The following is a 143385-nucleotide window of genomic DNA, read 5'->3' as shown; positions in this document are numbered from 1 at the left end:
TGAGGCATTCCTTGGCTTCCTGTGTGTCGTTACCCGTTCGTTGTAGAATTTATTTACTTCCGAGCCGGTATTGTTGCTATCTTGGACGACTTTCATCTGTTGTATCATGCTTTCTGAAGCGCGACATATTTCGTCGGTCTTGGATAGTGTCAGCCATGTTTCCCTCAGCAACCTTTCGCGAACTTTGGCGTCTTTGATTCCAAAGATAAGGCGGTCGCGTAGTATTTCATCAGGAGTTATTGTGTCAAAATCGCATCCTTCTGCTAGTTTGCGTAACGCTGTCTTGTATTGGTCGTATGACTCTCCTGCTTCTTGTATTCTTGTATTAAAACGATAGCTTTCGAATGGTACATTCTTGCGTGGCTGACAGTACTCCCCAAACTTCCTCAGAACTCGTTCGATTTCAGTCTCTTCATCCTCATCCTCGTTTTCTGAATCACTGAATGTCGAGTAAACATCACGGGCTTCTTCTCCAATTACCGTGATCAGTGTTGCGACCTGAACGGCTTGAGGCTTCCCATTCAGCTCTGTTGCTACGGAATAGTTTTTCCAAGCTAATAAGAATTTCTTCCATTTCTCTGCGGCTTTAGCATCATGAATATCCAGCGGCGGTGGGGGCGGTAGTCTAAATCCTGAGGCCATTTCTGTCTTTGTTTCCTTTTTTTTTTCTTGTACTAACGTGGAGTCGACTCACCGGCTGCCACCATGTATAATGTATACAGTGTGTATACAGTAAATGCTTTATTACGAACTCTTACATACAGTTAAACACAAGATCACGAGACACTGATAAGCACGAGCGCTATATATATATCAAGTACGTGTTGCTCAACTGTGTAAACGTCATAGTCACACAACAACTTGTCACAGCATCGGAGTGCACTAATTACCCCGTGTTTCCTGCATTTTGCGGAAGTATGACCAGTAGTTGATGTTTCCTTTTTTTAGCTCCGACAAACAATGTGCAGGTTTTCAAAAGTCGAATCAGCAAAAATTAGTCATCCAAATTTGGCTCTCGCTTGCGATAATTATGGATTTGCATAACAAAGCAATCTTGTCGAACGCTGGCAAAGTCCATGAATATGCATATTTTTGCAAGTTGCAAACCATGTTTGGCTAGGAAGACTAATTTTGGATTAGCTCTATTTGACTTTTAAAAATGTCTTGGCGATTAAATGAGTTTCAAGGTGTCTACCGATATGGAGCTGCATATCCATTACAGAAACAAATACAGTGGTTTCGCGATAAACCTTGAGATCAATTTTTCCCTTTACAATTTATTTTCTTAGCACTTGTGTCGAACGAACAATTCACGATGAACTCTGAACTCACACACACTACTGCAACTCCTTATATAGTCTTTTACAATCTTTCTAGAATGTTCTAACATTACATCATAGAGTTTTCCAGAAATTACGATAAACAAGTCAAGCTTAATCTATAAATAGACATTTTATAATCCTAACTTACTAGAACTTTCTATAACAAGGACTAATCAAGAATGTCCTGGAAATCTAGAATATTCTATAAAACGTGCTTATAATCATTTCTTCTGTCCATACAGATTATAGTCACCTATATTAACCTTCAAAGTGTCACTGCTACAGCAAGGATTCGTTAGGTGAGCTACAATTGTGTAAGAAATACAGTAAACCTATTTGGTACAAAAGCTACGTTTATGCCACAAGTTCATGAAAATTCGCGACCGAAGGTCTTCCCCCGGTGGCTTGAAACATATATCGTTGTGAAGCCATTGTCGTAATGTATCCAAAAATGTACATAAGGGAAATGCAACAAATGGTTGTACACAATATTAACCTTTTGCCAGCGCAAGCTCCATCATTGTCAGCCATCCGGGGTCTACTCTACTAGTCAAATATAACCAGAAAAAAAATGCATCGAGGTTGAAAATGAACGGTTTTCGCCATACATACAACAGAGGCGCCAGGAGTTTATTCGCTGGAGTAGATCCTAGGGCATTGTATTTTTTCGACGAAACTGGATTTGCTTCTGATACTTACTTACGTGTATATGATCGCTGCGAGAGTGGTTACGCCCTGCCCTCCTACCAAGCTAAAAGTACAACAACCTATCATTCAGTCGTGCGGGTAATAGGCTTTAAAGAAGGAACTCTAACCGCTATACCTATAGAAGGCAACTACAACATAGTGCTTCTCAACGAAGTCATACAGAATCAGGTATTGCCGTTACTTATTGCTACTTATTGGCCGATAACGAAAGCATACTTAACGATGTGCAATTAGTCAATATCTTAGCAGTCAAAAACATCACGCTAGTTAAGTTACCTGCATCTGTTGTTGATTCATTTGTTCAAATTTCGCGGGTAGCAGTGAGGAAATATTACAAAAGGTCTTGGAAAATTGTAAGTTAACTAGGAAACAAAGCTGATCACGAAAATATATGCTAAAAGCGGACGGCAAAAGTGGCAATAAAGTATACAAAAAATTCAAAGGCATTTCTTGTCGTTGAGGTGTCCTGCGTCTATTGATTTTCGTCACTTGGGAAAAACAATTGGATAACAGCAAAAGCGGATCCAGCCAAAATTTTAGGGGGGGGGGCAATTCGAGTTTAGGGGGGGGGCTAATTGAGTTTCTTCCGTCAACACAACGGAAAACAATAAAAACTAGACCCTGTCAGCAGGGTATGCTGGGATACCTGGAAGGGTTGAGTGTAGGACCTGGTTTCAATATGCATTAAGTGTTTTATAGTTGGTTGAGTTTGCAAAAATACTGACAAGGTAATGATAAACCAGACCCTGGTTGGGACGGTTTAATAGTATCAGACTCTCTGAGAATCTAAAGGAGAAGAAAAAATAAGTTGCAAAATTTCGAACGACAGTGTTGAAAGCCGTTTAACCTGGTTTGAGGCAGAGCGTTTATGCCATACTCATCAAAGTCATGGAATAACTCAATCTGCAACTGCAAATCCAATTCCAGTCCAGATCTTGGCGAACGTAACTAGGTTGATGTGTGACCATGTTTCAAAAACATGTACATTCGAACGGCTTACTTTAAAATCAAAATGCTTCATTTAAAAAGTATATACAGGCTAATATTTGCTCAATACCTTTCTCATAATTGGTCTACATTTATAATTTGTCTATATTTTTCAACTGGACCCTGTTAGCGCAGTTTACTCATGCCCATGGGTTTTGTAGGTTTTGGTTGGAATGTAATTTGTGCGAGGTTTTGAAAATTTGTATAGGAACCAATGTGCCAATGCTGTTTGGTTAACAGTTCGGGAAAGATGTCTGGAATGCATTTAAAGATGGTGCTGTGAATATATTTTTTTTTTATTGAATAGGAATTGAAAAACAAGGTAAATTGTTATGATTTTCTGGCCTGCACATGATTGTAAGTTTTTTGAGACGTTTTTATCGTTATTTGTTTGGGTTTTTTTTGTAAATTTCTGTAGCATTGTGTATGTGACGGCACTATATTTCAAATGCCGCGACAGCGCGAGTTCGTTGAGTTAACGCAAAGGAATGAGAACGGAGAGTAACTTTACAAAACAATTTATTGAATCGCACGACTGAATAATTTTAACTAATACAACTTGAAATCGTAAATATCACACGCTAGGGAAATAAATATCACTAAGTAACTAATACCAATCACACATACTAAGCGATTAAATATAGGATATCACACTTCTAAATTAACTCACTATTTTGGTTACACTCCACACTCGGTAACAAGAGAAGAGGTGCACTCATACCTTATAAAGTTGTTGGAAGCGTACCAAGTTGTTGTAGCATTCGGGTTCCCGACTAACACACCAAACTAGCGTGGTAACTCTCCTTTTATAGTCCAAGGATCTTGAAGGACAGCTGCCAGTCTAGCTCAGTTTTATCTTAACAACCAGTATGTCGTGCACCCCCCTTACTTAGCCTAGTTGGTAACTATGCAGTGAGAAATCTTAGTTTTCTTACCACTTCGTAATGAAGCACATAAAAACGTACATACTCCTAAAAAGACTAACTCTTTGTTTACCATCTTATGAAAAGAAATCAAACTTTAACTCAATTTGGTACGGGAATAACTTAGTTAGAATTTCCGAAATGGTAAACAGAAAATATCGTAAACAAGTCATAACCTAAGCTAAAATATTAAAATGATATTTAAGGACAACCCAGATTTAAGCGTCTGTGGCAACCGCGTATCCAACAAAACTAACTAATTTCTAAAGAGATCGTAGGTTAATGAAGATTTAGCGCTAATGAGCACATGGCTAAACAATACGCGAACTAACCCGAATATTCCCGTGAGATCGTTATAATCGGAACCGATTTGTTAGCGCATTGTTTCAGCCATGCACAATCTATTGCTGCGGATTAACTCGTTATTCTTTGTAGTAAGAAAAGACTTCCTAAAGTTACTATAACTTTTATCCTGCTATTATGACCAACTGGGCTTGAATTTGACTTATTGACTAAATTGAATTAAATATTGAACGGTTGAGCTAATCATTAACTCGGCTAAAATTCTCTGTCGTCACATACCCCTCTCCTTACATTAACATTTCTCCTGAAATGTGTTGAAAGAATTAACCAATATTGAGGAGGTTAAATAGAAAGGTAACGACAAAACGTGAAAACATGGCCACACTATAGCAAATGAAACGTTGAGTAAATACGATTGTTTTGAAATTGGATTAAATATGCGAACACACTGAAATCTGCAGACGGAGCTGCTAACCCGTGGCAGCTATTGTGTAAAACGTGTACACTACTGTACAACATTACCATTAAGTTTAACTAAGAGTTCAGTTCAATTGTACCATTGTCAGGGTCTTCATGATCTGTTAATTGTAAGAGGTGGTTACAGCCTGTACAGCGTGGATCTTCCGTAGTAACTTGTTCCTTGTGGCGGAGGTGTATTTCTTCCGGCTTGCGAATGCGGTGACTGTGATATAAGTGTCGTCCCGAAACGAAGATAAGGCAAGGTAGCAGAAGGTTTAAAACACCAAGCGAAAATGCAATGTACGTCAGGATATCGTTAACGGGAACGGTGTCGTAGCCAGGTTCTTTCATGCACAGAGTTCCTTTACACGTTTCCAAAGCCCATGCTTTACATGCTGTCAGGGATTTCTTGTACATTCGTGGGCATCGCATATATGAACTAAAGCCAGTTGCATAATGGTAGTATCTTCGTAGATAGGAATCGCATTCCACAAGGTTGGTCAGGAAGCGTGACCAGGCGACGAGTGATTCGCTGCACAGAGTGGACAGATGCTAGTATTTGGTCAAGAAATGGTTTCGCCTATCCGGAACATGTATTATTGATGACTGGAGCAGGGCGGCAGCGCCTGGTAGGGAATTTTGTTACGATATTTATCAGCTTCGTTTCCTTGAAAAACACCAAAGTACGTGGATTCGTTGTCGGCATCATGGATTGAGGGTAGTAGGTCACCTTTCTTCCAATTGCCTCAAAGCCATGAGAGTGCGGGTCTTGGGCGGTATTCTTTGGGAAAGTGCTGCTTTGCTCAGTCAACCTTGCCAATCGTACTGTTTCTTTTGCAAAGTCAATTTGGGCTTCGTGTTCCTTTAAGAAATCTCGGCCAAGTACAACATTGTAGTGTAAGTCCTTGATAATGTGGGCTTGTAACTCGTAGCTTTGCCCTCCGATTCCTACTTCAACGGTAATCTGTCCAAGTATCTTGAGTGGTTGACCGTTCACGGACTGGACTTGTACATTGTGAATTTGGTTTAGTTCGCTGCTTCGGAGAAGCGGTATTTCTTCGAACAGTTTTTCACTAACTGCCGATATGGCGGCACCAGAGTCTATCAATATCCTTACTTTGGTATCTGCTATTTCCCCATAAACTGTGGATTCTCCGTCTGTCGGCATCTCGTTGGCCGTAACTGATACCTGGTAGTAATTGTCCCTTGTTTCTTTGGCTATTCTGTTGTTAATTTCCGCGGTCTCGTAGTTGCTGCTTGCTGCCAGACTTGCCATGTCTTTTCCTGTACTGGTATTCTCGGATTCTTGTGGCGCCACTTTTAACATCTTATTTCCTTTAATTTCATCATCGTTAATTTCGTCAGTTGCATCGTTATCAATACTAATTGTCAGTTCGTCTCTTTTCGAACTTTCTGGTACTACACCTTCCTCGTGGTTGTAGTTCTGTCTTGGACAGCGCTTTTGAAGCTCAGCCTTGGGCTCATTGGTCAGGACCTCCACTGTTTCAGGTTCCTGTTGATTAACGACGTCTTTATCTTTGGTATTCTTAGTCTTCTCGTATTCTGCAACTGGTTCCATATTAATTTGTTCGGCACTTCCTTTGCCGTGGTCTGCAACTTCTTGATTTACGTTTGTCTCTTCAATTTTCCTTGTAAATTCATGTCTTTCTGTCTCTTGCGTAACTTCTTGATTAAAACTTGATTGTTGTACAGGAAACGATCTGGCGAGTTCTCTGCCGGAATAGTTTCCGATTGGCCGGTCGGAAACGGTTCCGCGTTCAGCAACAGGTTGTTCGTTCGCACGATGAGTCTTCATTTGGCAGGGACTTTGAGGTTGTTTATCTGTCTCGGCTCCATGGTTCTGTTTCTTACCACTTGGTTGACTTGGATGAACGGTCGCGTGTAGGTAGGCTTGATTGTCTGTTTCTTGATAATCATTCTGGTGGCTGGTGGTTAATATCGTCCCAATCATTCCTTTATTGGGCATTTTTCTGCCTTCCTTCCTTGTTTGGCTACTTTTTCCGGGGACTATTGGGCTTTCATGCTGCAGGTTAATTGGTGTTGTACTTTTTCGTGCGTATTGTTCCGTGCTTCTTGTGGGCTGGTTACACGGTCCATTAATTTGTGTACTCCTTCGTGCATAATAATTAGTGTTACTTGTGGGGTTATACGGTTCGTTAAACTTCTTTGACGTGGGTATATACGGTGCATTTGTATTTCAAATGGCTTGAAGGTGTTGTTATTTACATTTCCTCGGGCTCCTATCCTTTGGCTAACACGAACTCCTCGAATAGAAGCCCTGTTTAGTTTGACGGCGGGCGCTGGTAATTTTGGTGTGGGTCGGACATGGCTTCTATCGGTCTTGGTGGGAAGGCTTGGCTTTGTTGCTGGTATCTCGACTGCCTTGAATACTCTTGGAGATCAGGACAGCTTCGTCTGTAGTGTCCAACCCGTCTACAATGGTAGCAAATAACATCCCCTTCCGTGGTCCGTTGACCTCTACCTCCACGTTGGTTATAACCATGGTTACTTCGCTGTCCCCCCGTGTCGTACTGATGATTAGGCGGCATTCTGCTTGGTTGGTTCCTTCCCTGTGGTATCGCTGCCAAGGTCGGTTGGTTCAATTTAGTCGAGAGCGTCTTTATGGCATTAGCCATGGCAGCCATCTGTCGTGGCAGGTCGTCATTTTCGCTTCTCTGTTGTGGCTTTCCCAGGTACCGCAGTTCTTCCTTCAAGTCGTTCAGTTGAGCCTGCAGTACTTGGATTTCTGCTGATGACTGGACAGCAACTCCGCAGACTGGTTTCGGTTGGAGGAAACTTGCCTTGATAGTGGCGAGTTCCACTGCGTCTTTGTATGTAGTGGGTCGGGCCATAACTACGTGTTCTTGTAGTTGGGGCAGTAGGCCTTGAACAAACTTGTGGATCTTGTCGTGTTCGGACAGACCAAGACTGCGTGCACGCCGAGAGATATCCTGGGCATAGTCATTCACTGATTCCTCGGGCCTTTGCTTTCTATTATTCAACTCTTGGCGGCGTAGGTATGTCTGCCCATCGTAGTGAGCTTTCAGTCCGTCGATCAGCTGGGCATAGTTGGCCTTCACGTCAGCTGGGAGCGAAGAATACCATTCCCTGGCATGGCCAGCCAGGTAAAAGCCGATGATATGGCTTCTCTGGTCAGCAGGCCATTTTCGTAGTCCAGCCATGCTTTCGAACTGTACGATAAAATCTCTGACATCCTCGTCTGGATGGCCCGTGAAGGTTCGGAGCTGTGGTAGACCATTCAGGGATTTGTCCTGCTGCTGTTGTTGCTGCATGTCGGCCAAAGACTGGGCAATTTGGGCGGCTAGCTCGGGGACCATCCCTGGCTCTTGGGCTCCGGCTTCTTCCATGTTAACTTGGTTCACTTGGTCTGGCGGTGCTTCAACCTGTTCCGTTTGATAACTGTCTTCTGGCGGATTCTCGTGTTCTGGTGGGTGACTGTCTTCTGGTGGATTCTCGTGTTCTGGTGGGTGACTGTCTTCTGGTGGATTCTCGTGTTCTGGTGGTAGGCTTTTACTAGTTTCTGTTCCTTTTCTGTTAGTGGGTTTCTGTTTGGCCTTCGGCTGGTCCGCGGACTTTATGGTTTTCGCTTTACTCCGGGACCTCAAGTTCAATGTAAGGCTGCAGGTCCCGTCGCAGTACTGCTGCTGGTCCTTGGAATTCTCGTTCTTAGAAGTCGTTTCAGTGACCTTACTCATTCAATTTTCACAAAATATACACTACCTAGTTGGGTCCCCAGCAATACTTCTAGATTATTGTAGCTTCTAGCGTTGTCATACAATAACTTGCCGAACAAAACCAATTAACCCGTGATATGGAATAAATTTTGTTAAAATGGTTGGTTGTAATGGTACTTTGTTTGTTGCCGTACAACACAAATAAAAGAGCAAGACCCACTAGAAATTACACCGTTTCCCTAGATTATCAGTCGAGACCCAACTGTTAATAACACAATACTACTTAAACGATAGCACTCAAAGTCTCTCGAAAAAAAAAAATTTGTAACGATCCGTGCTTTCATTACGCATAACCGAATTACCAGGACAAGTAAAACGCAACAAATACATTTAGAGAGGAAATGACTAATACTCTCCCCTCGCGAAATTTAAAACTAAAAACTCATTTCCTCACACGGGGCACCAATTTGTGACGGCACTATATTTCAAATGCCGCGACAGCGCGAGTTCGTTGAGTTAACGCAAAGGAATGAGAACGGAGAGTAACTTTACAAAACAATTTATTGAATTGCACGACTGAATAATTTTAACTAATACAACTTGAAATCGTAAATATCACACGCTAGGGAAATAAATATCACTAAGTAACCAATACCAATCACACATACTAAGCGATTAAATATAGGATATCACACTTCTAAATTAACTCACTATTTTGGTTACACTCCACACTCGGTAACAAGAGAAGAGGTGCACTCATACCTTATAAAGTTGTTGGAAGCGTACCAAGTTGTTGTAGCATTCGGGTTCCCGACTAACACACCAAACTAGCGTGGTAACTCTCCTTTTATAGTCCAAGGATCTTGAAGGACAGCTGCCAGTCTAGCTCAGTTTTATCTTAACAACCAGTATGTCGTGCACCCCCCTTACTTAGCCTAGTTGGTAACTATGCAGTGAGAAATCTTAGTTTTCTTACCACTTCGTAATGAAGCACATAAAAACGTACATACTCCTAAAAAGACTAACTCTTTGTTTACCATCTTATGAAAAGAAATCAAACTTTAACTCAATTTGGTACGGGAATAACTTAGTTAGAATTTCCGAAATGGTAAACAGAAAATATCGTAAACAAGTCATAACCTAAGCTAAAATATTAAAATGATATTTAAGGACAACCCAGATTTAAGCGTCTGTGGCAACCGCGTATCCAACAAAACTAACTAATTTCTAAAGAGATCGTAGGTTAATGAAGATTTAGCGCTAATGAGCGCATGGCTAAACAATACGCGAACTAACCCGAATATTCCCGTGAGATCGTTATAATCGGAACCGATTTGTTAGCGCATTGTTTCAGCCATGCACAATCTATTGCTGCGGATTAACTCGTTATTCTTTGTAGTAAGAAAAGACTTCCTAAAGTTACTATAACTTTTATCCTGCTATTATGACCAACTGGGCTTGAATTTGACTTATTGACTAAATTGAATTAAATATTGAACGGTTGAGCTAATCATTAACTCGGCTAAAATTCTCTGTCGTCACATGTATTTCTAAAAAGTTGTAATTAGAAATGTTGAGAAAATTAAACATAAAATTCAAGACGAAACCATTTCTAGAAAGATGAAGTGTGATGACATTTTTGACCTTTGAATGCTGTTGTAATTGACATTGGTGCATGTTTTACTTGCAGTGGGGTGTTACAGCAGAACTGCATTCCTCTTAATCAAACGATATAAATGATTATTTTTTTGTTTGTTTGTTACTGAAGCTCATGTTTGTTGTGTAGTATAACAAAGTGCAATATATACCACAATGGAAGAAATGGTACTTGTTTAATACTGGAATCTGTTGCATTTACATTAGCTTGTAAACTTTTAACAAGAAAAGAAACGTGAATATACAACAAAATGTAAACTGCATTGACACTTGTTCTTTGGTATTGTTTAAGAAGATAATAAACGTGCTTGAAACGAATGTTTCTTGAGAAAATGCTACAAAGCAGACTACAACTGTTAGGTTGCTTGATTGTATGGTGTTGAGAAATAGTTGTCATTGAAAATGATCTTATGTATTGTGTATGACAATTTTTACTGGATGATAAACCAATTATAATGGTTTTATTTAGCAAGCTTCAAACTTCGTTTAAAGTGTGGTTGAGAGTTGCAGCTATTTTAGCGTGTAGCATTTTGGATTAGCTTTGAAGTAAGCTGTCTACAGTGTCTTCCTGGTTACAAAACTAAACACAAAACTAGGAACGAAAAAAAAAATAACTCAACAAAATATATAGTATATAGTATAGCAGTTTTTAGTATAAAATGTTTCTGAGCTAGTCATCCTATTTGTTTTCTTACTAATAACTCAACAAAACATATAGTATATACCTTATAACTGTTGTTAGTGTAAAATGTTTCTGAGCTAGTCATCCTATTTGTTTTCTTACTAATAACTCAACAAAACATATAGTATATACCTTATAACTGTTGTTAGTGTAAAATGTTTCTGAGCTAGTCATCCTTTTTGGTTTCTGTGATTTGATAGGATACTGTGTCTTGGTTTATATGAGGCAATCTCGTACCCAGAGCCCTTATTTCTTACTGCGCATGCTCGACGAAATAATTGGGCTCTGGAAAACTCCTATATTTCCTGTGCTGTGATTGGTTCTCGCGAACAAAGGAAGATACCGGAAGTAAAAATTACAGTACTAGGGAAAATAAACAAGATGGCGTCTCGAATTAAGTACACCAAATAAGCCTGTAGGGCCGGATTTTTCAAAGTTTTGCCGGTTTTGTAATGGAAATTGTATTGATGTCCATCCAATAGATTATTTTCGGAGTTAATTTAACTGAAAACCATCTTCAAAACCTAATTTTCCAAGGGCAAATTCACATGCTCGTTGAACATCGTCCGCCATTTTGAATTTACCTAGTCTGTCATAATGCGCATGTGCGAGAAACCCAGAATCTGGGTCTTCCGGTTTGGAGTTTTTCAGAGCCCAATTATTTCGTCGAGCATGCGCAGTAAGAAATAAGGGCTCTGGGTACGAGATTGTATATGTGGTTGCATCATTTCCTGATCATGATTTGTTGCTTTGCATCAGGTGGCATTAAGTTTGAAAGTTGCTGATCATCAGCCTCTAATATCTCAGCGTGCTCTATAATCCTTTTATGAACATCAATTCTCATGGTGAAATTTAACTTTAGCACGTTCATGATGTCTTTTGTAGATGGTTGGGTTGTCTTTGGCTCCATCCATTTGCAGATGTTCGGTTGGTCTCCGGTGTAATAGCCACAGCTGACCTCACGATCGACATAGAATGGAATTCAATTCAATTCCTGATAAATAGTAATGATATAACATTTGTATAGCGCAGATTAGCGTTTTTTTATTATGTAATATCCTCTATATATTATTAATAGATTGCATTTGGTCAAACTGTTTAAGTTGACGTTCAAAGCAAATGTTTTTAATGTTTTAAAAATCCCATATTCATCAAAGTTAAATTGCAATTGAATAAATATTTTGACCTACACATAATGAATAAAACTAATTGTAACAATATAGATATTTCCTTAATAAAAAAAATTTACAAACATAAAATATATATTTCATAATATAATAATATATATCTATATAATAATTTCAACATTTTAATTAAATATTGTAAATTTATTAAATTTAAATTTTATATACACAGCATACTATAATAACATTGGACCCAGGGCCCGGTTGTTAAAGTCCCAATCATAGGATTACTTCTATTAAATCATCAGAGTTAACCCTGAATCAGCACTAATCAGGCTTTTAACAACGGGGCCCAGATGATAACTGGGGAGTTGCAACGATTTGGTGAAAAACCCAAATGTTTCTCGCCTGGCCTCAATTCATACACCAATAATTCGGCTACTGACACCACTTAATAAGGTAAATACTCCACACTTGATAATGCATAATAATCAATTATAACCACAACCCTAGCTTATTGGCTGAATATCTCTCTCTAAATAACTTTCAAGTTCTTGTCCATTTGGATGACCTGTTAAAATTGTAGCTACATTGCTTGCAGTGAGCCGGTCATCCTCTTCCAGAAAAGTTGACATGTAATCTTCTTTGGTAATACTGTATTTGGCAAGCTTTGCCTGGAGATTATCATCAGGCAAGTGCTTGTAGAAAATCTTCAATTTGTTTATCACCTTATGTATCCCCAAACCCTCAGCTTCTAACTGTTGCTTGGGGACGACAACAGGATGAGAAACGTATGGACACACGCCTGGCTGTAGTGTATGGCCCTTTCATCATGATTACCTGTCTTGTGACTTCTTCTGTCTCAATTCCGACTTTAACACTAGTACTCTTGGAAGGGTTAGGATTAAGCTCGCAGGCCTGTGGTTAATAAAAACAAATATAATGAAAACTAACAGCATGAATATGAACTGCAAGTGCAGTATGTGAGATAATATTGTAGGCATAAATATGTCCTTCCTTTTAATCTATTATGCAATTTGTTTTTTTATATATTGTAATTTTAAGAGCCATTCCCTTTTCAGTGATAACAGGCAAGTGGCACAAGATTAGTGAAGTTGATTGGTGTAGAAATGTTGGCAGTTGACAAGGCTCACAATCCAACACATTTTCTCTCTCATACGAATTATAATTATATATTAATAATTCAGGATAATTTGTAATCTTGAGTGAGTTCCCCACCCCCTTTCCAGAAATAGTTGCTAGCATGCTTTTAAATAGGGCTGTAAGAAAATCAAAATAAGCAAACAGACAAAAAAGGCTGAAAAGTCCATCTGTTTTCAATCAAAATAATTTAATTTTAATAGGCCAATTTTTGCTTTATGCAGACATAAGAGTTGCCAATACTGACATAAAAAAAAGAACTTTCAAGTTTCAACTTTCAAGTTTGTCACTGCAAAGTAAGAAAGTGGCGCCTTTCATGTCTCGAAGAATCTTCAACATTTCACAGGGCTAGCACCGTATTGTGTATCAGGAAAGATAACCAAAGTAGTAAATATTCAAGAAAAACGTTTTATCAGTGAGGAATTGCAGTATTTTCAAAAGCGATGAATAAAAAGCTATTTTGCACAAGGCGGCTGGATGTGTGAAACGTTGTTGGACAATCTACGAGCCAAGACACAAGTGTGGCGAGAGTATATTTTCATCATAATAGCTATATTCATGAACAACATCATATGCAAGGTTGAATCGATCTGTATTGGTTTGCTGTTTTTCCATGACTTGCTTTAGGTGACATATTGTATCGTTTCTTTCTCTTTGGTGTCTTCTTTCCACCGAAGGACTTTGAAGCCAGTTCCCAGTTTAGACTGCATTCGAATGCAAGAAGAACGGGAAATGCTGAGACCCAGAGAACACCTCTCCAAAGCAAGTGCTTTCAGACCACCATGTAATAACAACAATCCATTTCTGTAGTGACTGCATTGATAACACATTGAGAAGTGATATTATCCCAATTATTAAATCGTGCTGCATGGGCAGTTGAGGAATAAGCAATTCATTTTCGGCATACTGATAAAGAATTCTGATAAAAAAAAAAAAAACGATTGCTGTAGAAATTACATTTATGAATTCTGGAAATGGAAGGTAGTCCATGTTGAAGGTCACTGAACACTACCTTCATATTGTTGCGTGTGACATATTTCGTTGTGATTGTGATTGTATGTCCTTAATAACCAATCAGAAAATCAAAAAATACATGCTTTCTTCTCTTGTGATTTTTTTTTTTGTCTTCTATGACAAGCAGAAATAATTAAACAGTGTATGATTTTACACATCTAGCAAATGGAATGTGAAAGTTATCAATACTGCCAACTGGACTTGCTAAATTCACGTGCTCTAATTTAGTATAAATAATTTCACAATTCGTATTTTGTATCGTTGATTCAACTCTTGGACTCATGGACTCAACTCAGCAAAGCAATCTGGAAGGTAGGTTTTATGGGAGAAAAAATGGGCGTACTGGTGACCTTTTTTCACAACAGAAACTAATACTAGGAACACTACTAGAGCTCGAAAGGATGCAATTGGAGAAGATGAACTGTATCTATGTAGAAAAGCTGTGGAAAAACATGGTAATAATTGGAAAGAGATACTGAATTTCATGTACCGAAATGGGCAATTTCTTCCGCCAGCTGTATTCTCTAAATATAAAGCAGGGATAGAAGATGAGAAGAAAACGAAGCCAATTCGTAGTCGTATTGCTAACCTCGGCAGAAGAGTAAAGTTTTTTGCATGAAATAATAAATGTATAGGAAATAGTACGAAGGGCATGATAATCGACAATATTTCTTACCACTGGCAACCCAGTAATAAAGATTTGTTTTCCATAGGAAATCTCCAGAAGTTGTCACTAGAGAGACAACTAATATATATGCGACATCAGATTGCAGTCCTGAGGAGATGGCAGTTCAAATGCAACATGCAAAGAACCAAGAAGCGGCTGATCCTTTAGTGGACAGTTTTGATGGCATGTCTGACATGTCTAGCGACAGTGATAATGCACAGCCCACCAATGAGGATACCAATGAGGGTCATGAGGTGTGTATATTATCAGACTGGCTTAGGTTTCTGTGTAAAGAGCATTTAAATATGCCGCTTTTGTTGTGTTATTAGGAACCAAAGAAGCAATCCCAACCCGCTCTAACAAAACCAAAACCATCAAAGAAGAGGTAATCTTTGTCCTAAACATTTACATAAGTCACCTTATTTTTACTGGGAAATAACTGTCACATGTTGTCATGTTTTGCTGTGAATCAGTGATGCACTGATCCGTATGTCTGGTTTTGGATAAAAGCTTCTAGTTCGAGTTGCATGTAAATCATGATTATCTAAGATAATATACCCTGCTCAAGACATATCACCTCCAGCGCCATCTCCCCGTATAGTATAGTACGCATATGTGTTTTATTTAAGCTAAATGTTGCTCTTATCTTGCTTTTGCCGGCTTTTAATATTTATTCAGGAAGTCGGGAAAAAAGACAAAACTAGATCAGCTTATGGAACAGGCAACAAAGATGATGGACGAAGCAGGGAAAGCGTCGAGGACACACAGAAAATACCTAAAGAATATGGCTGCTGACAAAGGTTTTGACATCAGTAGTGACAGTGGCTAGTGTAACACTGAAACACTATTTATCTTGATACCAGTTTCTATTTGTTCATTGCATTTAATTGAATTTAATTAATTATCCGTATTGAAATATACTAATTAGATATTGAAATAAAAATTGCCAAGAAAAACTGCTTATTTCATTATTCAGTAGTGGACTCGATAATTTTCATGCAAATTACCCTATCAAGCAAATATTCATAGAAAACAAAGCATTTAGCACATCTATTTACTACCAAATAATTTTTACGGGCTTTAGTGATGCAAGCACTGTATGATTAAACGTTTGAGTTCGTTGAACTAACATAAGTTACAAGCTTTAAAGGCAGGGATTGATGTGAATTTAATTTCACATATTTCCTCACCTTAACTTTAGTTCTTGTAGGTGAAAAATTCATCTGGGCTTTCATGCTTTCGTCTTTATTCAAAGTACGTTCGTTTGGCTCCTCCTCTTCATGAATGATTTGCTCGAAGTTAATAGACTTTCTTGCACGGGAACGCGGCTGTGTGGGAATATCTTCTCCATTAAATGTCTCCATTTACTTTAGCACGCTTCACCAATGGAGAAATTCCACTGGGAGATCCTGCCACAATTCTTTTTGCTGATCTATCAGGAGACGTAGCAATCTGATGGTTTTCGTATTTTGTTTCGTATTTTGTCAAAGTGTTTAAAGTATACAGACAACGGACAGCCTGCCTTGCACAAGACATACAAGACAAATCAGAAACATTGTCTTGTATTAGTAATATATTCCCTACTGAAGACATTATCACGTCGCAGTATGATTAAGTTATGGGGCGAGATCCGCTCCTTGTCCACGACAATACGAGACGGTATATAGCCAAACTCCAGTCGTAATAGTGCATAATAACTAATCCAATAGTAATATGCCAACCTTTATTGTTACCATCCTCAACCCCATATGCCCAATACTCAAAAACCCACATCCAATACTCAAAACCCACATCCAATACTCAAAACCCACATCCAATACTCAAAACCCACATCCAATACTCAAAACCCACATCCAATACTCAAAACCCACATCCAATACTCAAAAACCCACATCCAATACTCAAAAAACCTACATCCAATGCTCAAAACCCACATCCAATACTCAAAAACCCACATCCAATACTCAAAACGTAAAGCATAATACCGGCTAATAATTCGACTATCCACTACTCAAATATCCTGTATAATCGGTGTGAAATCGGCGCTGGGACGTGTGACCAAAGGAATAAAGCCCAACGAAGAGGTGGGACCCTCCAAATCCATTACACGGTAAATGAAAACCTAGGAGACCCCAGGCAGGGACCCACCCCTTTGTTGACTCAGGCTCAGAACTTAGTCCAGAATTGAGGCATTGAGCAGACCCCCCTAAGTCAACGAAGAAAGTGGAAGGGAACCGCGAACAAATAACCAAAAGGGGCGCGAAAACACGTGGAAGTATTGGCGGTCCCAGAGTACAACATCTGAAAAGTCCTCATGAACTTCTTAATCCCCTAGTCACGACAATTCCCTCGTGGTTTACACAGTTTTGGAATGAAATGTTTACAAAAACGCATCAACTCATGGCCGGTAAATTAAATGCTCTGGGATGGACTCCAGAATTCAAGCCCATTTGAACCCGAAAATTCTGTATTTCGAGTATGAATATCGAAGTCTTGCTGAGTTCCTTAAGCTCCAGGCACACAAATATTCCCAAGTTTTCTCGCAAGCTAGCCGAGTTCCTTGAACTCCAGGCCTACACAAATATTCTCAACTTTTCTCGTGAGCTAGCCGAGTTCCCTCGTGAACTCCAGGCCTACACAAACATTCTTAAGTCTTTTGAGCTTGTTCGAGCTGGACGAGTTCCCTGGACTCCAAACCCACACAAATATAGATTCTCGAGTCTTCTCGTGCATGAGCTAGCCGAGTTCCCTAGCTCTCCGAGCCCTTTAACTTACTACAGTACAACACAAGTATTGGAAACAAAACACTCTGCTCGTGGCTCTCCAGGCAGCATTGGCTCTCCAGGCCAACCTAACTCAAATTATTACGCGACATACTCGCGGCTCTCTAGGCCGTTAGCTCTACTCATATTAGCTCCCAAGGCCAATCTAACCCAAATTATTACGCAACATACTCGTGGCTCTCCAGGCCGCTAGCCCTACTCATATTGGATCCCCAGGCCAATCTAATTCAAATTATTACGCCTTCTCTTCTCCCTCTCCCCCCTCACCGAGAGCCTTGTTCACAGGCTATCATTCATTCGAAGAACGCCATTTTTGTTCTGTGGCTTTCCGCAAAATATCGACCAATCAGCATGAACCTTCTCGTTTTTAGTAGGCTCATGCTGATTGGTCAATTTTGAGAATGGGATGTTCGGCTCAAGTAAGCAGACCATTGTAGGGAGGGAAACGTTTCGTGACGACCCTAAGAAGGGCTGCGAAGGAGGCTAGTGATCACGCAGAGCGGCCTTAAATTTCATATTATCCTCTATATTAACAATAACTCCTGGAAGTATATATTCCATTGATTGATCGCCCAAGGAAAGAAACTATTTGCATGCTGATTACAGTTTGAATGTTGTCGTAAAAAGGTCATAGAGTTACCTTCCTTTGAGATGCGAGGTAGAGGAGTAAGATACATGTCTCTCTCGATATCAATAGTCCGATACACTTATTTCAATAAAGTTAGTCACCAAAATACTAGAAAGCTGAGATCACTGAGCATCATGGGAAACTTCATATCAAAAAAGCATGTACTGTACATACAAAGCTTTTTTAATACAAACTGCAGCTCAATGATGCTCAGAAGAGGTGAGACTGTAACCGGTAAAAAATTCGCAAGTCCATTAACAGTTATCGAGCGGTTGAACGTGTAAAATGAATCTACCCATAATCCTTGTCGGCCTCAGCTTTATAGTTTTTCAGGCGACTAACTTTATTGAAATAAGTGTATACAATCCGATCAAACATAGCCAATCGAGAGAGTACTCTTGTACCTTCAAGGGATGGCCACTCCAATTTATTAAGCATATCAGTTACTACCCCTGGTTCCCTAGAATAATTAATAAGGCACAATCCATCTGCTGTACGTTGAATCATATCAAGACGACATATGTCTTTTTGAAGATAGGAATGCCAAGCAGAATCTGCATATTCTATCTTAGGTCTTATTACACTACTACTACAATAAAGCTTAGATTTACAGGTGGCAGAGGCATTTCTAAAATTCCTTCTGATGACACCATAAAATGATTCGAAGAAATCACGAATCTCCCATTCCCTTCGCGCGTTTTAGCCGCAAGAACCTCTTCCATGCGTCCAATTTTGTTGTGATTCTTGGCATGCCGAGATGTATTGAAATTTCCGAACAATGAGCGTCAGTATAATTGAAACTGAATATTTTCGGCTCCTAAGCATTGTTTGGTCATATAGTAGTTAAGGAATCGAAAGAAACATATGTTTTGTAAATAAACCAAATAAACAGAGTTTTACGATTTTAGCACATTAGCCACTAATGTTTTGTTTTGGGTTGAATGTATGACGTCATACGTTACTAGTGCCATTCTTCTTGAGCCGAATTCTTGTAACGAGAAATTAATGTCGGACGAAAATAAATCGTAAAATTTTGGCCTTTTCCTTTCGAATATCAGAAAGATATTTCAGTGAGTGGTTAGTAATGTATTCAAGATTATTTCATCAAAGTTCCAGCTCGAAAGAAAGATTTTTAATTTTGGAGCGATTTTCGTCCAAGTGCGATTCCCAGCGAGGTAGGAAATTAATTTTTCCGAATTTATTTCCAAGGGTCTTTCGCCCGGAATAACCTCTTTCCCAAGCACTATAACTTATCTATATTTCTACACCTTGTATTTCATAAGTGCTACGCGGTCCACATATTCTCATCTTTGCATCTAAAACAGTGAACAGGCAAGATTTCGAACTTATGAAAAAAGGTGAACACTCTTTAATTTTGATTTCCTTGCTTCAATGCATCAATCAGCAGCTCCCCCCAGGGTGCGACAAACCTCATCAAATAATACAACCGTCATCAAATCCCCCTGGGTGTGGGACAGAAATTTTTGGCATATCCCCCCACCCACAGGGGCTAAAGATAATAACTCCAGACCATTGATATAACTGACAACAAAGGGAACACTTCAAATTCTTGCAATTATAGAGTGAGTCAAAAGACACTATTTTGGACAGTAATTATTTAGTCATAAATCTATATTTTTAATTAGGAATGCCTCGTGTACACATAGGAATGTAATTCTTTAGTTAACTGTTTGCGTGGAAAATGCGTAAGCAAGAAATAATTTCCGTACGTAATTACATTACAGTGAGTCATGCCTAGGTTTGGCGCTTGTTTACGTAAGTTCGTGTTTGGGACATCCTGTTTGCGCCTAGGGCGTGCAACATTGCGTAGGATGTGTAAGGTCTTAAGAATGCAGGTTTTTCCATAAAAATAGGCCCAAACTAAGCTTAAATCAGTGTAGTAAAAGTTCTTGAAGACGTTGCACATATCAAGACAAGGAATTCTCTACGATGTAAAGGTATGAATCTTTGAAGCCTTTTACACTTTTACCTAGGATAGATTTAGGACAAATCTATGTTAATATCGTTAACTAGTCGTTATATTTTATAGCTTAGATTTTCTACATATTTGTTAAGCATTCGTTTCATGTTGTAGTAATTCTAGTCGCATTAGCGCGTAATTTAGTACAAAGTTATTCACGCAGTAGTAATTTAGTAATCACGCTGAGTGTATCTTGTCTTTTAAACTCTTTAAAACGTTTACTATAGGATCGCTACCGCCTTACTCGCTTGTTTAACCTTTTTACTACGATAAATAGCCTTAACTGCGGGATAAAAGACCTTTTCTTTCCAACCTTTAATTTGTTCGCTACTTAAACTCTACACTCAAGGTCATTGTCGCGACCGCGTGTTCAGTAAACCGTGTAATTCTTAGTTTGTCATAAACAAAGGTTAAAATACTTACCTAAAGCCATAGTTAACCTCTAGTCAATTTTTCCTATTGCTTTTTTCCATTGGTTTAGTTCATTTTAAACGGTTTACCGACTTGTACATTAAACTTTGCAACCTAGTAATTTTCACTCGCGTATTGTAAACACTGCTAATCAGTATGCAATATTCAAATTACCTGTGACGTAATTTACGTATTTCCGTTTCTATTTATATCTAGCAAAACTGTATTTTATTCATAACTTTTAGCTATTTAGATAAGCTACAAATTTATTCTATCTCATTGTAAATATTTTTCTTGTTTTCATTAGAGATATCCTGTAATCTCGTTCCCGTTTTTTTTTCATGTATTGTAAAGTTGTGTGAATTTTTCAATAAATTCTTTTGTCAAAACCACTTGCAATCTGATTCATAGCTGAGCGCCTTGCCGCCGGTTACATCAAGCAATTAATCCGTGAAACACTAATTACTAAATAGTACAAAATAGTGCAAAATAAACAATAGAAAACAATGGAAATTGCCTGAAATTGCTATTTAGCATTACTAAAGTTTCACGGATATATTGTTTGCACTCTAGCATATAAATTTGTCCAATTTTGCTGCCTTCTTTTGATTTAGAATTATCTTTGGATTTTTAGGCGGTGTGGCATGACGTATCGAATATATGTTTCACGAATCACTACAAATTCCTGTTCTACGGAAATTCCAGAGACTACTCTCGAAGGATTCAAGAAGCAGTTCTGCACAATTTCATTTTGATTTTAAACAGTTTAAGTTACCAGGTGCAATCATTTTTGAAAAATCGGATAGCATTTACACAGTGTAAACATAACATTCAACAACAAACAATGGATTTTTCAAGTCCAAGAGTAAAATTTCACAGACATTAATTCCTCATAACGTTTTGTTTTTTAATTAACATTTTATTTTCACTGAGGTCGGGGGGGGGGGGGGGTTAACAGGTAAAGCATCTGTAAAATTACTAATTATCATTTCGTTTTAGAGAATGCAGCTAAACGAAAATCGAGAACAAAAATACTTGTGCATCTATCAATGTAAATCTCGTTAGGGAGTGAGGTATGGGGATTTGATAGAAAACATGCCCTTCTAGGTATAATTTCACGGGCTTATCAACTAGTAACAAAATAACAAAATACGAATTAATAAATTCATTTTTGTAAATTCGTATGCCCCCTAGATTAAAAGAAATAACTGTTTTAGTATATACCAACACGGTAAAATCAAAAATGTTCGTCTTTACCAGTGAAGTAACTACACCTGTTTTGCTAAGAAATAGCTAATATCTATTTGTTATTTTGTAATTTATTAATTTTAAATGACAACGTTCTTGCAATTTTGTGTATTTTTCCTCAAAAGTTTTACGTATAGTGCTCACTTATTTTGTATCCAAAACCCTTATTTCCTCGTAGTCTTTTGTAATCTTGTCGATAGGTGGCGTCCCTTTAACATTGTATTTCCCAGGGTAGATATTAGGTCCTTTCTTTACGATCTCGTAGAAGGTCCAGTACATAGCATCAAATCTAAAAGGAACAGAGTCAAGTGGAATTAGAATTTAGATATAGCTATTAAGATTAATAAGGTTTTTGTAACACGAGTAATTTTTCACAGAAAACGAAAGACAAATGTACGACAGAACGATTAGGTTTTATCATGTCAAAACCAAAACGACGTTGGGGTTAAGATATTTTTTAAGGGAAGGCAGGCAAGGTCGGCAGTTGCTTCGATAAAATATCACAAAGCTCTGGAAATCGAATTCACTTAATTTATTGCGAATTAATTTAATGCGGATGTAAGCTTGGATGTGGTGGACGGTGCAAATGTTCAAAGGCTAATTTTGCATGCACAGGTCTGTGTAATTGTGGTGGTGACTGCGGCTAAGACGTCATTTTTGATAATGTACATTATTATTTTCAATCTTATTCTGATTGTTATTAAGTTATACTTAAGTCGCGCTGTTTACTTGGAGGTACGAAATATTCGAGTATAGAAACGCGAAAAACCGGTGAATTCATTATGACTCACCACAGGGATTTCACTCATTTAGCCGATATTTGCTTCAAAACAGTCACTTGACATAAATTGCAAACAAGAGTGAACCAAATGTATGTCTATTATCATCATGTAGTTATCTGGTCAGAAAGTGATAAACGAAGAGCTTTAAGATTGCAGCCTCGCTTTCATGTTGTACATTTAAGGCATGCGCAGAACTCAACAATATTCGCAAATTTGGGTTTGCTCCATATCCAAAATTGTTTCTCTTAGGGATATTAGTAATCTGGCCAAGTTTCATGCTTTTATCATTAAAGTGAACAATAGGCCATTTCACGGATCCCGTCACTCAACCTCAACCTCGTCAGCGTGTAATTATTCTTTAGAATTTGACTACAGTCCGCAGTAATGAAAGGAATTTACACATCAACGAACAATTGAAACACTTAAAAATAGCGCAGCGCACTGATCCTAAAAATAGCTTAAAGATTCGGACAAACGTTGCATTCTGTTTAACCGCTACGAGGATTATACGAACCGATTTTATTATTTTTACTTAAAGTTAAAATAATAACCCATGTAAACTAAGATCAACTGCGATCGGCTGTGAAAATTATCTGCTGAAAGTAAACTTGTAAGTTTGTTTGTCCGAATTTCGCCTTTGTCTTCGTTTTTATGACGTCACGGTTGCGCTGCGCTATTACACAGGTTGTAGGCAATTTCTAAAGAATATATTACACGCTGACAAGGCTGAGGTTGAGTAACGGGATCTGTGAAATGGCCTATTCAGCATTTTTTTTGGGTCGATAACAGCTGGACTATAGCAGCTGGTGAAGTTGTACACATTTGGGACTACTTAAGTGGTTTTTCCGAGACCTACTTGCGGAGGCATTCAGATAGTACGCCTGTACTCTTTCTAATGTTCACATTTTCGCTTGAATTTTTTAGTTTTCTTGTGGTTTCTTCGTCTGCCAATGCAAAACATGAAGCCATTTTTGCTTGCAAAAAAGAAAAGTTTACAGTTTGCAAGCGTTGCTATGCAACTGAACTACCAATTATAATCTAATAATTTGGCCCCACGAATTACGGTAAAAAGCTCTCCTTCGTTAGCCAATCAGCATCGAGTACTTTTGCCCTGTATGTAATAATATGCCAGAAACACGATTTATATCCTTGAGAAACTAGATGAACCGCATTTTAGACTTTTGGTGAAAGGTAGGAGGCAGTGTACGAGTAAATCCCAAACTGGTAATGCCTGCATGAGTGTTAGATGGTGACCATCTTAATCAAGTAAATTTATGTTTTATACACGATCACGTTCGTACGCGTTCAAAGAAAAGAACCCCTTCACGATAGAACGCGGTTATCATAACAGAAGGATGAGGACCAACAGTCGAATATTTCAAACAATTATTCGCCGCAGGTGAAATGAAAATACAATATATATATCACCACAACCACTGGGCCCGAGGGTATTAATGATTTTAGTATAATTTCAGACTTAAATACTAGAGAAAAGTCGAAATTCAGGATGAAAAATCCTTTTAGTATTACTTCCGATCTGGAAAACTCCACCGCTCCAGCGGTGATTATCGTCTCAGAATCACCGGTCGTCGAACAATCACATCTCGAGAAAAAATATATATATTCGAGTCTAAAATGACACTAAACCGACAAAGTCGATTTTGTGTTGCGTTACTTAGACATTATAGAGATAGGTAGGTTTAGGTAATCGTATGGGCCAAGTAAAATCAGTTAAGGATTAATTTCACTTGTGTTTTCAAAGTTTTGAAATTGCTTCTTTGAAATTTCAAAACTTTGAAAACACAAGTGAAATTAATCCTTAATTTTATGAGGAACCACGCGATTACCCTTGTATCATATATAGCGCAATTGATCAAAAACTCAATTGATCCTGAACTATCAAATCAAATGTAGTTATGGTTCAAACGAATTTATTCAGAAAATAAGCATAAAAGATCGAGTCAAAAACAATAAAAACATGCATAAAACTAGATTCCTACCAACAAAGTTCTTAATCTGAATCTGAAGCGTTTTGACTGATTAAGTCCAGACCAAGATGATCGTGCTGAATTATTTAATCCCAGCGATGCCGTTCAAAGTCACAGTGAAGTTGTACACATTTAGGATTACTCGAGTGATCTTTTCGAGACCCATTTACGGAAAGCATTAACCCAGACACCTGTACTCTTTCTAGTGTTCTCATTTTCGCTTAAACTTTCGATTTTCATGGTTTCTTCGCCTGCCAAATTATGCAAAACATGAAGCCATTTTGGTTTGCCAAAGAAAAAGGTTTACGGTTGCAAGCGTTGGTAGGCAACTGAACTACCAATCATACTCTAGTAAGTCGCCCCCCCCCCCCCCCCCCGAATTACGGAAAAAAGCCCTCCTTCATTAGCCAGTCAGCATTCAGTAATTTTGCCCTGTTTGTGATAAATCATGAAATCCTCTTACAAGGCAAAACTGATTTAATGTCCAGCTTCACTTTCTTGTAACTCTTTCGTATTAAATTTTAAATTCAACGATAAATAGTAAAACCTTTAGCATTAAACAATATGACTTTTTTAACAAAAACAATTTTTCAAACCTGTTCATTACATCTTTAACTACATCCGGAAGGATTTGTGCTGTCTTTGGTGACAAAGAATTGTCAGATATGGAAAGAGAGGGCGCATCATCTCCGCTAAACCATGATGTCACTGTATGGTGTTGTTCAAGGTTTACGTGGGCGTCCCCAAAGTACTGAAGCTCAGGAATTCCTGTTTATTGGCATATAAACATAAAGTTATTAGCAACGTACAGAAATGTGAAAATGCTAGGAGTAATGATGTAGCGCATGCCTGAGTATCATCATACAAAACTATCTAATTTCCCGAGAGATCAGACACTTAAACGTCTTTCCTATATAGCAATCAACAAATTATTAGGATTGCAAAATAAGAATTTTATTTCATTAAGCTATTATAAGTTTAAATGCAAAACAAAGCTGCCCTCCCACCCCCCACCCTTCCTGAGCCTAATCAATGCCTCCCTCCCCAGATCACACTGCTCCCACTGTAGATATGAAATGGCGGTTCTGCGCCCGGTGCCACAGCGCATCGTAACTAAAATATTGTCAAACATTTCTCACAAATACGAGATCGAAATAAATATAATATAATTTCTCATGATGCATGACGTTTATTCATTATTTGAATATCGCAGCGACAGTTGCACGAGAATGAAATAAATCAAAATTTAATTTCTTGAGGCGTGAAGTCGAATTACATGATATACTCTTCGTGGTTTTCTTCGTTTTGTGGAGTTCGGTTAATCAATTAAGGCTAAGCAGACCAGACTCTGACACCTCACTTTAAAATCGGTGGACTGAAACCTCAAAAGGCACTCGAACTTCAAAACTATAGGTGACGTCATCCTGATTGCGTTGGTATGGTGCAATCCAGCAAATTAAAGATAGATATGGATGACCACCCCTCCCCCTACTTCACTGGAACCTCACTTTAGAATACGTCAACGTTATTGCTTACTATCAATCACGTGACTTTTTGGAGTTGACTGGGGGACAAACAAGCGGTTGACTGGGGGCAACTAGCGGATGCTATGTCAAAACATATCAAAATAGGTCCTCAAACTATTGTATTTGACTATTTTCACGACATGATCCAGAAAACAAGAGATCAAAACAACCTCCAGGATTCTACAAGCCATCAAAAAAGAGCTATTACCGGAAGTGACGTCTATTGATAGCAACCTATTACGGGCCCGGAGTAGGGTCTGGAGGAGAGCACCGGCACCGGATGCAGAACCGTTATTTCATATCTACTTACCACCTCCCAGGTCATGAATAAACGGTTTTTGGGAAATATAGTTATTATTTTTTTTAATGCATTATACTCACTATCTGAATCCTCATTAGTCCAGAATCTACAGATAATTCTTGCTATCAAAATGCGCCAGCGATTTTTCAGCGGTTATCCGTAGATTGATTTTTTTACGAGTTATTTTGAAACTTCTTTTAAAATAAATTTTATCATAAAGTTTCTATCTTTATATAATCAGTTAATCTATTTGAACAAATAGTATAGTAAAACAATTATTAAATTCGGTTTTGATGATATCCTAAATTATCAATGTCTCGGCAAATGTTATTGGCCTCATCCTACGGCTTTGGCCAATATCACTTACCTCGACATTGATAATTCCGGATATCATCAAAACCTCATCCAATAATTGTTTATTACGCTGACTATTCTTTCACAAGCAAAGGAAAATCACACTATCTTCGTGACCTGGGACGAGATAGTTTTATAATATAATGTAAAGGTCACTCTGACGAGACAACTATTGAGAGGTTGTTGACAGGCGTTTCGCAGCAGCAGATTATTTAGAAGGTCTAAAGCGATATCGATCTAAGAGGTATGTACGATGGGGTTGAGATAGTTAGAAATGAATTAGATATATAGAAAATTGATGAAACAGATAAAGGAGAATCATAAATGTATTGTTTTAAATAATATTTCAAAAGGGATGTGACATGACGGAGATGATATCTACCGGCTGGATATTAGTTTTAGATATAGCACATTTACAAAGGAAAACTACATGAAATAAAACGTTTTGTCTTACCATTTGGTGCTTTGGCAATGTGCTTGTAGATTATTGTGAACAGATCGTACAAGCCAGCTTCCAGCAGTTCTACCACAGTGAGAGCGACAAGAGGATCTTTTGATCGACGAAGACTGCTAACTACTTCGTACATCAGCAGGCGTACACTTGAACTCTCTGAGGCCCATACGTGACGCAATAACCCACCAGTTGAGCCGAACTTATCTAACGACCAGCCTAAAGTCTCCAAATCTCTAAGGTAGAAATTGTAATGGAAGTTGTCTTCATTTACAAATGTATTTACGCGTTTTTCGATGTCGCTGAGTTCATGTTCTGGCTTATCAATCCTCATCCAGTAAGTTAGAATATCAGGACAGCCAATCGAGAAGTATAGCATATATGGTGCGAAAGCAAGTCGCTGTTTAGGTGGAATAGATTCGTCACGTAAGAGTGGAAATAATGGGTTGGTTTCACTCATACGAGCACGTTCTTTTTCTATCAGTGCAAGAACGTCAGCAAAACTACAGCATGATTGCTGGTTGTCATTTGGTGGAAGAGACGACAAGGAACGAGTTGCTAGCAATGTTGCTTGCCTGTATCCAGATTCACGGACATATTTAGAAAACATCACGGGAACCAGACAGAGATGGCGAAATTTGGAAAGTTGTTTAAACATTGCTATTGTCTATTAGGTTTGACGTTCTAGAATTTTGAGCTTCAATTTGAAAAAGGCGAAACTCCTCGCGGTCTTGCGGAAGAATTTATTCGAAAGCGAATCGAATTAATTATATACCTTAATATGAAATGTGTTATGTGAGAAATGGGTCACCTGATCGTGAATTAATCTAAAACACGTGATTTTCATTTCCTTAAAGGAATATGTAAGATTTCGTAATCGGTTCGTAGGAATATTCGGCTTGAATTACAGCTTTGAATACAAAAAAATGTTTAAAGCCAAAGATAATTTGTAGACTAAAATGTGAATTACATTGTGTAGAACCTGAATTGACAACGGAAAACACATGATTGGACACTTTCATATCCTTGCAGAAACATGTAACAAACGTTCATTTTTTACCTGAACAATTTTTTGCTTCAAATTGATTGACTGGAAAATAATCATTTTTATCACCCTTCTTACACAGGTACAGAGGTTTCATCAGATGATTTCTTTGCCAACCGTCCTCAATTCTAGGTTAGTATAATTTTATTTTTGCCAGAGTAAACAATGAAAGGTCATCTCTCTGGCCATGAAGTATCGTTTCCGTGGGTATAAATGTTCGTAGGAAATACAAAACCAAAAAGCCAAAACACGTCCAAAGCCACATATTTTTAAAGACACTATTATTTTAATTGTTTGTAGGAGATACAGATTTGTACTCCAAGACATGTTTAAAGCCACATTTGGACGATTGGTATTTTTTCGTATTTTTCTAACTCCAACTCTAAATAGTGTGTTTGCTACCATCTCAGCGGGGATCAATACCTACCATACCGATTTATTATGTTGGCGTGCTATGAAAGACTAAATAGTTTTACCCAACTCATGTTATCGTTCATCGGGTTCTCTGTTTTACAATTATATCTACGATCTCAGCTATAGGACTGGGAAAAACTATGCAAAATTATAAACGAAATAAGTTATTATATCAAATCTCAAATCTACTGTGTAGCCGTGAGGTTTCATTATACCGATAACGAATCGAAATATGGCGACCAATTCTTGAATATAAGGAAGCACAGGTAGCGTAGCGGAGAGAGCGCACGCCTCTCACCAATGCGACCCGGTTCGATTCCCGCTAAGCTCTGTGTCGAAATTACCCGTTTTTGATATACGGGGGTCCTGTGCAATTTAAAGTGTGAAAGGGAGATTTCGGCTGGCGGGGTAAGCTAGCAAATATGAATAGAATCCATTCGATGCAATTGGAATTTTAAATTTAAGTAATTCCATTGGGCTCACACTTTTATTTATTAAATTATATATTTTTTGTGTATATAGGTAGAATACATCAGACTCTACAGAATGACGCGCAACCAGACAGAGTTAGAAACGCCAAGCTTCAGAAACAACATCACTTTTTTTGTGTTTGGATTTTGTACATACATTCTTGTCTCTGTAAAATTTGTTATTGCTGAAGATGTGCTAGCTGATTCGGTATATCCAACAACAGTAGTCTTTACTTGTGGCATGGGCCCTTGGTTTCTGACAACGCTGATTTTCCCATACTTCATCAACAAAGTCTCGTATTCAATACGTGTCCTGTTTATTGCCATATTTGGTACTGGTGGCTTGCTGTTAATTTCCCTGTGTGGAGTATTGGCGGTAAAGCTGCTTGGAGTTTGCTTCACCTCCTTGTCATGTGGAATGTCAGCGGTTACATTTATTCCCCTAACAGCTTTTTACAGAGAATCAACTGTGAAAGCTTACACTGCCGGCACTGGATGTGGGTTGTGTTTTGGTACATTTTACTATGCAGGTATTTTCCTTAATAATAAGCCTGAAGCGAGATGACGTTTTACCCCCGTCTCTAGACCATAATTCTTTTCACACTGCTTTTGTTCTTTAATTGTGAGTATTGTTCCTGTATTCGCTAAGGAATCAAAAATTTTAATATGAAAGAATTTTTAAAACTATTATGGTATGGAGTCGGGGGTAAAACGTCATCTCGCTTCAGGCTTATTATAATATGATAAAATATATGCCATAGAAAGACATACAGGCAGGTAGACAGAGAGACAGACAGATTTTATTTTTTTGTAGTTTTGCACTATTATACATCAACTTTCCTCCAAATAGACTTATTAAGTTATTATATCAAATCTCAAATCTACTGTGTAGCCGTGAGGTTTCATTATACCGATAACGAATCGAAATATGGCGACCAATTCTTGAATATAAGGAAGCACAGGTAGCGTAGCGGAGAGAGCGCACGCCTCTCACCAATGTGACCCGGTTCGAGTCCCGCTAAGCTCGGTGTCGAAATTACCCGTTTTTGATATGCGGGGGTCCTGTGCAATTTAAAGCATGAAAGGGAGACTTCGGCTGGCGGGGTTTGTTTATGAGAAGAATAAAGCTGCCGATACACGCTGCAACTTTTTGTCGCGCTAGCAACGCAATTTCACCTTTTTGTCTACCATTTAAAAGGTTTGAAATTAACTTCTGGGTAAAAATCAGTATTAAATCCTGATTGTCTACTCTGAATAGGATTATTGCATTGTGAGTAAACATGGGTGATAGACACTGCAATTTTCAATTTTCGCTAGTTTTAGGCGTGCAATTCCGAAAATGTTGGGAATGTTTACCCCGTCTTCTGCACTATACATTTTCACAAAATCGCATAAGTCGCCGATTACCTTCAAAATGTTCCTTTTAAAACTAGATACAGAGTAAAACTTAATGAACAATGACTTTTGTGAATATATAGCTCTGAAATATTAATTTCGGCCGTATCAAATCCATTGTTTAGTTTTGAAGTAGATTATGCATTATATTTAAATAATTTCAAATATCTCATAATTAGCTAGATAGATTTTTTCAAAAATCCCCACAAATGGAGGCATCCAGTATATGATTATGTGGTACGAAGCATTTTATAGTTGAACGCTCTGCAAGGCTAAAATTATTTTCTAAACGAAATCAAATATTTCATCATAATCACGTGTTATGACGTCCGATCTCACTAATAATTGCATCAAACATTAATTCAATCTTTATGTGACTTATGTGCTAAAAAGATTTGCAATCGGATAAAACACATTTATGCACCAGCGTTCCAAAAGTGGAAGGTAGCGGTCAAGCGTGAGGGGGTGCAGCCACACAACTTTCTTTTATCAGAAAAAATATCTAACAGATCCGAATATGTAACAGAAATTTGATTTAAACAAATAGTACAGAAGAATAGCAATCCCTCAACGTAAGAAGATCCGCTATTTTAAACTCCATTCCTTCTACCCATAATTCATTATATAGCGCACACCCCATACTATATTATCTTTACCAATTACATGTACCTTTTTGTTTTGAATTTTTTCCGATTTTCTTATACAGTGTTGACAAGCTGGGCCTGTGTTTCCTCAGAAACCACACTCTTAACCGAAGTTTGTGCACCAGTATTACTGCTTACTTTCTACGCGTTCTTTCTGCGGAAGAAACAGCCTAAACCAACAGCAGGGGAAGCAGTAACTAGCCCACTTTTACCTGTGGCTCAAGACAAGACTCATCCCCCACTCCTGTGCAATGACAAACTGATGGCTATAAGACAGACTCTCAGATACGTCCTACCGTTCTACATAGGCGTATTAAGCCAATTTGTAATCTTGCAATCAGTGGTGACAACGATGGCATTTCCAAACGATTTGTTTCATCCACGTGATCTATACCAGTTCTACGTATTCGCTTTTGTCCTTGGAAACTTTATCAGCCGATCGTATCGTGTAATCCTCAGTCTCTTTCGAAACGGCTCTACCCTTCTTATCCGACCTACGTGGATTCTAAGCATGTGTCTCGTTGCCGTCTTGATTTTCTTGTCTGTTTGTTCATGGTACCGTTCACCTCAATCTGCTTGGATGGTGGGGGGCGTTCTGCTTGGTGTTGGGCTGTTAGCAGGTTTACTTTACACCAGTACCTTTACCGTGGTGGGAGAGGACGAACCTCCTTCCGTCAAGGAGTTTTGTCGTGCGTTCACAACAGTTGCTTCAGTAAGTGGTGCGCTGACCGCGGGTTTTCTCGGGTTATTTTTAGAGCACGTTTTCTTACATCACTGTACCAGTGTTGAAAAACACAACCAATACTGTTATACACGTATCGTAGGGAAGTTCAATACCACAGTTAAATGTGATTGGGGGAAATAAACTTAGCTCGGCTAAACATTCATACAGATAGCAGATGAAACCTTATCTTTATTTAAATATTTTTGATAGTCAAGCGAAAATCTACCAAAAGTATTAATTAAAGATTATGGTAAATGTGTTGTATGTTACAATCCCTTGATACCTATAGATGGACTTGATATCTTGTTTTAGAATTTAACAGTTTTTACTTCTGTGAGCATCTCCCAGATGCAGTTGGTATCAAAATACTTGTTTGACTTAAAATGTTTCCCATCATCCTTAGCAGTCTCAGCTTTCAAAATTTTAGTGAATAACTTTATAATATACTCTATAATATCCTTGTACCGTACCCTGGGGTCCAGGGGTTATTTATTCTTGATCCGGCCTTTGCTGTTTTGACGGGAAATGAATCCCTGCCCTGTCCTGCCCTGCCCTATATAGCCTACCCTACTCGAAGTGAGCCTCTGGACCCGGGGTACTGGTACGCAAGCACTAAGTTAAAAAAGATAATGTATCATCTGATCTGCGTTTCTGTTTTGTCTGTTTTGAGCTATTTAACCCTGAATATTAACCTAATTTATGGAAGAAGTCCCGGATGGGACATGGTTAAGCCGTTTAATAAAACAAAAAGGCAAGTGAAATGCTATTTTTATATATATTGTATACCATATACTAGATTCTTTTCCGCATTACTGTAATAGACCGTTACCCTAATGATGATTCAAACCTAAACTACCACAATCCTTTTCAAAATCTCTTTATATTCAAATATTTAAACTCCTTTAAAGTGAATACTAGAATAACAAAAAAACTACCAAAAATGATTCTGGAAGTGTAGATATAACACGTCATCATGCTTTAGGTCTTTTGGTCCTGTATACACCATTAGATCTAGCAGTTTGCTTGTAAAAGTTATAGTTTAACTTCATTAATTCTTCTGACACCACTCATTTTATTTTACCCAATTACCCGCTTATTGTTTAAGGGTGGCAGAGATTTATTGTCTGATCAGCATTCTTGTATATCAGTCTTTAGCTTGAATAAACTTCTCTTTTGTGTCAAAACGTTGTGTGTCTAGATCTGTGTTACTTGGTTTCTGGTTGTGGAATTACACTAATCTAAAGCGCTTGCTTTAAGGTGGCTGCCTACTATTAAAAAAATCCATAAAAAGGCTTTTGAATCACGATTTTTTTATACCAAATTTATTGTTCATTTCAAATCTAGAAAGAAAAACTAAAAGGGGTGTTCCGAGATCGTTTTTGAAATATGACTCTACAGAATGACGCGCAACCAGACAGAGTTAGAAACGCCAAGCTTCAGAAACAACATCACTTTTTTTGTGTTTGGATTTTGTACATACATTCTTGTCTCTGTAAAATTTGTTATTGCTGAAGATGTGCTAGCTGATTCGGTATATCCAACAACAGTAGTCTTTACTTGTGGCATGGGCCCTTGGTTTCTGACAACGCTGATTTTCCCATACTTCATCAACAAAGTCTCGTATTCAATACGTGTCCTGTTTATTGCCATATTTGGTACTGGTGGCTTGCTGTTAATTTCCCTGTGTGGAGTATTGGCGGTAAAGCTGCTTGGAGTTTGCTTCACCTCCTTGTCATGTGGAATGTCAGCGGTTACATTTATTCCCCTAACAGCTTTTTACAGAGAATCAACTGTGAAAGCTTACACTGCCGGCACTGGATGTGGGTTGTGTTTTGGTACATTTTACTATGCAGGTATTTTCCTTAATAATAAGCCTGAAGCGAGATGACGTTTTACCCCCGTCTCTAGACCATAATTCTTTTCACACTGCTTTTGTTCTTTAATTGTGAGTATTGTTCCTGTATTCGCTAAGGAATCAAAAATTTTAATATGAAAGAATTTTTAAAACTATTATGGTATGGAGTCGGGGGTAAAACGTCATCTCGCTTCAGGCTTATTATAATATGATAAAATATATGCCATAGAAAGACATACAGGCAGGTAGACAGAGAGACAGACAGATTTTATTTTTTTGTAGTTTTGCACTATTATACATCAACTTTCCTCCAAATAGACTTATTAAGTTATTATATCAAATCTCAAATCTACTGTGTAGCCGTGAGGTTTCATTATACCGATAACGAATCGAAATATGGCGACCAATTCTTGAATATAAGGAAGCACAGGTAGCGTAGCGGAGAGAGCGCACGCCTCTCACCAATGTGACCCGGTTCGAGTCCCGCTAAGCTCGGTGTCGAAATTACCCGTTTTTGATATGCGGGGGTCCTGTGCAATTTAAAGCATGAAAGGGAGACTTCGGCTGGCGGGGTTTGTTTATGAGAAGAATAAAGCTGCCGATACACGCTGCAACTTTTTGTCGCGCTAGCAACGCAATTTCACCTTTTTGTCTACCATTTAAAAGGTTTGAAATTAACTTCTGGGTAAAAATCAGTATTAAATCCTGATTGTCTACTCTGAATAGGATTATTGCATTGTGAGTAAACATGGGTGATAGACACTGCAATTTTCAATTTTCGCTAGTTTTAGGCGTGCAATTCCGAAAATGTTGGGAATGTTTACCCCGTCTTCTGCACTATACATTTTCACAAAATCGCATAAGTCGCCGATTACCTTCAAAATGTTCCTTTTAAAACTAGATACAGAGTAAAACTTAATGAACAATGACTTTTGTGAATATATAGCTCTGAAATATTAATTTCGGCCGTATCAAATCCATTGTTTAGTTTTGAAGTAGATTATGCATTATATTTAAATAATTTCAAATATCTCATAATTAGCTAGATAGATTTTTTCAAAAATCCCCACAAATGGAGGCATCCAGTATATGATTATGTGGTACGAAGCATTTTATAGTTGAACGCTCTGCAAGGCTAAAATTATTTTCTAAACGAAATCAAATATTTCATCATAATCACGTGTTATGACGTCCGATCTCACTAATAATTGCATCAAACATTAATTCAATCTTTATGTGACTTATGTGCTAAAAAGATTTGCAATCGGATAAAACACATTTATGCACCAGCGTTCCAAAAGTGGAAGGTAGCGGTCAAGCGTGAGGGGGTGCAGCCACACAACTTTCTTTTATCAGAAAAAATATCTAACAGATCCGAATATGTAACAGAAATTTGATTTAAACAAATAGTACAGAAGAATAGCAATCCCTCAACGTAAGAAGATCCGCTATTTTAAACTCCATTCCTTCTACCCATAATTCATTATATAGCGCACACCCCATACTATATTATCTTTACCAATTACATGTACCTTTTTGTTTTGAATTTTTTCCGATTTTCTTATACAGTGTTGACAAGCTGGGCCTGTGTTTCCTCAGAAACCACACTCTTAACCGAAGTTTGTGCACCAGTATTACTGCTTACTTTCTACGCGTTCTTTCTGCGGAAGAAACAGCCTAAACCAACAGCAGGGGAAGCAGTAACTAGCCCACTTTTACCTGTGGCTCAAGACAAGACTCATCCCCCACTCCTGTGCAATGACAAACTGATGGCTATAAGACAGACTCTCAGATACGTCCTACCGTTCTACATAGGCGTATTAAGCCAATTTGTAATCTTGCAATCAGTGGTGACAACGATGGCATTTCCAAACGATTTGTTTCATCCACGTGATCTATACCAGTTCTACGTATTCGCTTTTGTCCTTGGAAACTTTATCAGCCGATCGTATCGTGTAATCCTCAGTCTCTTTCGAAACGGCTCTACCCTTCTTATCCGACCTACGTGGATTCTAAGCATGTGTCTCGTTGCCGTCTTGATTTTCTTGTCTGTTTGTTCATGGTACCGTTCACCTCAATCTGCTTGGATGGTGGGGGGCGTTCTGCTTGGTGTTGGGCTGTTAGCAGGTTTACTTTACACCAGTACCTTTACCGTGGTGGGAGAGGACGAACCTCCTTCCGTCAAGGAGTTTTGTCGTGCGTTCACAACAGTTGCTTCAGTAAGTGGTGCGCTGACCGCGGGTTTTCTCGGGTTATTTTTAGAGCACGTTTTCTTACATCACTGTACCAGTGTTGAAAAACACAACCAATACTGTTATACACGTATCGTAGGGAAGTTCAATACCACAGTTAAATGTGATTGGGGGAAATAAACTTAGCTCGGCTAAACATTCATACAGATAGCAGATGAAACCTTATCTTTATTTAAATATTTTTGATAGTCAAGCGAAAATCTACCAAAAGTATTAATTAAAGATTATGGTAAATGTGTTGTATGTTACAATCCCTTGATACCTATAGATGGACTTGATATCTTGTTTTAGAATTTAACAGTTTTTACTTCTGTGAGCATCTCCCAGATGCAGTTGGTATCAAAATACTTGTTTGACTTAAAATGTTTCCCATCATCCTTAGCAGTCTCAGCTTTCAAAATTTTAGTGAATAACTTTATAATATACTCTATAATATCCTTGTACCGTACCCTGGGGTCCAGGGGTTATTTATTCTTGATCCGGCCTTTGCTGTTTTGACGGGAAATGAATCCCTGCCCTGTCCTGCCCTGCCCTATATAGCCTACCCTACTCGAAGTGAGCCTCTGGACCCGGGGTACTGGTACGCAAGCACTAAGTTAAAAAAGATAATGTATCATCTGATCTGCGTTTCTGTTTTGTCTGTTTTGAGCTATTTAACCCTGAATATTAACCTAATTTATGGAAGAAGTCCCGGATGGGACATGGTTAAGCCGTTTAATAAAACAAAAAGGCAAGTGAAATGCTATTTTTATATATATTGTATACCATATACTAGATTCTTTTCCGCATTACTGTAATAGACCGTTACCCTAATGATGATTCAAACCTAAACTACCACAATCCTTTTCAAAATCTCTTTATATTCAAATATTTAAACTCCTTTAAAGTGAATACTAGAATAACAAAAAAACTACCAAAAATGATTCTGGAAGTGTAGATATAACACGTCATCATGCTTTAGGTCTTTTGGTCCTGTATACACCATTAGATCTAGCAGTTTGCTTGTAAAAGTTATAGTTTAACTTCATTAATTCTTCTGACACCACTCATTTTATTTTACCCAATTACCCGCTTATTGTTTAAGGGTGGCAGAGATTTATTGTCTGATCAGCATTCTTGTATATCAGTCTTTAGCTTGAATAAACTTCTCTTTTGTGTCAAAACGTTGTGTGTCTAGATCTGTGTTACTTGGTTTCTGGTTGTGGAATTACACTAATCTAAAGCGCTTGCTTTAAGGTGGCTGCCTACTATTAAAAAAATCCATAAAAAGGCTTTTGAATCACGATTTTTTTATACCAAATTTATTGTTCATTTCAAATCTAGAAAGAAAAACTAAAAGGGGTGTTCCGAGATCGTTTTTGAAATATGACTCTACAGAATGACGCGCAACCAGACAGAGTTAGAAACGCCAAGCTTCAGAAACAACATCACTTTTTTTGTGTTTGGATTTTGTACATACATTCTTGTCTCTGTAAAATTTGTTATTGCTGAAGATGTGCTAGCTGATTCGGTATATCCAACAACAGTAGTCTTTACTTGTGGCATGGGCCCTTGGTTTCTGACAACGCTGATTTTCCCATACTTCATCAACAAAGTCTCGTATTCAATACGTGTCCTGTTTATTGCCATATTTGGTACTGGTGGCTTGCTGTTAATTTCCCTGTGTGGAGTATTGGCGGTAAAGCTGCTTGGAGTTTGCTTCACCTCCTTGTCATGTGGAATGTCAGCGGTTACATTTATTCCCCTAACAGCTTTTTACAGAGAATCAACTGTGAAAGCTTACACTGCCGGCACTGGATGTGGGTTGTGTTTTGGTACATTTTACTATGCAGGTATTTTCCTTAATAATAAGCCTGAAGCGAGATGACGTTTTACCCCCGTCTCTAGACCATAATTCTTTTCACACTGCTTTTGTTCTTTAATTGTGAGTATTGTTCCTGTATTCGCTAAGGAATCAAAAATTTTAATATGAAAGAATTTTTAAAACTATTATGGTATGGAGTCGGGGGTAAAACGTCATCTCGCTTCAGGCTTATTATAATATGATAAAATATATGCCATAGAAAGACATACAGGCAGGTAGACAGAGAGACAGACAGATTTTATTTTTTTGTAGTTTTGCACTATTATACATCAACTTTCCTCCAAATAGACTTATTAAGTTATTATATCAAATCTCAAATCTACTGTGTAGCCGTGAGGTTTCATTATACCGATAACGAATCGAAATATGGCGACCAATTCTTGAATATAAGGAAGCACAGGTAGCGTAGCGGAGAGAGCGCACGCCTCTCACCAATGTGACCCGGTTCGAGTCCCGCTAAGCTCGGTGTCGAAATTACCCGTTTTTGATATGCGGGGGTCCTGTGCAATTTAAAGCATGAAAGGGAGACTTCGGCTGGCGGGGTTTGTTTATGAGAAGAATAAAGCTGCCGATACACGCTGCAACTTTTTGTCGCGCTAGCAACGCAATTTCACCTTTTTGTCTACCATTTAAAAGGTTTGAAATTAACTTCTGGGTAAAAATCAGTATTAAATCCTGATTGTCTACTCTGAATAGGATTATTGCATTGTGAGTAAACATGGGTGATAGACACTGCAATTTTCAATTTTCGCTAGTTTTAGGCGTGCAATTCCGAAAATGTTGGGAATGTTTACCCCGTCTTCTGCACTATACATTTTCACAAAATCGCATAAGTCGCCGATTACCTTCAAAATGTTCCTTTTAAAACTAGATACAGAGTAAAACTTAATGAACAATGACTTTTGTGAATATATAGCTCTGAAATATTAATTTCGGCCGTATCAAATCCATTGTTTAGTTTTGAAGTAGATTATGCATTATATTTAAATAATTTCAAATATCTCATAATTAGCTAGATAGATTTTTTCAAAAATCCCCACAAATGGAGGCATCCAGTATATGATTATGTGGTACGAAGCATTTTATAGTTGAACGCTCTGCAAGGCTAAAATTATTTTCTAAACGAAATCAAATATTTCATCATAATCACGTGTTATGACGTCCGATCTCACTAATAATTGCATCAAACATTAATTCAATCTTTATGTGACTTATGTGCTAAAAAGATTTGCAATCGGATAAAACACATTTATGCACCAGCGTTCCAAAAGTGGAAGGTAGCGGTCAAGCGTGAGGGGGTGCAGCCACACAACTTTCTTTTATCAGAAAAAATATCTAACAGATCCGAATATGTAACAGAAATTTGATTTAAACAAATAGTACAGAAGAATAGCAATCCCTCAACGTAAGAAGATCCGCTATTTTAAACTCCATTCCTTCTACCCATAATTCATTATATAGCGCACACCCCATACTATATTATCTTTACCAATTACATGTACCTTTTTGTTTTGAATTTTTTCCGATTTTCTTATACAGTGTTGACAAGCTGGGCCTGTGTTTCCTCAGAAACCACACTCTTAACCGAAGTTTGTGCACCAGTATTACTGCTTACTTTCTACGCGTTCTTTCTGCGGAAGAAACAGCCTAAACCAACAGCAGGGGAAGCAGTAACTAGCCCACTTTTACCTGTGGCTCAAGACAAGACTCATCCCCCACTCCTGTGCAATGACAAACTGATGGCTATAAGACAGACTCTCAGATACGTCCTACCGTTCTACATAGGCGTATTAAGCCAATTTGTAATCTTGCAATCAGTGGTGACAACGATGGCATTTCCAAACGATTTGTTTCATCCACGTGATCTATACCAGTTCTACGTATTCGCTTTTGTCCTTGGAAACTTTATCAGCCGATCGTATCGTGTAATCCTCAGTCTCTTTCGAAACGGCTCTACCCTTCTTATCCGACCTACGTGGATTCTAAGCATGTGTCTCGTTGCCGTCTTGATTTTCTTGTCTGTTTGTTCATGGTACCGTTCACCTCAATCTGCTTGGATGGTGGGGGGCGTTCTGCTTGGTGTTGGGCTGTTAGCAGGTTTACTTTACACCAGTACCTTTACCGTGGTGGGAGAGGACGAACCTCCTTCCGTCAAGGAGTTTTGTCGTGCGTTCACAACAGTTGCTTCAGTAAGTGGTGCGCTGACCGCGGGTTTTCTCGGGTTATTTTTAGAGCACGTTTTCTTACATCACTGTACCAGTGTTGAAAAACACAACCAATACTGTTATACACGTATCGTAGGGAAGTTCAATACCACAGTTAAATGTGATTGGGGGAAATAAACTTAGCTCGGCTAAACATTCATACAGATAGCAGATGAAACCTTATCTTTATTTAAATATTTTTGATAGTCAAGCGAAAATCTACCAAAAGTATTAATTAAAGATTATGGTAAATGTGTTGTATGTTACAATCCCTTGATACCTATAGATGGACTTGATATCTTGTTTTAGAATTTAACAGTTTTTACTTCTGTGAGCATCTCCCAGATGCAGTTGGTATCAAAATACTTGTTTGACTTAAAATGTTTCCCATCATCCTTAGCAGTCTCAGCTTTCAAAATTTTAGTGAATAACTTTATAATATACTCTATAATATCCTTGTACCGTACCCTGGGGTCCAGGGGTTATTTATTCTTGATCCGGCCTTTGCTGTTTTGACGGGAAATGAATCCCTGCCCTGTCCTGCCCTGCCCTATATAGCCTACCCTACTCGAAGTGAGCCTCTGGACCCGGGGTACTGGTACGCAAGCACTAAGTTAAAAAAGATAATGTATCATCTGATCTGCGTTTCTGTTTTGTCTGTTTTGAGCTATTTAACCCTGAATATTAACCTAATTTATGGAAGAAGTCCCGGATGGGACATGGTTAAGCCGTTTAATAAAACAAAAAGGCAAGTGAAATGCTATTTTTATATATATTGTATACCATATACTAGATTCTTTTCCGCATTACTGTAATAGACCGTTACCCTAATGATGATTCAAACCTAAACTACCACAATCCTTTTCAAAATCTCTTTATATTCAAATATTTAAACTCCTTTAAAGTGAATACTAGAATAACAAAAAAACTACCAAAAATGATTCTGGAAGTGTAGATATAACACGTCATCATGCTTTAGGTCTTTTGGTCCTGTATACACCATTAGATCTAGCAGTTTGCTTGTAAAAGTTATAGTTTAACTTCATTAATTCTTCTGACACCACTCATTTTATTTTACCCAATTACCCGCTTATTGTTTAAGGGTGGCAGAGATTTATTGTCTGATCAGCATTCTTGTATATCAGTCTTTAGCTTGAATAAACTTCTCTTTTGTGTCAAAACGTTGTGTGTCTAGATCTGTGTTACTTGGTTTCTGGTTGTGGAATTACACTAATCTAAAGCGCTTGCTTTAAGGTGGCTGCCTACTATTAAAAAAATCCATAAAAAGGCTTTTGAATCACGATTTTTTTATACCAAATTTATTGTTCATTTCAAATCTAGAAAGAAAAACTAAAAGGGGTGTTCCGAGATCGTTTTTGAAATATTCACGATGAAACATTAGCGTAGCAACAACTTTTGAAGAAAAAGAAGCGATAAGAAAACGTCCTACCAAAAAATTCGAAACGTCACTGACATTCAAGCTTTTTACCTTTTTCTCCGAAAATCATAATTCATACATCTTTACAAATATGAAAGGATTTGGAGAATGTTGAGAATTATAGAGAAAATCTTTTTGTTTGTCTTGTGTTAAAAATTTTTTGCTAAAACGAGTGCAAAAAATGTACACTTACTGCGTTTTCTATATACACATTCCGTTTCCTTCAAACTTTGTTAGAAGCTTCTGTTTTTATGTACCCTTTCAATAATTCGAAAAAACAATTATAGAGTCCCGTGCAAAATTTGAGTGTTTTGCCGTGTCGAAGTTCAAAATGTCTAATAATGATGGAAAAAAAAAAAAAAAAAATGAAGGTCAAAATAATAATAACAATAAAAATTTGAAGGTTATTGGCAGTTTTGAGTGGTTTTAGTGTGCGTACACATCGTGGCCTCTAATAATGCAGTCATCTTCGCTGCGTAGGAGCGTTCGTAGTAGCCTCATTTCCCTATAGTGGCTAGGCAGCCACCTTAACTTGGCAATAGACCTATCCCGAACTCGCTTGACTGACCACGAAACAATGGTTTGAAGTCGAGACTGAACTTGATTCTTTATTCGTCAAGTTCAACCCTCGACTTGAAACCATTGTTTCGTGATAGGTCGGGATAGATCTATTCCTGGAATGTTTTCTAAGGCCCCGTCCACACGTATCCGGAAATGTTTGCATCCGCAAATTATTTTTTGCGGATACGAAAATGTTTGCGTCCACACGCAGCGTATTCGAATCGTTTTCGCCGTCCACACGTGTCCGTTTTTAGGCCCCGTCCACACGTATCCGCAAATTTTTTTTTTGCGGATACGGGTTGCGTCCACACGTATCTGGAAATTTTTGTATCCGTATCCGGAAATTTTCGAAAACGGCCTCCAGAGTGGAAATTTTCGAATACACTCCGAATACGGATACGTGTGGACGGTCGTATCCTCAAATTTTCGAATACGCTGACGTAAACACGATTTTGCGCATGCTCAATAAGAAAAACTATCTGTCAAAGGGACTAGGCACTAGCGTGCATCAGTGCGTATCAAGAAATTTCCAGATACATGTGGACAGCTGCGTGTGGACGCGAACATTTTCTTATCCGCAAAAATAAATTTGCGGATACGAAAATTTCCGGATACGTGTGGACGGGGCCTAAATGATTTCTTACGTACAAAACAAAATAACTTGGTCTTTTCAGTTCTAACTTATGGTTTATGTGTAGATGCTTTTTTAAACCCTTTCAGCTTAAACTTCATGTATTCCCTTTGATCTAGAAACAACCCGTTCAAAAAACGTTGTAGGTCGGAGATCTGAAATCTGAGATCGAAAGAAATTGTGGGTTGTAAGCTGTAAATTGTTTGCGGTTTTAATTCGTAGTTCGCAAAAAGTTAATATCCTGATATACTAAGTTTGAGCGATGACCTGCGCTGGCAAACTATCTGGGTAAGTGTATATTGAATTTTTAACGAGAAAACGCCCAGTCCCCCACAATTCCAATCCGTATCAGATTTCTGATTTCAGATATCCAACCGACAACATTTTTTTAAATAGGTCTACAGTCAATTCAGAAAACGTTCTCGTCAACAAACTTTATGAAATAACTGTTATGAATGTTGCGTTCTGATTGGTTTGGAGCGCGTGCTTTATGAGAGTACATTGCACGCGCGCGAAATTTTCGTTGCGCCATTCCTATCCATTTTTGTAATTTGTATTTTTTTTAAAGAAATAAAAAACTTGCTTGCTGTGCTGTGTGCAGTTATAAAGCACTTGGGGATTGGCAGAACACTCGAGAAGTGTCCAGAAGCACTCCGCTACGCGTGGTGCTTCTCCTACACTTCTCTAGAATAGAATAGAATAGAATAGAATAGAATACCTTTATTTAAACACGATAAAATTTAAAGCTAAAAGCTTGTGGGGTCGTGCATAAAATAAATTAAATAAATAAAATATAATATAAGTATGAATCTGTAAAAATAGCTAATTAACTTAGATAACTTTAAATATCTTATATATAATTCTCACACACATTCACATACACAAACTGCGCAAGCTATTAGACCCGCCAGGGGCAGAAAACACAGACAAATGCGGTGAACACTCTCTGTTCTGCCAAACCCCGCGTGCTTTATGACAGCACACTGCACGCGCGCGCGTTTTCTATTTCTTCATTTTAGCATATGCGACTGTACCAAAAGGGACTCTGGGTAGAAATCATTCACTTTCATCTAAATTGGCTTCCTGTGGTATGGCTTTACACACTTCTCTTATCTACACAAAGTTAAAAAGCTCCGACTCTATTTGTAATTACAAATAATTGTATTAATAATAACTTTCTATAAATATTAAATTATTTATATAAAATAATAAAAATAATAAAAAAAAAAAAGATATTGTTTGACTTGGCGGGCTCCCTGTGGTACGTTTAGGCCAGCGGTTTTACCGTCCAATATGGCCGCAATGTTTTCTTTAGCAAGTTTATTGAATCCTTTGGCAAAGATAAGCAGGAATGAGCTTATGACCCCGATTTGATTTGTTATTTTTCACTGGCCAAAGACGCTATATGGTCCAAAGGTAAGTTATAAGTTTTTAAATTTTGTCTTGGACTTTTATTGATTGGTCAAAATGAAAGTCTGATATTAAAAAATGATCGTGTTGTTTTGATTAACTGGACCATCGTAGTCATAGAAACTCAAAACGACTAGTTGAATATACTTTGTCTTTGGCAATTATTACACATTTTCTTTTACTTTTCATAGCACATTTATATTAACTGATTGAGACTTGAGACTCTGATTGATATTTAGTTGTGTCATAACTCCCTATAAATCATACAGCCTGTTCGTAACTGCGTAATTGCTTTCTAAATATGCTGGGGGCAATTCTTATTCAGGAAAAATGCATTTTTCATTTTTTTCTCTCATTTTTTTTTTTGTTTTATTAAAAAAAATTGAAATGCTAGTTTGGTGTTTGCAGTTAAACTAGCACTTGCGAATACTCCCATTTCGTGTTGGCCCTTTTTGCTCAGTCATAGCCTCGACTGTGTACAAATTTTTTCTTTTCTTTCATGAAGGTCCATTAGTAAGAAATGTACATATTACGGAACAATATGTGTTGATAAAAATGCAATGGATTTTGGTTAATAGGTTGAATATTCTAACGTACAACTAAGGCTGTGAATGCTGAGCAAAGAGAACTTGAAACTGAAGTACTGTCAGAACACTTAAAGCATATTCCATTCCTACCCCAACTCTTCCCTATTGTTCTGCTAACAGCAATAATTCACACACATTTTCTATTTCTTCATTATTTGCATAAATGTAGTTGTAAATGCATATTGATTCTCAGAGTAAGCTACAATAATCCATATTAATGTATACAGTACAATTTTGCTTTTGTGCTGTGATTATTTGTTGTGGATCATGACTTAAGAACCCATTTATGGATCCTTGAAACAAATCTTATTTACCCTTCAATTTATTTAACCAATAAAACAGTACTCATTTTGACTATTCCAAGTCAAGGCTTACAAGGGTACTGTAGCTATAGTAAACAAATATATTTGGAATTCCCTATTGGCCTATTCTCAATAAATAGTGGATGGTTTCTAATGTTTATTTTATTTTGCTATTATTATTTTTTGTTCAGCCAAAAAACACAAAGGGACAATAATTAAATAATTTTTGTAGTTGAGTGTGGAATCTGTCTTTTTAATCAATGAAATAATCATTTTCCACAGACTATGAGCCATGCCAGATGCCAGTGATCCTTTGTACTTTGATGTTGATATATACAAAGCACTCTTTAATAACACTGGCCAATATTTCTTGAAGATTGCAATCCAGGGATCTCCTGAAAAACAAAATGAAGTCAAGCTTTACATCAACCAGTCAAAGAATGGTCTACACCAGTCACAGTATGTTACTGATGCCTGTTTTCAAGGTGACACAGGCGAACCAATCATGTTTCCTGATTCAAAGATAACCTTTTACATACCACAAGGTAATTCGTCAGGGCACAAAATCAACTTTTAAACAAGCAAAACCTTGCTAGTAAGTTGTTTTCTCACTAGCAAAAATGTCAGTTGATATTGAATTTGTCAATAGAAATCTAGAGCTCATAGAGGAGGACATGTCAGGTTCATGGGAGGTGTTATATAACGATGAGTAAATATGTAGGCATTATTTCTCAATTGACACGGTTTTCTTTGTTATTCACAAGGCTTTATTTTTGTTATGGCCCTCATTATAAATGTGAGGTCAATATATAGTTATTGGAGAGTTTTAGATTTACGTTCACGACAAACGTGAAACGTCAGTTGACCTGTAAAAAATTCTTTTAAATTACTGAAAAAGAATCGCAAAAAAGTCCAAGTAGTAGAAAAACAAAAGAGTATTTGCGCTTGGTGAGAAGGTTTGTAAAAGGTAAAGTAAAATACACAAAAACTATGAAAACGTGGTCACATTTGCCGTTTGCGGGGAGGAAAAAAAGTTAATCTAAAACTCTCTATTAACCCGGTTAATAACTATATATAGACCGTTCGCATTTATAATGAGCAACATTTCATAGAAAACCTTCTCAATTGATAAATAAAATACTTAATTACCTCGAACGTTGGCAATAAGCCTATACGTCTCTCGGGCCTGCGGCCCTCGGGATGTATATGGCTTATTGCCTCCATTCTCAGTAATTAACTCTAACTTTCTGGTCAGCTTATCTAACTAGTTTGTACATTAGTACACTAGGACAAATGTTGCATCAGCTAGGCACTCATTCCAACTTTTATAGCAGTAGCTACACCGTATTGAGCTTGCCTAGCCTTTTAGTATTTATAGCACCGGCAATTATATACCCACCCACCCACTCCATTAGCTTTCCTATAACCAGGGCAGTATTGATATTTGTAACATATATGTACACACATATAGAGATTTGAATTATTATTCATAAAGACTGCCTGTTAACCCAACGTGGTGCGTTGTCGTGACTGGTTTAGGAATCACTAGCAGTTGATTGCAGCAAAAATAACAAACATTACTTTATGTGGCTTCAAGACTTTTCAGTCCCTCAATTTCTAGACTATGGTCATACTCGCAAAAATTAGCTAGTTAAATTTTTTCTAATTATACTTGATAAATATAAAATTTCACTCACATTTTGTCTAAGATTATACTAAGGCAATAATTCACCTCAGGCTGACAGTGATTTTTCTGAATATTTACCTCACCATACCACTTGAATACTCACGGCTCAGTAAATATTCCAGAACAATTACGTTTGGTGAAGGCAAGGGGCTCTTAAATGGGCTCTTCATTGCACATGCATAACCACTGCATTTCCTTTTTACAACACACAACACACAACATTCAACTCACATGTTCATTTTTACAGAGGGAGAAAAAAACAGAGAACCAATAGAAAAACCCTTTACAAGGGAGAGAACGAAATACCAAAATAATAAACTCTGTGTGGTTAACATGTGTGATTCAGTTAATAATCAATTGAAACCTGTGACCCTTAGCCATGAAGTGCACAGCATATGGAGAAACAGGGTCATAGCTTAGCTTATGCCACTTACAATAATACTACTCAAGGGTTGGATTTTATCCTCAGACCTGCCAATTTAGCCTATGTCCCTACTTTAAGAAGTTTTCTGCTTTTCCTTTAGTATAGTAGTTCCAAAATATACACTTTAACTTATTGCAACCTATCTTTCCAACATAAACAACATTTGATGTCCAATCTTTATGTGCAGGATGGATCTAGGGTGTTTGTATTAAGGCACTAAACCACAATTGAACCCCCTAAACCATGATCAAACCCTGTAAATGACAACTACAAGCCCCCTAAAGGACTATGAATTCCCTAATTAGAATTTAAAAGCAGAGTTTTTTTTGGTTTACCAAACTACAGCCCACTTGTTGGCTTGGTTTGGCAGATGAAATCTGTCCCAGTGAAAATTATGGATTCTTCCCTCAGTGATGGGCATATGTTACAATATAGTAAATTGGAGGCGAGCCTAGGAAATCCACTGAAGGTGGATGGTTCTGTATCTGATTTACAGATCTCTGCTATGTTGTGATTTCTATTGCATAGTCAGATTTTTGCATTGTTTCAATCTTGTTTTTGAAACAAAATTTTTTAATATTAGATATACAGTACAAATGATAATGAGTAAATGAATAGCAAGAAAGAGAATATTCAGAAAGAATCTGAGTTTAAGAGGGGATTTAAGCCATAGCCCTTCTGTATCCTATTTGGACACCCTGACCACTGATCTTGCCTAATCTAACTTGTTTTTGTTTTACCTTTTATTTAGGATTTGTGGAACAGGAAGTATTTCTTATTGCAGAGGCTTATGAACTCTCAGAAACTCAACAAAAATGTGGAGAAGCTGCATTCTTAGTATATCCTCACAGAAGCTCCCTTTTCCCAACCAAAGTGGCACCAGAAAACAGAGCAGATGAAAAGCATGTTTTGTATAATACTGAAAAGCAATTAACTTTAACAACAGCAGAAAGTGGTCTTGGTGGGATGTCAGTAAGTGTTGGTGTACTTTGGATGAAAGCAGTCCTTAGAAAGGCAGATCAGGAGGACTCACAGGAACAGAATATAGTTCCTACTTCTGCAGGCAAGTGTAAGCCTACACCTTATTATTTAGTCAACTAAGATCTATTTTTAATTATGATAACTTGTCTTATCAACCATTGATTTAATACATATGTTACGAGCTTTTGGCCTACTCACAGCCATCCTCAGGGAAATGAAAAACGTTACATATTGACAAAGAAAAACGCGATCAAACCATGGCATATGTGCGTGCGCATTAAATTAAACAAATTCACGCTCGCTTAGGAAAAAATAAATAAAACAAATTAATTAATTAATTAAAAATAAATAAATAAATAAATGTATAAAAAAAAAAAAAAAAAAAATAAATGAATAATAAGAAAAATAATAAAAATAAAAATAATAACATAAGATAAAATAAAAAATATAATAAAACAAGCGAACAAACAAGCAAACAAACAAGCAATCAAACGAACGAACGATTGAACAAACGAACAAACAAATAAACAAACAATAATGATAATGACAATATATATATTGTCCATTGGCACTCTTCTTCAGTTGTTTCATGCAAGGCTTGTAATTTACCTATTATGCATGTTCTTATATGACGTTAAGATGGCTTAGTTTCTTTGACATCCCAATCCTCAACTATTTCCATCAGGGTTAAAGTGGTGACCACAGTGGGTAGTAGGAAGTGGTGTATTAGTAATGCACACCAAACCATGCACATCACCTGTGCTCATATAACTGTTTGTAGTATATCTTATTCCAGTGCACAGTGCTGTATTTTAAATTCCTTCATTATTTAAAGTAAAGTAATATTTCTTTCAATAAATGGTGAGATATGTCAAATGATCAATCAGAACAATAACTTTTTCATTTATTTGATATTTCAGATAGTGTTCCTGGGCCAAGTACATTAAAGAAATCAGTAGAAAGTATTAACTTAATGGTATGTATAGTGTTGGAGGGAGGGGGGGGGATTTTTTTTAGGGTGGTGGTGGTGGAGGGGGGGGGGGGGGGGGGTTGGTGTTGGGATTCATTTAGTAACCCACTCAGGAAATCTGACCCCCTCTCAATTTTTGCTCAATGAATGTTTTCAATTATGTTATTGTAAAAGTGTTGTTGAACTCAGATTTTTTGTGCCACCCCCCTCTTGATCCTGATGTTTTTAACAGCCTATTACATGGCTACATACAAAGGCTATTGAATATTCATGATCTTTTGGAGTCCAGAGTAAACTATTCCCATGCTTCACATAATGTCATTGTTTTTATTTTACTTAACTCTCATTGCTGGCTGTACATTTGCTTGTTGGTTCTTTCTTGGTTTCCTGGTTTCCTTTCCCAGCACATGGAGGTCACCACTCCTAGCTCCTGCTAGCAGCTGACCATTGAGAAATGATACCCTTATAAAATAAGAATTATTTATTTTATTGTTTTTTTTTTTTTTGGTTTTTACCTGATATTTTCTCCTTTTATAATCTACTTTTGATTTAAAGAAACTAAGAATTTTGAAGTTGTTTGCCATTCCCAGTGGCAGATCCAGGGGTGGTTTCGTGGACTCCAGGAAACCCCCTGTGCAAACCAATCAGGCCAGAATTTTTGTGTGACAGCATAGACTGAAAGTGAGGGTTTTTGCCAACAATCCCATAAGGGAGCGAATGCCATGACTTATGGAATCAGTCTACATGATAGCCATTTTGGAAGGACCCATTTAGACCGAGTTCCGTTTTCAAGACCGAGGGCACATGTTTTCCCTCTCCGGACCAAATTTAGACCGAATTAAATTACTTAATAAATTTCTCCATTTATTTTTCGACTGGTTTAGCAATCCATTATTCCATGTGGAAGTGCGAATAATGTCAGGATACCAGACTGTGAGCAGATACTAAGAAAACACCTGCCCACTCAAACAGCCAATCAGGACTGGAAAAAATTTAATTCTTATTTTTTTATGTACAGGAATCTCCGTTGGGACCACTCAGCTCAATTGTACACCCTCGTCATCTGTGTGGCAGCTATGTCGCCCGTGAGGGATACTGTGAAGTTGCTGTACTTGTTCACGCTGCCATTGGACTTCCAAGTAAATCAGATGGTCGCCCACCTCAACCCTATGTCATTGGGTAAGGGATAGCATAGAGGTTTCTTGTGCTTATGGTTGTGTTTAAAGTGTTTAAGTGTGGGGATAAAGCGGGAGACAAATAGAATAAATGAAAGTAACCAAAAGAAAATGAATATTCTCTTGAAGTAACGTTTTCTCTTGTAGCATACCTGTATATGTGATAATTATCAAGAAAAAGAATTTGATAAGCACAAATTTTCCAATAATCTGTCAAAGAATTTAGCTTGCAAATGAAATATTTCTTTCCAGACTTTACGAATACAGGATTTTCGAGATGAGCGAGCGCTTTCATAAATATAAGTATAGCAGGTGCAGACATGAAAGTCGTATTCGGGCAGTACCAATAAGTAACGTTTGGAAACCATAGAGTTATAGGCTGTTTCTACAACCCTTGAAGAAAATATTTCGTCTGAAGTGAGCTATAGTTTATAATTTTTCAAAAAATCATAATACGGCTCCTGAACTATGTTATGTTTTAAAATGTTCCAGGAAATCAAAGAGGGATCGTAGCAGAGGTCTTCCTTCACGTTCAATTACACATACCTCCATTCAACCAACTCATTTTCCAACCTGGGATGAAGTATTGCTGGTAGAATTTCCACAAGAAGATTTCAAGCAAGAAGGTTCGATAGCTTTTACAGCTTAAGTTATAAGTTTATCTTATAGTTGTAACACGGGTTTTAGGTCGAAAGCTCGGTAAAATAAAGAAATTATTTAAACTTTGATGAAACAAATGTAACCAAATGATGGTTTTGTTGGTTCTTGTTTTTCAGAGGTACATCTTTGTATTGCTGACAGCCCTAGTAAAGAGCTATTAGCTGAGTACAGAATACCGGTATCACAATTGAAACCATTTTATCCTTACAACTTGGAATTAGTTAAGGTAACTGAGTTATTAGTATTATTTTTATTTCCTCAAACTTGTGTCAATCACTTTTCAATCCAACCACCCATTCACGTATGCTTTCATTTTTCCCTTCATTCCCCTTCGCTCTCCGTTCGTTGGCCCCTCCCTCTCTCTTTTATTGCTTTCTTCCTTCTCGAATAGTAGGTAAACTAAATGTTTTCTTTTCTGTTGGATTTTCAGTCAAACAATAATCTTGGCAATAGCTCAAGATTATACGTGTCATTTATCCTGAAGTTCGACAGACTATCTAAACCAGATAATAATAGTGCGAAAATCTATGGAATGGAGGTATCGTGGTGAAGAAATAAAAAAACACGCGCGTGATCGTGCAGTTATAAAGCACGCGGGGGTTGGCGGAACACGAGAGAAGTGTTAGGAGAAGCACGACGCGTCGCGGAATGCTTCTCGACATTTCTGGAGTGTTCTTCCATTCCCCAAGTGTTTTATGACTCCACACAGCACAGCAAGCAAGCTTCTTTTATAAAATACAAATTACAATAACTGTTATTTTAAAAAGAATGACGCAACTAAAGTGCGCGCGCGTGCTGAGTGCTCTCATAAAGCACGCTCTCCTAACCATTATTATTATTATTATTTTGTAATAGTTATCAACCTGGTTTTCTAAATTTAGTGTTTAGATAATTTTTGAATAATACAATTTATCAAATTAAATGTCCGAGAACGGGAAAAGGATTTGTCTATAAGGTCAAAATAAATGTGAAAGGATTGTTTTAATTACCCCCTATTGTTCTCTTGACCTCTTTTGATTTCGTATTCTTTGAATATAAACTACGTAGACTTTACTGGAACCTCGGGAAAGCAATGTATTTTGTGGTCTTTCATTGATACCAGTTAATAAGCGAAATTTTTCTTGTTTTCGATTCAGGTTTTGTTACGTGGTTTTGAGAGTCCCATTTCCAATCAAGTGGGACCGCTCATTGCAGTGTCCAGAATAGTACCTGACTGGGACGAATACAGGTAGGTTTAGTTGGTAGTAAATATTGCAAGATTTTTGTACCTTTTATTTAATCACGTGTAAAGTTTATGACGTTTCATTGTTTTTTCAAGAGAAAAGATGCTCACTAGTCACCCTTGTACAGCCAGTGTTACCATGACGACAATAGGTTTTCCATCACCACACCCTACTTCATTTTCAGTCGCCAGCTCTTCGCTTCTTTACGGTTCACCACAGGTAAGTTAAGTACAACCTACAATAAATTCACTCAAACATATGAATACAGTTTGTTTGATGTACTTTTCTCTCCATTGGAGAAGGTTTTTTCAACGATTCTCAGTTTTTCTTACCCCCAAAAGAGTAAATGTTCAGAGTTGAGTAGAGGTTGACTGTAGTAGCAGCGAGTGCGACCCAACGAGCATGCGCACTAAAAAACCGCTAAATTAACATGGCAACCGTCAAACTTTTAATAAGCAACCGTACAAGATTGGACTTCAAAAAGGCAAAATCCTAAACATTTTTGCGCGGGACTCGAAGTATGCAAAGAAAGTCGACTTAGACATGTGTTAATAATGCTCGTTTTAGGCGGTTTAATTTTTTCGTCTTATGTGAATTGTAAGGAAAACTTGTACTTACGTTTTGTTTTTAGCGATCTTTATTCATTTTTTATCTAAGTCCGTCAATATTTATGCAGCCACATCTAGTTTAGCAAGCCTAGTTTAATCATAAGTTGGATCATAATGCTTAGAAGAAAAGAAAAAAAAGAAAAAAAAAGTCAGCTAAAAACACAAAATCCTGTCTCCTTTGTTTCGGATATTCTATAGTTTGAATTGTCCATATTGTTTCTCAATTCCTTTATTTTTAACACTATATTATTATTATCTTTTTTAAAACGCGTCGTTGCCTAGGTTACAGTCTGTGGGGAACCTTTTCACCAGCCGTACTGGAACCAAATGTTTTATTTTCCTGGAGACAAAGAATCGCTGTTTTCAAAAAAAGCTTCAATGGTGATTGAGTTTTATACAGCTTCACAAGGTACCGTTTTTGTTTGAAAAAATATTCAAGATTAACAACGAAAACATGAGAATTTGAAGGACTTTTGAAAAGAATGAAGTAGAACTTTTTGCGACACTTAAGCAAAAGACTTGGTTTCTTTTCAGTCATATCCTTAAATGACATGTTTTTTGACGAGTACCCTGATTCGTCTATTAACAGCATTCAGTGATTCTGGTTGGCAACTCACCAATCCAGTGGGATATTGTAATCGAATACTTAATCAGCCCTTGGCCTTCGCTCTTCAACAGCAAAATGCGTCTATGGGATTAAGATTAAACAATCTTCCAATACAGGTACTGATTCATAGTTGCAACGCATAACATCAATTATGTGTTTAACTTTCGGTCAATTTTTATGTTATCGTACTCAGGGCTTCATGAAGACGCCAACAGGAAGGAAAGCGTCGGCGGGTATTGTTTTACGACTCCTGTCACAAGAGGTAAATAAAGACACAATGAGTAAGAGAACATCATCAAGAATAACTGATATGATCTCACCATGACTAAAGAGGCACTATCTTTAACGTGATACCCCTTACTGGTGGCTGCTACTCTTTTATGTTTGTGTTATCTCTCCCTAAATCCTACGACGACCCCTGCCCCACCTGGGATGACCGTTCAGTTTAACGAGGTGATATAAAAGTAAAACTCACCTTGCTTATTGGACTCAAGCAATTGTAAAAATGAAAGTTAATGAACGTGACTGACATTACAAGAATGCGTTAAACGTGAGTCGATATGAAATTTAAATATCTAATTTGTGCCAGAATTTTCAATTAACATGACGTGAAAAATATCTGACTAAAATATAGTTCAATTCAAATCAACGTACTCCCATCATATAGTATTTAGCATTATGTATATTTACTCTTGAATTATTTTGAATAAGAACTTTAATATACTGGACATGGCCCATGACTTCAAAGCAGGTGATAACATTGTTTTTCTTTTCTCTTATTTTTTAAAGCGCCCAGACGGTCTGGCATCGGCATCACAATTTTCTTCCCTTCCGGTTTTTAATGAAAACCCAGAAATGTTGGATCCTGAAGAGCATCTTGCAGAACAACCAAACATGACAACAGAAAAGGTCAGATGGATGGATCAATTATTTTTATTTCATAATAATGGAAATAGCCTGGTTTTGTAATTTCTATTTTTATTCCTTAATTTAGAATCCATACGGTCTTCCCCCTTTTGATGCTGTGCAACGCATTCTGCCATTAAGTAAGCCAAAAGATTCATCCGACCTACTGATGTCACAGTCTTTCCAACAACCGTACGTAAAAAAGACATTAATGAAGGATGAGGTTAACAATTTAGTAACTTGCTTCCTTTTTCTTTCAGCCTTAAAAATGACAGAGCCAATTCCAATGGAGATCCTGTAGCAATTCCTTTAGAGGTAAATTGACTATCGTTTTGACTTCACTAATGATTGTCAGTGTCTGTCGTAACTAGTTATTTTATTCTCCTCTTAGTTAAGAAGCACAATGGATTTAAGAACATTGGCCTTACTAGATTATCAAATGAAGGTAAGTACATGTTGCCTGCCTAAACACTAACCAGCTAAGTGTGAACTTAGGTGAATATCAAATTGTCAAATTCGCAAATGTGCACAGTTCTGAGTGATCTGTCCTGGTTCATATAGTTTTATCCACGACGCCAATTCATGACTCCGCTCCACTCTCAAACACATCTTGCAAAGTGATGTTATTTAAAAACATTGCATTCATTATCGTTCTTATTTGGGGCTCTAGAACAACATACTCGACTTAGGAAAAGTGTAAGGTCTGGAGTTCACAAAATCTTTCCTTCACTCCCAGTAAATAGTTATTATGTCATATCATCTGTTAAAACGTATGCTATTGCAGCCTTTTAGTCGTCGTTAACTTGTGAAGCCCTGGACCTCAGTCCTGGATTCTCTCGAAGTTCTAAATTGTTTTCTGTTTATCAGGAAGTGGATCGCTATCGAACTGCAATGAGGAAACTAGCAGCTGATCTTCTACACTTAAAGCAAGAAAACGCTCGACTTGAGGTAATGGTTGTTATTGCAGGAATGTTTTCGAGTCACCTAAGTAAGGCTTACCGCTGATTAATATATACCATTATATGGGTAATATTTCCCTATTTTGTCACATGAAATCAATATTTTGTCTTGCCGCTTAGCATCATGGTCGTAGGAAGGGAACATGTCCACAAATTAAACACAAAATCCGGAATTCAAGATGCGACCAAATCTGGAGCTCAGCCCCTGAAAGCCGGAAGTCAGATTTGCGAATCCAGAAATTATCATAATTTAAGATTCCGTCGTAGAAAGTGAATGGGATGAGATAAGAAGAGAGATTATGGTCATTAAGGCAATGCAGTTATAGTGTCATGGTGGAAAATTGCCCTATTTCACTATTACACGGCACAATAAAAAATGCGAAAAGCTCTATTTTATGAGAAGTTACAAAAGCAACACTAGCCACCAATTAACGTATATATTGTAGGATAAACACAGGTTTATAAAGTAGTTGAAAACCAGACATATCAGAGCTATTTATTCAGCTGCGAAGTATATTAGTCCAATTATTAAAATTGTTATTCACTATTCTGCCCTCCTTATAAACAAGCTCTGGCGTGATAGTGAAGTAAGGCAATTTGAGACTGATGACAAAGTCTATGACTGTACTTTTGTTTCTATGAAAATGACTGAATAATGCATCTTGGATGTAATTCAAAAGGACCACTAATGAATACCGATACCTATTTTTAATAATAATAATAATAATAATAATAAATATTTCTTATATAGCGCCTCTTCCATAAATGTCCAGAGGCGCTTTACAATAAATTCAAAACTAAATTATCCTAAAAAATACTAGACCTATAAAAGAAAAATTAAATCAAGAGCTAAAGTACCTTAAAATTACTTAATAAAATATTAATAAAATTGCAATAATATCCCTAAATAATTCCTAAAAATATACAAATAATCAAAAAGTGCTCTAGTTTTTGACGTGGCTTAAAATAAAATCGCTATATACCGATTTAAACAGATGCGTTTTCAATTTAGACTTAAAGCATTCTAAAGATTGGCATAGTCTTATATTCTGTGGCAGGTCATTCCATAATATAGGCGCAGAGATAGAAAATGAGCGTTTGCCATACGATTCTAAGTTATAAATTGGAACTACTAATTTCTTATCTGATGCTGATCTTAGAGTACGCCTAGGTGTGTAAACTTCTAAAAGATCAGTAATATACTGTGGTGCTAATCCAGCTAAAGCCTTATAAGTAATTAGCAGTATCTTATACTTAATTCTTTCCTTGATCGGCAACCAATGTAGCTTGAACATTATAGGTGTTATATGGTCTCTTTTCTTTGTTAGGGTAACTACTCGTGCTGCTGCATTTTGAACCTTCTGAATTCGCTCTAGCAGAGTGTTTGGTAGTCCATGTAACAGTGCATTTCCAAAATCCAATCGAGACGTAACCAGAGCGTGTACTAATATCTCTGCAGATTTAAAGCTGAGATATTTCCTTATCTTGCTGATTTTCCTTAAATAATAGAAGCCAGATTTACAGATGGTTGTTACATGCGCCTCCATAGTTAAGTTAGAGTCCATGATAGCCCCAATGTTCCTCGCCTTTAAGGATGGAATGATAACATCATCGCATACAGCAGTAGAGGTTAGAGTTGGAGGGGGGCGATGTCGAGCAGATAGCACCAATATCTCCGTCTTTTCGCTGTTTAACTTTAGCTTATTCGCAGTCATCCACTTATCCAATGTGCGAACACAAGTTTCAATCTTTGACTTTGCTGTAATCAGTTCACCTGGGTCAGACGTTTTAAAAGAAATATATAGCTGCGTATCATCGGCATAAAGATGAAAGTCAATGCCTAATGATCTCATGAGATCTCCAAGTGGTGCTATATACAGCGAGAAAAGCACTGGCCCTAAAATACTTCCTTGTGGAATACCAGATTGTAAGATACGTTCAGTAGACTGACCACCCAGAACATGAACTGTGATGCAATTCGTTCTTTCTTTTTTTTTCTAAAACAGGAAGCAAACAGTCAGTATCGGCGTGATTTGAATCAACATGATGAGATCTCAAGAATAATGGTTGGATCTAATGACCTTGATAACGTTACTCATAGCGAGCTAATACAAAAATTTGGTAATATTTTATTTAGAGCCATGATTGCATTGCTTCCCTATCAATGCTGTTGTGACAACATAGGGTTTCACTTTTTAAACTTTAAAAAGGGCACGTGCTTATGAATGACATAGAAATGTCTTGTGCTTCTGATTGGGAAGGAGTGTTATCAGAGTGCATTCTTGTAAATATCATTTATTCAAATCCAACTGTGTTCTGATTGGATGAGCTGCTACTAGGCTATCAGTTATATCATACTAGTAGCGAAAAGTGCGGGCTTTGAAAACCAAAAAATTAAATTTAACTTTAATTCAAAACTTGTTTTCATCTTTATATTTGACGAACTAGTTGGATTTGACTAAAACAATTAGTCCTCTTGCCCTCATGACCTATGAGTCAATAGCCCATTCGGGCTTGAGGAGTAATTGCTAACAATTATTGCGATGCCAACTTTTCTCATTATAGTTATGTTAAAGAAAAAACTGTCTGATGAATCAACGAAAAGACAAGAACTTCAAAAACGGACTCAAAAACTACAAAATGACCTTATAAAGGTATTGCATTTTTATTTAGAAAGCTGGCTATTAACCTTTTTCTTTGAGCGTGATGTTTTGATTTGTCATTGCTGCTGGAAATTTAGCTTGAAACATACTTGATGAAGCACTGAAAAGCTTAGACCTGTCTATTTTATAATCCATGATTTCCAATGAATTCCTTGGTCGTTCGATCGATTCAACAAAAGGATTAATCTAATCATCGATTGATCAATTATTTGAGTACCCGAAGGCCAACTATTATTATCGCGGGAGGCCAGCTCGCGTTCTAGTCAAGCTTGCAGGGGCAAGTGCAATTTTAGCCAGTTAGAAACGGAAAATGGCTGACGAATATTCATGTGTAAGGAATTGTGGCAGATGTTTGCTTAAGAAAAGAAAAAATCGCTAGTCCCAGATAGCGCAGTTTGATATTTACCATTTTCACATCCCCAAGATACGTTACGGCTCTGGAGGCAACCAGGGGAAAATATATGCTGAACACTGATTAGAATATGTTACAAATGCGTGTTTTTATGACGTCTAAAGATGTATAAGAAACAACTAGAAAGAAATGTTCAAAGGCTTTAAAGTAAATTTTTAGCACTTCTTCATGAGTCAGTACATTTTCTGTAACACTAAACTTCTTTTTGTTCTGAAGGTGAAAAATTCACTCAAAATAAACTGATAATACGAGTATTTCTTTCGATAAAAGCAGTTATATTGTAGTTTATATTGGATTAAAGAAAGATTTGATTTTATGACACGAAGTTTTTTTACCGTTTACCCGTAAAACATTATGGGGAATGTGAAAATGGCGAAAAAGAACAGTGTGCAATTTCAAATTGATGAACATTTGTTTTTCTTATTTTTAGAAAAATGAAAAAGAGAAGGAGCTACTGAAACTACAAGCCGCTCATGAAAGCCAGCAGGCGTTGTTACAAAAGATTCAGGTACCAGTGTAGACCGTAGGTAAAATGATGAACAAGCAATGATTTTTCCCACTTTGCTAAAGTAATGAGCCCGTAAAACTGGAATGGAATGATAAAATTAGTTAGTAAGCGCAAGCCGCAATGACAGAAGTTCATAACTAGTTATGGGACAAAGGTTATAACGATTTGAAAATAAAACAGTTGACATGTGGAATACAACCAAGCCTATGCACCATTCTCATAATGGCTGACGAGCGCACGAAAATGAGGCTACCCTCTCATCTTGCGACAAGGCTGAGCAAGGCTACTCATTCAAAATAAAGGTGGAAAGGGTCAATTTCTATACTTCTTTTCTATACACGCATTTCATTTGCTTTTATATCTTTATTTATTGTGAAGTAATGACCCTGTGACTTCGTTTTCGTGCATTTGTCGGCCTTTACATACGAGAGTGGTAGGTGTGCAGATTTAGCCAAGAGAACATAAATATTTATCCTCTCTTAATTTGAAACTCCTTGATTCCTTACATCACTTAATCAACTGTCAACTAAATAGGAATTTAATTTACTTTCTTACTTTCTTCTTAAATTTTGCAGAGTAAAGCTCAAAAATATAAAGCAACTCAAGACGCTTGCAAGAAACAAGAGAAGGTCAGGAAACTTTGTTTTTTTAAAATTAATTTGTTAATGAATTGTAAGTTATATCCACTTTATCGAATAGAGAAATTGTGTTGTTAGACATTTGGTTAATTACCTTTTTTTCCCTTTTAGGTCATTGTTGAATTAGAGAAGTTACTGGCTAATGGAAAAAACGAGATGAACCTTTCAGGTAATGCTGTTGTTATTAACATTGGACTAAAATATTATTGATAACTGTTCACTTTTATTTTATTTTTATTTCAATCTTTATTTTACGAAGGTAACATAAATAACTGTTCACTTTTATTTTATTTTTTATTTCAATCTTTATTTTACAAAGGTAACATCAACCTCTCAGTTATCTAACTTATGGCCCTCGAAAACGAAAAAAACAAAAACTACAAGACTTGAAAAAATATATAAGCAACTATACGATGTAACAATTCTGATACAAACAAAAAATAACTAGGCGGAAAATGGACATCATAGATATTACAGTGTACAAAGCATTGAGAGAATCGCACCATCGAACCACTGAAATGATCTGACATGTCTCAAATTATCTACAATAATTTTAACTGTTGTTTTCACTACATGGACATATTTTATAATGTTTTAACAATATAGAGGGAAAAGTATTATTCATTATAGAATACTTATAACTGAAACTTATTAATTTGTCTCAAGATTGAGGGTATGTAACAGACACACCATGTAACGCCAACGCCTTATAAAGACTAGCAGTTCGCTGTAGAAACGTCATGGTTCTTCTGACCCGCAATGGTGAGAGCAATGAATGAGTATCATTTACATTTCAACCTGTTTTCATTGTCAGATAACAGAGAAATAAATGGAGTATACATTGAAGAGAATGCACGACTTCATCTTGAACTGGAGCAATACAAAGTAAGTAGTCCAAGGTAGTTATAGACAGTTAAACGATAGGGTTTTTTCTTTTGAAAAGTTTTGATCATTACAATATGATACTGTTTGAAAGTCTAAAAAGAAATTGAAAAAAATGGTTGATTTTGCTTTATGATACTTTTGTTTTTTTTAGATTTTACCTTATCATGCATTAGGTTATTTTTGATTATTGGTAGATGAGCTATTTTGTTTTACTATTTCGAGCTTTAAATGACAATTCAAAACTCTAATATTATAAAAATAATTTAAAGCATTACGACGATAAACTTTTGAAACAGCAATTTATTTAGCTTTCGCGACTCTTGACCACAAATACTGCTTTCAAAAATTTCACTGTCCTTCAGAAGTTTATGGTATAATTCTTGTAATATTTCACTGGCCACGATAAATATATGATTGATTTTGAAGCATGTTTTGAAAAATCTTTCTGTTTAGGAACGACAAAGTGCACAAAACACAAAGCAGCAGTTACTCAGGTACTTTAGTACTTGGATTGAAGTTAACATCAGGCTAAAAACGTTTTAGCATCGGTCCGTTGTGCTGGAGGTTGTGGGATTTTAAGCCTTCTTCAACTTGGACCTTCAACTGGGGTGTTCTTTGTAGCTGCCCGACACAACGCTCTGGTGAATTTCTGTTTTGGTCGAGAGTCGAGAGTCGAGAGTCGAGAGTACCAGGTCGAGAGTCGAGACTACCCTTTATCTGAGTATTCAATTATAGTTTCTATAATTTCTGAGCATAATTAATTTCCTCAAATATAAATCAATAAATATAAATGAGAGCGTACATATATAATAACACTGTTGATCATGGGATAATTAAGGCGGTCTTCTCCGATGTCATTAGGCTAATTATGATTCATTGCACCATTTAAAAATGATTACTGTACCCTACTTACAAGGTGCATTGGTTTGTTCTTTTTCTGTGTTCTCGAGCTCCACTGAATTTCTTTAGCCGTCGCCTTACCAGCTTATCTGCGCAGATACACAACTATATATATATATATATAATTATTTTCTGAATAACACATGTGAAATGACACATGTTTGAATATTTAGGTGAGTGTAGAGAGACAAGATCACGTAACGCAATGACGCGATGTCAGTGTTATTATATATGTACGCTCTCATTTATATTTATTGATTTATATTTGAGAAAATTAATCATGCTCAGAAATCATAGAAACTATAATTGGATACTCAGATAAAGGGTAGTCTCGACCGGCTCTCGACCTGGTACTCTCGACTCTCGACTCTCGACCAAAACATAAACTCCGCTCTGGTCTCGGTGGCGTGGCAATATGCGCCGCGATAACAATGTGTAAATGTCCTCCACACCTATATCATGTAAGCTGACACCTATATGTTGTGTCACTCTTAGTTTTTCCTTAGCGATGTTTTAAAAACAAGTATATTTAAGGGAAAAAGATAAAATATATGCTCGTCATAATCAATAGTTACAACTGAGATCCGCAATGATTGTATATTTCTGTTTTGATTTTTCAGAACTGCTTCTCCAGATATGGTAAGATTTCAACAGGCTCAGATTATCGCGCGAAGTTTTCATTACGAATAATTTGTGCTCTTTAATTGTGAAAAGTAGGAAACTGCATCTTGACGGATTAGTTAATTTTTAATCGTGTATATGATGATAACATAAACTTTTCATGTTTGAAAAAACGCAGTGAAATATGTCCTATCCTCGTCGTACTTTTTATTGAATTTTTCTTTCTCCTTTTTTAAGGAAACCATGCCAAGTTCTGAGAAATTAGAACTATATCAAAAGCTAGAACGATCTGAAGGAAGAATACTGGGACTAGAGAAACAGGTTATATTTCTAATTATTTATCATTGCTTTAGTTTATTTGCTGCTGATTGTACAAATCCATATCATCTGTTGTTGTCGTATTTGATTCTCATACGACCGTTTGAAATCAGGGGAAAATTAATTTCCCCCTGTTTGAAATTCATATCGATTATATTTCATTTTCCTCATCTTTAAAAGAATACATCAGTAGGCATGATGGATGTTGTTTGTTTCGAACACGATAACTGAATACGTTATTTAGTCCTGATTTATAGTCTTCGATTTAAATGTTTCTTTATCTTTGAGACTGATTACCCGTGCGAATCTTCAATGTCTGAGTTACATAGAAGTAGTATAGGGAATGGGGGTTCCAGCGCAATCTCAACACGGGCAAGACCCGTGTCAAAAATCCACATACGGACAATCCCCACTCCAAGTGTGGTTGGGGGCAACAGCGCAAATATGTTAGTCTATATATGGAGTGCGAAGAATGTAAGAGAACTTTTAAGAAAGAAGCGGATTTGAAAAAGCATTTGAAAATGAAGACGAAGTGTATGAGCAGTTATGATTGTGGATGTGGTAAGAAGTTTGAGACTAAGGTTAAATTGTTTTGGCATTGTCAGGACTGTGAGTACGACTACGACGATCTAAAAAGTGCTTGGTATTAGGTATAAAATATTTCCTATTATATAGATGGAATCCCAAAGCAACTTCAGCACGGTGTCAATACCCGGTAACGGTGAGATTGACGTTAGACAGTTTTGGCGTCAGTCAGAAAGGAAGGTTAAAAGGACTCTCCGAAAAGGTATAGAAGAATTAGGAGCCTTGAAAGCGAGCATAATGGTAGAAGTAAGTTTGTCAAAAGACGAGGTAATGACGACAGCAATGTTGCGATCAAAGTCGTTAGTGATATTAGAATCCACGAATCTGGATAGGTCACTCAGTGAAGCCTTAGAAGCAATAATGGAGTCGCTGTCTAACTACACGAAAGAAGGATCGGGTTGGACAGTAGAGGAGGTTGAAGGAATAGAGATAAGTATAGCCAGGTACGTACCCATACGAGGGGGGAGTTACGTACCGCTACCAACGTGGGTAGAAAGGAAGAAGGCTATTGTAAACGTGAAGAATGAAGACAATCGATGCTTTATGTGGGCAATCAGGTCTGCACTGTATCCAGCAGAGAAGGATCCCTGTAGGACAAGTAAGTATCCCACAGATGATTTAGAGTGGGATGGTGTGGAATTTCCCATGCAGTTGATAGACATCCCCATATTTGAGGAAATAAACGATCTAGCAATTAACGTTTACGGAGTCAGAGAGCAGACGATAGTACCGTTAGTTCTGTCAAAAAGTAAAGGAGAGCGCGTACATTTATTCTACCACGGCGGACACTACTCATGGGTTAAACACATTAGCAGACTATTCTACAGACATACTAAGCACAAAGGCAAAAAGTACTTCTGCGACTGCTGCTTGCTGTCATTTACATCCTTAAATGCCCTAAAGAAACACGATGAGATCTGCCGCGGAGTCGAAGAAGTGGCGCAACGGATCCAGATGCCCACCAACAAAGAGCTTTCATATGCAGACCATCAAAAGCAGATGCAAGTGCCTTACGTGATATATGCAGACTTCGAAGCGTTGATAACTAAGGAAGAGCAGAAACGTGGCGCCACGAATAAGGTAGGATTACACGAGATCTGCTCCTTTGGTTACATAGTAGTCAGATCAGACGGTAAAGCAAACCCTCCTGTGATTTACCGAGGTAAGAACGCAGCTAATGAGTTTCTAGAAGCATTGCGAGAAGAGGAGGGAGAGATTAGAGAACAATTAAGATGTCCAAAGAAGATGGAATTTACCAAAGAGAACCAGGAGGCTTTTAACAAGGCAAAAAAATGCCACATTTGTCAACATACGCTTCTTCAGTTTGGAAGACGAGCCAAGAAAGCGTGGGATGAAGATGGAAAGTATCTAGGAGAAGCTCATTTTAAATGCGGGAAGTATGCTAAGAAAGGTGAGAAGCCGGGAAAGCCCTCCACGCACTGCATTCACTGCCACAAAGCATTTGTTGAGGATTTCTATGTGGATAAGGTTAGGGATCACTGCCACATCACGGGTAAATACAGAGGAGCGGCTCATTGGAAATGCAATATAAACTTCAAAGTAAATCCAGACATGGAGATTCCGGTGTTCTTTCACAACCTCCGCGGTTACGACTCCCATTTGCTACTACAAGGAACAGACGGCTCCGACGTCAAATGCATACCCAACAACAAAGAGCGCTACATGTCCGTAACTGTGGGTAAGCTAAAGTTCTTAGATTCGCAGCAGTTTATGGCGGACTCCTTGGCAAACCTCGTAAAGTATAACACCAACTTTTCCATTTCCAGTCAATATGACGCGGAAAGGAAAGGAGTGTACCCATACGAATACATGGACTCCTGGGATCGATTCAAAGAACCCCTACCACCCAAAGATCGCTTCTACAGCACCCTAAACGAGTCTGGTATAAAGGATGAGGAGTACCAGCATGCGTTAGACGTGTGGGAAAAGTACTCCTGTGAGAACATGGGTGACTACCACGACATCTACCTAAGGTCTGACGTAGTGCTGCTTGCAGATGTTTTCCAAAGCTTCAGAAAGATGGCTATGGAATATTACGGATTGGATCCCGCTAATTTCTACACGGCTCCTGGGCTCAGCTGGAGTGCTTTGTTAAAGAAGACAAATGCGCAGTTGGATCTCCTAACGGAGTACGACATGTATCGGTTTATGGAAGACGGTATTCGCGGCGGCGTATGCGGACCCAGCCGACGTTACGCCCGCGCAAACAACCCCTTAGTAGAGCACGACCCAGAGAAACCAACCACATACATTTACTACCTGGATGCGAATAACCTTTATGGTTGGGCAATGTCACAGTACCTACCTGTGAGAGACTTCGAATGGGATCCAGTGAAGCCGATAGACTTCTACATGCAGGTAGGAAAGGAGGAAGACAAGGGTTACGTCTTAGAAGTGGATCTGGAGTACCCAGAGCGCCTGCACGACGAACACAATGAGTTCCCCTTAGCACCAGAAGCGATAGAGATACCATTTAAGCAGCTAAGTCCGCTGCAAAAGCAAATGTGCCCTGGTTACAAACCGTACAGGAAACTAACTATGAACCTGATGGATAAGAAGAAGTATGTGGTACATTACCGCAACCTGCAGTTCTACGTGCGACACGGAATGCGCGTAGAGAAGATCCACAGAGTCCTAAAATTCACGCAGGAACCCTGGATGCGCCCCTACATTGACTTTAACACGCAAAAGCGTACCGCAGCGAAAAATGACTTCGAGAAAAACCTCTTCAAACTGATGAACAACAGCGTGTTCGGAAAGACAATGGAGAACATCCGCAAGCGCGTAAGCGTAAAAATAGTCAGCACCAAAGAGGAAGCAGAAGCATACGTGTCACAGCCAGGCTTCGTTAGATACGTAGAAATGCTGAACTTCTACGTGATTCACATGAAAAAGGCAAACCTCTTACTAAACAAGCCCGTTTACACAGGCTTTACGGTGCTGGATCTATCGAAGCTGCTTATGTACGAGTTCTACTACGATAAGCTTAAGCCAAAGTACGGAGACCGCTGTCGCCTCCTGTACACAGACACCGACTCCCTAATTCTAGAAGTGCAAACGGAAGACGTTTACGAAGACTGCCTCCCCGACATAGACGAGTACGACACCAGCGGTTACCCGAAGGAGCACTTCCTTTACTCTGCGAAGAATAAGAAGGTAATTGGGAAGATGAAAGACGAAATGTTAGGAAAACCCATCGTGGAATACGTGGGTCTGAAACCAAAGATGTACAGCGTGCTAAAGTTAGACGGCGTAGAAAAGAAAGCTAAAGGCGTAAAAAAGTATGTGGTTAAGAAGGACATTACGCACGAGTCCTACCTCAACGTATTACGAACACGCAAGGAACAGCGGCATAAGATGAACAGCCTGCGCAGCTATGGTCATCAGATACATAACGTCACGCAGGAGAAGGTGTCACTGTCTGCATTTGACGGTAAGCGATGGATGTGTGATGACGGAGTGCATACGATAGCATTCGGACATCACACGATAAGCAGTTCTTCTTTGACGAACCCACGCGTGGGACCATCATGAAGATAATACAAGATGGGCTGACCCTTCTTAGCTATCGCACTTCGGATCTGGTAAGTTTCCAAAGACCAATTAGGATCCGTAGCTCTTTTGGATCCTCCTTCTAATTCACCCGGCTCATAGAGATATCGAACCGTGACATTACCTAATTTCTTTTCATGGGGGAAGACCGCCCTCGAACTTCTGACGAAGGATTTGCGTTCCACGTGCTTCTTTTTTATGGCATCCTTGGGTTTCATTCCCGTAGCCCTGGCCGCCTCGTTGTTCAAAGCCGCGACGACCTGGGGGAGCCTCTGAGTCCATTCCCTGTTGCGTTTGGAGGGATCTTCCAGCTCTTTCCAATACTGGTACCCAAAGAGACGCTCGGCCAGGGTCTTATTGAATCTTTCAACGATGCTCTGACCCCTGTGGTACTCAGCTTCAGCTCTCCTAATCTTAGTGTCGTGGTCTTTCAGGGTCTTAGTAACCACGCCCATGAACTCCGTCCCCGCATCCACTTGCAGCAGCTTAGGCCATTTCAAGACGCGCTTATAAACCCTACCTAGGGCTTCTGCGACTTCCCCAGAATCCTTGCTGGTTATAGGTTCGGCGTCCTTGTATCTGCTTGCGATATCGACTACGGTCAAAGCGTACCTATAGGTCTTCTTTCTCACCTTATCGTGCGGTAAGAAAAGCAAATCCGCCTGATGAACTTCATTGGGGGTATTTACGGTGAAGCTGGGCCTGGGAATGTACTTAGGCACGGGAAGATAAACCTGCCAGAGGGTTTGTTTTTTCAACCAGTTCTTAGCCGTTTCGTCTGATACCCTGGCCGCGGTCGCGAGTTTCTTGATAGCTGACGCTCCTCTCCAATAGCCTTCCGGCCCATAGTAAATCCTTTTAAGTTTGTCCTCTACGCGGCCCATTATATGAATTCCAAAACAAGATTGATCTTACGTCCGTTAAAATCCACCGTCTTTCCGTCCACTTTAATGGTGATGTTTATGCTTTCTACCAAATTAGATAAGTCATAGCTCAAAGAAATGGGGGTGTATTCTACTGGGTCAAATGGATTACCTTTGGGCAGAAACTTGGACATAAGAGAAGACTTTTCTCCATTGTTGTAACTATGAACCAAGTCGCAATAGACTTCGTAAGAGGATGCGACTTTCCATTTTACGTCAAGTTGACCATTGATCGTGGTACTAGTAAGGCCCAGGAGTTCTACCAATGAACTGTCCTTTAGATTGGCGCTCCCATTATTTTTCTTGAATGTCATTTCATGGGGCAATCCTGTGGTAAGAGTATATCCATGCTTTGCTAGCTCCTTAGCCAGTGTTATGGGGGTGTAATGGGAATCTGGTATTTTTGGTTTGGTGGAAGTCACGACGACAAAGCCATTAATTAAATTATACCAAGAATTGTACAAAGAGCAACTAACCAGCCGAACCCTTTCCGCGCGGATGGGAGGATTCAGATAAGTAGTAAAGTTATTCTTGTCGCTTTCCAAAAAGACGATCATTATATTAGATACGCCAAGGCCACGCCTCCCGCCAGCCCTGCGACTCCTACGAAGACCAATTCATTGTCTTTTTGTTTCTTAGAAGGCTGGTAGTAATTCTTGAACTGAGGCTTTTTCATTCTAAAGTCGGGGTGTGCTTGCGCATAAAGTTTGAAGGCGTAGTCTGTGTTTTCGAAGTTCTTATCCGCCTGCATCTTGTCTTGGTAGTTCTTGTCCAACCAATCCCTGTAAGCCTGTCTTTTTTCATTCCAAGTTGCCACGTCCCGCTGATATTTTTCCAGCGCTAAGTCGTGTCTCTTTCTTTCGGCGGCACCGCTTTTGTCGCCTCTAACTAATCTATCCAAATATTGACCACCATAATTAGCTCCAGTGAATGCTAAAGCTGCAATGACTCCACCTGCGACTAAGCTAACCATTATATATTACACCGTAGGTAGGTACTTTTCCTTCCGTAGGTAATCCTTTACCATGATAGCCCCGCCAACGGCAGCGGTCATCTTAGCAAAGTTAGCGAAGCTCTTGCTTGGGTCTTCAGTAAAGTCTTCTTTGAGCACTTTCTTACCTACCCAACCAATACCCGCAACGATGGAAGTAATGATAGCTGCTTCTTCAACAGTTTTCAACAACGCGGTTGACATTATATTACAGAGCGAGAAGGAAAATCTAGGCCGCCACGGGTGATAAATCTACTCCATTTCAGGGATCTTACTCTTTTTCGTCTCTACAGGTGCGTGATATGTTGGCGACACATGCACAGCCTCCCACTTTACTTCTGGCTTCGTAGCCCGCCATTGTAAGTAAAGGCTGCCTGCTGCTATAGCAATTCCTATCGCGCCAATGACGTACCCAGGATTAATAGAGGATTCGCTTTCGTCCTCCACCTTTTCCTCCTTCTTTGCTTTGTTCTTTTTATTCATCTCCGCGAGCTTCTTTCCGGCAGCGACTCTGCCCGGAGATTTAGCCTTGGTAATCTTGGTATCTTCTACGGGTGGTTGTTCTTCGGTGTCACTCATCTTATATTAAGGGACTTGAAGGACTTGACAAGTAACTTGACAACGACTTGACAACGACTTGACAGTGACTTGACAACGACTTGACAATGACTTGGCAATGACTTGACAACGACTTGACTAAGTACTTGAGAACGACTTAAGGACGACTTGACTAAGTACTTGAGGTGACTTGACAACGACTTGACTAAGTACTTGAGGCGACTTGACAACGACTTGACTAAGTACTTGAGGTGACTTGACTAGGTACCTCAGCAAGTGCTGCCTGGAAGACCTTTTCGACTTCTCTGTCCTTCTTGAAGTCCTTCCAAGATGTTCCTAAGGAACCTAGTACCTCCTTCAAGTCGACGTGCTGAGCTACGTGAAGTGCCGCAGAGGCAACTGCCATTAACTTACCGCACTTCAAAGACAACCACCCACAGGTTATCTTAAGTTCTTGGGATATGACATAGTCCTCGCTGATGTCCTTCCGCAGCTGCTCCACGTCGTCTATGGGCAGTGCAAGTCCAAGCAATTTAGTTGCAAGTCGGATAGCGGAGTCTGCTACGGCGTCCGTGGTCTTACTTGCGAAGGGCAGCCTCGTACCTCTTATGGAACTTCTTAACTTCCTCTTCTGACAACTTATCAACCTGTTCATGGGTAAGTTCCTTGCCTATCATTTCTTTACACTTCCCCGAAGACACAAGGATGTTAAGTTGTTCACTTAACTGCGTGGGGACTTCATCTATGAGCTGCTCAATGTCCATATATGTTAACGTCATACGGAAACCTCAAAGAGAAGATCATCTTGGAATGTTGGTGCGTTTTTAAATGCCGCATGTATTCGTGCAACTGTTCCTTGGATATCTCGCCGCCGTAGTCGCTTAAGATGGTTTCCAGGTCAGACTTACTGGGTGTATAAAATACTACGAGAGAGCCTATGTTTTCCCTGAAGGGCTTAGAGACGCTGGTAAGCTGCTGCGAGAGCAACCAAACGCTGATATTGTCGTGTCTGCCGCTGAAAGCGAGCTTCACTAATTCGGAGGTACGCTTTTTTACGTCGTCCCCGCAGGCAATGTCATCCAATATGAGGAGCGTCTGTGTATCTTTAGGGAATTGCTTGTGCCAGAACTTCAAATGGTTGGATAACTCGTTAGGGTCTAAAATATCTACGAAGAAGTCGTCATCTTTCACTCCTATGCCTTCCCAGGTGCGGTTATTTACGTAGGTGGGGCAAAGCAGCACTATGTAGTCGAAGCGGTATCTAAAGGGTCCTAATAGCTGCTCTACCACGAACTGGGTCTTTCCGCAGCCGGTGGGCCCTACTATCAGAGCATTGCAGGGAATATGATTCGGGTCCATTATATATACAATGGACCCAGTGGAAGCAGTAAGAAGGATTACCGCCGACGCAAAGGATAAAAGAGACACCATAGAAATGCAAAGGGAAGAGATAGACAGGTTAAAAGAGCGCGTGCAGGAATTGTACGATGAAATGTGTGGTCTGAAGCGTGCAGAACGGTTTGGCGCGCTTTTGACAATGGCGGGCTGGGCTAAGGAGTCCATTAAGGACTTCATTCGATATCCCCCATAGATATATGGACTGCATTACGTGTGAACTACCTGCTGACTGCATAATCCCTCCCAAAACACCGATAACCAAACCGTGTAAAAAATACACCTGCCGTCACTGTAATAAGGTATTATCTGAAGAAGACTTCGTTGGACATTGGTGTCCCGCGGATACTAAAGCACAAAGGACTTTAAACGACGCTCGAGAAGAGTAAGAGGCTGCAAAGAAGATCTTACTAAACCCCGGCAAGAGGAATTAGCATAGGTCTTTCTTTTTATTGTTATTTTGTTAAATGCTGCAAAGAGGCCTCAAGCAAGGACCTATTTCTTATTGTTAAATTGTTAAATCGAAGAATGGTTAATATGATTATCTTTTTGCTGGTTTCAACAATGAGAAAGAATAATACCTCGTCTTTAAATGGGAGCTTAACAAAATAACAAGAAATAATAGACCTATCCTAAAACCCTCTTACAGGGTTTAACAATTTAACAATAAAAAATAAGGTATATATAATGAAGTGCATGCAATGTGATAGAACTTTTAGTAGCAAGCAGCGACTGCAATACCATCTTTCCAAGAAAGTCTGCCAAAAGACCATCAGCACTGTTTGCGGTGACTGCGGTAAGGAACTGTCTACTGTACAGGCCCTACGATATCACCGCGAGCATAGGGTCTGCCTTAAAGGTCATTGCCGTCGATGCGATGAACCCCTCTTCGAAGAAAACTGGCATAAGTACCGCTGCCGTCGCTATGACCTCACAGATGTGGTCTGCGAGACCCACGGCGATTTAGCAGGGCGATGTTGCCCCCTTGAAACCAGCCGGGTGCTTACGCGATGTAAGAAGGAAATAGACCAAGATTTCGTATGCTTTGACGACTACGAAGGAGTAAAATGGGAGAATCGAGAGCACTGGGACGGCATCTGCGATAAATGTGGTTGTCAGCGCAGCGGTCAACATATTTGGTGTTGCCTGTATGACGGTCCCAAGCCTTTAGACCATTACCTGGCGATACGAAAGGCTTGGAAAAATGAGAAAGATATATGATTCCTCAAATCGCAGCGTTCATAGGAGGAGCCTTGATTACCGTATCCGCTTACCAAATAACAAAAAAAATGAGGTCCGCCGTAGCAGACCAATACTTAACCGCCCACGAGGATGACTTCTAATCACACAGAGGATTAGCTTCCGGGCGACGTTCGATGTCAAACTTCCATCGGCCGTTAACCTTACCATAGGTACGCAGGTGTGTATATTCTTCACCTTGCAGTACGTACCTTACACAGTCAGGTGCCCAAAGACTGTACTCTTGGCCGCCGTCTTCGAGGACCAACCTTAAACGGTTAATGTCCTCGAAGACGACGTAATTTTTTATTTCGTATGAAATGCCATGTAGCAAGTCGCGCCAGTGAGTTTGTTCAAGAATCATTATATCTATGAAATATCTTTTTGTGCGTTCGTAAGGTCTCATGCGATTTGAAAGCCTTAACACACCAAGGACAAGGTATGCGAATGCCGTCGACGTAACGGTCGATTTCCCTGCAGATCAGATCGTAATCGTTGCTTACCATCGTTAAGTATCCATTCATTTCATATTGCGCCAATACCGCTTTTTGTTTGTCGGACAATACGCCGTTACCCTTTGGCGTCTTCAGCTCCAGACATAACCCATCGTATTTTTTATGGGAGTTAAGAATTAGGATGTCGGGTTGACCTGCCTGGTAGCCCTTTTGCCAGCACGTTATCCTTTTACTGGTGGTATCTTGCAATTCCCCTAGTCCAGGTGCTAATAACAGCGTAGGGTGAAACCGGCGTATGTAATCGATGACCTTCTTATGTAAGTCAAACTCGTTCTCGATTTTGAAGACCAACTTATTTGGGCCATCCAACGAGTACTTCCCCGTCTTCCTTAACGTAGGTAGGACATCCTCGAAGACCCAATCTTGAAATGCCTCTGCTGTCGGTAGCTTGGAGCTAAATATTAACTGATACAAGCCAGATTCCGTCACGTACAGGGATTGTGGGTGTGAACCAGAAGGGAGGCGATTCACCTCTATTCTAAATTCACTAAGCCTCTTCTTATGCTTATCCCGCACGTGGACTTTAATAGCATCTTTGGTGTCTGCGTAACCTAATGCCTTTGCTACCTCTTTCGCCTTAAAGTACAGCTTGTCGCTTTGCACTAGGCATTGCAGTTTAGTTTCGTTGTTTTCGAATACGCGGAGCATATTATACGTAAGGGATATTTTTATCCTTTCTTGGATGAGGGAGCGCAGCGCATTAATATACAACACTCTTTAGCTGATTCATTTCTACACTCAACTGGGCGTCAGACACCACAAAGATGTATGCGTTGATCTTATCTGAGTCGCTCGCACTGGCGTTTAAGTCACGCTTGATTTCCAGGGTAATGCCGTCCTGGGTATTTACCAAACGCAATCCCTGCCCATGTAAATCCTCGTCGTTGGTGGTTCGCATGTCAATCCACAGTGCATACTTATCGGTAAAGAACTCGCCGGGTGCAACTTGATCCCCAAACTTTCTTTTTATTTCCCTGTAGATGTCTGAGGGCTTCATTCCCTGCGAATACACCTTATTTGGAACTCCATTGATGCTAATCCCGACGTTGGTGATGTTGGGGTTATGAAAGGCTTCAGAGTCGCGCTTACCGGCTTCATAAGGTTTGATAAATACCAACATCAGCCCTGTAAGACTACGACGTGGTAAATTAATGCTCTGAGTAATTACCGCATCTGTCTTATCCAGGAAACTAAAGGTTTTGTACATTACCGCGTGGTCGTACAAGAAAGCCTTTCCAGCACTGTATTCCATGCCAGCGCTACGTGCTAGATCTTCGGAGTGTATGGTTTCATACTGCAATTCCAGGTTGGTAATGGCGTATGGATGAATACTTCCCGACAACGCAGTGCTTAACCCGCCAATGATGTTAGTCATGTTGGCTAAGGTCACTTCAAACTGCAACTCACTCAACTGTCTAGGATAATAAACCCCGTGGCTGGTAATAGCCTCAAAGTCCAATGGTATTACGTATTTAGTACCATAGGCTGTCTTGATGGCCTTTGCATCTGCCACGTCAGTTGCGTCGCCAGAATCGGTAGGTTGTGTCTTGGTGGGAGTCCTAACCTTACGTAATATTGCGCTACCGATACCCTGCTCTATTTTTTGTGCCCTTTCGAATGCAGTCAGCCACAGATCTTTGTAGGTGGTGTACAGGTCATAGTTGTTTAAGTCTAAGAGGGATTCCCCGGCGAACTTTACGCGCATCTTAGAAACAATGTTGCGACCAAGGTTGTTAACGATAATCCTTTCATCTGTGGTGGTAGGTTGCACCGCTAGGTCGAACCTTAAAGCCAGGGTACCAGGAACCAATACTAGGTTATCCGTTAGGCGGGGTACGCCTACGTACAGCGTCTCCCCCGGCTTTGCGCTAGAAGGCGTGAATGTAACCCGGTGAAAGGTGCGTTCTGCTTTCAGTCCGCCGACCTGCTTAGGTAATATGTTGGGGTTTAACTTTGAGCTTATCATATATAATGGAAGTAGAAGGACCGGATTTCGATCCCCTTACCGAAGAAGGTCAAGTCGACATTAACGACGAAGAATACGACGCATGGACTAATGGCGCGGAAACCGACCCCCTAATCTACGACATGGCCCTAGAAAACACGTACGGCAGTAGGTGGAAAAGCTTCAAGACCTCCTTGAATCGCATGTGGCACGAAAAAAACCCGGGTAAGTCCACCCCCGAGTACATAGAACTTCGAAACATGGGTGAGCAGGGAGCAACCGCGCGGGAAACCGTAGAGTGGGCAGCGCAAGAGCTAACGCAGCGCTATTCCCACTTCGAGGCCGACGACGTAAGGCTCACAGAACGCGGAAACAAAGTCCTCATAAGCGTCAGAGACCTAAGATATCCCGACAAAAACCGTTGGACCAAACCACAAGTCCTCTTTGACGAAAATGGCTCGGTCAAGGTTAACGTGGCAAGATTAAGAGGCTTTCAACTAGCTACCAGGAGTGCGTTAGAAAGGTTGGGAGCCCTGAATGAAAGGGTCGCACTAGAAAAACGCGTCGAGGGGCTACAAGAAACGTTGGAAGAAATGGAAGCAGATTTCATGAGACAAAACCAACTACTTCTCGATGCTCAAAAGAGAGAACTTAACGACAAGAATCAACGCATACTCGAATTGAGGGAGGAAAGAGACAATGCCCTACGCGATAGAGACCAAGCCCAAAGGGCCTTCGATCTTGCCCTGCAAGAGTTGGATATGAGCAAGGAAGAAGCTAGGAACTTACATATCACCATAACCGGCTCTTTGGAGGAACGGCGGCAGTTGGTTGCACAAATCAACACCATGGAAGAACAAATCCGGCAAATGCGTCAGGCTATTGAAGACCTGGAAAAAAACGTATCCGAAAAGCAGGAAATAATCAATGACCAAACTCGTACCGAGGAAGAAAGGGAAGCAGCTCAAAAGGAAGTGGAGGCCCTCGAAATACGCCTTGCGGAATTGCGGGCTCAAAATGAAAACCTGGAAAAAAAGTTGGGGCTTACCACCAAGGAAAAAGTAAAAAGAGCCCTTTTGAAGTATGGCGTTCCGCTGGCATTCGCGGTCGCTATTTCGAGCGTAGTAGGGGTAATCCTTAACGCGCTTAAGGCTACGGGCGCGGGCGTAAAGAAATTAGGTAAGGGACTGACGGACTTGGGAAAAAAGATGGCAGCCGGTCTTCCTGGGCTGCTGGGTTCGGTTGTTTCCTTGGCACTTAGGGCCGGCGGAGAACTGCTGAAGTTCGTGGGGAATAACATTTGGATATTAGTCGTCGCTATTGGGGTGGTACTCCTGAAGAAGATGAAGGCTTGATCTTCTCATCGGACGGTGTCCTGCTTTGAGGATAATGAAAGACGGTATTAGCACCGCCCTGGTAATTTGGAGCCAGCGGCAACACACTCATGGTAGAAATGGGCTTATGACTCCAGGCTGCATTAGCAGGCCTGCGACCTATGCGATTTATCCCAAACTTGCCGTCATCAGAAGTGACTTGCAACTTAGCATATTTACAATTGGCTAGCATATGAAAAGTCACTGGCGTTAGGTCTTCAGTGGATCCAGTGTAGGGCTCCATCGAAAAATGGGTAACTTTCCTGGTGTTCGTTGAAGTTCGATAAGGAAGCAGGGGCTTATCATTCTCATCGATAAGCCTAAACCCCACATTCGCATGCGTATTTGCATTAATGCTAATAGTGCAAATGACCAATGCAGTGCCCCCAACCTCAACCCACAGTCCAACGTCATGCCAAGCGCCGTTGTCATATCCCTCTTCATCTAAGCGGTGGGTATAACGCGTTTCCCTCACGTATGGATTCATATATTTAAAGGCTCATTACCGTCAAAGTGCTGATGGTCATGTGGTTATAGACAGTATTCCTTTGATTTTCTATGCTATTTATGCAAACACTCCCGGTGTCATCTACGCGTATTTGCAGCTTTACTTTCCCATGGCAGTCAGCAACCATGTGGAAAGTCCAAACGGAAAGATTCTCAGAGCTATTCGTTGGCGGCTCTACTGAGAAATGCGTAGGCTCCCTGTTGTTTGTCTTCGCGCGCATGGGCTGTAATACTCCATTGTCGTCACAGAAACGAAATCCTACATTCGCACTGCTAACGGCCCCCAAAGAAATGCTACATAATATCAATTTCTTTCCGGAGTAGTTCAAATCCGCGGACATCCCCGTGACATCAACCCAAGCTGCCTGGGTGTATTTTTTCTCGCCTGTGTAAGTCGTATAAACACAATCTACTCCAGCTACGTAGGGGTTGTTCATCGCCATATATAATAACTCAGACCAACGCCCGCGGCGGCTAAGCCGGCCTTTAGTAAGTTATGATCATATTCCTCGGGTATCGTAGGCAGGACCTTCTTTGATGGTTTCTTTGGTTCGGGTTTTTCTGCGTGTTCCTTTTTTGGCTTCTCCACGAAGTGAGGAATGTTCCTAAGAGTGTCAGAGTTCACGTCATTCGCCCCAAACTTCATATCCTTAGTAGCTCGTTGAAGTTTGTTGTTGTATCCTACTACAGAGCCAGTATTTATAGATAAATTACTGGGCATTAACCAACAACCCGGGGCTACGGCATAGTCCAGTCGGGCCTTAGAATTTTGTATAGCTAGTTGGTAACGCTGTACGCCCTTGCTAATGTCGCCCTCCAAGATTGAACTTTCAAATAGAATCAAGGCTTCGGCTCGCGTTTCTTCTGCGGCGCCAGTATTTCCGATTATGCTGGATCGGGTGTTTACCTGAGCTCCAAGGATAGAATACACGTAAGCTTCTATGCTGCGGTTTAAACGGGCAAGGCCGGCTTTGGTTAGTCCTTTACCTTCTGGGGGTATGAAATTAAGATATTGCTTTGTTTGCTCGTCGTTGGTAATTTTGATAATCAGTGGATTAGCCCCTGCATACTTACCGCCCTCGTCTTTGAACAAAGGTCCGTCTCTAACTTCCTTAGTGGTCTTAGCGTTTGGTTCAAAGAAGGTGCTACTGTCGTGAGTTTCTTTGTGATACCCAGTGTTCCATCGTAGATTCAACGCATGAACTTCCTTATCACTTAGCACATGCCCACCAATCCCCCAATAAGTCCAAATATGTCCCAAACCATTGTTAGCACCGGTAGTGCATCTAAAATCCTTCCCTACAACACCGAACTCCTTACAAAGCCTGTTATAGGCTGGAACATCGTATTTATTATCTCTAGGATAAAACGTGGCATCTCCCGGCAGCGCAATAACACCCATTTCATGCAGTATTCTTCTAACCGTGAAGTGAAAATGAAACATAAATATTGAATTCTTCATCAACTTCGCACTTACACCACAGCCGCTAGTGGCACACCAAACTGCAAAGTTCAACTGCTGCGGCCAATAACGCATGTTAGGACCACTTAACCATTCATGAGATTCCTTAGCGGTGGTATGAATAATGGGTACGTCTTTGAAGATATCTCGCACCTTTAACGGAAAGGAATGGTTGTTAAAGACCCGCATGTTCAACGTTAAGTCCAGGCTTGGGTGTTTATCAAATGAAACTGCGGGTATCGGATAAGTACTGACACCAAGCAATAATTCCTTTGACCAACTGGGTTCAACATGCGTTGGAGCTGGCGTTGGCTTATGCATTGGCGAATGCTTCAGTTGATCGTCTATTTGATTAACCAGCGTAGGCTTCAAATCCTCGTTGCTGTACATCCTGGAGCCGTTGAAGTAAATCCCATCAGGCCTCCTTTCGAACTTACTAGCATCCGCGTGCGGAAACATCTTCCTAAAGGCCCTCCAATTCCAGTAATCCCGGGTGTCGTGATGTGGCTGCTCCTGTATATCATTCCCAAAAGCGTCGTACATTAGTATATATAATGGATGTTATACCATCAGCACCTAAGTTGTACCCAGATGTTCCCTATACTACACCTAACGAACTAAACGCCGAAAACTTTCGTCTGAATAAAGCGAACTTAATCTTAGCTTACTTGGAAGGGCAGGCAAAACACTACGAAAAAGTCCGAAAAAAGTATGCTAGAGCCCGAAGCATATTACATAAAATCGCGATAACTTCCGGCTCCATGTCCGTGGCGTTAACAGGCACCGGCGTTGCCACCTCACTTACCGGGCCTGGAATAGTCGTTGGCGTTCCTTTGGCCAGCGTTGGAGCCGTCTGCGGCATTGTTTCCGCTGTTACGACAGGCATTATGAAACAGTTGTCAAGCAAAATATCAAAACACGACACGACAATAGCTCTGTCAAGGGCTAAAGTAAATACGATCACTGACCTTGTCTCAAAGGCTTTGCGTGACAGAAAGATAGACGACGTAGAATTCTCGCTTATCTTAGTCGAAGAGGAAAAGTACGAGAAATTAAAGTCGGACATAAGGAATAAAAAAACAGTCGTAAAAGATCTTTCCGAGGAATCTCGCAAAAAGATCTACCAGGAGGCAAAAGAAGAGCTTCAAAGAAAGCTTGCTCAGTAAACATCTGCTTTGAAAAGAGCGTGACGGGATTTCGTTTACATATCGAACGACAGTCTGGAAATTACGCGTAATCTTATGCCATAAGATTTATACCATAATACACGGCATGACCTTATTTAGTAAATTATTACTCGTAATATAAATTATTTAGCGAATTATTACGCGTAATATAAATTATTTGCATGACCTTATTTGGTGAATTATTACGCGTAATTTCTCATCTTATGCCATAAGATTCACTATCTTCTTGGAATCCATCCTAAGAGGGGGTGGTTGGGGTCGATTTCGTGAAATATTTCGTAGATTACGTCAGGGTAATAAGGAATATCCTTATCCAGCCGACAAAACATCCACTCGGCTTTTGTCATATCAGAAACCTCAGGAATAGACTTACCGGTAATTTCAGACAAAAGATAGGGAATAGCTTTGTAATATTTCCCTAGTTTTAATTTTTTCAATGTCTTCCGTAGACTTTGTGGGGTTGGCTCTTCTAAATGGTCTATGATTTTCTTCTTTACTTCGTTGTCTAAATATATCGGGTGTAAACCTTGGATATGACTCATCCAGTCCCTGAAGTATTTTATTCTCTTATATGGGGTTTTCTTACGACCTCCATTGGCGTAATATTGCTCTTTGGTAGCATTTGGTACGGCATTACGAATATTCTTACCACACTCGTAACACTGTGCTGACGTGTCGTCTTCTATTTGCATTTTCTTACCACAACAAATATACTTATTTGGTTTAGTAGGTACAAACTTGGGTTTCAAGCACTTTACACAGAAATCATAAACAAACTCTTTACATTCTTCGCACTCCATATATAGACTAACATATTTGCGCTGTTGCCCCCAACCACACTTGGAGTGGGGATTGTCCGTATGTGGATTTTTGACACGGGTCTTGCCCGTGTTGAGATTGCGCTGGAACCCCCATTCCCTATACTACTCATAGAAAACTAAACAGTATTTATAGGAGAAAGCATGACTAGTGATTGATGTGCAAGTACCAAATATTTAGAACAGTTATTTTTCTTCGTGGTAACGCTGTTAACACTTTTCTAGTTGGCAGAAAATGCGAGGAAATGGGCTAAAGAGAAAACAAAATTACAGGTAAATAATTGAAAGCATGTTTTTTATTGGCAGGGAGAGGGCTGAGGGATTGCAGTTAACTTTGTTAAAATGCTTGTAGCCCTCCTCTTTAAATAATTCACTTTTCTACTAAGTCAACGAGGCATTAGCCTTCCTAGCCCTCCCCTCTGAAACCCCAGCCCCCCTCCAAGTAAGTAACATACCTTCTCTAAATATGGAAAGCACAATCGTAAATAGACGTCTTTTTCTTTTTAAAGATGGTACAACACTTTTAAACTTGTAGCCTTTATGTGTAACATAATTTTTCTTTTGATAGGCCTAATAGAAAAAAATATTTTTCCCATCCTATAGTATCTTATTTTCAATTGACATCTACCATTTTTCGAGTTTAAAGTCAGGTTTAATTTCGAGTTATATTAGTTTTGATTTGATTTGTTTTGACTCTCCTAGTATAGTCTTAACTGTTTTAGGAGTACCTTCATTAAAGACTAAAGATTTGATTCATACTTGAAACAGGCAAAGCTTAACGAGATGGTTTTAGAACAGCAAGCAGGATTTCCTAGTCATTTTGGTCAAGACGCTCGATATACAGTAAGTAAACTGGGTTTGACATTTATTCTTTTGAATTTGAGTGGTTTTCAAAAACCCGTGATACAGTTACTCTTAGTTACTATCTGATAACGTGCATGCATTGCTGCTATATTCGTAACACGCGAACTCGCTTGCTGCGCTGCACGCTGATTTTTTTTTGTTTTTTTTCTTTTCCCGTCATCAATCAAAACTAGTATTTGTTTCACGGGTTTTCGAGAACCACTCTATTACACTTACAATTACACTTTTTACCTGCAAGTTTCTTAAAGCTATTCGAGGCAGGTCCGAAAGAGAAAGAAAGACATATTTTCCTGAAACAAAGGATTTCATCATTCGACACAAATTTTAAAGGGGCACTTGGATGAAAATCGATGAAAATTGGAAATGACTTGAAACTTGTTTAAACTTATCTATTTGGCCCAGATAGTAGCTAAGCAACATATTTTCTTCACAGTAAAAAGTGGCCGATAAAAATTATCAATTTTATTCAGCATCTAAATTGTGAGTAAATGACGTCATTTACTCAACCCTATCGTTCTTTTACCTTTTAAACCAAGATTTCTCATCTGCAAGTAGCTCCCAGGCTAAAATTTTCACTAATCATGTTTACATAGTCATAATTGAATCATATTATCCTCAAATACTTCAATTATTTGGACTTTCAAAAACTGGGGCGTTTTCGTTCCAAGTGCCTCTTTAACTGTCAATGAACCCCAACTGCAAATGAAGAATAATGATTAGCAACACTATTAATGGCTTTAAGCTCGTATAAAAAGGAAAACTCAAATTTGAATTCTTAACAGAGGAGAGCAGGATTTAACACTCTTTTCACTGATACGCGCTTATCGAGACAGCAATCGCAACAGGGAAATAGGGCAATACACTGCCGTCCATTCAAATAATATAAAGGTACCGACCAATATATTTGATTGACGAAAGTGTATTGCCCAATTTCCCTGTCCCGACTGTTGTCTCGATCAGCGCGTAGCAATGAAAATAGTGGTAATGAAGAGAACTCGTTTTATTTAATGGACCTCTTACTTTAGGCTTCATGTTTCGACTTAATAGTCCCTTTTCTCATTCCATAAATACCGCTGTTTCTTAAGACTGAAGACTCATTGTCAACTTTTATGTAAAGAATGTGCAGCTTGAACAATACCAATGCTTTGAAATCCCACGGACTTAAATGGTATCTGTGAATAGCTGACGAATAAACGAGGCTAAGCCTGTGCCAATGAGTCTTTTGTCTTCAAAAACAGCGGTATGCATTGAATGTGAAGCTGGTGTATTTCCCGGACGACAAAAAGATATCAAACAAGTAATATAAATCTCATTATTCCGACATCTTTGATTTCAGCCTGATGTTAACTTCAATCCAAGTACCAACGTACTCTTCTCTGGGACAAGAAAGCCTTCGCCAAAGCTAAATCCATTAGAACGAAAGCGGCGTTAGTCACTGCAGTGTCCTGCCCATCATATCGACAGGAACATGTAACGTTGTTGCATGAAAAAAATAGGTCTTTGGTATAAGACAGCAACACCACTAACTTACAAAATTTTGATTTTGTGCTGTGAAAAGAAAGAAATAATCAGGAAATATTTATTCCCAATATGTGTTTTTTTTTGGCGGATTCTATTTAACGAATACTGATCAGTCTGTTGAAAACTTAAAGTACTTATAAGCCTTTGCACAATATTTTCAGAATTGATTCTTTAGATAGTGGATAGTTGATTGTGAAAATATTTCGTCATTTGAATGTCGGGTCTTTGAGATACGAAGGTTTATATCCCCAATATGTTAATGACTATGACGTAACATAAGGAATCATTAAATATACAACACTGCACTCGTTCTGGAATACAGTAATTTAAAAGAATCACCCTTTTACTCCTGACTCACGTATATTGGAAATATAAACCTTCGTATCTCAAAGTCCCGACATTCAAATGACGGCTTATTTTCACAATCAACTATTCTCTATCTAAAGAATCAATTCTGAAAATATTGTGCAAAGGCTTATAAGCACTTTAAAGCCATAAATAAAACCCCAAAGTCTCGAATTATAGTTTGCCGTCTCAGACGTATTTCTGTAAAAAAAAAACAAAAAAAAAACAAAAAAAAAAAACCAAAAAGTAAAAAACAAACAAACAAAAAACAAAGACAAAAAAAACAAACAAAGCAAAACAAAAACAAAAACAAAAAGCAAACAAACAAAAACAAACAAACAAACAAAAAAAAACCGCGTAAAGAGGCTAAGACCACTCTGTTGCTCAGGGTTAGGCTCGAGTTTGTGCAGAATGTGTTCAAGTAAGGTCGTCCGTTAATATCGTTAACATACATGTATTTACTAGACGCTGATGCTGTGAATTTACAGAGTATTCATCTTGGATTGTTTTAGATAGGTATAGTTTATAACCAAGAAGCGAAATAATAGTTGTATATATAAGTGGAAGTAATTTAAATTATATTTTTAGCCTCTTTTCAAGTCTGTATAGAGCTGTCTCGCAGGGCAAAAAAATCGGCAATCTTCAATATTTGGATTTCAATAAAAGACATCCAAGCTAAATTTCACTAAATTTGATATTTTATGGTATTATCTGTATTTATTTTTCCGAAAACCAAAACCAAAACCAAAACCAAAAATTTGGCCATGAAAAAATTTGCCTTTCCTGCATGCTCCCGTGAAAGGGATGATAAAGTTGATGGAGTTGCCTTCGACCCCTACTATTTAATAATAATAATTTAATCACTTATTGTGCGCGCATTCCATACAATGATCATGCGCTCATTACAATATTGATATAATATATATAACTATATAACTATTTGAAAATAAGATGAATAAATATATATTGATAAATACTAAAAAACTATCAAAATGCTAATTTAAAAAAGGTGGGTTTTAAGATGGCGCTTAAACAAACTAACATCTTTAATGGCGTGAAGGTCTGCGGGAAGTGCATTCCAGAGAACGGGTGCCGCCGCAGCAAATGACCTGTCCCCCAATGTTTTCCTGGTCTTGCGATTAAATGGGGCAAGTAATAAACCTTTACTAGATCTTAAATTATAACTCCCCTTATCCTTTATGTTGATGAGCTCAGATATGTAATCAGGTGCGATACCATTAATAGCTTTGAAAACAAATAGCAAGATCTTAAATTGCGTACGTCCCTTCACTGGTAGCCAGTGTAGATCAACTAATAGTGGCGTAATGTGACAACGCGGTGCGCAACAAATAAGTCTCGCGGCAGCGTTAAAAAACGCGCTGTATTTTATTAAGCTGGCACGCTGAAAGACCATATTTTCACTGCATAATTAATGAACTCATCGCTAAAAGTTATGTAAATCCCAGATTCCGACGGGATCATGCTTATAATCGATAGCCATGATTCTTTGCGTCTCTGTCATATAAATATACTCTCCCATCTAGAGCGTGGTCACTTCAACAGATCAGACTCCGTGGAAGGATACATTTTTGGATAGCGTTTCGTATCACCGCCACCAGCAGCATGGCAGACAATCTTCCTCCTCTAGATCTGCCCGTTCGTGACCAACCGCCGGTTATCCCGCCTGCACCGGCTGATGATCAAGGGCCGAATAACCAGCAACTTCCACTAGCTGACGATCCTCCTCCAGTGGACGGCCAAGTACCTCCGAACCAAAGAAATCTACCACCCGGCGGCGAGAACACCCAAGTTCAGGCTGAAGGAGCCGTTGGTGGGGTAAATTTCAATGTCGTTTCAAACGCAAAGTTTCCGTTGTTCAAATTGAATTTCACTTTACTACGGTTTTTTAGTCCTCCCTTGTATTCATATCCGGTCATGCAAAACCTAGGTCTTATAATTTATACATTCCATTAACGTGTTTTTTAGTCCTTCGTTTGTTAGCGTATTTTGCAATACTCACACTTTGAGAATGGTTTGCGTACCTCCGGCGAGGACCATGTGGCAATTTAAGCGTTTTGTTTTTAAATGGGCATGCCACCAGTGAAAAAAAAATAACTGTTTTGGTACCATATCTGTGAGAAAGTTTTACCGCTTCGGCTTTACTACAAACGTACGCATTCTACTTAGTTATTGGTTCCACTGATAAAGAGGTTTAATTATGTAACGCATGGACTACCACCGGTGAAGACAGTGAATAGATGTAACATTTTGTTTGGTTAAAGCATTTCCACTGTTGAAGAGTTTTAACAGCGTAACGCATGGAATACCACCGGTGAAGTGGAAATGCTTTAACCAAACAAAATTTCACATCTATTCACTGTCATTACCGCTGGTATTTCATGCGTCACGCTGTAAAAACTCTTCAACGTTGGAAATGCTTTAACCAAACAAAAATTTTACATCTATTTTATTGTACTTACGAAGCAAAATTATAATGACTGTAGATTGTCTTGGATTGGAAAGTAAAGATTTTTATCTTTACGTAGACAAAGAAAAAAAACCCCAACTGTTAAAGATCTTAAAACGATGAAGTTCGAGATTTAAATTTTATGAGTGACATGTACAGCTATTTCGCCGCTGCTAAGATTTGTTTCTCGTAGTAGATTCGGTAGCTGTACTTAAGAGAACCCGTTCAAATTTCAATTAAATCAACCACTAACTATTTTTTGAGAAAATCTTCTCCTCGCTTATCATCACTGTAAAGTACAGCTGTGAGGTAGCACAACGGGGTACAACTGAAAACATGAAAGGGCTCCTCTGATAGCTGCTGTACAGACGGGCATGTATGACCCCGGAGCACAGCTCTTACCATTTTAAATTTGATTTGAGGTTCGGATTAAGAGAAAAAAACCGAGAACAGGAAAAACCCTCGGAGTCAGAAAGAGAACCATCCAACTCAGCTCACCTTTATCTGAGAGCACTGCAGATAATTTTGTAATACGGGTACTAGAGAATGTGCAGAGCTTTATATATTTTTAGAAAGTATGTTTTCTATGAACTGACCACAGGTAGCCCAAGCTTGGTTTCTGTGGTGTCCTATTAAAAGGAATTGTATGGAGATTCATCAAAAATTTCAATAAAATTATTGAAACGTGAAATAAAGCCTCGAAATTTTACCCGATCATTACTTTCGCTCTGCTTGTTTTTTTGTTTTTGTTTTTGAATTTAGCCAATTTAGCCCGTTTTAAGGATTTTTCCCCCCTCAGTATTTCGTACCAGTATTTCACATTTCAATGGTTTTATTGAAATTTTTGATGAATCCACATACATTTCCTTATATATAACATGACACCACAGAAACCAAGCTTGGGCTACCTGTGAACTGACGACAAAGTTGCAAAAACTATGCTTGGGTACCCTTTGTTAAACCTCGTTTCGGTGTTCGCTTGACCACCATGTTTGGTTGAAAGACGTTGTGAAAATCAGTTGGAGGGCATTTCTTCAGCATTTTTAGGAGCAAAATGTCAGGTATTCATAACTTTTATGTGAACTTCTTAACCATTAACTAATAATTTTTAGTTTGTTGGTCATAATTATGGTTCTTGCATTGAATATTTTCTTTTAATTGTGCTGAATTGGAAACGTGCTCTCATCGATATTTTCCCGCCTTTATTCCACGCTCACACTCTCACCACCATTAACTATGAAATAATTCGAATGATAAGCTTAAACTAACCATAAAGAAAGCAAAAATGCCATTATTTATACATTTAAGGTTAGTATCTTTGTATACGAGTTAACAGGTACGTCATAGGGTTTCCGAACACAATTTGTTAAGGATTTAGTTTTGGTTTTCTTCAGTGACAAAGGTTTCTGTTTTCCCAGTTTAATATGATGTATGCACTAGCCACAAACCCCTTTACCCCCCAGACATGATAGGGGAATTCACAAATGAAGAACTGGGTAATTTGAAGGAATTTTACCAGACTCCTAGCTCTGGAGCTAATTCATTTGTAATGTACTAGTTAAGTTACTTGGACTGTTTCAGGGTGGGAAAAAAATCTTCAATTTTTGGTCAATCCCTAACTGCTACTGTAATAGTTAAATACGTTTTTGATGGATTTAAGTCCATACTTCAGCGCAATGCGAAATAAAAAAGCCAAAAACTTCGTATCTATGGAAGCCATTTTGATTGAAATATGAGAGAAATTAATACAACTTGACCTTTCTGGGCACGGAGTGTTGACAAACACGACTAGAGTTTCGGAGATCACGCGACACGAATTACATGTGTTTTTTGTGAAATTTCTCTCTTTAAATGCTTTTTCTTACTCAATAATTATATTTCAATAGTAATATATACCAAACAGCAATTATATAAGACTCAAAATAGTAGTTTAGGCCCCTGTTTAATCTGATAAAGTCGCCGTGACAAGTCAACATTCAAATGCCTCGTGTTTCACTCTTGGTACAGCGCATGCGTCCAGCCGTTGCTATGGTTGACTTCATTTGTTTGGGACGCCATACTGACCTCGGATGTAAGCACATGTTTACGACGTTTTATGATGCAAAACCGATAGTTTTCATGGTTCAATTGACTTGATATCGTGAGTCATGATGTAGTTCGATGTCAGAAACAACATGGCAGCGAATTCTTTCGTTTGAATTCAAAATAGAAGTATAGCGACTTTAGCGCATTAAAACACCACTCTCCCTCACGCTTTCTTCAGTAAACTCTTTTGTATTTATCATACTGTCCTTAAATTTGGAACAAAGCTTAAATAGACCTTAAAGATTAAAACCTTAAAATAACTAGGGTTAATTTTGACTTTCAATTCAATTGACAATCAAGTTTTACCAATGGTTTAGCTGGATTAGTGGCTGTGCTCTCATTTAGAGGTGAAATACAATCCCCTGCTTTGAGTGTTCCCAAGTTTTGTTGAAAATGTCCAAATATTATTTTCTGTTTGTTGTGGTCGCCACATCAATTTTTTTGAGTGGGCAGAGTGTAATAGTGCGAGCTTTATATTGAGAAACCTGTAGAATGTAGAACAAAGCAGACCATTTAATGTATATATACACAATTTATTAAAATAAGAAGTAGTTCAAGGTATTTTACAACTTCTTTCTTCTTTCTTTGTTAATGAGGGGTTATCAGGTTGTGGGACATTTTAAAATTTAATCCAACATAATTGAAAAATAATATTCGAAAAGAACATGCCAAAATTAGTAAAAGAGGCTCAATTATCCTCTGAAGAGGCTCAATTATCCTCCGAATATGCTCAATCATCGTCCGAAGAGGCTTTTGCTTTTCCAATAAAGGATTTTTTATCTGCATACAAAGCTCATTGTCTGTGTTCAGCCAGGCTTGTATTCGCTGTCCTGCCTGGTAATTTTGGCGTAAAAGTCGGCCTAAAATTTGAGTAGCACTTGCAAAACCTTTCATTTAAGGATGCTGGGTACAGTTCACGACCCATTTTTATTTGAATGAAACTGTGTCAGTTATTTAGAGTACCGAAGGGGCTATCTAAAAACGTGAAAAAATGTGGGGGTCCCCACGCATCCAAGCGATATAATTGTCATTAAAGACCCTGATGACGTGAGTGCATTTTGAAGCACTTCAAAAAATCACATATCCCTTGTGTTTGGCTAAAGTACATCGCAATTTTGCCTAAAATAATCTTAAACATAAATATTTTTCATATTAATAAAAAGATTTGAAGTTGCAAAGATGAAAGTACATTTTTTATCTGCTTTTGGGCAAAAGTAGGTGAAATTTCAATTTCGGACAAAAGCACAAAATCAAAAAAGAAACCACTCAAAACTATTTTTATCTTTGAAATAGCACATTCAAAATTATCTTAAGTGTTTACAAAATATACCAAGAAAATAAAAAACTGGGGTCGCCATGTGTTTTTTGGAGTTATAATTTTTTGAATATCAGATTTCAAGCTTTTTTCCAGCTATGGTTACAAATTTACTCCACCCCTCCCCTGAGAGACGTGGTTGAGCATTGCATTATGGGATGGTAAACATGACGGACTACTGCAAGAACTACTGGATCAAAAATACGGTCACTAAATGTCCTAGAGAATGCAATAAGAAAACCTCGTAGGGATAACTGAAAATTGAACAAAGCCCCAAGATTTTCATAGAAGAAACTAAGTGGTTTATAGTAGGTGAAATTTCAGTTTAAAACTCCGAATTCGCATTGAATGTAAAACAAACTACCAAGAGTCCAAACTTTTTTTCGTCGATCAATTCATGAAGTTTAAGTGCCTCTTTACATTCACTACACCCACTTTTTAACTGCTCCATCAGGTAATCTAACTCAATAATTCGCTCTCCTTTAATAATATTTTGTGTTCGTTTTCAAGTTTTTCTCTTTTGATCTTTTTCGTCTAGTTTTTGTCGCTTCACCGGTACTCTATTTCTGACGAATCTACCATCTAGTCGTCGTTTTCTCCTTTTCACGACTTTGACTTTTATTTTTACAGTACTATTTAACTATCCCATATAGACACACATGAAGAAATTGCTATTAAAAAAAAAAATGATGACAACAGTGATCACGCATTTATTTCGTTTTGTTGTTGTTGATATTTTTGAAAACATTGGATTTCCTGTGGATTACGTAATGTGCGCAGTAAAAGTGCGCGCTGACAACTGTACCCACCATCCTTAATAGTACAGAAAAACCAAATGAAAGTTGTGATAAATAAAAGTGAAAAATTTCATTAAATATATGTAGGCACTGCCTAAAAGCAGAGCTCCCGATACACAAGTCACAGGGAGCCCAATTTGAATGAATGTGGAAGATAAAATTAAAATCGGAAAAAATCTTAAATTTTTTCATTCAATATTAAGTTAATGTCTCCCATAATAAAAAACATGCACTGAAAACGAATCAAAATGCACTACATCGTTTTCTTTGCACGAGAATACTCTCCCGATCCCACTTATATGAAGATAATGGCTAGTAAACACTAGCGTTTACATGAATTTTGTACATAACTCACCACCAACCCCCCCAGGGGCTAGTTTTTTCTAGGAAGATTCTTCGACAAAGTTTTCCATGGCCGACATTATTAAAGCTTTGAATTCCTGGTTAATTTTACTTATAAAACGAAAGATAACTACAAATAATCCAATACAATATCAGGTTTAATGAAATTTACCTCGGATGTCTTTCATTGAAATCGAAATTTTGGAGATTTCCGAACTTTACGGACAAATCAAGACTATGAAACAGACTTGAAAACTTTAAAAAAAAAGGTGAGCAAAATACATAAGCTTAAATTATTCACATCAAAAGTTTTATGTTTTTGCAAGAACGGTATTTTCATTCATAAGAGTCTTAACTATTTTTCGAGAAGCTTGAAAACATAAGCTTACTAGATTTTGAAAATTCAATTTTAGCAGTTTTCATCTTGTTTAACAACAAAAGTTTTTGAAAAACTAATGAGTTTACATTCATTTTAATATACTTGACAAGAACAACTGAGGCAAAATAGAAAATAACGCAAAATGCAATGCAAATACAAAATAAATTTTTCTTTGTCAGTAAATTGGCATTTGGAAATGTTTTTTAATATTTTCTTAGCTTTTGAAAGTGAAAGACAAGGTACCGCTCTTTATACAATAACACATCTCATAACAACACAAATTTAAGCTCAATTTGAATATTTGGTGTAATTTTAAAACTCATTCAATATTTAGAAAAATTATCTGTAGAAAGATATAAAATTATTGAATGAAATTCAAAATGAAAGTACCCTTACCACAATAACAAAACAGGTACACTTTTTGTACCTGACTTTTTTCGCACGTTTGTCATTCTAGTTCGTTGCTTGTTTGCTGGTTATTTTAGGAATGTTATTTAGCTTTGAACTTTGTCAAAAATCTCTTGGATTTGTTTAATTGTGGAATTCAAAAAGTGCTTTTTCAAATAATTATTCTATATCATGTATGAACTATGAATACTCTTACCATAAAAACAAAACAAGTACTTTTTTTTCGCTCGTTCGTCATTCTAGTTTGTTTCTCATTTTCCGGTAAAGTTGTAGCTATGTTATCTACATTAAATAAAACAAAATAGAAAATGTCCTAACCTCTATCTTCACACTGTGGCGAATTCTTTTTTGCCATGATTTCTTCAATAATTTTTTGTTTCGTTTTTACAATATACCAAAAAATGATAGTTAAAAAGCTTGTTTAAAAAAGTCGTCATTTTCCAAGTGACGTGTGATTTGAAAGCTCGACCAATCAGAAATGCGATGTATGCCTGGCGGGCGACACTTTTAGCGTTATGCACAGGGTTCCCATGCGATGACCAAGAAAACTTGCATAGTTTACCATATTCTATACCTATGGTGCTTCAGCCCGCATTGGAGCTCCGCTATAAAAACACTACACTTACTTGAACTTTAAACAATCAACCATGAACAGTCGAGTCTCCCACCACGAGGTTCCAAGGATGTCATCGGTTGTCATCCCCTTCGGCAATAATCGTAATACAGTGAGATTTTGATTGGTTCCGAAGTTTGTTTATTGTTTTGTATTGAATTGTTTATTATTGATGATGATTGCTGATTGGTTCCGAAGTTAATCACAATGCCTCGAAACCCTTTCGACTAATTCCGAACGTTTGCTGAGTCACACTCACTCTTATGGAGGGGTACAACTCGATGACATAGTGGCTTCGCGTCTTCAAGGGAGTAGCCTCAAAAATGATAAATGTAGTATATTGAAATATAATAAATTAAAGTCCCTTTTCAGGATTGACACACACTTTTTCCACTAGATTGATTAATAATGCTTGAGCATCAGCTCCATCTGTAGATTCAACTTGATCAGCTCTTAGTACTACACTCCTTGCATCTGCTTCATCACTACCTGCACTGCTTTCCACCAAGTCGTGATGGTGTCGGGCAACAACACTTGAAAACCAGTCCTTTACCTGGTCATACAACTCTACCTTTTCAACCTTTTCCAGAATCTGTACGTAATGGAATTCACAATGAATTTAAAATTTTGGGATTGTGTACAAAGGGCAATAATACAAAATTGATATCTCCATCTTCAGTCTCAAAATTCTTTTTGAGATTGAAGATAGAGATATTTGTATCTTGCCCTTTTCTGGAATTATAATTATAAAATTACCAATTTACTTTTTTTCTCGTGTACAATAGCAGGGTATAATTGTATCGCAATCTCATGTCGAGTTCCACATCCACCTCCTCAACAATAGTCTTTATGTCAGTGAAGTCTGGATCTTCTAATATTTGAACAAACTCTTGCCTTAATTCAAGCACAGCTCCGATACTCTTTATTGACTGATCTTCAGTGTCTCTTAACTTCTTTTGCAATCGCATTGCATTTGCAAGGCTTTGCTGTTTTGACAGCCTTTTTGAAGGGAATCATAGCAATTCTTGAAAATACCCTGAAAATACGAGTAAGAAGTGTCTAAAACATAGCTCGGCATTTGATAACAATGTTTAATATCCAAAACTTTGTTCACAATACAAAATTCTAGAAGCAGAGGTGTGTGTTTGTGTCTTCAAAGCAATATTTGATGGTCATGATTTTATATCAAAGCAAATTAAAGTCGCTCGTTAAATGAATTCATTTTGTTTAGTTTTCAGGTAGTCCTTCGTATATATGTAGTTGCTGAATGAAATAAATCTTTGTTTGATGCAAAAAGAACAAAATATCTTGTTATTTTGATTTGCAAAATGGATGCAAAAAATTTAGGTGTCCAAAAGGAATTTTCTAAAATTTATATATGGAGAGAAATACTAGTCAGGTCCTTAATTTGCCAATAATGAATGTTTTAAAGGCAAATGAAAATAAAACCTTTAATCAATTTCTTTATCGAAACGGTTTCTGATAAATTAGTTTATCCTTTCATGACTTTAAAAATATATTGCTCAGCTTTAAATTACTAATATCTTACCGTAATTCATTTTGCCAACTTTTTACGAATCATTCAGATCAAACTAGCTTAAAATTCTTTGTTTCTGCTATTCTTTTTTAAACACTACTGGTTGCACTCAATTTAAATATTGAAATTGTTAATAGAATCTTCTAAATCGTGCTTTAGTAGCAAATACATCATGCATTGGCTGGCTGCAGAATAAATAGAATGAATGAACTTGAAAATCACCCCCAATCTCTTACCCCAAAATCACATTGTTAAATAGTGGTTAGAGTGTAAAGAATCTGAGCAGGGCATTATGCATGGCAGACCTTGAACTTCCTTGAATTTTCCTTTTCGACTTTTTGAGAAATGAGAGCAGAACAAGTGCAAAATGTATTTACTTGGGCTAATTACACCTTACCTGGCAAGCTTATTGGGCTCACTATTAATGGCCTCCTTCAAGCACTGCGGGTTCATGGTTGCAGTCAGTACTGTTCTTGGCGTTGATGCTTTTTCATTGTTTGCTGCTTTCCTCTGGGACTGCAATCCCACGCAAAAACAAAACTTTTGAAGTTACTATACTAACATGGAACATGACCAGAGTGGAACTATAACTAATACCTTTGCCTGTTATATTGTTGCACATGCAAATACACAGCATGGAAAACCATTGAAAAATCAAACCAAAACACCATCATTTTTGATATACACATTGTTGTGTGTAAATTTTAAAAATTAATTATTAAGTCAGTGAGCAGTTAGTATCCATTCTCAATATCCTGACATTATGATGTAAAAATGTATCTACAATAATAAATTGCTGATCAAGTTTTACCTTGTTAAAAACAGACACTGACAGTTTCTCCAAAATAGAGAAATCAGCTGCAGCATCCCACCAGAAGGGAATGGTCTGTGAGGTAAGGAGGTTTATCCCACCAACAAGCGTACATTCTATATGAAGTACAAAAAAAGAGTGCAAATTTTTTGGCAAACATTGGTTGGTTTAAGCAGTGAGGACAATAAATTCATGTATCCAGCATGTGTGTTTTCAACCATATTTTTTGTGAATTACATGAAATCAAAAAGATTGATTTTCTTTTTAAAAAAATCCAACTTGGTTTGACAGTTTTCAAAGCCATTTATCCTATGTCTTAAGCAAGTCACATTTTGGCAAAAACATTTTCAAGGATATTTGTTCATAATTGGCTCGCCTAGGTAATGACAATCAAGCTAAAATTGTCATCATTCCGGAATTTCATCTAGGTCTTATATTGGTCCAAATATTAAATCTGTAAGTCCAGATTAAGGGTTTACAATAGGGGAATGAAAATGAGAGGCATGGTCCAAAAAGTACAGTAGGGAACCACCCTAAGTGGAAACTGAATTTGTCTTGAAACCATAATTGAAAAATTCTGTATAATTACCATTAGTTTTTGTTTGTTATTTGTATTATGTTGCCATTAACTGTACTCATAACAAATTTACATACCCCCAATACAATTCTTTTGGCCTAATTGTGGCCATGGCAGCACCCAACTAGGATATAAAAGGATAGCTAAGGATATAAAAGGATACCCAAGGATATTCAGGGATAGGTAAGGATAGTTAAGGATACTTGGGGATAACTAAGGATACTCGTGGATAGCTAAAGGATACTAGACTAAGACAGATGTGGTCATAACCACTTTTGTCATCAAACGTCGCCTGCAAATGGCCTGGTTCCACATAACGACAAAGCTCAGTTAGGTAGTCCAGCTTGAATGCACAGTCCTTTATCAGTCCTTCATTTTAATATACACGCGATTTATATAATTTCGACGTACAACGACTGAGCTACAACAAAAACCCAAACTAAATATATATATATTTAAAATACTCAACACGCTTCATGAGCTCCTTTAAACTACGAAAACTTAAACAAACGAGACACTAAATTTATTTATTTGTCTGTTTGTCTGTTTGTTTGTTTATTTATTTATTTATTGCGACACACGAGCATTATACATTGCCAACACATGATAAAAAGATTCGAGCTTACATCGATACAACCAAAACTGCGAAGGTTAACTCGACATAGGAGTCCTCTTCAACTTTACTTTCTCAACACATGGGAAAATTTTTTTAAAGCTTAAGTTGAGGCACTATAAAATACCGAAACTTAACTGATGCACCCTTCACACTTTATTTCTCGATACACAAGCATTGTACATTCTTGACACGAGAAAAAGTTTTAACTTAAAGTCGACACACGACAAACTGCCTAACTGACTCGACACATGAGTCCTTTCCGACTTTACTTTCTTGACACACGAGCATAGCAACGAACAAAGACAGTTAAGATAGTTATTGAAATCAACCGAACGCACGAGCCCTTTCCAGTAAACTAAGTAAGAACCAGAGGACTTTAATACAATAAAACTAATAAGCGACTAAGGAAAAGAACGCTTAAACACAAAACTAAGAAACTAGGAGTAAAAACAGAAGTAATGCTAAAAACGATGAGTATCCGTGTGACACTCATAATGTTTGCAATTTTCTAATAGACTGATAAATCTTTTCAAATAATGAAAAAAATATTGAAGTATTTAGTATCATTTATGCCTGACAGTTAAATTACGCTGGGTATCCTGTGTAATATGATAAGAGTGGGGCCTAGGTAAAAGTTAGGCATGTGGCCCATGCTTGCCTATGCGGCCCTACAAGGTCAGTGAAAACTGTCATTTAGTGAGGGAAAAGTCAGTGAAAAATCAGGGAATTATTATTTTCAAAATGGCTGGGAGTCCTGATAACGAAAATAATATGTGAGCACTAAAGAGTAAATCACCGTTGAAATTATTAAAATCCCTAAAAATAAGAAAGTTGGCCGAACGGAGTCCTGTTTTCTTCCTTAAGGAGATGCAAAAAACATCAATAAATTGTTAAGCTTTGGCAACGTAAAGACTTGGACATGAAAATAATTTTGTGACTCAAGGCTTTCAAGAGTCTAGAGTTATAATCAAATGGTATCGGGCTTCATAACGAGTGTCCGAGGAAAAACCATTGGAAACAAGTTCGTGGTGTTAGGAAAAGTTCGTCATTTGGAGCGAATGAATGAACCGCCAATACCAATTTCGATTATCGCTAATGGAGAAGGAACGATAATATCTGCCCACTGCCTGGGTTGCAAAGCAGGTCTAGCAGAGTGCTGCTCTCATGTAGGGAGCGTACTGTTTTATATTGAGTTGTGGAATAGTATACATGGAAAGTTGGCCTGCACACAAGTGAAATGTACGTGGCTACTCCCAACTTATGTAAACGAAGTACCGTACGCTCAAGTTGAAGACATCAATTTTAAATCAGCTCGAAAGTTGAAAGATGAATTAGACGATAAAATTGATAGTGTACAACCCTGGACTAGCACTCCGATAGGGAAAACGAAGTCTTTCCCAAATGTCACCCCTACAGAAACGGATATGAAAACCTTTTTTGCAAAACTAAATGAGAGCAAAAAAAAAGCCTGTCATTCTTTCTCTAGTGTCCCCATATGCTGATCAATTCGTACTAAAAAGTTGGCTTGTTCCAGCGATACCATCCCTTTATAATCATGAGAATCTGAAGCTAAACTACCCAGAGCTGTTACAAAAGTGCTGCAAAGTCGAACTATCTCTTTCTGATTCCGAGATGTAATTAATAGAACAGGAAATAAGGGATCAATCAAAAGGAACTGCGTTTTATAAACATAGAGCTGGTTGTGTTGGGCCTTCAATGAGTTATTCTGTTGAAAATACAAATCCTGACCAGCCATCTATCTCACTTATTAGAAACATTTGCTATCCACAGTTGTTTAGTGTGCAATCTAAAGCAATCAATCATGGAATCAAAAATGAAGGCAAAGCCATAGAGGCTTACAACCATCTCATGTCTGCAAATCACAAAGATTTTGTACTGATAAAGTGTGGAGTTTTCATTGATAAGCAACATCCCTGGATGCATGCGACACCTGATTTCCTCTGTTCCTGCTCCTGTTGTGGTGATGGGTGTGGAGAAGTAGTGTCCTTACATTATTGAAAACTGGGACTTTGAAAGTTATGTGCTTAAGAAAAGTTCTTGCTTAGAGAAAGTGAATAGAATATTTCGACTAAAGAGAAAGCACAATTTTGACGACTTTGTCGTGTGTGCATTCAGCGACAACAGACCGCAAATCTTCATTGAAAGAATTCTCCCAGATACAAGTCACTGGGAAGCTATCGTTCCCAAAATTACAAAAGTATGGCAGACATGCATACTACCCGAGATTCTTGTTGGATGGTATACAAGAAAACAGCACTTACCTGAAATTAAACCAGCAAACAAGTCCTCTGGTATTCGTTACTGTGGAGTGCCTTGTCAAGGAAGAACTATTCACTGCAGTAACCCAAAGTGCCTAATAAAGGAATTTCACCAGACATGTTTGCATTTATCAGATTCAGTCCCCAATGTTTGGTACTGTCCTAATTGCCACTTGCTAGCAGAATTTCAATGCAAAAAGCCAAGAAAAGCATCAAAGCATCAAACTGGACAGTATTTGTGTATGTGGCTCATCACCAAAAATGAATGAAAGGCTTCTCAAATGTCAAAGTGAAAATTTCCAAAATGGAAAGTTTTTCCATCTCCAGTGTCAGGACTATAAAAGAATGCCTAACAATAGTCAAACTACGTGGGTGTGCAGCACCTGCAAGTTGTCTCAAGCAGCCAAAGTAACTGTTTCTAGTTCTATTGGTTCTACCACTTGTTCTTCTTCTTCAACAGCCAACACTGTTAGTGTTGCATCAACAAGCCAATTAAAATGTGAAAACAGTATTCCACAGATGCAAGCAGCTAAAATGGACAAAAAGGAAAGTACAATCCTTGGTAAAAATGCTAGTGTTGTATCTACAAGTTATTCATCAATTATTGATTCCAGTGATGGTGAATCCGATGTCAAAATAACACAAGTGACTAAATGGGTATTAGACAAGAGGGCTTCCCTTGGTAGCCTCAATGACAGTCATTTTGACATTAATTCACCTACTGGATGACTGGACTGTACAATAATTCAGCAAGCGCAAGTATATCTACAGAAAGTCAATCCTCTGATAGAGAGCTTAAAAAAAAAAACCCCTTGGCCCCATTAGGAACTTTGATATTGTCACTTCATAATTTGTTCAAATATTACATACAGGACATATGCACTGGGTCTGCATAAGCTCTATTGGATGAAGACCAGGCATAGTCAACCTTTACGATAGTCTCTACCATGATATCATTGACAAAGAGGTTGCACAACAGGTAGAGAGTTTAATGGCAGCCAGCTACATAGGCATAGAAAATGTAACAGTCCAGCAACAACTGAATGGGAATGACTGTGGAGTTTTTTCCATAGCATTTGCCACATGTCAGGTTTATGGTTTCAACCAAGGAGACTTTACATTTGACATACCCAAAATGCGCCCACATCTGGCTCAGTGTTTGGAAATTGGTAATATTACAATGTTTCCATCAGTTTAGAATGTGTTTATTTGAAACAGTAATGTTGCTTTAGAAGAGCAAATGCATTAATACCATGAACGAAATACAAAGTTGTTAATAATCATAGTAGCTATTTAGTGAATAACAGTTGGTTTCGATCCACTAGAATATTCATTACACTGTGACACAGGTAGCCAGTCAAGGATTCATGTTTGACCAGTTTAATCATAAAGAACAAAGCCTATAAAGAAATTATTATTAGTAAAGCTAACCAAACCAGTTGACTATAACCTCTAAACAAAGTCCATTTCAACGAAAGTGCTACAAGTAGTAGTTTACATTGATATAAAAACATGACTTTGAGAGTCTGTGCGACTCAGGAGCAAACTAACAACTTAAGTAAGGCTTACCCTGACGGCCAGAACTGATTTAAATACTTATTTCGACTTGATGGCTTGTCCTATAAAATTATTTCAAAGATTATAAGCTAATTGTGTAAAGCAAAAAGGTAAACAAACAAGACAAAAGACTCCTAGAGTCGAAGCATTTAGCCACCAACAATGAGGCAAGAAATAAAGACAAAACAATTAAAATAATGCACAAAAACTTACAATATCTCCTGATTATACTCTAATGAGTAATTCAAATGAAGATGAAAACACGATGTCTTGGAAAAAGGAACAGATATTCACAGATTTTGCTCAATAGGCGTTTGATAAAACTTACCAAAAGAAATAAAGCATGGAGAGGCCCTCGTCCCAGGTCCCTCTCCCATGAACCACAGGAAGTCCATCTCACAACACAAAGACATACCTATACACCTATTTCATTTAAGAAAGGTTGTCATCGCTAAAGGAGAAAGGTGATAGGTTATTCATAGTTCCAACAATTTTTGGAATAAATTTTTTTAAATGAGTTTTGAGATATCCAGTGTTGTTTGTAGCCTGAAAGAACTTTAAAGGCTTTGATTATTTGTGTTTATTTTCATATATTTCACCTTAGAATCGACTATTGCCTTTGGCGGTGACAACTTTTTTTTAAATAGGTGTGTATACAAGAGAGCACTATATTCTATTGTGCTTTAAATGCAACAATATGGTAGTAAATTTTAGAATTAATAATAAACAATTAAGATTACGCTAGTTTTTATCAGCAATGTCCAAAAATAAAATAGCTACTCTGACAGGAATAAAGCAGAAAAATATTTCTTTTGTCACCAATACCTTATGAAGTTTTGAATACAAGAATATCCTGGTATTTTATTTTTATCTTTATAAATAAATTAAAATTCTTAAATTTTGGTAATAATTATTATGTTTATAATCTAGTCAAATGGAATGATTGGTGGACAAAGGTTAACAAGACCAGAACACACCCTTAAAATGCTATCAATGACTGGTACCTGTTCCTTATTGCTCATGAGGAAGTCAGTGCTCAGTGTCCCTTTCAAAATTGTGTACTTGCACCTCAGCAAACCAATCACCCTCTCCACATGAATTCTGACATTTGCAATTCCTCGGGTGTTTTCAACATCTATGGGGTCCAGCTGGCTTTTCCTTAGTAAAAGCTGGTATCACAAGCTCTGCTCTCTTGAATGCCACACTTTCATGAATTGTAAATCCCCTGTCGGCCATAACTAGATCACCAGGCACAAGTTTATTTAAAATACCACAGTTTTCAGTGAGGAACTTATCAAATGTTCTGCCACCCCAGGCCTTTGATACAAAAGGAAATACCCTTGCAAGAAAGGATGGAAAATTCCTAAGAATTCTTAGGAATTCCCTAAGAATTCCCAGGAATTTGTTCTTAGGAATTCTAAAGAATTCCTAAGAATTCCAAGGAATAAAGGTGCGAAATTTCACGGTAAATTGGGACCATTATTCCTGGGAATTCCTAAGAATTCCCAAGAATGTGAATACCTTAAATGAAGATAACAAACAACAAAATTATGATTTAAATATTTGCTTCTTATTTTAATAATTTCATAAAATTTTAGAAAATCATTTTCAATTTTGATGAAAATTATGATTTAAATATTTGCTTCATATTTCTATAATTTCTTAAAATTTTAGAAAATCACTTTCAATTTTGACGAAAATCTTTGACTAAAATAATCAATTAAAAATCTTAACTAATTAGAACTGTAACATTTCTTAAATAAGATATTCAAAAAATTGCAGTATATGAAATCAATATAACATCTTAGAGTTCTCTTGTTTCAATTCTTGTTTTTTAAATTGATTTCTTGACTTTTTTTGCTGTCCTCTTATCCATTTATCAATGTCTGTTCTTGAACAGTCAGGATATCTCTTCTCCATGGTAGCTAAAAAATAGGGAAAAGATTACTAAATTACATGCTCTTCTTTAAATCAACTTATATATACTAGTAACAAGAATAACTTACTGTAAAGAAGATCAATCCGCTCTTTGTCCATTGCCACATTGCCACTGATTCCCTTTAAGGAGCACTGGCAAATTTCCTCTGTGGTGAAAAGACTAGACAAAAGGGTTTTCATTCCCTCAAACGGCTTTGAAGTGTTGCTTACAAGACCTTCCAGACGATTCTAAAAATATAGAGAAAATATAATAATATAGTAAATATTAATCTATTGCTTATTCTCATATAAGAACCTTGCTTACTACTACGTTGAGCTCATTACAACATTATATTACTACAATGCCAAATATCACTTATCACTAATGTCACACTTACGCTTTGTAAAGTATCATCTTCAGTGTCTGGAGGCGAGTTGGACTTATTCTAAAGATTAAGATGAACAATATCTTATGTTTATTGTCATAAAAAAGGTCATGCATTTTATACATTTTAATTTTTTGCTTATTATGTTCATAAACTGTAATTATGAAAAAAAACCCTATATATCCAGTAGCAGTGGATTTCTTTTCTATTGATGCTGCAATGGCAAAACATGTAAATTGATCAAATAAGAAAAAAGCATTTGAAATGTATAAGTTTGCAGTATTTTCATAATCTCATTTAAAACATAGGTACATATATTGATACGACTTTACCTTCTTTCCACGAAGCTTGGACTTCAGAAATTCTACCTCACGTTTGAGGTTTTCAACTTCAGCTTTCAACCTTTCCATTTCAATTGTTATTGTGGAGCTGAAGGACTGCCACTCTACTCTACTGCCATTATGTGTTGTGTTCAAATGTGTGTCTGGTTTATGCTTTACATCTTGTAGCATGTTTAGGTATGTATTCATAGGTGGATGTATGTCAGATGAGTTGCTGATGTCTACATGTGGATAGGGAGATGATGTTGATGAATTTGGTATAAAACTTCTGTTTAAACTTGGTGTACTGTGGGAAGAGGTTTCTGGGATGCTGTGATGTTGTGGAGTGCTGTTTAAGTGGTTTGGAATGATAGTTTCATTGTTGGCAGCACGTGAGTAAGCAATAGGTGATAGTGGAATAGTGGGTGGCTTTGATGGTGTAACATGGAGCTGCTGAGATGTGGATGGTATAATGATGGGTGGCTGTAATGTCAATAGTCTTGTGTTGAGTGGTTGTGATGTTACATGTGTCTGAGATGTGGATGGTATAATGTTTGGTGGCTGCGATATCAATGGCAGTGTGTTGACTGACTGTACTGATGGTGGTGTTATATTGGGTGGCTGAGATGTGGATGGTATTATGATGGGTGACATTGATGAGTCAGTCATGGCGTGTATTAATGGCAGAGGAGGATCATGCGTGGCTGTTTCTGTCTTCTTGGCCTCAAGTTTGTCCTGTTCAAGCCGCTTCTTACTTAAAATTGACTGGACTCTCTCTTTTTGCACAGATGCTTGTAACTGAAGTAAACAGATCGTGAGTTATAAACAAAGACAATGCTGAAGGCAATAAAATAAGAAAGAAATGGAGGGGGATTTTAATACCTTGATCTCTCTTCTCTCTTCAGCTTTCTCTTCTGAATGCCCCTTTTTGTTCTATGGTTTTAACATAAAATTTTTATTCAGTGTCTATTTTGATCACTAAAATTATCACTTCTCGTTACTACCTTAGTCCTTTTCTTCTCTTTAGAGTTATCTTCAGGTTTCTCTTCAGTCTTCTCATTTGTGTCCTAATGAAAAAGTTAGAGCAGTTTTAATTTTACATTTTTCCTTGGTGTCTGCAGGTGACTTTTTCATTACCTTAGATTTCTTCGTTTCAGGTACGTTTTCTTCAAATTGCTCATTCTAGTAAAAGAGAATATGGAATACATTTTACATAATTACAAATATTCAATTCAAACTTTTTAAAATTTTATTAAAGTGCTACTACGACGAAAATCGCTCAAACTTGGATTCAGCTGAAACTTCCTAAGAATACTCTTTGAAGGTCGAGTAATCACTGTATAAAGTGTTTTCTCGATATTCAGGACGAAAGTATGATATTTTTACGATTATTTTTTGGAGTCTGTGACGTCATACACTCAACATCGAACATCGCTCCATACATTTCTTTGTAGTTTATGATCAAAATATCAGTAGTAAAGGGAGAAAGAAATACCCAAACACCCCAAAATATAAATTATAGTCACAAGTAATGTGAAAGAAGCACATTAGCCACCCTTTGGGCTTCATAGGAATAAAATAAATTAAGGATTTATATACAAAGAAATATATGTAGCAATGTTTGATGTTGAGTGTATGACGTCACAGACTCCAAAAAATAATCGTAAAAATATCATACTTTCGTACTGAATATCGAGAAAACACTTCATACAGTGATTACTGGACCTTTAAAGAGTATTCTTAGGAAGTTTCAGCTGAATCCAAGTTGGAGCGATTTTCGTCGTAGTAGCACTTTAAGAGGGGATGTCAGCAAAAATCGAACATTTTGTGGCAACGGTCGAAAAATCGATTTCGCTCATATTCTAACCTTAGGTAGGCCTTATTCTAACTAGAACCACTATGTAGTTTGTTTTTAAAAATATCGCTTATTTTACGAGAAAAACGAGGAAATTGATTTTTGCGGATTTCAGCCTTTTGACGGCGGAAAGAAATCGACTACTTCAGAGCCTTCGCGTCGCAAAGAAAAGTAATTCAGACATATAAAACCATTATAATCTTATCAATTGGTATCTAAACTTGTTTTAGGAAAATGTTCAGCTATCTCAGTTTCCTTTTTCAAGACGAAAAAAAATTTTTTTTGACCCATACATTTTACAATACCAAGAGTATAGAAAGTTTAAAAAAATATTTTGGTATGTGCTATATAAAATAATGGGCTAAAATTTGGGCTAGTTAAAGTTAAGATGCTATATAATCTCATTCCACTGAAATTTGGTTGGGTAAATTATTTATCGCGTAAATAAAAAGCTTGAAATTCTTAAAAAATTCAGCGATTTCTCTGTCGGCAAAGATCAGTCGATTTCAATAGTTCTGCACAAACAACGCAATAAATCCGAGTTTGTTCGTTTTTCGAGCAATAATCTAAAGCAAAAATACTTTAAAAGGCCTAAGTTATTATTTTTAAGATAACGAAGAATCTTTTGAGGCTCAGATTCAAACACGCTTTGCTATTCGTGACTGAGAAGTGGACTGAGTATTGTAAGCAAACTTGAATAACTAACAAAGTGTCTAACGATTACAGTAGGGATTGCTCACCATATTTTCGGATTACTTCAGACTATTCTGCTTTAACCGTTGAATATTATTTATAGTTAGGTGAAGAATAAGTAGTCGTTCTATTTTTCTTGCTCCTACCATGATAAATTGGGAAAGGAAGGTAATCTGAGATGTAAACATGTAATCCACAATGCATGCCGCTTAAAACAATACACGTCACCAGTGACACCAAACTGACAGTGACATCTTATTATAAGATATCGTCGTGTGTTTCATATTTTTGAGATGAATTTCCTAGGTAACTGAGGATAAACTAACAAACTTTACCTTCAAGAGAGACAGACTGTCTGACACTTCAAACGTGCTAATTAGCGAACGTTTCAAAATAAACGTGGAAATCGCTGTATTTTCCATAAGAGATGTTCAGGTTCTCGCACTGCAAATACAGGTGTTGACTAATTCTTGCAGGAGATGTAAGTATGGCTTCTTGCGTCTTGTCTTAATGTGAGACGTCTCAAGCTCGAAGGAGGCACAGATTTCCTGAAGCATTTGGATTGAAAAAGATGATAGCTTGGATTTGGATGCCATTTCGCAGATATTGTAATGATCAAACATGATTGGATGTTGTGCAGAAACCAGTTCCATTACTTCATTCATTACATGAAACGATTCTTTTTCTTTGTTTTCCTCATTTTTCTTCATTTCATCGTTGTCTTCGTCATCAGCTGAGCCTAGCTTCTTTTTTCTTGCCAAACGCGAGAAAAAGCCTGCAATTTGTTGCGACGTAAGATATTCATTCTTATTGAACATACTTGAGCCATCTTTGTTTTTGGCCCTTCTCATGGTCTGGGCCACAGCTGCAGGATTGGCCTTCCTTCCAGTTGATTCTCCGTTTTCAAAAATATCGGTTAGATAGTTTTTCTGTGCTTCATTAAATCTTCTTCGTTTTGCTGCTGATTTTAGTGCCCATCCTTTAGGAAGCACTTGATCATGATCTAGATTGACGGTAGTGTCCCCATCTATCTGAGGAACGTCAGTAGCACCATGCTCTAGCTTTGTAGCGTACATAATCATAGCTCTGTCATACAGAGTTTCATGCTCAAGAACATATTTGTGGCTTCCATAATCAATATGCTTTTCGAGAGAAGAATATCTCTGAAAAGACATAATACAGCCTTCTTCGGGGCAAAAGAATAACGCATTTTCGTCATCTCGACCAATTTTCGCGCCCTCACTATCTTCGTCTTGGTTATCTTCTGTTAAGTTGACATCATCATCATTATCATCATCGTCATCATCATCATCATCATTATCCTTAACTTTTTTTACCTTCTGCAGTGACTCAGCTTTAAGAGCGGGTTTTTTTGTCGGCATTTTTCTTGCTTTGATGGAAAGAAAGGTAACCTTTGATACTTCATAATCTGGAATCTTGTTGAGCTTTGGCAATTTGTTGGGCAGATTAAAGCTACTCCAAGGCATAAATTTGCCAGCACCAATTTCATAAGCCCTCCAAACTGTAATTCCTTCATTGCTGTAAGCGATGTTGTTAATAAAGCTCACACCTTCCCATTTTTCTGATAAGTCTGGAGAAGCTTGAGCGCCGCACAGTGTTACTCTTACCCCAGGGATTCCTCCAAATGACTCCATAGCACACTTCATTTGTTGAGCAGTATCTATATCATGTCCTGAGTTTAAATACTTCTTCATATGATTCTTGATAGTTGCAGCCTTTCTATCGCATGCGCCTTTGCCGCCCTGCGGGTCTGAGAAATCAATGCGCACTAGATTAAAGTCATTTTGTGATGCAACCTGATAAATGCCAAGGATTGTCGATGCAGAATGATAACATCCGGCATTATCTTGTCTGAGGTAAAGAGAGGTAATGTCAGAAGTGATGCTCTTAAGTTGCTGTAGAACGTCGTCAAAAATAGCCAGAACAGCAGGACTGTCCTGAATGCAGCTTTCAAATATATGTACAAACGTCAACATTTTCATTTCTCCTTCATCTGTTTTGGTCATGGCAACAGTTATGTGCCAGGGGATCCCGCGCTTACCAAACCAGTCTTGCTGGCTTTCTCGGAACTTTCTTGGCAAAAACTTCATTGCCCAGTCGGAAACTAAAAGCACTGCCTCCTTTCTTAAATCTTTAATAATTTCTTGCCTTGCTTGATCTTGATTAATTGATCGTAAAAGATGGGACTTCCAGGCCTCGATGTTCTGCGCGGACTGGGAGATCAAGAACTCCATTTCTCCTTTATCTTCCAAGGTGCATCTAGTGCTTTCTACTACGCATTTTATTTCTTTCAGAGTTACAGGAAATAAGTTACATCTATCGCATTTCAGGTCATGCTCGTGGTCACAGTCAACCATGTGGTCATCTTCACTTGGATAACTTAGGGCGTGCGTTCTGCAATGATCTGCAACTTTTGAGCTTTTGGTAACGTGAACCTTCAACAAAACATTATAACGATATTATGCATGTATTTCATGATGCTCATTGGTTTGGAGCTTGGGATTTTACTGCAGCGTGCGCTTTCAATAATGAATTGTTGCAGAATAACTGAAAGTGAACATTTAGTTTACCTTATAGTCGCCTTTGAAGTAACGCTTTGCTAGTTTGAGATTCTGCTTTATTTCCTTCGCCCAAGTAAGCCCATTCCCGTAAGTGTCTCCAAGCTTTTCAACCAACTCTTCAAGATCATCAAAGGCTTTTGCTCCAAGTGCTGAAAAGTTGTCTAAGCCCTGTAAAGATTTGCGTATTGAAGCTGAACATACGCTGAGAACTCTGCATAACGAACTACGACTCATTGGTTTGAAACCTGTCTCTTGACAATAGCTTTGGTACTGACAAATAATTTGCTCAGGTATCAAAGATCGTATAACATTTGGGATCCTGATTTCTGTTTGTGACGATAACTTAAGCGTTTTCTCGCCAAATGGCAAATCTTGTACAATATGTGAGCTGGTAATGAATATAATGAAGTGCTCAAGCTTTTCTGGTTGAACGTACATTCGCGTGTTCTTAGTGGAAGGTAAAACTGCCCCTCTGCCGTGGAGTAAAAGGTGGTGTCTTGCAAGATTGAAGCGATATCTTGTCAAACTAGGTATCCACCTGCGAAGCTCTTTAAAACTCAATTTGTCCGCCATGATGGATAATATCTGTCTGCGGGTGCTCCAACAACTGCTGTTATTGTAGCATTCAGATAAAGCCTCCATAAGGGAGTTATCAACACTACATTTATTAGACTTCGTTTCTTTCAATGCAGAAAATAGCATTTCAGAATCTTCAGGAGCAATCTCCTTCAGGCATGCATCTACAACCTGTTGCGTTTTCCGGATATGAAAACGCTTTGTGCGCTCTGATGTTTGTTCCCATGGCAACGAAAGAGAATGACGAATAGGGCTAATGTCCCGTGAACAAAGGAAGGCATTCAATTTTTCTTTTGGGGAAGGAACAACCTCCATTTCTTCCACAGTGACGGATAAGTAAGAAGATTCGCTTGGTTGATACAGACTTGTAGGCGTGGAGAACTTTGGATTAAACGTCACCTCCTCCTTTTCGTCCTAAAATTATTTAACAGAAAAAATAATTTTAAAAAATATAAGAAAATGAACGCACTTCTAATTCTGATTTCATTTATCGGTAGAATACGTAAATTCCCGACCCACAAAAACATGTAAAATACGCATTAACGTTTTGTTGATTTTCAGAGTTTCCCACTTCCTCTCCCTTCCCTTCCCACTCCCCTTCCCATTTCCCGCTCCACACTTTTTCATATTATACCAATCCGCCGCCACTCGCGCCGCCTTTACTAATTTAATCTGATTACCAAACCGACTAACAAATAAACAAATATAAAATAACCAAGGGTTTTGAAAACAGCACTAACGCACAAAAATAATTTATTTTAGTAATAAAAGCATTCCTTCAGTTTTCAAGGAGAAAAGATATTTACCAGCGACAAATTACTTATTTGCTCAACAATCCTCTGTTCATCCAGTTCCTGTTTTTGGGAGGCGCTGGTGGTGACCGGAGTCTGTGGATCGGAGTCTTCGAGTTGTTTAAGAGTTTTTCTGCAATTTATGCACATTCCTACAAGTAAATGAAAGAAACATTTTTATTACTATAAAAGTATTTCATAGAAAGAAAAAATGCGCAAATCAAACCTCGAGGATCATTAGGAATGCAAACTTGTTACTGACCTGAACCTACTTGTAGGAATACGCCAGTCTTATTTAATATCATAGACGAATCGGATTTTCCTATTCCTCTTTCAAATCTCGGCCATTTTCCTTTGGTCTTTTGATGCTTAGATATTTCAACAGGTACTCTGCACCTTGTATTGCAACCTCTTGTCCATCCCAATCCTAATTTTGAACGATGGAATGGACATATTGACCACGTATCAACATCATTTGGACAAACAAATATGGCTGCCCGACTCAAGATCAAGTCAACTTCATTTTCGGGGCCAGAGAACGCAAAGGCGGTCTTGTGGTCGAAAATCTCCTTTCTGCAGGCCAATAAAGGGATTATGGTAGTATCTCGTTTCCTGTCCTTTGGATCGAACCCACAGCTTCCTCCAACCAAAGATTTAAAAGAGCAACTAGCTTCCATTTTATGTTTACAAGCACCTTAAGCAACAACACCAACTCGCATCTGAATTTTTCTTATTGTATTTCTATTCTATCTAGCAGTGGAAAACAACATGCATAACTAGAATCAGATGTCACTGTCAGTTTGGTGTCACTGGTGACGTGTATTGTTTTAAGCGGCATGCATTGTGGATTACATGTTTACATCTCAGATTACCTTCCTTTCCCAATTTATCATGGTAGGAGCAAGAAAAATAGAACGACTACTTATTCTTCACCTAACTATAAATAATATTCAACGGTTAAAGCAGAATAGTCTGAAGTAATCCGAAAATATGGTGAGCAATCCCTACTGTAATCGTTAGACACTTTGTTAGTTATTCAAGTTTGCTTACAATACTCAGTCCACTTCTCAGTCGCGAATAGCAAAGCGTGTTTGAATCTGAGCCTCAAAAGATTCTTCGTTATCTTAAAAATAATAACTTAGGCCTTTTAAAGTATTTTTGCTTTAGATTATTGCTCGAAAAACGAACAAACTCGGATTTATTGCGTTGTTTGTGCAGAACTATTGAAATCGACTGATCTTTGCCGACAGAGAAATCGCTGAATTTTTTAAGAATTTCAAGCTTTTTATTTACGCGATAAATAATTTACCCAACCAAATTTCAGTGGAATGAGATTATATAGCATCTTAACTTTAACTAGCCCAAATTTTAGCCCATTATTTTATATAGCACATACCAAAATATTTTTTTAAACTTTCTATACTCTTGGTATTGTAAAATGTATGGGTCAAAAAAAATTTTTTTTCGTCTTGAAAAAGGAAACTGAGATAGCTGAACATTTTCCTAAAACAAGTTTAGATACCAATTGATAAGATTATAATGGTTTTATATGTCTGAATTACTTTTCTTTGCGACGCGAAGGCTCTGAAGTAGTCGATTTCTTTCCGCCGTCAAAAGGCTGAAATCCGCAAAAATCAATTTCCTCGTTTTTCTCGTAAAATAAGCGATATTTTTAAAAACAAACTACATAGTGGTTCTAGTTAGAATAAGGTCTACCTAAGGTTAGAATATGAGCGAAATCGATTTTTTGACCGTTGCCACAAAATTTCAAAATTGTTCGATTTTTGCTGACATCCCCTCTTAAGTATTTCGTAGAACAAACAGGGTAAACAGCTCTTGATGCATTCAACATTTTGAAAATGAAGCTTACCCTCTTTTTAGGATCAGTCTTCTGCTTCTTTCTCTTCGAATCATCCTCTTCTATGTAATCACTCTCTTTGGACTTGAGTACTTTTTTCGAAGGCTTCCTTCTTCTCTTCAAGGTTCCTTCGGCATCACCTATTGAGGAAGGAAATTACATGTATGAAACATAGGCTGCATTCCTTACTTGTAAAAACTTAGCATTGCATATTCTGAATAGCTTACTGGCCTCGGTCATTTCAGTTCGTCTCGTGATGCCTTTTTCAAAATCAAGGGCTTGAGCTTTATTGGCTATTAAAATAGAGAAGAATCAATCAATCATTGCTAAATGCCGAATAAATCGAGAGTGAGTTGAGGCGATAATCTCTCACAAACACTGATCACATAGCGCGTCGAGTTGATCTAAATAAGCGATCATGTCGATATGATGATTACTATAAGCGGTGATCTATCGTCGCGTAAAATAGCTCAAAGTGAATACATTTCTTCAACTAGAAAACATTTCACAAACCCTTTGTGATCTAGTGATCTAAGGAAGCTGAACGTTAGCATGTCTGAATTTGACGCGATTGAGTCCTCAGGGTCGTTTATGCTAAAAACTAGTAAAGAAGTTATGAAATCAATGAAAATCGTTCTTAAGTGACATATTTGGCCTTTACATATACATTTACTTACAGAAAATTTGTAGAACAGAGGCCTTGTAAACTTGTGCCTGTCCTTTCTTTCCTCGCGTTATGATATAAATATGATATAAAAGTTAAATATAAATGCTAATATAAGTATAAATCTAAGATAAAATATACAATATATTCACGTAAACCCTTTCAAAAACAGGTGAACATACAGGCTATGTTATAATATATTATTTATAATAGAAAAGATAAAATATGTATCTAGATAAGCAAATGCATTTTAAAGACCTAAACTATAAGAATCTTAAAATGAAAAAAAAAATCATAATTATTATTAGTAAAAATTTAATTATTAAGACATTCCTTTAAAAGCTTTTTTCTCATTGCATGCTTAAAAGACTGCACATTTTTACAAAGTTTAAGGCTATCGCATAAATCGTTGCAATGCTTAACTCCTTGATAATAGAAGGAGCGTTGACCTGTGGTTGTCTTAAGGAGCGGAATATTAAAGATCTGAGAACTCCAAGTTTGACGGCTAGAGATGCTAGATCTTTTGACAAACTTGTCTGCTAAGTAACCTGGGGCCATTCCGTTCATGCACTTAAAAACTTAAAAACTTTCCTAAGATATAGTTGCTTTCTAATTGGCAACCATCTAAGTTCTTTTAATATAGGTGAGATGTGATCACACTTTTTGGCCCCTGAAACGATCCTACAAGCAACATTTTGCACAGCCTGAATCTTATTGAGATTAGTTTCTGTCGTATTACTCCAGAGTGATGAACAATAAAAAAATTTACTAAAAACTAGAGCATTAATTAAGATAATCAGTGTTTGTCTACTGAAACAATGTCTCACTCTATTAATTTGTCTCAAGCATTTCATACAAGATGACGCTGTTTGTGTTATATGTTTATTGAATGTCAAATTGCTGTCCAGAAATACCCCAAGGTCTTTTGGTGCATGAGATGGAGTTAGCGGCTTTGCCATAAGAGACACTTGGAAATTATCTACTTTTGCAAACATCTGACGGCTCCAAAATAAGAGTAGTTTATTTTTATCAGGGTTCAGCAAGAGTTGATTCTCCAATAAGTCACCAATGATCTTCGTCATGGCGTCAGATTGATCAATAATCACCGTTGTCTTCTTTCCAAACGAAAATTCGAAGCATTGAGGCATCGTTCTCCATAGTTCATCCCGCTCAGGCCAGTATACTAGTTGAGAGAGTCGTATGTCCATGATTGTTATCCAGGTAAAAAATATCCTGGAGACAGTTGGTGCAGACACTTCAAAACGGTATGCAAGAGTCAGAGTTAAGTCAGAGTTTCATCAAGACCATGACAAGTTCCTGGAACTTTGTTAAGCTCAACGACTTTCTTGACACATGAGGGGCTACATGTTCATATACAGCTTGTAAAATAGTAGCTGATGGCAATCCAGTGTAAAATAGTACCTTCCTTGCAGCATATCTTCGCTATTGAAAGGGGCTTTCTTTGGCTGAGAAAACATATAATCTAACTCCTCAGTTTGTGTGCTTGACTCGGTCATTTCTGGATTTACTTCGTTTGTTTGTGTCCTAGAGTCAGTGATTTTACAATTTCCATTAAATCGCCATCTTGGCAGTGCAACTTTGATTTCTCACTCGCTGATAGAAGCTGATTTCCTCAGATAAAGAAGGAGAGTCAAAAGAAATGTTGTCGATTGTAGCGTCATCTTCATCCAGCTTCGCTACCTTTGCAGCTGACTCGAACAATGCTCTTTCCTGTTGTCTCTTCCTTCTCACTTTTGCACGTTCGCTTCGCGCGGCTTGAAGATCAGAGTTTTTCTCAATTACTACTGTTTTGTTGTGTCCCAAATTTAATGTAGGCACCCAATCGACGTTAAACATATCCCAGTTGGTAGCAGGTTTTCAGAAACGGTGATGGCTGCAATTTCTTCCACTGTTGATGATTTCTTCGGTTAACCCAACCCTACTAATGGTGGCCAACGTTGTTCAATCGACAGCTCTTCTGCTTCCTCTCCTTGACTTTTTCTTACCGATGGAACGCAAAAGAGGGAAATTCCCTTATCACGAACACTCCTGGTATGACAATTGACCATTAAACAAATAACCATTATAGAAAATTTGCTGAAAATATTGACTTTTAGTCGCTCGCTTGTACTGAATATCTTGTTTACACTTAGTTGTGCACCAATATTGCAGTTAGCAACCGCTGTCATGCACCGAGTCACGTGGGTGAAAACCGAGAATAGGTATGGACACATGCGGATACTTTAGGATACCCAAGGATAGTGTTATGGATAGTCATGTATAGCCAAGGACATAAAAGGATAGTCAATGATGCTTAAGGATACTCGATGATACTCTAGGGTGATTATGGACACTCAAGGATACTCAAGATACTCAAGGATATCTAAGGATACCTAAGGATATCAAAGGATAGCTTAGGAAATCTAAGGACAATTAAGTATAACTAAAGATATCCAAGGATACTCAAGGATAATTAAGGATATCCAATTATACTTAAGGATATCTACAGTTGCGGGACAGATGTATTTGTCACTTTTGAGATGGCGGAATTCGCTGAAATTTTCTGAATTTTCTCGCACCACTTTGAACTTAATTTTTTCAATTTTTTACTGACCTTAACATTTAGTAAGATGACCCTTCATTTTGATGACATTATTGAGACGTTCAGGAGTTGAGTCATACCGTTTTCTTATGTACTCTAAGTTGCTTTCCTCCCACACTCTCTGGATAAATCGTGCTTGTTGGTGATTAGCATATAGTAGTATGTTTGCAAATGTCCCTTATATTCAGTAATGGAGTTCATTTCTCTGATGCTGTTGAGAAGAGAGTTCTATAGTTTAGGTGCTGCCATACTGAGCAATCTATCACCAAGGGTGGCTTTTGATTTTATTGATGACACTGTTAATAGCAGTGAGGTGCTTGAACATAAGTTCTATCTTTTGGGTTCTTTAACTTCAAGAAGGTCTCTTATGTACTCCGGGCCAACACTATAAATAGGTTTAAATGTGATCACCAGTATCGAAGAAGAAGAACCATGAAGAAGCAGTGTGATGTGGTAACATCTGGAGGCTTTATGGATAAGTCTCGCAGCACAGTTCATTACTGTATGTAGTTTATTTAGTTGACAATCAGGAGGGCTATATGGTAGAGCATTACAATAATCAATCCTGTTGGTAATAAAAGCAAGTACAAGGTGTTTTTTGGATTCAGCAGATTCTTACTTATGTATGATGAAATTGACAGCTGCGAAGCAAACCATGCATCCAGGTTGCCTACTGATGAAACAGGTGCAACATCAGACGAGCCAACAACAATGCTATCAATGATCACTTTATTAAGTTGTGGCTTGGTTCCAAGTAGAAGCAGCTCTGTCTTTTTATCGTTTAACTTTAATTTATTCTCAACATCCATTTTCTAATGTTCACTAGGCAATTAGTCATTGAGTACAGGGCAAGATCCATACTAGCAAATAAATCAGGACTGAATGATACAGATAACTGCGTATCATCCGCATAACAATGAACCTGAGGTAGATGACGACTAGCAATGGTAAAACGTTTTGTTTGTATATAGTAAACATTACTGGTCCCAAACAAGACCCTTGTGCAACACCATGTATAAGTAAAAATGAGCGAGATAGACCACCACTAATGGAGACTTTCAAGATTAAACTAAGTAAATTCAATTCAATATTTAAATACCTTGTGCCACAGTGACTGGGTCCAGTGGAATAAACAGTCTATCATTTGAACATCAGGAAAAACTTCTTTTACTTCTTTCCAAGCAGCTTGCTCAAAGTCTGTTGTCACTTCTTTGACACTGAGATTAGGAAGGATACCCCATATCTTGTGAAAAACCTACAAGTGAAAATAGGACAGGAATCTTAATTACCAGGTATTATTTGGAATTCATTATTTGCACAACAATTAATATCCATTTTTGGTACGGCTTAACAGCATAACTACAACTCTTCCTTTTATTTTGAAGTCAATCTTTTAGTCATCCAGAGAAAGTCTAGAGTAAGCCAGTAGTCATCAAATTCAATGTTATCACTCGAAGTACATGAAATGGTATGTCCTATAACCATATGGTATCATTGGTGGACACAACGGTTGAAACTGCTGCACACAGCTCGTCAAATTTTGAATAGCAACTGGTGAATGGACTCCCACATTTGTATACCCACTGGCTAGTAAGCGCAGAAACAATTTGCATTTTAGCAAATTTATAATAAAAGTATCACTTGGCGCCCTATGTAGCAATAAAAACCACAAACACTACTCCAGGAATAATTAATGGCATTCGAAGAAATCAATTCGCGGAGAGCGTACATGGTTTCTTTTGCCTCGGTGTCGTAGGGCTTGATCATCGCGATATGGCCTGCTATGAAACTTGCTGTATCTAATGAGTTTAAATCTGCACTACTTGATGACATACCTGGAACGAAGTCTTGGGGCCAGTCTATGGTCCGTTCCTTGGCATCTTTACCCTTGTTTTTTGTAGCTGTATCGTCAGGGGGTGTGGTGCCTTGTCTTAAACGTAACACTTCCAACTCAAGCTGAAGTTTTTCTTTCTGCAATTTGGTAAGTTCAAGTTCCTGTGCTAAGATGAACGTTTGGTCGAAGGTGTTGTTCTTGAAGTAGTCGGAGGCGGTAGAGTAGGATAGTTTGCCCTCCTCAGTGTTGAGATCCTCGAGTTGAGCTAGTTGTTCGATTAAGTTGTTCAGTTTGGTTTGGTTTGGCAAAAGAGAGAGAGCTGGCTGCACTCCGCGGCTGGCTGGTGTGCAAGACTTAATGAGCATGAGACATTGAGCAGGGAATGAACGCAATATCTGGCCAGTTCTTTCTCTGGTAATTACCCATCATCAGCAATGGTTATCATGGTACAAATATCATTACTCTGTCAAGCAGCTGATACTGCTTTGTGTATTATCTTTTGGTGATTTCCTACTCGGAAATTCAGAAAAAAACTAGTGGTTTGGACAGTTCTTTGCTTTTTTGACATGGATGTGGTGTGGAAAAGTAGAAATGTACAGCTAAAGAAACGAAATGTCGGAGAAACTAGAAGAGGTCGACCACAGTTGATCCCATTTTTTCAATAGAACATTCTTCTTATTCTTAGTCCATTCACATCCTAAATTTAATGATTTCGCATCCTAAATTCTATTATAATTGATTTCAAACCAAAAGGAGTTTTAGGAACTTCCAGTAGAAGAAGCGCTAAGTTAAATGCAAACAATTTCTCGATAAACTACCCACTTTAAAGTGAAAATTATTTTGATAGCGGTTAAGAATAGTCTTTTAAGAGCTTCTTGAAACAATTTTGATTCCTGATTTTTAAATCATCTTGAGCTGATTTTTAAATTTTTACACCTATGAAACATATTAAATTTTCCATAAATCGTTCTTATTTTTATTTTTATTATATTTCTTCCATTATGAAATCTTTTTTGTTCAGAAACACTAAGGCAATGAAGCAAATAATGGTTAAACCTGCTTCTAACTCGAGATCGCAAATTTCAGAATGTAAGTGAACCAATAGACATACCAAGGACACGTATTTCAGGGGAACCATCAGAAAACTGCAATATGAAATGGTTCTTGTTTCGATTGAACCAGGTTAGCTGCCTTTTCAATCCTCTTAATTTTAAATGTAAATCTAAAATCATAAATATCATATATCATATATCATACACATTTTTTATTATAAACGCATTTCTTGGCAGCCAAACTTCCTTTTCCCCATTATACACTGAGCAATTCTACATACCAATTTATACTTGCGTCTTGACAAAATTCATATTTCATTGCAGCAGCTTGTTTCAAAGCCTCTTCAGAATTGTTGAAATCCTTGACAGCCTTTCCAAAGACTCCCTACAAATAAACTCTTTATTTACTGAGGGTAGCACTAACAATATGCTAACAAACCTGTGACCCTCAAATACTTTCCCCTTTTGTAATTAGATATTAACTTATGCTTTATATCTTTCGAAATATACTCGGAAACAAAGTCCCAAGCCCCATAAATAGCTGCCTCTTGGCCACCATAAATATATCCTAGAATTTGTTTCGATTCCTGTTGCCGTCTGTATCTTGTGCTATTTTTGCAATCATTAATCATATCAAAATATGTAGCATCCTGCACTCTTTTAGATCTTCCTCGCTGTGCTTTCAAATCAATAACTTTAATCTTTCAAACTCTTTTTTTAAACAGCCTCAATTCATGTTGTTGCTTCTCCACTTGGGAACTTGACTCAAGTAATGACTTCTGAAACAAACACAGTCACAAAATTACACTCCATTAAATAAAAAAAATAATTATCAATTGCAATTAAAAATGATTGTATAAATTTAATTGTGTATAATATATTGCATATTTTTAGCTTGTAAAATTTAAGCTTACATTGGGAGCTTATATTGCTTAATACTTTACATGCTAGGTAATCAAAATTATAATTATGTTTTGATCGGTTTATGAAAGTCACAGAGTACTTTAATCATTAATCAAGAGAAAATAAATGCTTTTATACAAATACATGTACTTGATGCTTGCATGGTTAAAATGTGGCTCGCCTCCTTCCATTCTTTTTTCCTCATTGTTTCTCTTGTGTTCAAGTACTTTCCTTTTGCTTATGGTCTGCCATTTGTGTTAGCTTGTCAGTTGCACTCTTTTTTCAGCTCCATTACTCCTTCAATTTCAAACTTCAATATCTTCTTAACATGTGGTAGTGAGTGTTCCCAAAACAGGTATCGCTTCTTCCTCTCGCTGTTACATTTTTCCTTATGAGGATCAGTCTTGCTACATCGTCTACTCGTTTTACAACGAAATAAGTTGCTATAAATAAAAAAAATTGCCAAAAGTTAAAGTAATAATAATAATAATAATAATAATAATAATAATAATAATAATAATAAAACTTTATTTGAAGAGGGGACACACAACAGTTACAATAAAACACATCGTACTGAAAACCCAGTGGCCCTCTGAAAATTAAAACTATAAAAAACTAAGAAATACTAAACAATACATAATCAAAAATAAATAAAAAAGTTGTACGAGAAGCAAGAGGAATCCAATATGGCCGAAGGCTGCTTCGTTGCCTTTGAAAATAGTGATTTAAATTAGCATTTTTTTACTTTGTCTCGGTTTTTTAAACACCGCTGCCGGAAGCCATGGTGCTTTAATATATTCTGACTTCTTCTTGCAAAGAACTCTGGGATTTACAAGCCAAAAGGACAAAGTTTGTAACTAGAGAGTAGCTCCAGAGACACTTTTTTTTCGTTTTACAATTAAACGAAACAAAATTTAGACAAAAAGAATACTAATTTCTGGTTCTTTGGCACCATTTCCGCATAGATTTTCCTCCCTCACTTCGCATGGGAGGTTTAGCACTATCAGGGTTATTGGCCATGGGGAATTTCAAGTCTTATTCTTTTTAAAAGGGTTATTCCCATCTTTTGAAAATTGGAGCACAACGGATCGTGGATCTTTATCAAAAAATAATTTATCCCAAGATGGAGAAGCCTTGATGTCTTGGATAGAAAATAGTGAGAAAACGAAATGGACTCTGAAGATGACTTCCTCTCAGGTTGCCTAAACGTCAGTCACGACCAACAACAATCTTTCTCAAGAATACGGATCACCCAGACGATCACATTTCACAAGAATATATTAGAAGACTTATTAATTGTCTGATAATTATAATAAAGAAATGTTACTCGAATACATTGACCTGAATTTGTCATATTTATATTATATTTTGTTTAAGTTTGTTATCAAAACTGCTGCAACGAAGACAGGCATTTGGATACAATGCTTAAAGTTTTCGATATATCAAAGAGTCAGTTTTAGAAATGACTCCCAGATAATCAATTATGCTTACATATGAATACTGCCATTGACGAAATCTTAAAGAAAAGGACCTAAAAAGAGTTTTGTTCAAGACAATGAAAGGTTTAGCAAGGTTGATGAATTGTGATCTGGGGGCAGTACCCCGAAATGCAAGACCGATGAAGAACCTTAGGGAGCCAACAAGAAAGAAAAGCAGTCCATTTCAAAGATCTACTGGCTTCTATGTTGAAATGTTGTTCTACGTTATAGTACACTCAACAAAATTTCCTTAATTTTGATTCATGCAGAGCAGTGCAATTAATCAACAATAATGTAACGTTAAATGTACTCTTGCATTAGGCCATGGAGCACCTGAATGTCGTATTTTATTTGATATTAAAATCTAATATTATACTATTACAATTATATTTCGCCTCATTGTTACTGAATATGGGGAATTTTTACGTTATCCCTCGAAGTTTTTTGGCTTGGTAAATATTCCCTGATATTCACTTAGAGTATATGAACTTCCATCTCATTATTGAATATTATGCAGAACACTATCACACTATGTAATTTTAGCAATGAAATATGATTTTTCAGGTCCTTGAGTTTTGTCCACAACTGAGGGGGAAAACTTACACAATTCCAGTTGCTTCTTTCTGACAGTCTGGTAAATCATAGAAAATGCATGAAAAGAAAGGGCCGGCTATCTGAGAAACAAACATATCGCCAATAAATGCAAGTAATATAATTATGATTAGTGATTTTATGATTTAAATCAATTCTTGATAAAGAGTCATTAAAAAGTTCCAGAAATTCATCAGTGGGATTATTTGGTGGAAGATATAAGCAACCATCAACTAGCGGCTTGCTGTGTGTTCGATTTATGTTCGATTCCAATCGCAATTATTTTGTCAAGTTCCACCCTTTCATCAAATTTTGGCTTGGCCGCTAATTTGGGGCAAGCTGCCTTACCAGATGCTGAATGTGCAAGAATTTCCTCCTCAGAATTGATTTTTTGCATTAAATAATTAATGGTCGAGAATAGGGAAATGGAATTTTTAACGGCGTTCCTGTAAAATCTTTCCAAGGCTATTGTAAAGTTTGCATCCCCTCTGCATTCTTTCTGGCCATCTCTCACTTCACTTAACTTAAGTCTCTTAAAGCTCTTGTCGCAGATCTCTTAACTCTCCAGAATGTTGCTCACAGAATCTTCAACATTCTTGATCCTTAAAAGAAAAAAAGGGGGAAAGATATGTTAGGCCTGTAACTACAATCCCCTCCAACTGTGTTAAAAACTTAACTTCCTCTGCAAAACCTTCATATTGGACTTTAATTGGTGAAACTTTAGCCAAAACAAGAAATGTAGTCAAAAAAGAGCATTATGTTCATGAATATAAAGAGATTAACTTTGTCTTTCCTGACCTTATTTGTTTTTATTGGTATCTGCAGGAGGTATAACTGGTGACAATGCTCTCCTCTCTAGTGATATGGCTGCTGCAAGTGCCTTAAACAGAATCCACACAATTTATATCTCATTGGTGTTACACGAAATGTGTTTTCATACTTTACCTATTTATATTAGACATGAAATCTCACTGTTCATTGTGGGATGATGTCTAGTACTTTTGCACTCCAAAACCTTAAAGTAGCCTTTACTTACTTTTTCTGCCTCATCCTTTGAGCTTTTCTTGATTTGACTATTATTCAAAAAGAAATAGCAATAATTTGCTTGCCTTATCCATATATCCTTCAATGATAATAATGACAATAATAATAAGAATAATAGTAAGAATAATAAGAATAAGAGTAAGAATACACAAGAACATTTTCTTTTTAATTCTTTGTCAGGAAGTGGTTTTTAGTGAGCCCTACTAGAAATGAAACTAACAGCTTACTGGACTGCATATGAATCCAATAAAAAACATTTCATTCAAAAATATATGATAACAATTCCTTACAAGGCAGCAATATTTCCTTTTTAAATCTTCAAACTGTTTAAAGCATTAGATGGAGAATTATAACCTAAAAACTTACAGACGACTCAGTTTCTTCTTCTTCAGATTATGATGGTACTATCTCCTGAGTCACACCAGTCTTCGTTTTTTCTTTTTTCTTAGACGATGTAGGAGCTTGCCAACATTGTAAGAGCTTTCATAAGATAGTTCTTTAAGTGAAAAGTTATTATCCTTTATAAAATTAAAACTAATTTACTCAGTGGTTTCATTGCGAGTGAAAGAATGAATAAGGAGTACACCTGATGTACAATTTCCCCCTTCCCTCCTCCCAGAACTCCTGTCTGGTATATTTCCAATAAACTAGGTAAATTTCTCACTTATTTATGATTACCCAAAACCTAATATTATTATAAGCATAATACAAGTACTTAACCTTTCTTCTTACTCTTTAGCATCTTTCATCTTGTTTTTCTTTGATTTTGGTTTCCCGCGCAATAGTAGCTGTTTGGTTTTTTGACGCTAAGTTTTATTCAGCAGCATCACATTAATAACAATGGTCGGTAATAGTAATGTTTTAAAAGAAAGCAAAGAGAAGCACGAGGGATGTGACGTACATTACTTGCTAAGTTGCAACTTAAAACATTGAGTATACGTAGCATATGCAAGTGGATGTGAATTGATTTTTTGGGTTAACACATTTGACTTTGTTTTGTCAGTACAGCAACTATAAAACATATGCAGGGTTGCCTTATAACCACCGATATAACGAAGTCAAAGACTGATATTTGCCCAGTAACCTTAGTAATTCTTATTAAATTGCAGTATCCTGAACTACTAGGGGTTATCTTTTGGCTATTAACTTCTCAGCTCTACAAAAGAAAAAGGGCCAGTGTTTAAAAACGTTTAATGTTAAGCATTGAGACAGATAAAAATGCAGAGAAAATTGACTAAAAACCTCTTGTTTATCGGTTTAGCTGCACACTAATGACTGTAAGGTTTTATACAATAAAGTGTATGTTCGTCAGTTCAAAGTGTTTCCTTGACTAACCTGGCTAGTCATATTGCCAGTGACAAATTTTTGAGGTGTTTTGAGGCTTTCAACTTTGCTATTTTTACAGGCAATTGGTTCATTCAAGGCTTGCAGTATTCATTTTTCTTTCATAGCTTGAAAGTAGTGTTTGGAGTCTAAAATCAAAAACCAAAGAAAAATTTGGATGAGCACAACCCAATATAATTAAGTTTCTTAAAGTGCCTATAACAAAAAAAAAAAAAAGCTTTGTCTACGACTGCATGTGGCTAGTGCTGTTTTTGTGAATGCAAAACTGTAAAGTAAAGCAAAATTGTTTCTATTCACTGTTGCAGATTTAACTTCGTGTAAAAGGAAATGTCACCTGTTTTGAAATAAATGTCCATATAAGAGTGGTTCAGGTACTAATATGCATGTACACAAAATATATAAATGTATACAGAAATGTATTTATTCAATAATAACCTAAAGTTGTAAATCACTTACAATAACTGAACAGGTAATTCGGTCTTTGTGTATAAAGCTATTTTTATAATTTTCATCATTAAAAAGGGTGATTGAATTAAATCTGTGATATAATGAGTACTAATTTGTACTAGTTGGAACACTTATGCTTTTTTATTTAATTAGTGAAGCTTTTTTTAAATTTAATCAGTGAAGAAAAAGAAAACGTGCGTGTGTGCTGTGTGCTGTCATAAAGCACGCGGGGGTTGGCAGAACACGAGAGAAGTGTTAGGAGAACACACTTCTCGAGTGTTCTGCCAACCCCCAAGTGCTTTATGAATGCACACAGCACAGCAAGCAAGTTTTTTATTTCTTTTATAAAATACAAATTACAATATTAGATAGGAATTGCGCAACGGAAAGTGCACGCCCTTGCAATGTGCTCTCATAAAGCACGTGCTCCAAACCAATCAGAACGCGAAATTCATGACAGTTATTTTATAATATTATTTACATCATGGGCTTAGTGAAAACCACCTTATTAAAATAAAAATTTTAAATTTATTGCAATGATTTAAACATGTGAACAGTAACAACACGGGAACCTATATATAATAATAATAATCGCATTTTAACATGTAAACACAGGGATTGAGCCAGAAATAGAGCCATCACGGACAAATTGACCCTTGGGCAATGATAAAATGGGAGAAATCAAAATCTAGGGGGACATGTGTCTGCACTCTATCAACAACACATACAAGATACAAAAATATAAACAGAATTTCAAGCATTTTAATTGCATTTGATTTTATGCAAATACACCGAGTATACTAAGTATACTATAGCATTGAATACTAGTACTAACAATAACTAATTTAACAGCAATAAAACTAGAATAAACAATCTGAGTGTCATTATAATGTTATGCATCAAATGTACATGAGTGATCACTAATCAGTGACTGATTAGTGATGCACAGTAAGGGTAATCCTCTTTTTTTGTCCATTCTTTGAAAGAAGCACTATTATTGAATTCTTTCAGATCTGGACTATTAAATTGAAATTGAATTCTTTCAGATCTGGACCATATATACGTATTGTCATGAGACAGTTTAGCCTCTTGGTGGTTAATCTGCATCTCAACGAATCTTTAATCCTGTTTTGTGTACTAAAACCTCTTTCACATGCCTGCTGTGTTGGTAGGTAACACTTAAGCTATTGCTGCAAGACGAATAAGGCTGGGCACCTCCTTAGCATGATGTGTTCCAATTAACTTCATAAGCTTTCCATTTCACCTGTTGGATACTGTTGCTTGATTACCAGTTCTTTCAAATACTGCCACTCCATTTGGCATTGGTTAGAATCTACAAGAGCCTTTGTGTTTTCTTTGTCTTTTCCATAGTGATTAATTAAGCTATCAACTTCCTTTGTCCCAAAAGTATAGTACCGTATTTACTCGAATAAGCGCCTCCCCCCAATAAGCGCCCACTTTGGACAAAAAATGATAATAAGCGCCTCCCCCGAATAATCGCCTCTCACATTAAATGCGGTAATTCTCATGGATACGAATACCTCTCAAACTAAGTATAGAGAGACAAGACATAATCTCATTTGAATCACTAGGAAATCTCTTGCTTTAATTCTCCAAAACGTTGTCTAGAAACTGTAACTTCATTTTATTGAACATGACATGTGTGTCACTGTCTTTGGGAGGTAAAACCTTAGAAAGGAATTTCCATCCTTTGTCTTAAGGGCAGCTACCTGGTTGACAGTGGTTTGCACTGCAGCTTGAATAGAAGACAGATCAACATGTTCTCTTTGAAAAACAAGGCTCAAAAATGTCAGAAGAGGAATTACATCCATCAATGGGCTGATTGTTGCCACAAATTTGAACTCTTTTAGTGTCTTCTCAAATCCTATTGCTTTTGGATCTTTCTGATAGCCCATGAAAGTTAACAAAGAAGACTAGGTACGATATAAAGACTCTAGATCATCATAAAAGGAAATCCAACGGATATCATAGACTTATTTCAGTTTGAGTTTTGGATCTTCATAAAACTTTTAAAATTTCTTCAAGAGTTGTTGTGCGCAAGGCAGATTTATCAAAGTACTTGTACAGGGCAGTAAGATTTTCTTTAATACAATCTAAATATGGAATACCACCTGCTGCTTGTGGTGTACATAGAAGAAGACGATGAGCCATGCAATGTATACTGATCAAAAAGGGATGATCTCTTTTCGGCTGTGTTGCAACTCCAGTTGCTGGCTGACATAACCTTTCTTATAGCAGTTACATTGGTATCTGCCTTGCCATCAAATATCTTGACGTTTTCAAGAAAATGCACTTGAGGCTTACAGTCATCTAATAGCTTTACATATACAGTGCAGTTTTCTTTTGTGCTTTTATCTGTCGAATCATACCCTAAAATTTATACAAATGGACTGTTCTCAATCAACTTATCAACATTACTATTAATTACACTTGAAATGGTATCCTGCATTTCTTCAGCACTACACTGCAAAAACAGCTGAGTGATTACAACTCAAAATATCGAGTTCACATATGCATCCACAGTAACACTTCATAGTGAGGAAAAATGACCTTTTATAAAGAGTAATAAACACTCGGAGTCAAGAGTATTTAGTACTCAGGAATGAGTACAAGCTGCCCTTTCTTTCGCAAAGAATAAAGTTTAATCAAAGTCTCTATAAATATTACTCAAAAAAGTCATGAAAACACAGAAGAAATGCATCCACAGTATCTCTTTGGAGTAAAATGACTCTTAACACATAAAATTGAGTACATCCTACTCAATAAATGCTCATGAAAATACTCATTATAATGCTAAAACATATTGATCATAAATATTCGAATACATATAGCATGGTATATTAAAACCCTAATAAAAATAGTCTCATCAAAAAATCCAGTTAAAATATTTCGATAAAATGGAAGAGTGAACCAGCCAAATGCCGAATCTTTTAATCAAATTTCTTTTAATTACAAAGAACTGGACTTCGCATCCAGCTCATTTACAAAGTTTATTACAGTTGATGGCACTTTTCGCCCATCTTGAATGTGCATTATGCACTTTTGAAAATAGACTGCAAACAATTAATCCGTGAAACACTAATTGCCAAATAGTACAAAATAGTGCTAATTAAATAATAGAAAACAATGGAATTTGCATGAAATTGTGCTATTTAGTATTACTAAAGTTTCACGGTTATATTGTTTGCACTCTACAAATAAAAAGTTTCTAATCCAGGAGGATACTGACATTGAAAAATATAAAGCATAGTGCAGTAAATATAAACAAAGTGCAGTTGGTGTTGGCCAGAACCTGCTTATCCCCACGAAGGTGAACATCACCAGGGAAGTTTAAGATGCCCTCCATTAAAGTGCAAGGGGCAGGACTTGCGCCTACCCATTCTTTAGGATCCTTCCTTCCTGTTTAGGAAAAAAAATGATTTATAGGTTTTCCCCTTTCTTGATATGCATAAGAATGTTGAATCTTAAAGGGCAACTTACCCCCCAAAATGACCCATTTTTAAGAGAAAGTACATCAAATGAGAAACACAAAAATTCAATTTTTAGAGGGGATAGAGCATCCGTGTTCCTAAAAAAATAATTTCAAAACATCGCATATATCGCTCTGGTGGCCGCCATCTTGCACTTTTATTGCGGGCTCAGAAAAACAGGTAATGACGTCACAACGTCATAAGAGTTCACGGCGTCAAGTTGTTTACAAGCGTTTGGTTGACTTCTTCCCCTGTTTCTGAGACGTTTTACTCAATATTTTACGAACGAAATACGGCCCGGTCATTCAATTAAAGGCATGTCAGAGTCTAATTCTTTTTCCGAAGACTCGGACAGCTCGAGAGACGATTTTGCTCAAGAATTTTTAGAAACGGACGAGTTTGTTTTACGGCCATATCAGTTCGAACCAGAAATAGAAATCTCCTCAGATGAAGAGTTCAGAGAAGGATCTGACAGTGACATTATTGAAGACGATGAACAAGAGAACAATCGACTAACAAATTCAGATTGGTAAGTTTTACTTCTTTCTTATCACGATAAAACTCAACTACGTATCCATTTTTTACAGTCGTGTTTACCACTTTCTTGCACTGTATATTTATGCGTTTTAATCTGCCTCACGACCTTTGCAACCAAAAGCAAAACCAACTGTCACAATTAAACATCGCTTGGTTGTCAATAAGTTATATACTGTAGGACACAGATTCAGGGATATAGTTGTGTCACAATTTGTGTATATACTCTCACTTGGGACAATCATTGATAGTGTTCAAAAATACTAAGGATTGTTTTATTTGTTAATAGGTGTACCTGTGGTAGCTGCCAAATTATGGATACAATAGCTGAATGCATTTGTTGCCAAGAAATCCAAAAAGTAGTTGCAACATGCCAGTCTGTTGTTGAAGATGGAGATGCTGATGAACCACCACCATGCATTACTCAACATCCTGGATTCTTACCTGTTTGTGGCAATAAGTATGTTCTTCGAACCGCATGGGCTCAGTACAAACAGCAATACAGAGATGCTTATGAAGGCCCAGAGCACAAGCAGTACAGACACATTGCATATAGACAACTAGCAAGATGGTGCTGGGGAGTTCTTGGAAAGGAAGTTCGGGTTGTTCTGCCCTCTTGTGCTGTCATGTGCATCAGAGCACACTTCCCTCCTCCTGGACTAGAGGAGGACTTTCAGTTTGAGGGTTTTCATTATGCAGATGATTAGCTTGATATAATGTTGCATGGAGTGAATATATACATTTTATTTATTCCTTACTTCAGTTACTATACAGAGTGGATTTTTTTCTATCAGGAAAAATTCCTGGAATTGCAATTTTTTGGCATATTTAATTGCAAGATAATTGAAAACAAAAACATAGACTAGAAAAAGCTGAGACCAATATGCATAACAATCATGTATTCATTTAGGATGCAGTACACGGAAAGGTGTGTTATATAAATTTCTTTTTTATATAAAAAGCTTTTTGTTGGTACAAACATTTTTTGAATGTTTTACATATTTTATTATTAAAAACACACTAAACAAAATACCCAGCTGAATAGTGAACCTAGTGTACAAAGCACTAGTGAACACGATCACTAGCCAACCAAGCAAAATTTGCAGTTATACGAGTCCTGGCAGCAAAAAAGTTAAATATGCTGAAGCAAATGTCACCATTCAATTGGATATTTTTCTTTAATATATTCATACTGGGGGAGACTCCCATATATAAGGTAGTGTAGATAGGTAAAGAAAAGACCTCTTTTTTACAGTCAATTCTTACCTAAATGGAAATAATATTTTAATAAAATTTTCATTTGAGCATCTAAAAGGTACTGCATACTTATCTGCCCGTTTCATCAGGTCCCCTTGTCATTTTTAAAAATTACATATTTTGTATATAGCATTTATACTTGGGTCTGTCGTGTACCTTTCCATATCTGGGAGCTTTTTTCATTAAGGGATATCTTTTACCAGTATTTTACACGACTGTCCAAAGATAGCCTGCAAAGCAGAGGGGGATTGGGACTTGAGGGAGGGGAAGAAGGACCAAACAGTGGAGGGTCATATGACCTGCAGGTACACAAAGGCTAATTCTAATTTAGATTATCTTGAAAACCTGGACCGGTGTTTCTGAATCAATTCCTGTTTATCCAGTGCAGGCAAACTTGCAATGTTTGCTGGTAGGTCTACTTCTTCAATTTCCTGGAGGTCAACTTCTGAGCCATCACACAATCCCAGCACTTTCTTTTGAAGCTCAGGAAGGAAAGAATAACTTTTCTTTTCCAACACAGGCTTAACTACCCAACGCTTGTGCATTTTTGGGAAACATGGGCGGTATCTTGCCTCTCCCATCCTCGTCCCCGGCTTTTGAATCACAGCTTGGTTCCTTCCTGTGTTGTGGTTGTTGTCAATGGCTGCCAGTTGTGTTCTAGCAACCATACCCTTGTAGGAGAAGTGCTCTCTCTTTGGGCAGTACTTCAGGATCATGGAGTGGTATACTTCAAGCCCACCTGTGTGACAGAAGTCGGTGAGCTTTGCCAAGTCCTTCAGCAGTTTTGGTTGAAGGACCACTTCTTCAAGGGCTACATGAGCTGCAGATCCTGGTTTTAGCCAGCACTTTTTACGAGCTTCTCTCCGGGTTAGTCGAGGATGGTCACATTTTTTGAAGATCTCTGCATCTCTCCAAGAATGCTTGTTTGTCACATGATGCAAGATAGAGACCCACTTCTCTCTCAACAGCTGCACACTACCATTGCATGTTGCTGCACACCACCACAGATGGTTTGAGACCGACTGGATCCAATGTGAAAGGTCAGCACTTTTTTTCAACTTGGCCTTCTTGTTGAGTTTCTTCACAACAGATTTTGACAAATGCCATACGTCATATTGGTGTTTGATGTGGCTGTAATCTTTTTCCATGGTGCTAGTGATTGAGGTATGTCTGTCAGTAGTTATCCTCTTGATGTTAATATCGTCCTCATCCTCAAGACTACCAAGACTCCTAATGAAACCTTCTTTCTCCATAGCATTTGAAGATGTTGTTTCTGTGACCTGAACCACAGAGAAGGAAACTATCTTCCCTGAGTCATTGTCCATAAATGTGTATGTACCATACTTGGCATTATGGCCAGGGCTGTCACACCGTCCATCCCCATTCAAGTATACAAGAGGCTTACTTGACAGTTCTTGTAAAACGGCTCTTCTTTCTCTTTCCCAGGTATCATTTATTACAGGAAATAGATACCTATTCTGATTTTGGTAAAAAACTTTTTCACTGATAAATCGTAACCCAAGACATGAGGCAAAGTTTTGGATTCTTGTAAAAGTGTTACCAGTGAACAAAATAGATGAGCAGATTAGAAGGTTTCCTACCGGTGCACGATTGATGAGAGGCTGGGAATTCCACAAGCAGGTGTGACCTTTCATACATATGGTTTTAACCGTTACCATGCTTCCTGTGCAGGTAATGTTGGTGTCAGTTACGATGGAACCACAGTTGATACAAAACCTGAACAGTTCACCTAGGCATGCTGCAAATACCAAATACTTTGGCTCTTTGATGTAGGTGTCAAAGTGATACTCAGGTTCAGACTCTTTGTCTGTTGAAGAATTTGTTTCTTGTGATGAGATAATGTATTCATCCTCTTCATCACTTGAAAAAAGATTCACTTCTTCATCTGACAAAGGAAAAGACCCACAGGACTTTGCAGATTTCTGTGGTGATACATCATTCTTGCAAGACTTTTGTGGTGACACACTCATGGGTACAGAGGGAGCAGTATAGCTGTATGGATGGTCATGCAGGATACTGTTCAATTGCTCAAATGTTGAATTTCCTTCTACTTGAACGCAGGCATCAGAAGTCTCAACACTAACATCCACATTTTCTGTTTGGGTTGAGGTGCTTTTTCGTATTGAAAGCTTTTCATCCAGACAGCACTGGACTCCAAAGTCCCTTTTGTTGGAAGGTGTTTCATCGAAGGAAACCTCCATATCAGATTCTTCAACCATTTCATCAAGTGCATGTGTAGTTGGAGTCAGTAGGTTATCCAATGTCTTATGGGGAAAAAGAAGTAAACATAATCATTTATAGAACAAATACAAATAACAATGAATGGCAGTTACTGGGGTTCTCACTGATTCCGATAGTTGAGACGACACTCAAGCTTTAATTGTTTATAGGACTTTCATTGACTCCATATGAAAGAGCGTATAACTTATTCATCCGCAATTCATCATAACTAAACCCGCAGCGGTAAACTTAGTATTAAGAATTTAATGCATTGGTTTGGTCTGAGCACAGTCACAGACCAGTCACGAAATAGCTCTAATATATATATAAGACTTACATATTACACTGACAATCTAGCAGTGCACGTGCGAACACAAACTACAAATCACCTACCTCTTTTTGTCGTTGTCGTCTTATACGGTTTTCTGTTGTAGCTCTTCTTTTACTAGGGATGGTTGAAAAGTTAAAAATACTTGGAATTGCATCAGCCTTTAACCTCCTTTTTCTTTTTTCGCCTGTTAGTTGCTCCATAAGGTCGGATTCGAAGCAACCATCCTCGAAGTGCTCGCTACATACATAGCAATTCTTCAATGGCGGCAGATTTGCTCGTCTTAGACGAGAAATCCAAGCTTTCTGAATTTGTAAATCTGTAGGAATCTTGTGATAGCTAACATCTTTTGTTTTTGTCGAATAGTTAGTGCATTCAGGCACGCAACAATTAACCATTTTGTCGAAAAAGCCACTTCAAACTCTCATGCTTACAGAAAAACTCTACATATCCAAACACACGTTGACGTTGTGACGTCACACCTGAATGCGGTAATTTATCGCGGGCTCAAAGATGGCGGCCACCAGAGCGATATATGCGATGTTTTGAAATTATTTTTTTAGGAACACGGATGCTCTATCCCCTCTAAAAATTAAATTTTTGTGTTTCTCAATTGATGTACTTTCTCTTAAAAATGGGTCATTTTGGGGGGTAAGTTGCCCTTTAACGAAATAGCATTGTGATTGAGAGGTAAAATGATTGTTAATTACCTGATCCAAGGTGACAAGTCCATTTGTCTGGCATAAAAATCACTTTGCCACCAAGGGTGGAGTAATTGTAAGGAATGGTCAATGCTTAGCATAAGTTTATCCAATTCTGAACATACACGGGAGGTTGAGATTTAGAGTGCTAGCTTTCGAACTCTTGGGTGGACTGCATCAATGAATAGTGACTCAAGTGTAAACTTGTTAGAAATTTATAATTTATACTAATACTTCAATAATACTAACCGGACTGAATTGTATGAAATCACTTTGACACACAGACCCAGGTTTTGGTTGGACCAAATATTGCAATACTGTCATTGCTACTCTGCTTTTTAATCTGAGAAAATAAACATATAATTACCTAAATATACATGACATAGGTATTTATATGAAATGACTGACATGTGACAAGTATTTTGTCATTTTATCATGTCGTATAGGAGAGTGAAGGGGGTTCTGATAATTGCAGTATACACCATATATTCATGTATCACACAATGTGGCTCTTACTAAGTGTAAATTAAATGAACCAGTTGAAATGATTAAAATTTACCTTAAATTATTAAACCCTTTAGTTTATATTTTAATTTCAGAAAACGATGACCCTCTCTGTTTCTCTACTTCCACCTATCTGCTAATTGAGGATCATTTCCTTATGATCACTTCAGTTTCGGGCCTTCTTTTCTATTGATTTATTAAGTTCATTTACAAAGAACACAGTTATTTTTGGTGGGATGTGTAATTAATCATAAATGCAAAGCCACTTACCAAGTGTGGCCTCTGTATCATTAGGGACCTTAAGCATCTAGGACGTTGAATTTTGACCGAAAATTCCTTGGACGAGAACGGCGCGCGCGGTCGTGTCCTTTTGGCGCCAAAAACCTTAAGCACCTTGAGTCCCGGACGTGAAAAGCATTTACAGTAATTGAAACAAATTGTTTACGATTTTTGTCATAATGTGTTCATTCAAAAAAAAACAACCAGAGAAATGCTTCTTTTAAGTCTCCAAAATGGATGGATTAGTGAAGAAGAATTTTTGATTCTCTACGAAGCAAATACCTCCAAAAATTTACCATTTCCCCACGGCAATTACAGCCGCTTCGAGCTTGAAAACATCGACGAAGCAGAATGTTTACGCGAATTTCGAGTTCGGAAAAGTGATGTTCCTTGTCTAAAGGTTGCCTTGGGATTGCCAGATGCTTTTTCATGCGAACAAAGATCACTGGCAGAAGGAACGGAGGGACTTTGCATAGTCCTTAAGCGTTTGGCATACCCTTGTCGGTATAGTGATATGATCCACAGGTTCGGACGACCAGTGCCAGAAATAAGCATGATTTGCAATCATGTAATCGACTGGATTTATGATCATCACAGCCATAAAATAACCGAATGGAATTTCAATATCCTCAACCCTGCACTTTTAGAAACGTATGCAGCTGCCGTAACTCAGAAAGGTGCAGCGCTAAACAATTGCTTTGGCTTTGTTGATGGGACTGTGAATGTTTCAGAATGTTTCAGAAATGTTTCAGAAATGTTTCAGAATGTTTGTGAATGTTTCAGAAGGCAGAAAGCATGATGCAGCTATGCTCAGAGATTCACACTTGCTTATCAACATGGAACAATATGCATATGCTCAAAATGGAAATCCAATGTGCATATATGGAGATCCAGCATATCCCTTACGTGCACACCTTCAAGCACCATTTAGGTGTACTCCTCTCACAAACCAAATGCAAGATTTCAACAAATCTATGAGTTCAGTGAGATCCTCGGTTGAATGGATTTTTGGGGATATTGCCACATCATTCAAATTTATTGACTTTAAGAAAAATCTGAAAATTGGTTTGAGCTCAGTTGGCAAATTATATGTTGTCTGTGCATTAATGAGAAATGCCCTTACATGCCTTTATGGAAACAGCACATCCACCTTTTTTCAACTAGATCCACCATCACTGGATGAGTACTTTGCATAAAATGTGACATTAAAACTTATATTAAAAAAACATGGAAAGAAGCCACTAAACCTGTGATATCTAGATACTTGACTCTAATTCCATTGTTTGTTTTTTTTTCTTGCCTCAACTTGACTTGACTGCTTACAGTATGTCCATGAAATAAGTTCAAAGTTAATCATTATTACAGCTATTAAGCAAACTATTAGCCACTATCACTCAACTAGAAAAGTACAACCAGAAGTGTAAAGCAATGCAAGGGGAACACAAAGTAAAGGTCATCTAATGCCGTAATTTACTCTTAACGTGATTCCAAATACATACCTGATCAAAATTAAATAATGTGGAATATTCCCTCATGATGTAAACAATTGCTGGACTCTCTCTCGTTCATGAAGCGTCTCCTATCAGGAAATGTAATTTCCATACTGTTGGAGATTTTTTTCCCAATCTGGCTTTCTTTTGCCACTTTCGCTCTGCAAGAAGTTCTTATGCCTATTCAGAGATACTTTATCTTCTCCCTCTGGATATGGGGGTTCCCAGTTTATAGTGCCTCTTTTCAGATTGGCACTTATAGTTGTGGTCTTGTCATCAGTCTTTCTCCTTTTGTGTTGTATGACCTCTGGGTCATCCTCAATTGACTTCGTCTCATTTCTGAATTTTTCATACAAACTTGCTTGCCATGACTCCTAAAACATGAGTAATAGAAAATGTGTAAATCAAGCAGGATTGCAGGATTCTTACCATCCCGCATACTTGAATTTGGTGGGCTTTCGAGGGTAAATTTCGGCTGAAGTTTTCTTTTCCTATTTTTGTCGAGCGATGTTGTATTATTCGGTTTGTCTGCAAGCTGTTAATGTGGCCTTCAGCAGTGCACACAGAATTAGAAGGAGTAACAGGAGGATTTTGAAGCTGACATTTTGGCGGGATTTCTTCTTCGAGAGCAATGCTATTGATCATTGCTTTTATCTTGGCAAAGCAATCGCTCTTAAGGAAAACTAAATCAAGATTTCGTTTTCTTAGCAGACAAACTATAATCCCCAAAGGAGATCAAACATATACACAATTCGTTCAGTAATTCGAACACGAATTGAAAACATTGATGCCGACTGGTTCGCCATCTTTGGAACTTAAGTCTCTTATACTTTCATAAACAACTTCGTTTTTGATAACTTTAAATATACTTTGACTGCAGAACTTTCTTGGAGCGGAGCCACAAATAGCTTCATTTAAAGCGTACCAAGTCTTATTGGTATCCGATTGTAGCATTTTTCTTTTCGGAAAGCTAAGGAGACATCGTTCTTGAGTCTCTGACAAGAATGAAATGTAATGCGAACAAGGACTAAATTGAAACCTGGCGCGTAGATGCTCTTCTTACCAAATATGGTGTCATTCACTCTTCGGATTATTAAATAAACGATGAAATGTGTACGACAGATGGTGTCATTCACTCTTGGGATTATTAAACAAACGATGAAATGTGTACAACAGACGCACAAACGCCTTTTCATTACGAAAACTGGTAAGATGTGAATTATAGTAACGGCAATATCAAGCTGTTCGCAAAAAATCGATTGCGTGATTTGTTATGTTTTCTATGGTGAAGATATTTTCTAACGAGTAAAAAATGTGCATGGGAAATTTTGCTCTCGTTAACCCACCCACTATGCATGTCACATGAAATATCAGAGTGGCACATCTGACTACTTGCACGATATGACAAAGGATAAGTAATGGTCAACAAAAGAGGTCAGCTCAGAGCAAATCAACTCCAAGTTAGTTGAATCTACTAATTTATCAAAAGGATTGGCAAACGTAGGTGAATATTTACCAGAAATAAAGATAGGGATATTCTGGTTCTCCTCGTAATACTTGGGTTTCTCAGCATCTAATTCCACCTTGTCATCTCCTATTTTGCCTATTTCTTCTTTTACACTTTCATTATCGAAGGCAGATAATACAATTACATTTCATCTTTCATCTGCTCTCCCTTTCTTTTTGATACAAAAAAATGATACAATTAACAAGCACGCATAAATGATTACCATATTACAGAAAAAAATGTATTTGTTCTTCAATATTTAACTATATGTAAAGCTTAAATAATAAAGCTTAGTTATAAATAATTATAATTTAATATTCAGCTTTGATAATGATGAATGCAATGATAATACGACAAGCACACTGTCGTAGCAATAGGCAACGGTACAGCTGACTCAATAAAGAAGTGCCAAAAGTGATGGATACCATATTAATACAAGCAAAACAGCCGTAGCAATGTATCAGCATGATAATTAGTGATAAATGCAATAATAATTCTACCAAAAGTGTCGAAGCAAAAACAGCGACAATAAGTGTTTAGTGCAATGGTCTTACGACAAGCAAAAGTGTTGCAGCAATAAGCAAAATAAGAGATAACATATTAAAGGGCTTACAAGATACATATCTACCCTTGTTCCACAAGATGCAGACTGGTTTGGTCAGTTGTAGTTCTCGAAAGGCTTATCGAGTAGGAGAGCCAAGCAACTTATATCTCGTAAGATCAGCCCGTCTATTGGGGAAATACACTGTGGGTCAGCACAAGCATGTAGATGGAAAAGGTCTCCATCTAGCTAATGATATCTTCTATGAGGCATTTGTTTTTCTTCGGCTTGGATGTTAACACCAGCTGGCCGTCCAACAACTGTTGTGGTTCACGTCCTCAGTTGCTGGAGTGAGGTTAGTGAGTAGCAAGTTGCTCAGGTCGATAAACCGCCCAGTGACAGTCTGAGCATTGAGCTTCAGTGGTACTGGCGAGTGGCCCAGACCAACGACAAATGCCCATTGAGTAGCTCGAAGTCGTCGTTGTGTTCGCTGGGCGGACGAGGTTGGTTGTTCTCTGTTTGCTATAGCTGACTCAAAGGCGGCTTGAATAACCTCAGCAATTCGGTAGAAATTACAGAAGACTGTGGAGAAGGTGGATCGGCCATTGCTATTAACAGGGTAGTTCAAAAGCCATAAAAGCGAGTGACAAAGTAAACGCAACTTGTACGATGACAAGCATGCATAGATGGCATACAAGCTACAAGCCAGCTAGTGAACACGCCACCCGGAATGAGGGCGAATGTGTGGCGTGGATGGTCCGCTGGCCAACGGTGCTTAGGCTAGCAGGCTTAGTTGTGGTTTTAACTTTGCCTAAATTACATTTAGCCCCATTTTTTTCTGTTTTGCATATCATTAAATATACTGATTAAATTAGATATATGTATAAATGTATATTACAACGTTTCTGCTATCGAGTGTGTATATATATACATATAAATGTTTCATTATTGTTTGTTTGTTCGTTTATTCGTTAAGTAACGAAGCTCAAGATAAATTTAATACATGGCTTATGGGAGAAATTGGTTTAAGATAACTTCTCGTATATTAAACCAGTGAGTGATTGTTTTGTTTCAAATTAAAGTACCCACTATTCAGCCTTCCAGAAGCATATGTCTATTTAATGGGAAAATAAAGTAAACATTATCTAAACTAAAGTAAAACAGAATACACTCAATTGCAAAATCAATACACTAAATTGCAAAATAATTGTCGGGTATCAAAACTGAGATGTAAATGGTGCTTGTGGAGTGGTATCTAGTGATAAAACTCGTTTTATGTGGACTATGAATCTCACTTGAATTAACCAAAGGATAATTATGCAATTTCCCAGAATAACCTGAGTGTATAACGAAATAATGTGAAATTTAAGTATTTAGCAAGAAAGGCAGTTAAAATAAGTTAATTTATTGAGCTTGAGCATTTGTAATTTAAAGTTTTGTTACATAAATATCTTTGTGAGCTTCTGATAATTTAATATTGTTGTATCATTCATTTCCTTTTTTTAATTAAACTAATTAGATTAATTATTTTTTTACTTCATGCTTATATACTGGGACTATACCTTTTCTTGATCATCTGTATTTTCATCATTACTCATGGATTGTCTGAAATAGGAATAAAAAAATAAACTGAGTCATAATTTAGAATGCGGGTTCATGACAAAAATGACATAATGTTAATCCAACTTACTGGACAATATTTAATGTATCCTCTCCATCATCAGAGTCTCCTACCATTAACCTGGCTGGTACTTGTTCAGAAATATTGAGATATGGAGCCTCACCAAAACCTTGAAACTGAATATCAGGATCTCCATCAGACCTACATGGGCAGCAATTAACCTCTGTCATAAATAGTGTCACTCTGTCAACTTCGGTGATTGGAACATTTGACAATCCTATCCAATCATATATCGACAGAGTTTGGTCTGTAGTGTTAAAATTACGTCTCTGGATACCAAGCAGTGGATAACGAACCTGTACAATAACTCTGGCACTTACTGAATCAGTTGGATCAGTTGGTCCGTGAAGTAACCGCTTTTGTCTCAGAGTTTCCTTTGTTGTCGTTTTGTCTTTGTTTTGTCTTTTTCGTTTTCAGTTGAATCCCTCCTGATTTCTTCTTTGGCTTTATCTTTTGTCAGTGAATCAGCAAAAGCCTCGTCTTGCTCTTTAATGATCAATTCTCTCTCACTTGTACTACCACTGACATTGCAAATACATATTTTTGACTCGGACATCCCTTTAAACATTTTGGGTTCAATCAACCAAATTTATACTGTTATTTGCTTAATAACTAATTTCCAAGGACCCCTTACTGTATAATGGCAGCTGCAACATGAAAACTTGTTTTAAAGGAGTTTATTATAACAATAGGCATGATCATGACAAAAAGAAATTGATAATATATTTCTTACAATATATTATTATTATATAATATTATGACAATTAAATAACTATTACTGTTCAGTTTTACTATTTATTTTAAATAATAATTGAAAAAAACTGGTCCACTTTGTCTTTGCTTGCTTTAAAAAACTGTTTATCAAAATAAATTCTTTCACAATGAAATGTAGTTGAATTGATATAACTTAAAAAATCACACCACTCTAATCCACTTAAAGCTATTTGGGATTGTACTTGAAAGTAATAATCGTGTATCTTTTTAAGACATAATTTATTAGTCACTGGGTCTTTACTAAGTTAAGACACATTATCAAAGGTTGTAGAACCCTCCTTGACAACTTTTACCTCAAGAAGTCCAAAGGGCAAAGAGCCATTATTTTGGGCTTCAATATCGAATACTTTTCTATCTGGGGTACATCCTAACCAGTGACGCTTGGGGTTAATAATAAGCCCAGAAGGAGACAGGTTGGTAATCCCTTCTTTAGCACTGTTGGCATAGGTACTAGCAGCTATAGGTTCCAAATCAATTCCCCTTTGCATATCTGCAGTGACCACCCTGCGGCTTGGATTAAGCTGTTGCACTAGATTTTCGAACCCTGAAACTCTCTTTGCTGCACGTCTACATTTGCTTGCAGTAATTCTTCTCTCTCTCATTGAAAACCATATACTATTATGACTCTGAGTTATTATATTTTTTTCAAGACTGATTGCAACCTCTCTTGATATTTATAAAGAATCAAGGGTTGCCTGCTTTTTTATGCTTAAAATTATTATCAATCCTTGTTTCCGAGCCTTCGACAGGCAATTCGAGGAAGGAAGTGCACGAAAAGTCATTGATAATGTATTCTACAGACAATTGTTGCTGATAGGAAAGTACACTTCCCTTAGCAGCAGCCCCAAAGCGGGGTTGAACTGACCATAGAGAAGTCAGATCTCTAGACAATGGCACAACTGTAGTTTGCACCTGGCTTAGGTTTTTTAACCATGTTGTCTTGTATGGCTTTGATCGTAATTTCTTTCTCTAGAGGAACACTCCATCGCTGTGGCATACTTGTACAGGTCAACTTATCAGGCAGTGATTTAAGTCCTAATTGTTTACAGTGTGCCATGTAGAAAAGCAAGCTTATTACATGCTGACAATATCCACTGATGCCTGCAACAAAGAACACTTGGCCTTGATTTCTTTAGTAGCTTGGTTCTTATTGACATTAAGGGTGTGGGGTGGCTGGCTCTTTCTCATGGAACGGTAACACTAGGCAGTCACATTGGCAAAGCCTGGAGGATAGGAAAATACAAGGAGAAAATAATACAGGATATTAGAAAAGATTAGCAAAATATTCAACTTTGTATTTTTCGTTCATGCAGATGGTATTGTACCCTGGTCCCTAAGGTTTTTCTTAGTTATTTTATTTGTATTTTCTTTTTTTTATCACCCAACGAAACAACTACAATGAAATATTAAAAGACTACGAGGAATCTTGAAGGGAACATAATCGTTAACTTTAATATCGTGGAGATATCCAGGCTTGGTATGGAATGCCGTTACTGCCAAAAGCCTTTCAGTTTTCACCACCTTATTCAAATGGTCATACTAGATATTGAATTATGCACACCATAGATTGAGTTTCTTAATTGTACTTTCAAGTTCCATACCAAGTATGTCGAGAAATATTTTTAGTTTTAGTTTCTTGACAAAAAGTCGACGAGAACTCGATGAGATTTCTCTGTTTCAAGACGAGATTTCCTCTGTTTCTTGACGAGATTTCTCTGTTTCTCGACGAGATTTCTCTGTTTCTCGACGAGTTTTCTCTGTTTCTCGACGAGTTTTCTCTATCCACAGGGAACCCAAAATACTTTTTACGGGTATCCTGTGGTCTAGCATCCATAGTTCTTTGCAAGATATTAAACATGGCGGCTGGCTCTCGTGAGGAAGAACTTGAAACTTTTTTCCGTAATTTTGATAAGCTCTTGAATCAAGTGACGTCTTTGACCGATCACCTTCTTCTTGAATATCTTGAAAGGAAACTACAAGACTATATAAGTGTATTATTTGGAATGATTTGTCAGTTAGAAGGTGGAAAGAGCAACGACAATGAACCGTCCAATGAACCAGAAAATAAGCTTATGCTCCAACTATTAGAAGAGCTTTTTACTCTTTCCTATGGGAAATGGGAAGTCATTTTACAGACAATATCAGAGCAGGAAGTTGAAATTGATCAATCGGGATACTATCCTCTCAAGGAGAAAACACTTGGGCGTCCAAAGTTTTCAATTACCAAAGAACAATTACTGATTCTTCGCGAGACTGGTATGAAATGGGCTAAGGTTGCAGAGTGCCTAAACGTTAGTGAAAGGACATTGTACAGGCGTGTTCGAGACTATGGTATTCATGGGACATTTTCCGACATTTCAAACACAGAATTGGATAAAGTACTAAGGGAGATATTATCCATAACTCCACGTGCTGGAGAAAGCTACATTCGTGGAAGTTTGAGAAGCAAAGGAATACTTGTTCAGCGTTGGAGGGTAAGGGAGAGACTGCAAATCATAGATCCTATTGGAAGGGCAGCGAGGAAAAGTCAAGCAATACAAAGGAGAGTCTACAATGTCCCAGCACCAAATTGTTTGTGGCATATGGACTCCAACCATAAACTCATAGGATGGCGAATAGTAATTCATGGATGTATTGACGGCTATAGTCAAACAATCATCTACTTGAAATGTTCCACTAATAATTTGGCAGATACAGCTCTTCAATTTTTCCAATCTGGAACTGACATCTTTGGGATTCCCAGCAAAGTTAGAGGCGATTTGGGTGTAGAAAATTATGATGTAGCAAGGTTCATGATTCTGCATCGAGGTGCAAATAGAGGAAGTTTCATTACAGGGAGAAGTGTTCATAACACACGCATTGAACGATTGTGGAGGGAAATCAATCGGGTTGTAAACTAGAACTACTCTGCTATATTCAAGCACATGGAACATTACAATATATTGGACTCAACTAATGAAATTGACTTGGCAGCTCTTCACTTTGTGTTCATTCCCCGTATATTGAGATCTTTGGAAGAATTTCCTTCACAATGGAACTATCATGGCATCAGAACAGCTGGACATAGCTCTCCAATTGCTCTTTGGAATGCTGGTATGCTGTCTTGCAGCCTCTCCAGTTTACAACATCCCCAAGACATCTATCACTATGGTGTTGACTATGAAATGTTATCACAAGATGACTCAGATAATCACATTGTTGTGCCAGAAAATTCATGCCAACTTACTAATGGTGATTTAGAGGTACTTCACTCAAGCATTGATCCATTAGCTGATGACGGTGATTCTGGCATTAATCATTTTTGCAATGTAAGGTCTATAATTCTTGACAAAGTACAAGAATAACTTTATTAAGTAATCACAACCTTATCAAGTGTTTGGTTGGAACTTAAGAGTAATCTTAACCAATATTTTTACATGTACCAACAACTTTGCAGAGTGTTTGCAATATACATCCTGTGAACTTGATGTTAGTCCAATAGTCTCTATAGCAAGTTTATAGTGTTTGTTGGTTTGTATTTTGTTTTACTTCGAGGTGGGGATTTCAAGCACTGGATATGGACTATTAGTTTCACAGGTTTATTGCAATCACTCGCATACATATTCCGTAGTTGTTGTTGTGCTGTCAAAGGATCTTACTGATCTACAGGAGATACTGGAAATTATCCATGGAACATGCTTAAGATATGGGCTTGAGTTAAGTTTTAAGAAAACCAAAACACAGGTATTTCATGATGCGCAGCTTATGGAAAAGAAGAGCTTATTAAATATATCAGGACATGATATTGAAAATGTAAAAGAGTTCAAGTATCTTGGTCATATGTTTTATAGTGATCAGAAGGAAAGTTTTGTCGATAACAGAATACTAAGTGCAACAGGAAAATTCCATGAGCTCAACAACGTCCTTACAGATCATAAAGTATCTATGAATACACGCAGAAAACTCTTGGAATCCTGTATCAGATCCAGACTTACTTACTGTACTGAGGCTGAACTACCAAATGAAGATGAACTGAAAAAGCTTGAATCCTGTTGGTTTGGTCTACTAAGAAGAATGGTACGGAATGGCTGGGAAAGGAAAATGAATAGTGACGGAGAAGAAACGTTTGCCTTTAAATATAGGAACTTAGACCTGGAGAGAATAGTGGGAACCCTGGCACTTCGTGATTTTATATGCATACGCTACTTGAAGTACATTGCACATGTTTGTAGAAGACCAAATTCAAATTTAACGAAACAGTTGCTGTTTGCAATTCCATCTGCTAAAGTAGTATAGGGGTTGGGGGTCCCAACTCACACGCCACCCCGAAATGACCCGCCTTAAAAGCATACGCCCCGGTTTCATTCGGGTTTTGAGAGCAACGTGGCCCGGGGTTATTTCACCAAGAGATTACGGGATCTTCCCGCCATCCACGACCCATTTGAGACCGTGAATACCCAATGAAATAAAGAAGCCACCAACGAATGCCATTAAATATGCTAACATATATTATGAAGGGCGAACGATGTGAGAGGGAATTCAAAAGGAAGGCTGACCTAACCAAGCACCTTTCAATGCAAAAGAGAGAATGCAAAAAGTCTTACGAATGTTTGTGTGGAAAGGAGTTTGAGACCCGTGTGAGACTGTATTGGCATTGTCAAAGTTGCACATACGACTACGATGACCTCATATAAAGTATAAGATATTTCCTATTATATATGGAGTCACGATCTAATTTCAACACCGTTTCCATACCCGGCGCAGGAGAAGTTGACCTCAGACAGTTTTGGTCTAAGACCAGAGAGAGAAGGAGGAAGATCTTAGCGAAGGGAGTTAAGGAATTGGGTGCGATGAAGGCAAGCACTGTGGTAGAACTAGACCTAATTAAGGGCGATGACGTCGAAACTACGGTCTGGCTACGCTCCAAGTCATTAGTAGTACTACAGTCTACTAATGAAACCCCCGCGGCTAGCCGGGCACTGAACGGGGTCGTGACGCGTTTTTGATGTGCTTTTAAGAGCATGATTGCACCCGGGGTTCGGGGATTTAACGAATGGTTTTCTCAGCGGGGAATCGAGCGGGGATTTTAACACTCGTTTGAATATGTAATAGCCTGGAAACAAGAGGTCGGCCATCTTGAAAAATACCAAAGAAGGCGTTGTGATTCCAAGCACAGGCAGCCCGTAGCCAAATGCATAGCAGTATGTTCTACACAAAACACATGCTCAAACAAACTTATAGTAGTTTCTACCTATACACTTTTACACTGAACTCCACTGATCGGAACCTTTCTTGAAATTGTAGCCTTATAGGTTCTTATTATCCTTCTTTCGCGGGGGTCGGGGGGTGGGGGTTTCAATTGACTAGTGCATAATGGGGTGTTGCAGGCCAATGCTATCCTCAATTTCTTATAACAGATTTACGTTCTGACTCTCGTATTACATCCAGAATGTCTTCCTCGTCCACCAAAGATCGTACATTTTGTTGAGGACTGGTCACGGAAATATCTCGTACTGTGGATTTTTTTCGCGAACTCAGCACCATTAAGGCATAGCTCTTTTGAGGAAGTGATGAAAAATCAGCTATTTATTCATATCTTTGACAGTTTACTATGAATGTTTCCCAAATTTGGCTCGTAGTAGTAATTCTTCAAGGCAAGCAATTACCGTATATCTGTTACCATGGAAACCAGGTCACGTGACCACAAGACCGCCATCTTGGATTTTTAAAAAAATCGTTTGTAATCGTATTGAAACTACTTCAAAAATCCTGAAAATCCATATTCCTTTTGATATTTGCAATACCTATATGGATCTAGTTGGATATCTTGGAAATTATATTAAGTTTAATTTTTAGAATATTTTAAAGTTTTTGGAAAAAATAGAAAATATTCTAAAAATTAAACTTAAAATAATTTCCAAAATATCCAATTAGATCCATATAGGCATTGTAAATATGAATAGTAATCTGCATTTTCATGACTTTTAAAGATGTTTCGGTACGTTTACAAACGGCTTGTTTAAACATCCAAGATGGCGGCCTTGTGGTCACGTGACTTAGTTTTCATGGTAACCAAGGCTCTAAGGTTCCTTCTTTTCACAAAAGACATTAACTTGCCAAGTTTGGGGAAGATTCGTAGAAAACTGGCTATGATATAGCTAATCAGTTTTTCATCTGAGAGCCATGCCTTAATGATGCTGAGAAGTGGAAAGACGCGAAAAGACTCCTTCAATCTGGGTCTTTGATAGCCCGATTCTACTCTTTCAAAGCGCCTTTCATTGTTATCATTTCTCGCGCACCGCATTTCCGCGGCAACTTGTTCAGGGTCTGCATTTCAACCAGTCCTCTCACCCAGGTCAAACTTCACTGTCAAATACGACCACACATTTTCTGTAGAGCAGCTCCGGATCTTGGTTTTAGAGCCCAGCCCATGCTAAATGTTGAAGATGTCTCTTGAACAAGTGATATACTGTATAAGAAGCTTCGTCTGGTTCTCAGCGGAGCCCATCGTATATAGTTTCATTTCTCTCTGATAATTCAGCTCTTAGATATATATTCGTATTTGTAATTATGGTTATTTGTATTATATTAAAGATGTATATTAAAAAATATATATTATGCATTGTTATTTTGTTTTATTTCATTTCATTTTTTTGCAAGAGTCTTCAATTTAGACGTCCTAGTCTAACTCACTAGTATTCAGTACAAAGACATATAGATTCAGTATTCCAAGTACTACTAATATAAGTATAGAGTTGATCAATAACGCTGCTAACGCGGGCGAGTACATCCTTCACTCACAATGATATAAATAATATGTTACCTTCAACTAAAAAAAACTAGAAATATTCAGCTCTACAAACAAGAACACTTCTCATTCTTGGATCTCTTTAGTATGTTTCGAGATAAAGCGAGGATTTCTTTACTACAATTAAATAAACAAATAACGATTGACCTCCCGCGGAGCTCGAAATAAAAAAAATACTGTGCGGTGAAATTTCAAAACAGCTTATAGAAACACTATTAAATGAAGCCGTAGATCATTGAATTCTTTTATATTGGAACAAATATTGTAAAGTTAAGGTTTAATTCATCATATTATATTTTAGGTAATGGTATTGAGGATAATGAGCAAAGAAGTAGCCGTCACAGACCCAACGGCCTGTCGTGTCACGCAAGGAAATAACTGAAAATAGAACAATTTGAAACTTAGCTTATTTCGTAGAAACGCAATGTGCCGCAAATTTTATTGCACACATCTATAAAATAGCTTCTTATCTCAAGGTTGAATGATATTTTAGGGCTGGGTTAGGTGCCACAAATGAGAAATTTGCAATATTCGAGGTCTCATAATCTTAGCTTTCCACGTCACGCTTTCAGTAATCTCGATCAGTTAGGATTATTTTTCAGAATTCGAGCATTCCAAAAAAAACTATTACTG

General features: G+C 37.7%; 13 protein-coding genes and 1 long non-coding RNA gene across 18 annotated transcripts in view; 8 read left to right on the top strand and 6 right to left on the bottom strand.

Moving 5' to 3' along the window:
- The window catches only part of LOC148904803 (uncharacterized), a 1452-nt gene extending 810 nt beyond the window's left edge, over window positions 1-642 (bottom strand). Inside the window, exon 1 of the mRNA XM_089024515.1 lies at window positions 1-642. This exon is cut by the window's left edge and continues 810 nt beyond it. Within this exon, the coding sequence (XP_088880641.1) occupies window positions 1-642 (642 nt within the window).
- A 13874-nt stretch (window positions 643-14516) lies between these two features.
- On the top strand, window positions 14517-15551 carry LOC148904802 (uncharacterized). Its single transcript, XM_089024514.1, has 3 exons — window positions 14517-14976; window positions 15052-15107; window positions 15401-15551. The coding sequence occupies exons 1-3, from the start codon at window positions 14839-14841 to the stop codon at window positions 15549-15551; spliced, it is 345 nt and encodes a 114-aa protein (XP_088880640.1). The 5' UTR covers window positions 14517-14838.
- A 5860-nt stretch (window positions 15552-21411) lies between these two features.
- On the bottom strand, window positions 21412-27833 carry LOC116304766 (uncharacterized). Its single transcript, XM_031714547.2, has 3 exons — window positions 27179-27833; window positions 25140-25311; window positions 21412-22062 (listed from the first exon to the last, which is right to left on the bottom strand). Exons 1-3 carry the CDS (start codon window positions 27831-27833, stop codon window positions 21918-21920), a joined length of 972 nt encoding a protein of 323 aa, XP_031570407.1. The 3' UTR covers window positions 21412-21917.
- Window positions 27281-33051, top strand: LOC116304765 (uncharacterized). 3 transcript variants are annotated; one of them, XM_031714545.1, is made up of 4 exons: window positions 27281-27416; window positions 28303-28352; window positions 29157-29634; window positions 31206-33051. In XM_031714545.1, the coding sequence occupies exons 3-4, from the start codon at window positions 29181-29183 to the stop codon at window positions 32006-32008; spliced, it is 1257 nt and encodes a 418-aa protein (XP_031570405.1). In that variant the 5' UTR covers window positions 27281-27416; window positions 28303-28352; window positions 29157-29180; the 3' UTR covers window positions 32009-33051. The 3 variants fall into 3 exon arrangements, with proteins under 3 accessions (XP_031570405.1, XP_031570406.1, XP_031570404.1); XM_031714546.1 differs by having other exon boundaries at window positions 27385-27512; XM_031714544.1 differs by lacking the exon at window positions 27281-27416 and adding an exon at window positions 28028-28213.
- Window positions 33052-33261: 210 nt separating this feature from the next.
- On the top strand, window positions 33262-37137 carry LOC148904801 (uncharacterized). Its single transcript, XM_089024883.1, has 2 exons — window positions 33262-33720; window positions 35292-37137. Exons 1-2 carry the CDS (start codon window positions 33267-33269, stop codon window positions 36092-36094), a joined length of 1257 nt encoding a protein of 418 aa, XP_088881009.1. The 5' UTR covers window positions 33262-33266; the 3' UTR covers window positions 36095-37137.
- A 212-nt stretch (window positions 37138-37349) lies between these two features.
- LOC148904800 (uncharacterized) lies at window positions 37350-41223 on the top strand. The gene is made up of 2 exons (XM_089024884.1): window positions 37350-37806; window positions 39378-41223. The coding sequence occupies exons 1-2, from the start codon at window positions 37353-37355 to the stop codon at window positions 40178-40180; spliced, it is 1257 nt and encodes a 418-aa protein (XP_088881010.1). The 5' UTR covers window positions 37350-37352; the 3' UTR covers window positions 40181-41223.
- A 2727-nt stretch (window positions 41224-43950) lies between these two features.
- Window positions 43951-82901, top strand: LOC116304767 (coiled-coil domain-containing protein 33). 2 transcript variants are annotated; one of them, XM_089024882.1, is made up of 30 exons: window positions 43951-44088; window positions 45254-45516; window positions 47834-48145; window positions 48984-49039; window positions 50052-50212; window positions 50701-50834; window positions 50985-51094; window positions 51299-51406; window positions 52005-52096; window positions 52187-52310; window positions 52982-53108; window positions 53289-53422; window positions 53500-53568; window positions 54096-54215; window positions 54301-54404; window positions 54473-54527; window positions 54604-54657; window positions 55080-55160; window positions 57178-57292; window positions 57737-57825; window positions 58677-58754; window positions 59330-59383; window positions 59504-59561; window positions 60207-60277; window positions 60731-60771; window positions 61798-61816; window positions 62036-62119; window positions 79413-79460; window positions 79956-80030; window positions 81388-82901. In XM_089024882.1, exons 2-30 carry the CDS (start codon window positions 45264-45266, stop codon window positions 81481-81483), a joined length of 2922 nt encoding a protein of 973 aa, XP_088881008.1. In that variant the 5' UTR covers window positions 43951-44088; window positions 45254-45263; the 3' UTR covers window positions 81484-82901. The 2 variants fall into 2 exon arrangements, with proteins under 2 accessions (XP_088881008.1, XP_088881007.1); XM_089024881.1 differs by having other exon boundaries at window positions 47834-48151.
- A 2463-nt stretch (window positions 82902-85364) lies between these two features.
- Window positions 85365-118839, top strand: LOC148904797 (uncharacterized). Of its 2 annotated transcripts, none has more exons than XR_016118771.1 (3): window positions 85365-85445; window positions 92686-92753; window positions 118628-118839. It is a non-coding gene; the product is annotated as an uncharacterized LOC148904797 (long non-coding RNA). The 2 variants fall into 2 exon arrangements; XR_016118772.1 differs by lacking the exon at window positions 118628-118839 and adding an exon at window positions 115556-115744.
- Window positions 102919-106043, bottom strand: LOC148904799 (uncharacterized). The gene is made up of 2 exons (XM_089025179.1): window positions 105463-106043; window positions 102919-105327 (listed from the first exon to the last, which is right to left on the bottom strand). Exons 1-2 carry the CDS (start codon window positions 106024-106026, stop codon window positions 103303-103305), a joined length of 2589 nt encoding a protein of 862 aa, XP_088881305.1. The 5' UTR covers window positions 106027-106043; the 3' UTR covers window positions 102919-103302.
- Window positions 106166-107539, bottom strand: LOC148904798 (uncharacterized). The gene is made up of 4 exons (XM_089024941.1): window positions 107083-107539; window positions 106836-106972; window positions 106339-106443; window positions 106166-106282 (listed from the first exon to the last, which is right to left on the bottom strand). The coding sequence occupies exons 1-4, from the start codon at window positions 107495-107497 to the stop codon at window positions 106166-106168; spliced, it is 774 nt and encodes a 257-aa protein (XP_088881067.1). The 5' UTR covers window positions 107498-107539.
- Window positions 118840-121644: 2805 nt separating the features above from the next.
- LOC116304768 (zinc finger protein 862-like) lies at window positions 121645-122968 on the bottom strand. The gene is given in 4 exon segments (XM_089024513.1): window positions 121645-121797; window positions 122368-122658; window positions 122660-122872; window positions 122963-122968. Coding segments are annotated over 4 exon segments (663 nt in total).
- Window positions 122969-124433: 1465 nt separating this feature from the next.
- Window positions 124434-125533, top strand: LOC148904796 (uncharacterized). The gene is made up of 2 exons (XM_089024943.1): window positions 124434-124657; window positions 124952-125533. The coding sequence occupies exons 1-2, from the start codon at window positions 124446-124448 to the stop codon at window positions 125367-125369; spliced, it is 630 nt and encodes a 209-aa protein (XP_088881069.1). The 5' UTR covers window positions 124434-124445; the 3' UTR covers window positions 125370-125533.
- A 110-nt stretch (window positions 125534-125643) lies between these two features.
- On the bottom strand, window positions 125644-129150 carry LOC148904795 (uncharacterized). Its single transcript, XM_089024942.1, has 2 exons — window positions 128554-129150; window positions 125644-128204 (listed from the first exon to the last, which is right to left on the bottom strand). The coding sequence occupies exons 1-2, from the start codon at window positions 128884-128886 to the stop codon at window positions 126252-126254; spliced, it is 2286 nt and encodes a 761-aa protein (XP_088881068.1). The 5' UTR covers window positions 128887-129150; the 3' UTR covers window positions 125644-126251.
- A 1571-nt stretch (window positions 129151-130721) lies between these two features.
- LOC148904794 (uncharacterized) lies at window positions 130722-131168 on the top strand. Its single transcript, XM_089025243.1, has one exon. The coding sequence runs from the start codon at window positions 130737-130739 to the stop codon at window positions 131166-131168; it is 432 nt and encodes a 143-aa protein (XP_088881369.1). The 5' UTR covers window positions 130722-130736.
- The last annotated feature ends 12217 nt before the right edge of the window (window positions 131169-143385 follow it).

Source organism: Actinia tenebrosa, unplaced genomic scaffold (genome assembly GCF_029948245.1).
Source record: "Actinia tenebrosa isolate PJP-AT-01 unplaced genomic scaffold, QUT_ActTen_1.0 PGA_scaffold9__36_contigs__length_13948895, whole genome shotgun sequence".
In the NCBI taxonomy this organism is placed as follows: domain Eukaryota; kingdom Metazoa; phylum Cnidaria; class Anthozoa; order Actiniaria; family Actiniidae; genus Actinia; species Actinia tenebrosa.
The sequence above is the reverse complement of the archived record's forward strand: the minus strand, read 5'-3'. Positions and strand labels throughout refer to the sequence as shown.

Excerpts from the sequence above, each read along its gene's own strand:
- LOC148904802 (XM_089024514.1), top strand. The coding sequence starts at position 14,839 with ATGGCAGTTCAAATGCAACATGCAAAGAACCAAGAAGCGGCTGATCCT. Across the intron at positions 14,977-15,051 it reads ATACCAATGAGGGTCATGAG|GAACCAAAGAAGCAATCCCA; the intron begins GTGTGTATATTA and ends TTGTGTTATTAG. Across the intron at positions 15,108-15,400 it reads CCAAAACCATCAAAGAAGAG|GAAGTCGGGAAAAAAGACAA; the intron begins GTAATCTTTGTC and ends ATATTTATTCAG.
- LOC116304766 (XM_031714547.2), bottom strand. The coding sequence starts at position 27,833 with ATGTTTAAACAACTTTCCAAATTTCGCCATCTCTGTCTGGTTCCCGTG. Across the intron at positions 25,312-27,178 it reads CATTGCCAAAGCACCAAATG|GAATTCCTGAGCTTCAGTAC; the intron begins GTAAGACAAAAC and ends GCCAATAAACAG. Across the intron at positions 22,063-25,139 it reads GTTAAAGATGTAATGAACAG|ATTTGATGCTATGTACTGGA; the intron begins GTTTGAAAAATT and ends TGTTCCTTTTAG.
- LOC116304765 (XM_031714545.1), top strand. The coding sequence starts at position 29,181 with ATGACGCGCAACCAGACAGAGTTAGAAACGCCAAGCTTCAGAAACAAC. Across the intron at positions 29,635-31,205 it reads TGGTACATTTTACTATGCAG|TGTTGACAAGCTGGGCCTGT; the intron begins GTATTTTCCTTA and ends TTTCTTATACAG.
- LOC148904801 (XM_089024883.1), top strand. The coding sequence starts at position 33,267 with ATGACGCGCAACCAGACAGAGTTAGAAACGCCAAGCTTCAGAAACAAC. Across the intron at positions 33,721-35,291 it reads TGGTACATTTTACTATGCAG|TGTTGACAAGCTGGGCCTGT; the intron begins GTATTTTCCTTA and ends TTTCTTATACAG.
- LOC148904800 (XM_089024884.1), top strand. The coding sequence starts at position 37,353 with ATGACGCGCAACCAGACAGAGTTAGAAACGCCAAGCTTCAGAAACAAC. Across the intron at positions 37,807-39,377 it reads TGGTACATTTTACTATGCAG|TGTTGACAAGCTGGGCCTGT; the intron begins GTATTTTCCTTA and ends TTTCTTATACAG.
- LOC116304767 (XM_089024881.1), top strand. The coding sequence starts at position 45,264 with ATGCCAGATGCCAGTGATCCTTTGTACTTTGATGTTGATATATACAAA. Across the intron at positions 53,109-53,288 it reads GTTTTATACAGCTTCACAAG|CATTCAGTGATTCTGGTTGG; the intron begins GTACCGTTTTTG and ends GTCTATTAACAG. Across the intron at positions 80,031-81,387 it reads GTCAAGACGCTCGATATACA|CCTGATGTTAACTTCAATCC; the intron begins GTAAGTAAACTG and ends CTTTGATTTCAG.
- LOC148904799 (XM_089025179.1), bottom strand. The coding sequence starts at position 106,026 with ATGGCGGACAAATTGAGTTTTAAAGAGCTTCGCAGGTGGATACCTAGT. Across the intron at positions 105,328-105,462 it reads ACTTCAAAGGCGACTATAAG|GTTCACGTTACCAAAAGCTC; the intron begins GTAAACTAAATG and ends GTTTTGTTGAAG.
- LOC148904798 (XM_089024941.1), bottom strand. The coding sequence starts at position 107,497 with ATGGAAGCTAGTTGCTCTTTTAAATCTTTGGTTGGAGGAAGCTGTGGG. Across the intron at positions 106,973-107,082 it reads ATTCCTACAAGTAGGTTCAG|GAATGTGCATAAATTGCAGA; the intron begins GTCAGTAACAAG and ends ATTTACTTGTAG. Across the intron at positions 106,283-106,338 it reads TCACTGTGGAAGAAATGGAG|CCCTATTCGTCATTCTCTTT; the intron begins GTTGTTCCTTCC and ends ACGGGACATTAG.
- LOC148904796 (XM_089024943.1), top strand. The coding sequence starts at position 124,446 with ATGTCAGAGTCTAATTCTTTTTCCGAAGACTCGGACAGCTCGAGAGAC. Across the intron at positions 124,658-124,951 it reads CGACTAACAAATTCAGATTG|GTGTACCTGTGGTAGCTGCC; the intron begins GTAAGTTTTACT and ends ATTTGTTAATAG.
- LOC148904795 (XM_089024942.1), bottom strand. The coding sequence starts at position 128,886 with ATGGTTAATTGTTGCGTGCCTGAATGCACTAACTATTCGACAAAAACA. Across the intron at positions 128,205-128,553 it reads GACGACAACGACAAAAAGAG|ACATTGGATAACCTACTGAC; the intron begins GTAGGTGATTTG and ends TTTCCCCATAAG.
- LOC148904794 (XM_089025243.1), top strand. The coding sequence starts at position 130,737 with ATGTTTGTGAATGTTTCAGAAGGCAGAAAGCATGATGCAGCTATGCTC.